Below are 121896 nucleotides of genomic sequence, written 5' to 3'. Positions count from 1 at the left end.
GATTTTTCTTTTTTTTGAATATTTTTTTATTGGAGTTCGATTTGCCAACATATAGCATAACACCTAGTGCTCATCCCATCAAGTGCCCCTCTCAGTGTCCATCACCCAGTCACCCCGTTCCCCTGCCCACCTCCCCTTCCACCACCCCTTGTTCGTTTCCTAAAGTTAGGAGTCTCTCATGTTCTGTCACCCTCACTGATATTGAAGATCAGTAAAGACCTTATTAAACTCAACAACAAAGAAAAAAAAAATCCAATCATGAAATGGGCAAAAGACATGAACAGAAATTTCACCAAAGAAGACATACACACACACACAAAAAAAGACATACACATGGCCAACAAGCACATGAGAAAATGCTCCGCATCACTGGCCATCAGGGAAATACAAATCAAAACCACAATGAGATACCACCTTACACCAGTGAGAATGGGGAAAATGAACAAGACAGGAAACAACACATGTTGGAGAGGATGTGGAGAAAGGGGAACCCTCTTGCACTGTTGGTGGGAATGTGAACTGGTGCAGCCACTCTGGAAAACTGTGCGGAAGTTCCTCAAAGAGTTAAAAATAGAACTGCCCTATGACCCAGCAATTGCACTGTTGGGGATTTACTCCAAAGATACAGATGCAGTGAAATGGCAGGACATCTGCACCCCAATGTTTATAGCAGCAATGTCCACAATAGCCAAACTGTGGAAGGAGCCTCGGTGTCCATCAAAAGATGAATGGATAAAGAAGATGTGGTCTATGTATACAATGGAATATTACTCAGCCATTAGAAATGACAAATACCCACCATTTGCTTCAATGTGGATAGAACTGGAGGGTATTATGCTGAGTGAAGTAAGTCAATTGGAGAAGGACAAACATTATATGGTCTTTTTTTAAAATATTTTATTTATTCTTGAGAGACACACAGAGAGAGGTAGAGACATAGGCAGAGGGAGAAGCATGCTCCCTGTGGGGGGCCTGTTGCGGGACTTGGTCCTAGGACCTGGGATCACACCCTGAGCCGAAGGCAGATGCTCAACTGCTGAGCCACCCAGGTGTCCCTGCAAAGTTTTTCTTAAGATTTTGTTTATTTAATTATTTAGAGAGTGAGAGCTGGGGGTGAGGGGGTCACAGGGAGAGGGAGAAAGAGAATCTCAAGCATACTCTGCCCTGAGCTTGGAGCTTAACTCAGGGCTTGATCTCACAATCCTGAGATCGCTACCCAAGCTGAAATCAAGAGTCAGACGCTCAACCAACTGAGCCACCTATGTGACCCTCGTGCAAGTTATTATGTGAACATAATAAGTTTTCAGTACTCTTGGGTGTTTATGTAAGACTGGAATTGCTAGAATATATGTCAATTCTATGTTGAACTTTTTAAAAGACTGCCAAAATGATTTCAAACGCAGCTGTATGATTTCACATTCATACCAGTAATGTATGATGGGTCTGGTTTCTCCACATCCTATTTAACAGCTGGCAGTTTACTTTGTTTGGGTTATAGTCATACTAGTGGGTGTGAAGCAGTATCTCATGGTGGTTTTGATTAGCATTTGCCAAATGACTAATGATATTGAACAACTTTTCATTTGCTTAATGGTGATTTGTATATTGTCCTTGGAGAAATGTCTATGGAAATCTCTTGCTCATTTTTAAAAAGATTTTACTTCTTTGAGAGAGAGAGAGAGTATGAGCGGGGGGGGGGGTGGACAGAGGGAAAGGGAGAAACAGACTCCCCACTGAGCAGGGAGACTGATGGACAAGGACAGCTCAGCTCCCCACCGTGCTTGCTCCATCCCAGGACCCTAGGATCATGACCTTAGCTGAAGGCAGGCTAAGGTGACTGACTGAGCCATCAAGGTGCCCTCTCTTGCTCATTTTATAATTGAGTTGTTTTTCTTCCTGCTGTTGATTTCTAAGTGTTCTTTTATATATTCTGGATAATAAACCCTTACATGATTTGCAAATATTTTCTCCCATTCTGTGGGTGGTTTTTTCACTTTCTTTTAAAGAAAGTTTTTATTTAATTAAGCTCTACATCCAACATGGGGCTTGAACTCATGACCTCCGGATCAAGAGTCACATATTCCTCTAAGTCAGCCAGGTGCCCCATCTTTGCTTTCTTGATAATGAATTTTGATGCAAAAGGTTTTACTTTTGATGAAGTTCCAATCATCTATATTCTATATTTTTGTTTGCTTGTGCTTTTTTATTTAGGTAGTATTTGACTCTTTTTAAAAATTATTTTGTATGTGTGTGAAGTAGGAATTAGAAATGCTTTCTGAGCATCTGCTATGTGCCATACACTGTCATTGGAGGCAGCAGTAATAAGACAGATGTGTTCCTTCTGTCATCAAGCTAAAATTCCAATGGCACTCACAGACATGAGTCAGAGGTCATATGAGTGCCTAAATGCATATTCGACTACACCCTATTTCTGATCAATAATCGGGGCCCAGAGAATATGAGGATTGTGGGAGAAAGGCACAACCTCACATGGTTGGCAGGGTTGCAGTATAGGCTGGAGTTTGGTGATGTTGGAGGAAATCCCTGTCTGACACTGTCAGACTTTGTGGGTTCCTTGAGGGACCTTAGGATGCAAGCCCTGCCCCAGTGAGTGTCTTTCCTCTGAAGAGCCATTTAGACTCCTTGTCAGTCCCTAGGTCTTTTGTGACCCACCCTTGTGTTGGGCTCCTTCTACTTCCCTCGGTAGTCCACTTGGCTGCTTTTCCTTTTTTTTTTTAAGATTTTATTTATCTGACAGAGTGTGTGATCACACACAAGCCATGGGGGTAGGGTCCGAGGCAGAAGGAGAAGCAGACTCCTCACTGAGTAGGGAGCCCAACATGGTGCTCCATTCCGGGACTCAGGGATCATGACCTGAACCAAAGGCAGACGTTTAACTGGCTGATCTACCCAGGCACCCCTGCTTTTCCTTTTATAACAATCAGGCCACTGTGTTTTGTGAGGCCCACATTTGTTCCCCAGAGACATAGGTTTTTCTGTATTTTCTGTCAGTTCGGTTTACATCTAAAGCTGTCATTTTATTGTCCCATCTTGTAAGGACAGTTACAGCCATACATAACCTCTAGGGTTTACTCAGGTGAGTTAGATAGTAGTTCCTGTGATCTTCAACCTATGAGAGACACAAGCTTCCTGAAACTCTTTGTCATTTGCTTGAGGTAGCAACATTTGTCTCTCTCTCTCATTCTAGGAGAAGTCATCCATCAAGTCATGAGGACACTCAAGGAGCCTGTGGAGAAGCCCATAGGGGAAGAAACTGAGGCCTCTCATGAACTACCAGCACCACCTTGTCAGCCTTGTGACTGTACCTCCTTGGAACCAAATCTTGTAGTTCCAATAGATTCTGATGACTTCAGGCCTAGTGACCTCTCAATTGTAGCCTCATGCCTTGGGCAGGAACCACCCAGCTCAGCAGTTCCTGAATTTGTGATCCGCACAAACAGTGAGTCCAATAAATGTTCATTACTGTTTAATTTAGCAGTTTTTGAAATATAGTTCACATATAGACAGTATAGTATATTCATTGTTATACAACTGTTTCTGCTGTCTTATTCCAGAACATTTCTGTTACCTCAAAATGATACCCCATATCTTTCAGCTATCACTCAGTTCCCTTTACTCTGTGTCACCTGACAACCATTAATCTACTATCTGACTCTAAGGATTTGTCTGTCGTAGGCATTTGCTATAAATGGAATCATATATACAATATGTAGTCCTTTGTGAGCGACTTTTTTTCACATATATATCAATGTTTTTACGGTTCATCCATGTTGCAGCATGAGTCCATAGTTCACCTTCAGGTACATACTTGGTGGTGTACATTCTGTGGGTTTGGACAAATGAATAATGACATATATACATCATTATAATATCCTACAGAGTATTTTTAACAGTATTTTTGCTGCTCTAAAATCCTCTGTGCTCTGCCTTTGCTCTTTTTATGGGTGAGTAACATGCAATTGTAAATCTCATTTTGTTTATCCATTCTTCAGCTGATGGACATCTGGGTTCTTTCCACTTTTTGGCTATTTTGAATAATGCTACCATGAACATTTGAGGATCATTTTTTGTGTGAACATATTTTTCAGTTATCGTGGGTATACCTATACTGGAATTGCTGGACCGACCATATGGTAACTCTGTTTGACTTATTAAGGCTGCTTTCAAGTGTTTTCCACAGTAGTGACACCATCACATATTAGTAATGTTCAAGGATTCTGATTTCTCCAAATCATTGCAAACACTTGTTATTGTCCATGTGTTTGATTTTCACCATCCTACTGTGTGTGAAGTGGTATCTCATTGCGGTTTTGATTTGCATTTGCCTAATGACTAATGAGGTCAAGCATCTTTTCATGTGCATTTTGGCCATTTGTATATTGTCTTTGAAGAAGTGTCCATTCATATGTTTGCCATTGTTTAACTGGATTGTCTTTTGTTTATAGAATATTAACAATTTTTTGTTTATTCTGGGCACTACAACCCTATCAGATATAATTTGCAAGTGTATTTTCTCATTTTGTGAATCATCTTCTCACTTTCTGATACTATGCTTTGACACAAAATTTTAAAAATTTTGATAATTTCCTATTCAATTACTTTTCCTTTGGTTGCTAGTGCTATCGGCATCACACTAAAGAAACTGATATGTAACACAAGGTTAAAATATGGCAGAGGAGGAGAGAAAAGTGGGGGCACTGGAGGGTACTTGGAAATCATGCTGAGGTAAAGTGATGGAAGGCAGTAGCCCTTTATTCCATCCTTGTTGGAGTTTTCAGGATGCATGGAGACCCCTCACATAAGTGAATGCCTTCATCTATCTCTGTACCAGAATTCTCCTGATTGTTCGTAGAGAAAATTTCCATATAGGAACATCCCCATTGTGATGTTGTCTATGCACCTTCAAGTCTCAGTGTTTAAGCCTTTTGGGTTCTCTCAGGGAGCCTGCTTTGTAAATTTAAAGGCCCCTTAAAAAGTCTCAGCATTTGTTGGTTGTTGACTTCACTGCAGCTTTATAGGTCTAGTCAATCTGACCGGTCAGTGTAGGTAGTGATTTTTTTGGTAAACACCAGTTTCTCGCCTTTATGTTCCTTCTGCAATTTGTATAGCACCATATCACTCCTCTGGGCTCTGTGGGCTCCTCACCAGCCCAGGAAGCCCAAACTTGGGTTTGGGCATATGGCAGTGAAGGTGCCTTGAAGTGACCTGTCTTCATATGGGTCCCTTACCCAAGCTCTTAAGCTTTCAGAAGTTTTTGACAGATTTATCCCTCAGGGTTTTTAACTCCTTTACTTGAAGGCTAGGGCCATAACATTCTGTTGGATAAATCCAGGTGATATCCCGTGGGCTAAAATGGGACTCTCTCATTTGAGCATCATAGCTGTGAAGTGGGACCTTATTTCCTGTTTCACAGATGAGGTGACCTTTTCTAAAGTTATCTATTCACATTTGTACAGCCCTTTCCAACAATGTTTCTTTTTGAAGATACTTTTGTTTTTTATATTGTAGTCCTATAGTTGTTGGAGGGAAAGCAGAAATTTTTCCAAAATAAGGGGGTTTCTTCTGGAATAGATCTTCATCAGCAGTCTGTTAAGTATCCTTGGACAAGCATAAAAAGAAAAATAACTTTTTCTCTTTCTACTTATGTATAAAAACTTCTTTGGGGATCTGTTCTTATCTAGTCTGGGAGGAAATTTCCAGAAGGTCCCATAGCCAACTGTTAACTCTTAAATAGCGAAGCATTCTGTAGTCACTTCCAAAAAGCTAGAAGTGTAGTATAACAATTGAAACACTATGCTTCTGAATACTGTGAATTTCTGTCTAAACAAACTGGTGCCTTCATAGGTTTTGTCATCTTGTCAGTGATGTGTGTATATGTGGTCATGGGATGGATATAGGACTTCTTTTTGCCTTTCCTCTCTTCATCTCCTCCCTCCGCTCCTTGATCACCACTCTAGATTTGATCTCTAGAGATCAGGGAGAGAGGTGTGTGGAGAAGAGCATACCCTGGTGTGGTCCGGAAGGTTGTAATATGGTTTTGGGGCTGTGAACAGTGAAATTCTGGGCTGACACTTTCATGGGCACGTTTTGAGCTTCTTAAAGGGACCTCAGAGTGCTGGCTCCTGTCTCATCAGGTGCCTTTTCTCTAATTGGCCGCCAGACTCCACCTTAGCCCCTAGTCTCTTTGACCCACATTTCTTTTGGGGTCATTACTTCTTGGGGTGCTTCTTGGGTTCTTTCCTTTTAGGACAGCCTGGTATACTCACTTGTATAGGGTTTTCATATGAACCATGGAAATCACAGTCCTTCTATGCATGTGGTTGTAGTGTATTTCTCCTGCAGCCCAGTCTTCTTTTATTGTGTCTTCTAGCCAGACATTTGTAGACCTCAACTCCTGACTTCCTTGAATAATTCAGACATTAGCTGTGGTGTCCAGCTAACTAAAGAAGACACAAGTGGAGCTTTCTCAAGCTTGTTTATATCTGATCAAGGTAGGAGGGAGTAATCCTTGTCCTGTCCTCATGAAGGTGGAGAAAATGCCCACCATTGTTGCTTTCTCAGGGTGCACACACTGTCTTTGGAAAACACAGACCTTTCCTCCACAGGGCAGCTCCTCCCATGTCTTCTCTTCCTGAGAGAAGGCACTAGAGACTAGTGCCTGCCTGTATCCCTTTATCTGAAGGGGCCATGGGTGCAGCTTCTCTCTGGATATTGAACTCCCCTAAACACCCCGGCTTTTGTAGGGCTCTCTTGTGTTGGACTTTTCTGTGTTTCCAGGTGCCCCTCTTGGGTGCTTTATTTTTTTTAAGATTGTATTTATTTATTTGAGAGAGAGAGAGCATGAGTGGGGGGAGGAGCAGGGGCAGAGGGAGAAGCAGACTCCCCGCTGAGCAGGGAGCCCAACGCCAGGCTTGGTTTTGATCCCAGGACCCTGGAATCATGACCTGAGCTGAAGGCAAATGCTTAATTATCTAAGCCACCCAGGCGTCCCTTGGGTGCTTTACTTTTAAGACAATCTTAGTCTACGCCCTTGTTCAGAGTCTGTATGTAGACCATAGAAACCACAGCTGTTCTTACAGCAGGTGTTAGAAGGGCTGTTGGCTCTGAGCCATTCCTCTCTCGTATCTTCAGAGCCAGCTGGTTCCTACCTCCTTTCAGGAGGTTTTCAGCTTCCTTTCTGTGAGTACACACTAGTCCCACTCTCGCCCTAACTCCAGGGGACACACATCAAGCTTTCGGAAATTGTTTGCTATTAGTTTGAGGCAAGAGGGGAATAATCTTTGCTCCCTAATCATGAAAGTTGACAAAATGCCCTCTGCTGGTGGTTTTTCAGGTCTACATGTGAACTTTGGAAAATACAGTTCTTTCTTCTGCAGCTGGGGGATGTGCAGTTCTCTCCCATGTCAGCCAGCCTCCTTCTGTCTTTTTTTTTTTTTAAGATTTTATTTATTTATTTTGTGAGAGAGAGAGAGAGAGAGAGAGAGAGAGAATGCATGCGCACCTGCGAGCACATGCACAAGCTGGGGGGAGGGGCAGAGAGGGAGGGAGAAGCAGATTGCCCAACTCGGGGCTCGATCCCAGGACCCTGACATCATGACCTGAGCTGAAGGCAGGTGCTTACTGACTCAGCCACCTAGGTGCCTGGCCTCCTTCTGTCTTTCTAGCTCCTGCTACTCTTTCTACATGAATCTAGAGAACATTAGTGAAGCTTTCTGAAAGGTTGCCCTGAGTCAACTATTCCAACCCTCATCCTCTCAGAGTCTGTTGAGATATGGGGATTTTTGCACTGCTCTCATGTGAGCATAGAGCTGCAGGATAGAAAAGCACTCAGCTGGAGCCTAGAGGTAGTTCTCCACAAGGGGGGTATCATACAACTTGCTCTGAGCTCTTGAGCTACCCTTTTGTTACCCTGTCATTGTTTTGGTGTGTGGGACAAGGATCATGGGAAGCTAGCACTTTTGCTTCATTCTTCATTTAACTCTTTTTGTAAGTATTGAAGTGTCAAAATATTAAGATTCTTTTGTGTGTTTTTAGTGGAATAATAATTTGGGCTCTGGCCTTGGCCTTGCATGTCTTTGTGCATGAGATGACAGATTTGGTCTGGAATGTGTGGCCCAAAAAGTTATGATGCCCTTTTATTAGACAAGAGGGCACTCTGGCCAGGTTTGTGCCTCAGATAGATTCCTCAGGATCTCGTAGTGCATCCTGTAATCTAGGTGAGTGAGAGGGTCAGCAGGCTCCCCTACTAGGAGATTGTGAATTATGTGTTAAAATGGATGAGGTACCAGGGATCCATGGTACCTGGATTGACCCTGATTGGATCAGTGAATGAGATGAGACTCTCCTGATCTGTCTGGTAGCATAGCAAGATTAGATCGGGAGCGATCAGGGCTGCCCTGGATCAGTAGAGCAGTGTGAGCCAGGTTATGAGAGGCGTGGCTCCCTAGGGTCTGGTCGCATGTTCTTAAATGCATGGTGGGTGAGGGGGAGCATAAGTGTCCTCCCACAGTCCAACCTCTTCTACGGTGTGTGGACCAGTTCAGGAGTAAGATAGGTTTTCTGGGATCCCATTGTGTATGTTATCTGTTGAAACATTTTGGAGGGTTAGGCAAGTACAGGTAGAATGAAAATCACCTATCCAACTGATGCCTAACTATTTTAAAAAATACATTTTTGTGGGCCAGAGAATGGCTGAAAGTATGTGTAAACCAATGCTTACTAGTACCAGTCTCTCCCACTCTATGGCCCCCTCCCCTTTGTATCCTGGGCTTCCAACTGAGGAGAGTAGATGGTCTCCAGAAAGCTCCTATTGTGGTGTTTGCATAAAAATACCTGTTTCTGCAGAAAGTGTCTGAAGTCTGCCGAGATAACTTGTAGTAAAAAGAGGAAAAGTTAAAAGTGATTTTGTCATTGAGAGGCCTGCGGGCCCAATTTACCATCTACTCTGTGTACTAATATGTAACAGGTATTGTAATGTGTTCTGTTTTGAATTGTGAATGTTCACATGGTATCCGAGAAAAAAAATCACCCGATGTCCAACACTTTCATGGTATTATGATGTATTGTAGACTGGCAAGTTGAAGATGTTATCCTCTATGGCCTTGGATGCCCACCAGCAAGGAGACTTATGGTCTCCAAAGTTCACAGCTTACCTGCCAGTTACCATACTTGAAACAGGTAAGTGGTTTTACAGTGTCTCCTGTGTAGCTGTCTTTCCCAAACTAAAGTGTTCTGTGTTCCTAAGAGAACAATTGTTGCTGCTCCAATAGGTCTACAGAAGTTAATAAGTTTGTCTTACTATAAAAGAGGGAAAGTTACAGGCTGTGTCCCACCTGTTTTTGGCAGATTGACTCCATGGGATTTTGAACTCCTTTTCCCTGGAGGCTGGTAAGGTCACAGTGCCCTTTTGGAAAAATACAGGCATGATCCTGCAGGTTGGCTAGTCAAGTATAGAACAGGACCTAGGGGCAGTAGCAGATCTCATTGATGAAGTATTTGGTGACAGGGGGCAGTAGTTTATGCAGAATGTACTGAGGTCCATAAGTATGGTGAGTGGAAAAAATGATTTGACACTTGTGTTTGAAAAAATGCCAAATGGGAGGGTGTGCACCTAGCTCCTTGGCCCTGCCAGCTGTGCTGGAGGACAAGGAATGAAGATCACCTGGTTATTTATGACCGACCCCATGTTTCAAGCCTGTCTGGCCACATCTGTATTGCTAATGACAGGAAGAGGATCAAGAGACTTAGACCTCCTTCTGAAATCTGTGCTCTTCAGACTGTTTTTCTAGCACATCATTCAACACCACCGTTCTACACAGCCCTTTCTCTTTTCAGTCAGTTTGACCTCTAAATGTAGCATTTCTCCCAGATGTTTGATTATGAGATTGGGGCAGATGGGAGGAGGCCTGGATTCAGGACGGTGAAGATAATGCCTATCACACTGATAACTCCCTCCAAAATTTCTTTCCTCCTTTCTTCCACTTCCACTTAGTGGGTTAATGCTAGAAGACCTAGTTTTGGTCAGATTTTATCTAGTTAACATAGTACTTCACCTTATAATAAAGAGTCCTAGGGACGCCTGGGTGGCTCAGTGGTTGAGCGGCTGCCTTTGGCTCAGGTCGTGATCCTGGGTCCTGGGATCGAGTCCCACATTGGGGTCCCCTCGAGGAGCCTGCTTCTCCCTCTGCCTATGTTTCTGCCTCTCTCTCTATGTCTCTCATGAATAAATAAATAAAATCTTTAAAAATAATAAAGAGTTCTAGGCATTTATTTGAGTTTGGGAGCCTCAGCCAATGCTTATTATCAGAGGATGAGTCACTTTCAATGTCTGGTTTAAGACAGACTTTCAGAGATGTGTCTGACCCATGGCCCTTTCCTTCATTGTACCCTTAATTATAGGTACTGTGGGTACATTTCCTTGCCTAATTTACATATTTTGGAAGGCAATTTGCACACAGACCCTGCAGCGTACTGACTTTCTTCTGCTCTCTCTGGACTGGAGGTCTTCTGGTGGTTGTCAGAGAGAATTTTTATATTGGCTTATCTCCTTCCATTAATGTTCAAGTAAGATATTTGGGCTAGTGGATATTCTCTGGGAGCCTCTTTTATGTTTTTTAAAGCCCCCTGAAAAAATTGGTATTTGTTGGCTTTTGAATTCACCGTAGCTGTGGTTCTAGTCAATCCATGTGTGGTCCTGGAATTTTGCAAAAACCATTTCCTCTATTTGTACCTACTGCCTTCTGGGTCATGACATGGTAGGTTTCTAGTTGTCAGGTAGGAAGTGTGATCCCAAATTTGCAATGAAATGGTGGTGGCATCTCAGACAGTTCTATCTCTGTATTAGGCCCTGGTGTCAGGTTCTGCATGGAGTGGGTATTCAAGGTGTCAGCTACTTCTGAGAAATTTACTTGGTAAAATTTTTGACTTCTTAATTCCAGAGGCTTCTAAGGCTGGAGTGTATTCTTGGAAAAATATAGTTGATCCTTCAGGCTAAAATGGGACAAGTTGATAGTGAAAAGGATGGGAGGAGAACCTGGATGTGTTCCATGGTCATTTGAGGGCAGATCTAATTTAGGAAACCACATGTATGGAAGATGAGTATGTGGAAATAGATTCCATTAGGATTTTCCCAGCCCAGCCACTGCTATAAAAGTGTCCTTGAATGATTGGAATCCAGTTGTCCGTGTGAGAACCACTGCATTTTTTTTTTTTTTGTAGATATTACTCAGCATAGTGAATGAGAACCTGAGAGACATGGGGAAAAATAGACAATGAGCAAAAAGGGGAAGGACAGGAGAACAGGGATTTATACTAGGAGAAATCCAGGAAGATAAAGTGGGTGTAATATGGGTGTAACCCAGTGTCTCTTCATCCTGTTTTTCTCTGAAATATCAGGTTGTATGCATACCCTGCCACATACGTGAATGCATTCAGCTCTTCTCTAGGTTAGAAACCCTCTTTTTATTTTTGGAGGATCATCTCTAATGTGAAATTCTCCTCCCCATGTCAAGCAGGAAAATTTGTTGTAGTACTGGATTTTCTTAGGGGGCCTTTTTATTTTTCATATTTTCAATGTCTAATTAAAAATACTAGAACAGTAGGTTTGTTCATAGCTGAGAACTCCCCATATATCATAATCTCCTGCCTTGGGCTTTCGAATAGTCCAGAATGGAGTCCTTGTCCACAGTCCTTTTATGTTGGCCTGGCTGTCCAATTGATTCAGAGTGTATTCTGATGGCAATTTGTTTGCTGTGTCTGCAGTTCTGTTATTGTTGAGGTTGCCTTCATGAGCACAAAGAGAAAATAACTTTCTTCTCTTTACATATGAAAATTAGCTTGAGGATCTGTTCTTCCTTTGTATGGGAAGAGATCTTAGGAAGTTCCAGCAGTTACTTGCTTACTTTTAAATAACCTGATGGTCATTTCCAAGCATTTGGAAACCCAATCTAGAATAGTAATCATAACCCCCAACTCCTGAATATTGAAAAATTTCTTCCTACTCCCATTTGACACCTACTGTTTGTTGGCTCTGTGTCAGTGGGAGAGAGATTTAATCTCTCTGACATTGGCTTTAGTTTCCTCTAGTGTGGGTGGGAGATATTTCATGACCCTCACTATGTGTGAAACTGAAACAGGATGGTAAATATAAAGCCTTAATACAACTCCTGATACTAAATATCACAGGCCCCTTGCAGCTTTGGGGTTCTGACTCAAGTTAGAGAACCAGTGCATACTTTGTAAGTATGACTAGACAGAATGAGCGAAAATAGGAGAGGAGTAGTGAAAAATAGAGAAAGGGGAGTTTAGCGGTGAAGCAGAGAAAAAAGAGACAGAATTTTCAGAAAGTCATGGTCAGATAAAGTGAGGAAGAGCCAGTATACTTTTTCTTATCTTACTGGAGTTGTCAGGGAGAATGCAGAGCTTCCACATGTGTGACTGCCTTCATTTCTCCCTAGGCCTGAGTCCTCCTGGTTGTTCTTAGAGACAATTTATTATTTTTTTTTCTTAGAGACAATTTATATATTGGGTTATCTCTAGTGTGATAGTGTCTCTACACTTTCAAGCCTGGGTGTTTAGCCTTGTGATTTTTCTGAGGGAGCCTGTTTCATATATTTAGAGCCCTCTTAAAAAGACTTGGTATTTGTTGGTTGTTAATTTCACCATAGCTTCAGCTTCCTAGTCAAGCCAGGCCCACCATTGTGAGGAAGCCTTTATTCTGTCATACACCAGTTTCCACATTTGTAGCCTGTTTTCCTAATGTAAAGAGACATGTTGGGGTCCAAGTAGTTTTTCTGCCATTTCAGAAAACCCTGAGAAAGTACTAGAAAAATGTATTAGTGGAGAGCTGACAAGTCACAATGTGTCATTATCTTCCACATTGTGATATCAGATATTACAGCGTGGATGGCTTTATGGCTCTCCTACAGTCCTCAGTATGACTTCTGGAATGTCATGTAATTTTAGAGCATTATCAAATTAGAATTTGATCAGTTTTTCTTCATTCTGGTTTCTATTGATCTGATATAAATGGGATACAAAAGAAATCAACTTTATTCTTTTTCTTTTCCCTATGGGGACTATGTTGGGGACCTCCTCTTCCCAGGTCTGGGAGGAAAACCCAGATATTCCCATAGCTTTTCTGGTTACTCTTATATAGCTAAATTTCTCTTTTTTATTTTAATTTTTTAAATTTATTTTTTAGAGAGAGAGAAAGTGTGCTTGTGATGGCTGGGACGGGGGGAGGGTGTTGGGAGGGACAGAAGCAGAGGGAAAGAGAATCTTAAGCAGGCTCTATGCCAAGTGAGGAGTCTGATTCAGGGTTCGATCTCACAACTCTGAGATCATGATCTGAGCTGAAATCAAGAGTCAGTTGTTTAACTGACCAAGCCACCCAGGCACACCTGTTTTATTTTATTTTTTATTAAAATTTTTAAAAAAGATTTTATTTATTTATTAGAGACGGAGAGAGAGAGAGAGAGAGAGAGAGAGAGAGAGAGAGGGAGAAGCAGGCTCCATGCAGGGAGCTTGACGTGGGACTCGATTCCAGGTCTCTAGGATCACACCCTGGGCTGAAGGCAGCTCTAATCCGCTGAGCCACCAGGGCTGCCCTTTTATTAAAATTTTTTAAAGTTTTTATTTTAATTTCAGTTAGTTAACATATAGTGTCAAATTAGTTTTGGGCATACAATATAGTAATTCAACACTTCCATACAACACTGTGCTCATCACAGCATGTGCACTCCATAATCCCCATCACCTATTTAGCACACCCACCATCCACCCACCTTTCCTCTGATAATCATCAGTTTATTCTCTATAATTGAGTCTGTTTCTTGATTTTGCTTCTTTCTCTCTCTTATTTTTGTCCCTCTGCTTGTTTGTTTATTGTTTCTTAAATTCCATGTATGAGTGAAATCATACAGTATTTGTCTTCTCTGACTGGCTTATTTTGCCTAGCGTAATATTCTCCAGCTCCATCCTTGTCATTGGAAATGGCAAGGTTTCATTCCTTTTTATGTCTGAGTAATATTCCATTGTATCTGTATAACACATCTTCTTTATTCATTTATCAGTCAGTGGACACTTGGGCTGTTCCCATAATTTGACTATTATAGGTAATGCTGCTATAAACATTGGGGTGCATGTATCCCTTTGAATCAGTATTTTTGTATCATTTGGGTACAAAATACCTAATAGTACAATTGCTGGACTGTAGGGTAGTTCTATTTTTAACTTATTGAGAATTCTCCATACTGTTTTCCAGAGTGGCTGAACTGGTTTGTTTTGTACCCACCACAGTGTAAGAGGGTTCCCCTTTCTCCACATCCTCACCAGCACCTGTTTTTTGCTGTAATGTTGTTTTAGCCACTCTTGACAGGTGTGAGATGATATCTCATTGTAGTTTTGATTTGCATTTCCCTCATGACGAGTGATGTTGAACATCTTTTCATGTGTCTGTTGGCCATCTAGATGTCTTCTTTGGGGGAACGTCTGTTTATGTCTTCTGTCCATTTTTAAATTGGATGATTTATTTTTGGGGGCTTTAAGCTTTAGAAGTTTTTTAAAATATATTTTGAATACTTATCAGATACAATTTGTAATTATCTTTTCCCATTCCATAGGTTGCCTTTTAGTTTTGTTGATTGTTTCCTTTCCTGTGTAGGAAACTATTTCCTAGTTTCATTCTTTTGTGTGTGGCTGTTCAGTTTTCCCAGCACCATTTGTTGAAAAGTCATTCTTTTTCCCATTAGATATTTTTTCCTGCTTTGTCTAGGATTAATTGATTATATAATTATGGGTTCATTTCTGGGTTTTCTATTCTGTTCCATTGATTTATGTGTCTTGTTGTGCTAGTATCATACTATTTTGATTGCTACAGCTTTGTAATATACTTTTAAGTCCAGATTTGTGATTCCTCCAGCTTTCCTTTTCATTTTCAAGATTGCTTTGGCTATTTGGAGTCTATTGTGGTTCTGTACAAATTTTAGGTTTGTTTGTTCTAGCTCTGCGAACAATATTATTGGTATTTTGACAGGGATTGCATTAAATGTGCAGATTGCTATGGATAGTATAGACATGTTAACAATATTTGTTCTTCCTGTCCATGAGCATGGAATGTCTTTCCATTTCTTTGTGTCCTCTTCGATTTATTTCATCAGTGTTTTATAGTTTTCAGAGTATAGGTCTTTCACCTCTTTGGTTAAGTTCATTTCTTGGTATCCTATTGTTTTTGATGCAATTGTAAATGGGATTGTTTTCTTAATTTCTCTTTTTTGCTGCTTTACTATTGGCATATAGAAATGAAACAGATTTCTGTACAGTTAGTTTGTATCCTGTGACTTTACTAAATTTATCGGGTTTTTTTCAGAAGTCAAAGATTTCTATTGTTCTACAGACACTTTTGAAAAGAGATTTAATTGAGAAAATATACAAAACATTTAAAAGTTTATCTCCAGAGAGCACCTAAATCTTTCTAGAGGTGTCAAAGCCTCAAAAATATGGGCTGCTTCATGAATTTGCATGTCACCTTGTGCAGGGACCATGCTAATGTTCTCTGTATTGTTCCAGTTTTAGTATATGTGCTGCTGAAGCACTCGATTGTCAGTTCTAACAGTTTTTTGGTGGAGTCTTTTGGGTTTTCTGTAGAGAGTATCATGTCATATGCAGATAGTGAAAGTTTGACTTCTTCCTTGCTGATTTGGATGCCTTTTATTTCCTTTTGTTGCCTGACTGCTGAGGCTAGGACTTCCAGTACTATATTGAACAGAAGTGGTGAGAGTGGACATACCTGTCTTGTTCCTGACCATAGAGGAAAAGCTCTTAGTTTTTCTCCATTTAGGATGATATTAACTGGATTTTTCATATGGCTTTAATTATGTTGAGTTATGTTCTCTTTAAACCTACTTTGTTGAGGCTTTTTATAATAAAGATTTTATTTATTTATTCATGATAGACAGAGAGACAGAGAGAGGCAGAGACACAGGCAGAGGGAGAAGCAGGCTCCCTGCCGGGAGCCCGACGTGGGACTTGATCCCGGGACTCCAGGATCGCGCCCTGGGCCAAAGGCAGGCGCCAAACCGCTGAGCCACCCAGGGATCCCCAGCTTTCTTTTTTTTTTAAATCAAGAATGGATATCATACTTTGTCAAATGCATTTTCTGCATCTGTTGAAATGATCATATGGTTCTTCTTTTTTTTTTTTTTGATCATATGGTTCTTATCCTTTCTTTCATTAATGATTGATTTGCAAATACTGAACCACACTTTCAACCCAGGAATAGATCCCACTTGATGGTGGTGAATGATTTTTTTAAATGTATTGTTGGAGTTGGTTTGCTAGTATTTTGTTGAGGATTCTTGCATATGTGTTTCCCAGAGATATTGGCTTATAGTTTTCTTTTTTGTGGTGATTTATCTGGTTTTGGTATTAGGGTAATGCTGGTCTCATAGAATGAATTTGGAAGTTTTCCTTCTTTTTCTATTTTTGACTAGTTTGAGAAGAATAGGTATTAGCTCTTCTTTAAATGTTTGGTAGAATTTACCTGTGAAGCCATATGGTCCTGGACTTTTGTATGTTGGGAGTTTTTTGATTGCTGATTCAATCTCTTTTCTGGTTATCAATCTGTTCAAATTTTTAATTTTTCCTGTTTCAGTTTTAGTAATATATATGTTTCTAGGAATTTATCCATTTTTTAAGGTTGTCCAATTTTTTGGCATTTAGTTTTTCATAATACTCTCTTATGATTGTATTTCTGTGGTATTGGTTGTTATTTCTCCTTTCTCACATATGATTTTATTTATTTGGGTCTTTTCTCTTTTTGATAAGTCTGGCTAGGGGTTTATCAATTTTATTAATTTTTTCAACAAATAAGATTCTGGTTTTATTGATCTATTATTTTTAAAATTTCTATATCATTTATTTCTGCTCTAATCTTTATTATTTCTTTCCTTCTGCTGGCTTTAGGTTTCATTTGTTCTTTTTTTAGCTCCTTTAGGTGCAAGTTTAGGTTGTTTGAGATTTTTCTTTCTTCTTGAGGTAGGCCTGTATTGTTGTATAGTTCCTTCTTTGACCTGCTTTTGCTGAATCCCAAAGATTTTGATCCATTTTGTTTTCATTTTCATTTGATTCCATCTATTTTTTTAATTTCTTCTTTTATTTCTTGGTTGATCCATTTATTTTTTGGTAGCAAGTTACTTAACCTCCATGTGTTTATGATCTTTCCAGATTTTTTCTTGTGGTTGACTTCTACTTTCATAGTGTTGTGGACAGAAAAGGTACATGGTACAACTTCAGTCTTCTTGAATTTGTTGAGGCCTCTTTTCTGGTCTAATATGTGATCTGTTCCAGAAAATGTTCCATGTACACTTTTCATTGCTTTCATTTTAGTGTAGTCTGAGGCCACTCAATGATTGTAGAGTTGTCATGTGGATACAAGAAACACAGTCTTTTCTTCTGCATGTGATGGAAGTGCACTTCACTCCTGAACCAGCATTATTGCTATACCTTTCAGCAGGTGCAGCTTTAGTCTCAGGTTCTTGACTTGATTATGTGAGCCAAATATTAATTCTTCTGTTTTTCACAAACTACATAAGACATAAGACAAACTTTCTGAAGCTTTTTGTTACTTGCTTGAAGCAAATGAGAAATAATCTTTGTTCTTCAGTTTTTGTGGTGGAGATATTTACCACATTCCCTTTCTTAGGGTCTTTTTATCCACATGCAGAATATAAAACTTAATTCTATAGTAGGTGGAGGTGTAGGACACCCCCCAGTCAGATCCCAATACACAGCTTATCAATGCACACACATATTACTGTAACTGATACTGCTGAGTGTATTGTGGGAGAGTTAAGTATGTGTAATTCTTCTCTTGATTGTAAGGGATGTTCCCAGCAGTAAATGGAATAATAGAATAGTGGTAGTGGGATGAGTATACAACTGGGAGCCCACCAGGCATCCCCAGCCCAGCCATGAGGTATCAATACAGCAGTGTAGGATTCTGATTTGAGGTATGCATAACTGGAAGCCTCTACATTGCCCAAGGAAATAAAAGAGGTAGATGTGCTTAAATGCTTAAAGGGACTATAACAGGGATCCCTGGGTGGCGCAGCGGTTTAGCGCCTGCCCTTGGCCCAGGACGTGATCCTGGAGACCCAGGATCGAATCCCATGTCGGGCTCCCAGTGCATGGAGCCTGCTTCTCCCTCTGCCTATGTCTCTGCCTCTCTCTCTCTCTCTATCATAAATTAAAAAAAAAAGGGACTATAACATTCATGGTAGTCCTAGGCAGCCAGTGAAGAAAACAAAGGGTACTTGGGGCCTTATTATAGATTACAATAAGCAGACCTCCTTGCCCTGGTAGTTGTAGATATCATAACATTTTAGGACTACATTGTACATACTGAAGGGTCTTGTGTGCAGTGGTGGGACATGCTAATTGTTTTTTCAGACTCCTTCAAACCCATGTGAGTAAAGTCTATTTGCCTTGATGGGTCACATTACTTTATACATTAATGTGGAATTAAGATCCATTATTTTGGGACACCTGGGTGGCTCAGTGATTGAGCTTCTGCCTTTGGCTCCAGGGTCCTGGGATCAAGTCCCACATCAGGCTCCCCACAGGGAGCCTGCTTCATTCTCTGCCTATGTCTCTGCCTCTCTCTGTGTGTCTCTCATGAATTAATAAATAAAATCTTTTAAAAAATCTATAATTTCTCACCAGTAGATAGGTCAAGACCTAGAAAAGACCAGTACCTCATCAGACATGTCTCAGTACCATTTCATGGATGATATTATTTTGATTGGAAGTGACAAGAGTAGTGGATGGTCTGTCTTAGATAGTGGGTCCAATTTCCTTGTAATTGGCACTAGAAGATTAACCCTTTACATATTAAGGAACAGCAGCCACCCAAGTAAGGGAATGACACCGTTTGGGATCTTGTTTTCCCTTCCTAGTACTCAACTATTCACATTCTTACATCTGTAAAACAATGGATTATAGTCTATTAATGCCACTAGGTACTTGAAAGTATTCCTGAGATTAAGTCATTAATATGACATCCGATATTGACAACTTAATGTCTTTGAGTATGTCAAGGTAATGTTGCCATTTGTGGTTTTTTTTTTTTTTGCTGTATTTATTTATATTGAAATAAAGTTGACACAAACTCAGAGTTTAATTAGTTTCAGGTGTACAACATGGTGATTCTGACACATCTGTACATTATGCTATGCTCCCTACAGTGTAGCTATGTGCTTTTGTTTTTGGTCTTGCCTGATACCACCACTGGGTGTACTTCATTTAAGAGACCAATGCTGGCTTGTTTGTGAGTAATGATGGACATTAAGAGAGCAACACATCAAGAGCAGGGGTTTTTATACCCTCACATCTCTATCAAGGGATTGGTTAAGATGAGAATCCCATGAAGTGGTTATGGCACATAAGCCTCCATATTTACACTGTAAGTGCTGTATCAAGGAAATAAATTAAGTGGACATTAATGGTATCTCGCAGCTACAGGAAAATGTACCTTGTCACTCTCCAGATATGGTTGTCTTAGATGCAAAGGTTGGAGCATCAACTCAGGCTTCTTGGTGTCTTTGGTACACCAAGTTTCTTGTGGATGCCTGGGCCTGGTTTGTGGATTTACCAACTAAATTAAAGTCCAATAGGGGATATGGGCCAGTGTAGCTGCATAACACCAAAGAAAATCATTTATAATTGTGCCTGGGATGGGAATTCTGCTCAATTAGTGCAGTTTAGGTATGATGCTTATCCTGGAGAATAAGCATCTGAATGAATCTTGCTGCATTTTTACTGACTTATGTGCAACTGATAATGTCCTAGCAGTGTGGGCTGGTGGCTGGCAGCTGAAAGGCTGGATGATCAATTTTTAGCCTTTGTTGGAATGAACATTATCAGCAGAATGCTAAAAATGCATACCATCTATTCATGTGTTATGAGACCATTGGTAGGGACCCTTTGAGGGAAATTTGGTGGAATCAACAAGCTCATCAAACATGTCATGCCCAGATTAGGACCAGTGCTAACTGGAGAGTCCATGCAACAAGGCATGGTAATTTATCTGTAATTTGGGACCTGGCTCAAAACAAGACCCAGAGTTTTCCATTGCTTGAGGCCATGGAATCTTGGAAATGTGCAGAGCACCAATTCCACAGTCAAGTAGAGAGACTCTGTGTCCCATAGCCAGAAATACTAGAGCTGGTATTCTGTTCTTTCAAGTGTACCATTGGTCATGGACTGTAGTAGATACCTTTTCTGACTATGTTATTGCCAAATCCATTTTTGGAGCAGTTTGGGGAATTTTTGCAATAGACTTGAACTTTACTTTGTGTTTACATTCATTGACTGCTTCCAATCAGACAGCATTGCCTGGTATATAGGAAGAAGTGCCCAGAATTTTGAGCTCCCTGGATGTTTTCTGGGCTATTCCTGCTTTGTAGAATAGCTAGGTAGCTGGTACTATTCACTGAAGAATGGCTTGGATTCTCATAGAAGAAACTAAAAAATAGAAAGGGGTGATTGCTGCTTAGTTCCCAGTAGAAAGCAAGTCAGTTTGGGTTCTAAATGTGGCAGTTCCCCAGAAGGGAGCCTCTTATTTAAATAGAGTGTTTATGTCTTTGAGAGTTGGGGGGAGGAGACCCAGAGTCATGATAGTTGAATATATGCTTACCACAACTCTCATCAGAAATCCTATATTCCTTCTAACCGAACATTGGCAGGGGCCATGGGATAATGTGTCAACAGAACAAGTTTTGGTCCTTTTTGCAACATAGCCTAGCACCTCCTTTTAGAATATGGTTGTATTAGGTATTTGTTGCTTTATCTTTTGAGTCTCTGCCATATCTCTTACAAGAGAAAAGTGGTTGGCTTTTAACATCCTGTTCAATATATACTTAAAGGGATGAGTCTATCTCACAGAAACTTCACTCACTACAGCCTTAAATGTAGGTCCTGCAGGTGCATTTCCTTTTGTATTCTGCTTATTTGAAGTAAAGCGGTAGTGTCTGGGTATTGCTATATTCTCAGAGTAACTATGAAAGGGGAGCTTTATCTGCTTAGGACATGAACTGATGCTTTCTTATGGTGTGAAACCTCCTCTTCCTCTTGTTTAAGAGCATATCAGTGTTTTAGGTTCTGCTTATTGTCCTGATGGCTTTGGGAGAGACAAATTTCTCTGCCTCAGTTGCTTCATCTTTATATAGGATATATTTCAATATTTTCTCTATGGATTGAAGTTTAAATAAATGATAAATGTAAGATCTTAATACAGCTTCTGAGACTTAGAATTTAGATCTTATTAACCATAGAAATCAAATGTTAGATTCAGTAAAAAATGTAAGAGTTCAAAGTAAAGGATGTGTGGTAAGCTCATCCAGCTGGGATTCATAAATGTTTCTTCCAGACCTAGGTGTTTTGGAACCATTTGAATTCTGAAAGTAGTCTCCAGTTGAACATGGACAAGTTTTGATGGTCTGTCATTTGTACATGTAGTCAAGTTTGGGTGAATGAGAGAAGGGAATGAGAATGAGAGAGTGAGTTAAGAATGAGAGAAGGGAAGATGCTAAACATGATTGCCATTTATGTTTGGGGGAAAGAGCTTGAGTGAGAGCTCCAGCTTATATGTATTTTCTCTTTAGCATTCCCCATTGACCAGGAACATGTGTTTTTCTATGACAGTCTCAAAAATTCAAGGCTGCGGGAGTTGGCATATGGCTTGTGGAACAGGCCTAATTCATATAGAGACAGCCACTCAGGGAATGTGATTCTTTGAACCCCTCAAATCCATCTATCTTCAAATATTTTTCTCCATTTCTTGTTCCATGATGGGAAATTCTGTCATTGACCCATTATTCTTTGGATTGCTTTTCACTTTTTAATGCTTTGTCCTGGTCACACTCATACAAATTGATCTCCCAACACTTGATCTTATATTAAATATGTCATTTCCAGAATACTTTCAAGTATTATATGTACCACACACTATTATTTGGTAGGAAAAACTAACCACAGGGATGTGTTTCTGCTTTAAGAGTGAAAATCTGGGGCGTGTGGGTGGCTCAGTGGTTGAGTGTCTGCCTTTGGCTCAGGGTGTGATCCCGGGGTCCTGGGATTGAGTCCCACATTGGGCTTCCTGCAGGGAGCCTGCTTCTCCTTCTGCCTGTGTTTCTGCCTCTGTGTCTCTTGTGAATAAATAAAAGCTTTTAAAAAAATAAATGCCTCTCAAAAAATAAAAAAAGAGCAAGTTTTAAGGGTGTTATCAGTAATTTATGGGACAATTGTGTAATTATAAAAATGTAAAGTGCTTTTTCTGAAAGAAAAATCCATACTGCTGTGAGGGCCCAAAGAAGGACACAGGATTTACTCTATAGTGGGGTCAGAGTGGATGAGCGAATCCTCAGGGAATACTTAATAAGAGTGTAATTTTGAGGCACTGATTATGTGGTTGTCACTAGGTGAAGAAATCTGCTGGGTCGGGCACCTGGGTGGCTCGGTCAGTTAAGTGTCTGCCTTGGGCTCGGGTCATGATCCTGGAGTCCCAGGATCGAGCTCCAGGTTGGGCTCCCCACTCAACGGGGAGTCTTCTTCTCCCCCTGCCCCTCACCTTGCTCATGTGTGTGCTCTCTCTCTCAGATAGATAGATAGATAGATAGATAGATAGATAGATAGATAGATAGATAAAACCTTTAAAAAAATAGAAATCCACTGGGTATAGGGTAAAGTTAAGGATCAGTAATGAGCTGGTCCTGAAAACAACATCTTGGAAGATCTTGGAAGATCTTGATACTGGAAGAGGTAATGTGAAACCCAGGACCTGGAGAAACCCAGAAAATATGTAATATGAATTACTAATCTTATGTTACAGATCAGAAAATTCAGCTTAAGGAAGGGAACTATGCTAGAAAGTGTCTTATGAGTCCAGATCCTTTGTTTCTACTTGTTCTGTTTCTTTCAACCTTCATGGATATTAGTTAGTATTTCTGAAGTGCTTTGTCAGTGATTTTGTGGCAACTGGGAAACAATCTCCATCCCTCCTCATGAGTGGAGGAAATTCCCAGCATGCCAACAACTCCTCCTGAAACGTCTTTTCTCCTTTTGACTAAAGACTCTTCTAGACCTGGGTTGAGTGATGGTCTAATTTATTTGGATCCATTTCTTTGCAAGGTGGCCTGACACTTTATTATTCATTTGATTATTAAATTTTAAATTTGAGTAGAGTTGATATACAATGTTACATTTATTTATTTATTTTTATCTTGGCCTTTGGAGCCTCTGCCAGTGTCTTTCTTACCTGAGGAAGGTGTGTGTTCAACTTCTTATTCAGTACAGACTTTCAAAAATATGTCTGTCCATAGCACCTTCATTTACTGCAACCTTAATTTTTACAGTGTAGGTCCATGTCCATATGTTATTTACATATTTGAAGCACTCCCCCTGGTCTGAAATCAAATACTTGATTGTGTTTCTTGTGGTGGAGCTTGTGTACTGCTGAAAAGGTGCAGGCACTTATGGGGCTTCTACTTCTGTTTGGTGTGAACCCTTCTTCAAGGTGGAGTAGATTGGTATTTGGTTGGTGGGACCGACCTCATCCATACATAGACAATCCTTTGAGAATGTGATACTATGAGCCCCAGGAAAGGTCATCCGTCCCTGAGTGTCTTCCCCTATCTCCTGCCCATAGTCCAAAATTTTGTCATCACATTTATTTTTTATTGTTAAATGTTTTTATGTTTCTATGCTATGTCTTATTCAATAATCATAGAAATTAAAACCTTCAAAATGCATACTACATTAAATACTTAATTTCAGGAATACTTTTGAGTGCCCACTGTGTCTCAGGCACTGTTATTTGGGAGACTTCATTAACCAAAGGTACATATTTCTGCCTTTCACAAGCTAAAATTTTAGTTGTGCTATCAGGAACTTAGGGAATGCTCATATCACTATGCAACCATGAAGTGACACGTGGTCTGTATATTCTATCACTTAACATAGAACTTTGCCAGTGCAGTTTTGGGGTGGGTGAGTAATCAGGGAGGATTTTCTTGAGGATGTGACATTTGAACACCTGAAAATGAGGTGGATGCTATTTGCTTAAGATGTAGCAAAAGCTCACCACAGTCTCTCAGGATCATGTGTCCTCCATGGAGAACACACACCTTCCTTCTACAGGAAGTAGAATTGCTGATGACAGGAAGAGTGTAAGAAACCTAGATCCTTTGCTGAGATTTGTGCTAAATCTGTTGTTTATCTAATTTAATCTATACCACCTTTCTACCCAGAGCTTTCTTCTTTTAAGAGCAAAGAGGTCTAGGGTACAGATTGAGAGCCATCTCTAATTTTACTGGAACAAGAGGCTTTACCCAGTGGTCAAGATGTGTTAGAAGCTTGATAGCACTCAGAGTTGTTTAACCTTTTAGCTGTTGTGGGTACTGGGGCAAAAATCACCGTAGTTCCTAGAAACTTCCATAGGTATGGTAAAAATTTTACCTCAGATGTGGCTATCGCTCTCAGATTGGGTTGTGGACTGATGTGTACTGAAGTGTGGGCACTTTTGAGCAAATATACATATAAGATTTGTAGTGTGGGAAGAGGTGTAGTAAGTGTAATTATCTTGATTGTAAGGGATGTTCCCAATCGGGAAGTGCCACAAAGGAATAGTGATAGTGGGGTGAGTGGGCAACTGGAAGTGCATCAGGCTTCCTCGGCATAGTCACAAATTATCAGTAGATACTGTAGGATATGGGAATATGGGGCAAGGGAGTGAACGAAGGTCCCTCCGCAGATCAAGGAATTGATAGTTGCATAGATATTTAAGAAAACTATACCATGCTACAAAATAGCTTTGTGTGACCAGTAAAAAAACCCTATGGTATTTCATGTGACACTGTGCTGGAGTGCACGCTCAGTGCAGCAGTGTTACTCATAACCCCTCCACTTAGAGGTTATGAAGGTCATGGCACCTAATGAAGTGGCATTGGTGGACCTGTTAATGTTTTCTTCAATTCTCTGCATCCGTGTCATGGGAACCAGTTTGCCTTCACAGAGCTTATCTAAGGCAACCTAAACTTTTCCATGATGCCTCACCAGTTGATAGGCTGAAATCTATAAAATAGGAATTCTCACCAGAGAATTTATTGTACTATTAGGTGATGACCTTATTCTGATTGGAAGAGCTAAAGACAGTGGATTATCTTTGTTAGAGAAACTTTCCATTATCTAAGTAATCAGGCCGGAAGATCGACTCTGCCAAGAATCATTGTTCTGCAGCCCAGGTAAGTCCTGGTGAACCATGTGGGCTGATGCCTAGATAACAACCCCAAGTTTATTCAATAGAACTGGTGTCCTTAACCCTCTAGAAGAGCAAATTTGAAGAGTATATGATAATCTTGTTCAGTACTGGACAGACTTTATATATATCACATAGGTATCTTACCTAGTCCATTACATAAAATTATTGGAAAGGCATAGAGTTCACCAACAGCTTGCCTTAGAAAATATACAAAAACTGTACAGATCACCTTTCCCTTAGTGACAGTTACCTATTCAGTGTGTTTTGACAAAAAGTGTCAATGACATTTATGCAGAGTGAGACCTGGAGCAAAAAGATATGGCCATTAGGCAATATCAGCCTTGGGGTTTGTTCATGGTGCTTGCCTGAAACTATTACCCAACATAGCCCATGTAAAAAGCTGTTTCTGGCATATTAATAGGTGCTGATGGAGTTAACAGAGTGACAAAGCAAGATCAGGGGTTATGAAGCCTTGACTTTCCTATCAAGGGATGGGTTAAAAATGAGAATCCCAACAACATATGTGATTATTCCCCCCAAGAAACATCTGTTTTCAAGAGAAAGTGGTATATACAAAGAAGAAACAAATCAAGTGTTAGAGATGTCTCAGAGATACAAGAAAAAGTGTCCAGATAGACCCACATTCTTAAAGATGCCTGAATCTGATTAGATCTTGATGGTAAATCTGTTAATAAAAGTAGGAGTGTAGTGGGATGTAGAAAACCAAAAAAAAAAAAAAAAAACTGTGCAAACCTAGATAAAACCAATTCTGCATGGAAAAGGAATTCTTGGTGGGTGAAGATTCAGTCTGTGGTGCTTTCACTGGAAAATATTACCCTGAAATATATCTTGTATTTCGACTGACTCCTTGGTAGCTGCCTCTAGGCTGGGTCATGAACTGGTGCTTGGCCCAGCCTCTGTTTAGCTAAACAACATGAGCCAATTGCACAAGACACACAACCCCTATTTGTGCTCTATGTGTGTGCTTGTGAATAGGGACTCTTAGGATGAAAATCAGTTGAATCAAGAAGCTCATCCATTTGAGCTGCCCAGGAAAGGGCCATGGTGGAGTGGATAGACTATTGCATAGAGCATGATGATCTATTTTCAATTCAGGACCTGGCCTGAAAACAAGATTTTAGTACATGAGGCCAAAGAAGCCTGGGGAAAGTGCTTATTAGAGTGCCAGCTACACAGTCAAGTACAGAGGGGATTCTTGGGTCCATAAACAGATGTGCCAGAACTGGTGCTGTATTGTCCTCTCAGAGTTATGACTGGCATGAATTGCAGTTGATTCCTTTTCTGACTATGGCACTAGCAATCCTGTGAGCACAGCAGATGGAAAATTGTATTTAAGGACTATTAGTCGGATTGTGTTTTCTATTTGTATTCGGTGACCACATCTCCTCAGACCATAGTGCCAACTTTACAGCACATAGTACTCAGCAGTGAGGAACTTCAAGAGACATTCAATGGACCATTTATCCCCATGTCATTCCAGAAAGGCAGATGTCATTGAAAGATTGCTTAAATTCTTTAAAAAAAATGAGCGAGGACAACCAATCAACCAATGCTCTTGGTGGAGCAAATGCTTATGAAAGTCAGTTTAGGCTTTAATTGTGCCATTTCCACAGCACCTGCTGTGGGAATTTAAGTAGAATCCTTAAATTTCTACATTTAAGTAGAATCCTTAATTATGAGGTTAGGTAAAAGGGATGAGGCCCAACAATGGCTTCCATGCTAATAACTCCTTCCAATGTTTTCTGCCTTTTTCTACCTCAGTTTTTCATGTCTGTGAGGGGGTGAGTGGGTTATTGCTGTTGATTCAGTTTTGGTTTGTTGCTTAGCAAGATAATACAGTACTTTACCTTAGAATATGGGGTCCTTGGCATTTATATTTTTCACCTTTTAAGCTTCTGCCAAAACACTTATCAAGGATGAGTTGCTTTCAACATCTTGTTCAAGACAGACTTTCAGGGATCTGTCTGGTGCACAGCATATTCCCCCACTCTATTCTTTATTGTAGGTCCTATGGGTAAATTTATCCCATCTCACTCATTTTGTGAGTTATCGGGGTACATACAAACCCCTCATATCTGGGACATATAAAGACCCCTTGTAAAGACTTGGTATTTGCTGGCTATTGATGTCAGCATAGCTTCAGAGATCTAGTCAATTTGGACCTGCTGGTGTGGGAAGCCCTTCATTTTGTCCGATACCAGTTTCTGCTTTTTTGTTCTGGTTTTACCTGTTGTAATGTGACATGTCAGGATTCAAGGTCTTTTCTTTCATTATTTTACAGGCCCTTAAAAAAACACTAGAAAATATATAGAGAGCTGACAAGTCACAGCTTGTCATTGTCTTCTACCTTGTAGTAGCAAATAGTGGAAACATGGATGGATCCCCTGTAGTCCTCAGTGGCTTTTGGGTTTTTAAAGAGCATAGTCCTATTGGAATTTGATCAATGTCTTCACTTGAGTTCCTATGGGGCTGATATAAGTAAGGTCAAAAAGACAGTAAAGAAGACACTTTTTCTCTTTCCTATGAAAACTGTGTTCCTGAACACTGAGAAATATCTTCCATTCCCAGCTAGGGACGACTTAAAGATTGGAGTCTTGTAAACAGTGTATATATGGATGTGGAGTTCAGAATAGGCAACTGTTTTGCCTTTTTTAAATCAATGAGCAATTATACAACTTCTCCCTAGTTATACAGTTGCTCATTCTTACCCCCTTTGATGTGGTTCCCAGACAGTGTAAGGCTTAGGGAGAAGAGCCCACCTTTGCCTAGTTGACTAAATTGTAGTGTGAGTCTGATGTCTGAGATATGGAGGAAATTCTGAGTGGATGCTCTTTAGGAGACATTTTCATTTCATCTTTTAGGGACTTAAGACTTTATGCCCCTGCTGAATGCAATGCCTTTCCTCTGGTCATGAAACTCTCCCTCAGTCCATAGCCTTTGTGTGTGTGTGTTTTTTTTTTAACCTCTGTTGGGGTCATTTTGCTTTTTCCTGTGCTTCTCTTGGTATTTAAATGATTTTCAGAGTACTTTTGCCCCTAGAATCTATATATAAACCCTGAAAACCAGAGATATATTTTCTGTAAATGGTGGGAGTGCTGCCCTCTCTCAAGATGTGCTTTTACGTTCCTTATCCAGGGGTACCACTAGCCTCAGCCTCTTGATTTTACTTGGGTGAGTCAGACACTAGTTCCTGTCTTCCTTAATCTTTAGAGGCCTTACTCAACTGTTCTGAAGCTCTTTGTTAGTGATTTTTGTGGCAGGGGGGCAATAGTCCTTTTCCCTACTTCATGACTATGGGGAAAATGCCTGTCACACTGATACCTTTGAACTCTTTTCTCCTTTCTCCTCAGTTCTTGTAGATTTCTGTGGTGAGTGATGGGCTAATGTCAAGAGAACCTGTATAGGTCCATTTTTTTTGCAGGATGGTGTATTAGTCTGCTCAGTTCCCTATAACAAGATACCACAGACTGGGTGGCTTAAACAACAGAAATTTATTTTTTTCACAGTTCTGAAAGCTAGATGTCCAAGATATAAATGTTAAGGTTGGTCTCTGGTATGAGCCCTCTACCTGGCTTGTAGATGGCTGTCTGCTTGTTTGTCCTCACATGGCTTCTTCTGTGTGATGCGTAGAGAGAGAGAGAGAGAGAGAGAGAGAGAGAGAGAGAGTGTGTGTGTGCACTTTGGTGTCTTCCTATTCTTAAATGGGCACCAGTCCTATTGAATTAGGGCCCCACTCTGATGGCCTCATTCAACTTTAATTACTTTCTTAAAGCCCTGTCTCCAAACAAGTCACATTGGAGGTTAGGGCTTCAACATAAGAATTTTGGAGGACAAAATTCAGTCCATAACAGGCATCCTCGTACCTCACAGTACACTATGGGAATATTTGGTATTTGTTGTCTTGGCCTTTGGAGCCTCTGCCACTGTTTTACCTAGGAGGGTATGTATTCAGAATCCTGTTCAATGCAGGTTTTTAGGAATACACCTTTCTTTGACTCTCCACCTGACTCATACTCAACTTCGGCCTTTTGTGACTGACCTTTTGGTTTGGCTCCTTCTGTTCTTTCCACATACTCCTCTGGGTGCTTTCCTTTTAGCACAATCTTATGCCACTCATGATCATCACATCCACATGTGGACATGAGAAGTGCGGTCCTCTCTTTTGCATGTGGCAAAAGTGCAGCTCACTCCCAAACCACCCTTTTGTGATACCTTTGGCAGTGGCTGCTACAGCCACAGGTTCTTGACTTTGTGTATCTCAAATACTGTACCTTGTGTTTCAAAAATTCCACAAGACATAAGAAAAGCTTTCTGAAGCTCTTAGTTATATGCTGTCCCTTCCTCATGAAGGTGGAGAAAAGCCCCAACACATTTCCTTCCTCAGAGCCCGCATGTTGACCATGGAGAACAAAACCTTCTCTTCTTTGGGAGGCGTGAATTACAGGTGCTCCCAAGTCAGCACTCTTTTAAAAAATTTTTTTAATTTTTGTTTTTATTATTATTTTATTGAAGTTCAATTTGCAAACATACAGTATAATACCCAGTGCTCATCCCATCAAGTGCCCTCCTCAGTGCCCATCACCCAGTTACCCCATTCCCCCGCCCAAGTCAGCACTCTATTGTACCTTCTGCTAAGGGCAGCTCTAGCTCCAGCTTTTTCCTGTGTGAGTCAGACACTAGTTCCTTTGTACTTGTAACTTCAGAGTCATGAGTGAAGCTTACTGAAGCTGCTGCACTTATGTCATTTGTCCCATCTGTCTTATTCAGCTTGGCTGCTATAACAAAATACCATAGAATGGTTGAATTACATGATAGACATTTATTTATCATAGTTCTGGAGTCTGAGAAGTCCAAAATCAAGGCCCTGGCAGATTTGGTTCTGGTGAAGGCCCTCTTCTTGGCTTGTAGATGGCTACCTTCTTGCTGTGTCCACACGTGATGGAGAGTGACCTCTCATGTCTCTTCCTCCTCTTATAAAGGCATAAATCCCATCATGATGGCCCTGCCCTCATGGCCTCATCTAAACCTAATTACTTCCCAAAGGCTCCATCTCCAGATACCATAACATTGGCAGTTCGGGCTTCAAGATATGAATTTGGTGAGGTGTGGGAGAGTAGGACACAAATATTTAATCCATACCATTATATCTCATCTCATAATATATCATGAGTCTCCAGTCATACAAGTCTGAGTATTACAGAGAAGCATGTGATTGGTGATGGACAGTAAGTTTCCTTCAGGAATGCAGTGATTTTATGACTTACAGGTGTCCCAAATGGAGAAACTCCCTGATGTTATCCATGTGTAGGGTATTCACTTTGCATTTTTGCCCTGGTGACTATAGGTCACATATCTTTATAGGTCACACGGGGAAAAACTTGAAACACATCTCATCAGAATGTGGCAGATCACCTTACCATGTCCTACTTGCCTTCCTATCCCCCTTTCAAGGGTGCCATGAGGCAAATTCTCATTTGCTCCACAGTCTTCTGGGATGTGGGTCTTTCAGCCCAACCTTTACCCCTCAAAATAGATTTGCAGAATAGATAAGAATCCAGTGTCCACAATATTGGTATACAGATCATGTTTCTAAATGCTTTGGTGACAGGGAGGCACGTGATCCTTTAGCTATGTCCCTGAGGCCCCTGCTGAATTGTGTAGGTAGTTTGAGTTAGACATAAAGAGTAGAAAACCCCATAAATCTAAGAAAAATATTACTTGGTTATTACCCACTCGTCTGTGTCACTAGGAAATTGCTGCTGTATGACTGATGGCTGTGATTACAGATAAAATACTACCTATTGTTCAAGTGCATTCAGTTATTGTAGAGGTACACTGAGCTTTGTTCCCACAGAAAACAAAAAGGAAAGAGCAATAAGGATAGGTTTGGGCTAAAACCTAATTAAACTATAGAGGGTTCCTCCTTAGGTAGTAGATAAGGAAGCCCTGTCTGTCGTGCTGAGGGGAAAGGAATGGAGATCACCTGGACACCCAACAACCACCCTCATGTTCCAAGCCAATCTAGCCATGAATACCTGGGTATTGACAGGAAGAAGGCAGAAAAATTTGCTAGATTTTCATATTCACATTGATGTTTATTTAACATATTCAACTGACTTTCCAACTAGGTCTCTATTCTTTCAAGAACAAACAGGTCTAGACCATCTCTCACTGGGAAAAAAGGCTTTATCCATTGGTCAGAGTGTGTTGAGTATTTGTACTCATGTTTTTCACATTTTTCTAGTCCTTGTGCACACAGGGACACAAGTCACTGTGATGCTTTGAAATTCCCACGAGCATTGTCAAAATTTACTTTGAGGAAATAACTCTTATATTGGACTATGGACTGATGTGAGTTTATGTGTGGGCCCCTACAGACCAATGCACATGTAAGATAGTGTTAACTGTTATTAATGAATGTATTGTGAGAAGATTTGTGTTAAATACATGTAATTGTTCTTTGGGTTGTAAGGGATGCTCCCAGTGGGGAAATGCCACAATTAGAACAGTGGTAGTGGAATGAATGGACAATTGGGAGCCCATCAGCCTTCCTCAGCACAGTCATGAGGTATCAATAAAGCCTTAGGAGGAGGATGGTGAAAGGAAGTTCTTACACTGATCAAGAAATGAAAGGACAAAGAGGTGCTTAAAGAGACTACACCACTGTAGGGTAACCCTGTGTGACCAGTGAGCAAAGTATCTCACACCACAATGTGGATGCCCACAAACTCAGTCTGGCGGCCCTTTTTGCCCCCGAAGTTCTAGTTGTTATGATGGTCATGAAGTCCATTTTGCTGATTGAAGAGCCTCGTATGCAGCACTGATTATTTTAATGCTTCTTTTTCAGATCGTATTACAATTGGATGATCAGAGGCTGTTTGTCTTTCTGGAGCATATACTGTAATATATTTTCTCCAGTCTACTGTAGAGTATCCTGAGGCCGACTCACAGTGTATTGTGTTTATTATGTAGACAGTCCATCACCTGTGTAACCTGTGTTGGAAGTTTAACTGTGGGAGGAATCAGCAGCTAGCTACCTAGACATACTTCTGGTGAGCTATGTAGGTTAATGCCCAGATAACATTCCCTGAGCTCATTCAAGAAACACTGATGGCCTAAAAACCTCCAGAAAACTAAATTTGGCAGAGTGTGTGGTACCTGATCAGTTTGGGATGAACTTCATACCCCATATATAGAGGGATCCTGTTCAGCCCGTTGTAAAAGATTACTCAAAAGGTGGCCATTTTTAAAAGAGATTTTATTTATTTATTTATTTATTTATTCATGAGAGAGAGAGACAGAGACAGAAACACAGGCTGAGGGAGAAGGAGGCTCCATGCAGGGAGCCCGATGTGGGACTCGATCCCGGGTCTCCAGGATCACACCCTGGGCTGAAGACAGAGCTAAACTGCTGAGCCACTCGGGCTGCCCCAAAAGGTGGCCATTTTGACCAGTATGCTATAGAAACTCTGAAACAAGCTTTACAGACCAGTTTTCTACTCAGGCACATCACTCATGCAGTGTGTTTTGAGAGAAGGTATCAAAGACTGACATATATGTGGACTGGAATCTGTGGCAAAAAGATGTAGCCACTAGGCAATGACACCCTTTCTTTCTTTCTTTAAGATTTTATTTATTTATTCATGAGAGAGAGAGAGAGAGAGAGAGAGAGAGAGGTAGAGACACAGGCAGAGGGAGAAGCAGATTCCATGCAGGGAGCCTGACATGGGACTCGATCCCGGGTCTCCAGGATCACGCCCTGGGCTGAAAGTGGCGCCAAACCCCTGAGCCACCTGGGCTGCCCTCTCTTTTTTTTTTTTTTAAGACACCAAATGAATATACTTACAAAGTAGGGTACAATTAATGGCTATATAAATGGTACAAATTATATACTCAACAAGAATTGTCCAGAAGTTTGTTGTCAAATCAAATTTATAAATTGTAATTATAATCACATTATTTTTTCACACATTCCAATTTCTTTTTTTTAATTTTTAAATTTTAATTTTTTTGTGTATTTTTAAATTGGAGTTCAATTTGCCAACATACAGTATAACACCTAGTGCTCATCCCGTCAAGTGCCCCCCTCAGTGCCCGTCACCCAGTCACCCTGTCCCCCCCGCCCACCTCCCCTTCCACTACCCCTTGTTCATTTCCCAGAGTTAGGAGTCTCTTGTGTTCTGAATGACACCCTTTCTGATTTGTTTATGGCTTGCCTGACATTGTCATCTGATATATCCCATTTGAAAGATGATTGCTGGCTTGTTAGTGGATGCTGATTGATATTGAGAGGGTAACAAAGCATTAGCAGGCATTAGTATGCCCTAACTTTCCTATCATAAAATAAGCACCAGGTAAGAAGCCCAACAAAGTGACTATTGCCCAAGAAATAGCCATTTTTAAGTGTAAGTGGCATATCCAGAGAAGAAATAAACCAGGCATTAATAGTATCTTAAAGGTTCAGGAGGGGCGCCTGGGTGGCTCAGTGGTTTGAGCATCCACCTTTGGCTCAGGGCATGATCCCGGGGTCCTGGCACTGAATCCTGCCTGCATCAGGCTCCCTGCAGGGAGCCTGCTTCTCTCTCTGCCTCTCTCTCTCTGTCTCTCATTAATAAATAAACAAAATCTTAAAAAAAAGGTTCAGGAAAAAGTGTCTAGTCACTTTCCAAGTGTGGGTGACTGAGATGCAGAGATGGTGCCAGCACCCCATTTTCTGGTGGCCTCTGTTCACCTAGGTTGCTGCAGATGCCTCGATCTGGTACATGGACACATACACTAAATTAAAGGCAGACAGATAGCAATGGGCTGTGGAAACTGTACAACTCCAAAGAAAATCGTTTGCCCCTAAGCATGGAAGAAAGCAATCTGCTCAGATGGTAGAGCTTGCCTGTATAACCTGCTGACTGTGGTGCTTGCTCCGAAAACCAGGCTTCAAAATGTACCTTGTTACATTTGACTGACTCCTGAATGAGAGTCCATGGACTGACAGTATGGACAGTTGCCTGGCAACTGGGTGACTAGATGATCAATTCTCAGTCTCTGTAGTAGCAGACATTATCAGTCAGATGCATAATATGTGCACCCCCTGTTTGTGCCCTATGTGATGCACATGAATCACCTTGAGAATGAAATTCATTGGAATCAACAGGCTTATTAGATGATGTCCTGTTCAGGTTAGCACCCTGATCACCTGGATGAACTATGCACTGGGAAGTGTAATCCATCTACAATTAGGGAGCTGTCCCTAAAACAAGACCCTGTGATTCTAGCACATGATGCCAGCTATACAGTCAAGTAGAGAGGACATCTCCAGGTCACATACACAGAAGTGCCAGACCTGCCTTTGTACCCTCCTTTTCAAGGTTACCACTGGACATAGACTACAGTAGATTAACCTCACGTACATGCACAGCAGAAGAGAGAGTTTTATGCAAAGACTTGTAGTTGAACTGTTGTCCAAGGCCTCCTAAAAAGACTTGATGTTTGTTGGCTGTTGGTTGCAGCTTCTGGTGTTTGGTCAGTGAGAGCTGACCATTTTTGTGTAGTCATTTTTTTTGTAGTCCTTCTTTTGGCAAGTACCAGTTTCCCATTTTTGTACTCCTTCTGCCATTTAAGTTGTGATATATTGGGGCTCCCAGCACTATGCTAGAATCTCCATCCTAAGCTCGTATATAAGGTGGTGGTGGCACCTCAGGACTCCTATTTCCATGTTGGCCTTGATTTTAGCTTCCCCCCTCCCCAGACAGTGTAGTCTGGCCCTACCTTCTTATTTAGATTGTCTCCATGATATTGTAGCTTCCTTCTCCTGAGGTCAGCTAAACTACAGTGTCTTTCTGGAAAAAATACTGAGCTTCTAGAACTGCTCCATGGTCATTTGCTTGCAGAAGTAATGTAGGGCCCTATCTATCTATCTATCTATCTATCTATCTATCTATTTATAGGATATGAGTATGTGAAAATGGATTCCATTTGGATTCTCCCTGCCTAGCTTACCTAAGAGTCTTCTTAAATGATTGGGGTCCTGTCTTCAGTCTTGGAACCATGGCATTCTTTATAGATATCAGTCAGCATAATTAGTGAGGACAGGGAGACCTTGGGAACATTTGACAAAAACAGAAAAGGAGGAAGAAGGGAGAAAAGGGGGTGAATTGGAATATGTCCAGGAAGACAAGGCACATACAATGGGGGTGTAATCCAGTATGTCTTCATCTTATGATTCCCTGAAGATAGATTTTCCAGATCTGACAGTATATGAAGCCTTTGAAAAATGCTTGTGGCTTTAGGTAGCAAGAGGCTGATTAAAATCTCCTGAGATCCTGGCTATTTGGACTTTTGTAGATCTAAAGATTTCAAAACAGCCTATGTAGCCAGATCTTACTTCATTCAGGAATAAAGAAGCCTGTGGTAGAAGCTGACGTCCCTCTGTCACTGAAAAGAACTGAAGAGTTCATACATTGATTGAAGTATTAAAGGGCTTGATAGAACTCATATTGCCAAACCAGTGTGGGGTAGCACTTCACTTTGGTGATACCAGATCCTCACATTTATGCTCCTGCTGCCTTTTGTATAGTGACTTGTCAGTGCCCCCGAGCACTGCTAAGCTGGGACACCTGAGGCCGCGCTGGCGTGGTTTGGAGTGGCTGCCCCTCGAGTGGCCTGTCATATGTGGGGCCCAGATGGACTCCATGAGATGTTTGATCTTTTCCTCCTGGAGGCTATTAAGTCCACCGCACTCTACTGAAAATACTGGTAAGTATCTGTAGGCCTAGATGAAATGCTGTCAATTGAACTTCATAGTTGTGAAGTGGGACATTATCATATCCAGTTCATTCCCATGCCAGCTCCCTTTTGTCCCCTCTAGCAGGGGCAACTCCAGCCCTAGTTTTTCTTTCTACATTAATCAAACACCATACCGGTGTCACTGGAAATGCAAAGAACACGAGTGAAGCTTTCTGAAGCTCTTGCACTTGGGTCAGTCATTCATGAGGCAGTTTTCTCATCCCTCAGGGTTTGTTGAGATATGGGGATTTCTGCCCTTCCCTTATCTGAGCAAAGAGCTGCAGGATAGACAAGCACTTAACTGCAACCTAGACGTGGCTGCTCTACGAGCAGGTCTCCTATAACTTGTACTGAGGTATTTCTCTCCATTTTCTTATGGAGAGAGCATAAAGAATACTGGGAGGTTGAATTTACCTCATTCTTTTTTGCTGTGTTAGTAAATATTAAAGTGTCAAAATGTAAAGAAGGCCTTTACAGATAATTTTAGTGTAATAACAAATTTACCTTCTCTTTGGCCTTGTATGTCTCTGTGAGTGAAATGCCAAATTTGGCACTGATTGTGTGGCTGATGAAGTTATGATGCTCCTTTATTAGACAAGAGGCCATCCTGGTCAGATTAATGGCTAAGATAGATTCCCCAGCATCTGGAATCACATTTTTTCGCTTAAGTGGTGATGAGAGCCACAGTAGGGTCCCTGAGCTAATAATAGATGATTTATTTCATATTAAAATAGATTAGGCCTCTAGGCTGATGGTACCTGTGATGATCCTGGCTAAACCCATGGACAAGATGAGACTTCCTGATCTAATAGCACAGCAGGGGCTGGTTAGGAGGTACCAAGTCTCTCCCAGATCAGTAGAGCATTGCAGGCCAAGTTATGAGAGGTGTGGCTTCTAGGATTTGGTATTATACTCCCTGTCTACATGGGAGGTGAGTTGTGATCTTAGGGGTCCTCCCACTGTTCAACCTATAGCAGAGTATGTGGGCTAGGATAGAGTTAGGATACATTTCTCTGGGATCATATAGTAAATGCTACCTGTTGAAAAAGCTTTAGAGGGTTAGGCAACAAGGTGTAGTGTTGGAATCAACCATTCAATTGGTGCATAGTTGTTAAAAGTACATTTGTTGTGGCTAAAGAATGGCTGAAAGTGTGTGTAAACCCATGTTTACAACTACGTAAACCCATAGTGCCAATTGCACCCTGTAATCTCCTATCCTTACTTTCTGGGCTTCCATCCAAGGAGAGTAATGGTCTCCTATAAGCTGTATGTTAGATATATATAAAATATCTGTGGCCTATGTTCTTGTAAAAAGTATCTGAATGCAGCTATAGAAGGACTTGTGAAGAGATGGAAAGTTAAAAGCAATTTGGTCCTTGAGAAGCCTGCAAGTCAATTCATTGTATGCACCATGTACTAATGTGTAATCAGAATGTGTTACATGCTGAACTGTGAATGTTCTTATAGTATCAGAGGACATTTCCTTCTATGTGCAACATTTTTAATGTATAATGATATCTTGTTGATTGGCAAGTTATGGATGTCAATCTTGATGGTCTTGGATACCTACCAGAAGGGAGAATTACAATTCTCAACAAATTTGAGGGCATACTTTCTAGATACAATACTTGAGATTATTTAAATGGGTTTACGCTCAGAATTATGTGTGTAGCAAAAAGAAAAAAAAAACTGCTGCCCTTCACACACTCTGGTATTCTGTGTTCCTGACAAAATAGTTGTTGCTCCTTCTAAACTGCTGCAAAAATTGCCTGTTTGTTTCTCACTAAAATAAGCAATACTACATGGGGGTTTGTATCACCTTCTTTTGTCAAATTGATTCCGCAGATTTTTTTAATTAATTAATTAATTAATTAATTAATTTATTTTGATTCTGCAGATTTTAAACTTCTTCCTTCTGGAGGATGATAAGGTTACAGTGCTTTTTTGGAAAAGCATAGGTGAGACCCAGCATACCCGAGTATAGAATAGGACCTGGGAAGCAGTAGCAGATCTCACTGATAAAGCGTTTGATGACTACAGGCAGTCACTTATGTCAAAATGTACTAAGGTCTACTCCTACAATTAGGGAGAAAGAAGTGATGTTAAGGATGGGTTTGGGTAAAAGCCCAATGAGACTATAAAGACTTTCTTTTTGACTAGCAAATGAGAGTTCTGCCAGTTTTCCTGGAGAACAAGGAGTGAAGATCACCCAGTTTTCTGTGACTGTCCCCATGTTGTAAGTCAGTCTGGCTGTGACCATACTGCTTGTAGGGGGTCATCAGTAGAAGGACCAAGAGGACCTAGACCCTTTGGGTGAAATCAGTGCTATTTGGGCTGATGTTCATGAGACTCAGTACCACCATTCTATCTAGATCTTTCTCCTTCAATAATAAACAGGAATAAGGGCAGGGGTTGAGACCTTCCCTTTCTAATTGAAACTGGAGGTTTTATACTGATCACGGTGTATTGAAAACATGATGGCACTTAAAGTTGTCAGACCATTCAGCCTTTGTAGACACCAGGCCACAAGTCACTGTGGTTCCTAGAATCCACCAGTGAGCATAGTTCAAAATTTATTTTGGATGTGGAAATAAATCTCAGATTGGACTGTGGACTGATGTGAGTTTATGGGTAGGCTCTTTTGGGCCAATTACACAAGATGTTATAACTGGTACTGCTGAATGTATTGTAATAAGAGTTGTGTTAAGTTTGTGTAACTTCGGGATGCCTGGGTGGCTCAGTGGTTGAGTGTCTGCCTTTGGCTCAGGGCATGGTCCTGGGGTCCCAGGGTCCTGGGATCAAGTCCCACATCGGGCTTTCTGCATGGGGCCTGCTTCTCCCTCTGCCTGTGTCTCTGCCTCTCTCTGTGTGTCTCTCATGAATGGATAAATAAGATGTTTAAAAAGAAAGTTAAAAAAAAGTTTGTATAACTTCTCCTGAATTATAAGGGATGTTTCAGTGGGGGAAATGCCATGAATAGAGCAGTGGTAGGGCGATAAGTGGACAACTGGAAGCCCACCAGGCTTCCTCAGCTCAGCCAAGAGGTATCATTAAAGCAGGTTAGGATACTGGGATGTGAGGTGTGTGAAAGAAGATCCCTACACCAATCTTTTTAAAGTTTTTTTTAAGATTTATTTACTTTTTTTTTTTTTTTTTTTTTTTTTTAGAAAGAGAGACTGTGAGTGAGTCAGTGAGCTTGGGGAGGGTGGTGGGAGGGGCAAAGGGGGAGGAGGGAGAGAATCTCAAGCAGACTCTCCACTGAGCATGGAGCCTGATGTGGGGCTCAATCTCACAACCCTGAGATCATGACCTGAGCTGAAATCAAGTCAGATGCCTAATCAACTGAGCCATTCAGGCACGCCTCTACATTGTTAGGTTTTGACTGAGTCCTGGGTTTGTATTCATCACTGGTGCCTGGTGCAGGGATTACCCAGATTATCAAGTCTCAGCATCTGTAGTGACAAACATGATCTACTGATTGCACACCTCCTTTTCCTGTTCCATGTGGTTCATATAGATAAAGACTTTTTGAAGATAAAAATCAATGGAATCAACAAGCTCATGATACTTGCACTGCCCAGCTTAAGACCATGCTCACTTGAATAGAATTTGCAAAAACATTTTTTTCTTAGTGATTCAAGAGCATCAGGCCAAGGAAGCCTGGCAAACATGCCTAGAATGTTAGCTGCCCAGTCTAATGGAGAGGAGATCTCCAGTTTCCAGAACAGATGTGCCAGACTAGGCACTCTATCCTCCTCTCAAGATTACTACTAGGCATGGAGAGTAGTAGATCCCTTTTCTGAATATTGCCCTGACAACCTCAGTGAATATCAGATGAGAGGAATGTTAATTTGACTATATTTTAAAATTTGCATTTGCCAGTGACGCTCATCAAATAATGGTAATGGGAAAATACCCAGCAGTGGGGAACTCCTTGGGACATTTGATGGACCATTCAAATCCAGTGTAATTTCTAGGAAGCAGGTGCCATTGGAAGATGGCTTGGATTCTTTTTTTTTTTAATTAAAATTTTACTTAGTTAACATGCAATGCAATATTGGTTTCTGGAGTAAAATTCAGAGATTCATCATTTACATACAACACCCAGGGCTCATCACAACAGGTGCGCTCTTTAATACCCATCACTCATCTAGCCCATCCCCCATCCGCCTCCTTCCATCAACCCTCAATTTGTTCTCTATTGTTAAGAGTCTCTTATGGCTTGTTTCTCTCTCTCCTTTTTTCTTTTTCCCCTTCCCTTATGTTCATCTGTTTTGTGTCTTAAATTCCATATATAAGTGAGATCATATAATATTTGTCTTTCTCTGACATTTTTCACTTAGCTTAATACAGTATGAATAGGGGACCTGTTCTTCCCATGTCTTGGAGAAAGGCTCAGAAAAGTCTTGTACCTTTTCTGATTACTCTTACATAGCCCAATGTCTGTGATGAGTTTTGTTTGAGAAGGAGCCTATTCTAGTATAATAATTAAAACCCCAGTTTCTAAATCTTGGGAAATAGCTTTGAGTTCCATCTGGGGCCTGCATGAATATTGAAATCCTGAAAACGATGTATGTATATTGATTGGGAGTTGAAATAGACAACCAGTTTTTGGCTTTGTTTTCTCCATCTGTTTCCAAATTGACCAGTTGTTCATTCTCATTCCCTAATGCTATTCCCAGAGAGAGTAAAGGACTCAGGGAGAAGAGTGCATTCTTGCATCGTTAACTAAACTATAGCGTGTATCTGGAACTTTGAAAGGGAGGAAATCCTAGGCAGATACTGCAATGGAGACATTTTCCTTTAGGGACCTCAGTCTTTTCTTTAACCAGCCATGTAGTCTCCCTTTTAATTTGTCTGCTGTCAGTGTCCCCATTTATTAGGGTTCTTCTGTACCTCCATGCCATTCTGTAGTTGGCATTCCTTTTAGGTAATTCTGAGGCTACTTACTTACCCAGGGCCCATATGTCCAATCTGGAAACCAAAGTTTCTTTTTTTCTAGTTCTGGTGTCCAGATGTCTGAAATAAGGAGGTTGGCAAGGTCTTTTCCTTTTGATATTTGGGGAAGGATGTAGGATATGTTCCAGGCTTCTCTTCTTGGCTTATAGATTGCTATCTACATGTTCATATGGCATTCTCCACATATATGAGTTTGTGTCCAAATTTCCTCTTGTAATATAGAAAAAATCCACCATAGTACCTTTCTAATGGTCCACATGTCCTCCAAATTTCTTATGTGGACACTATGTCATATTGTCATAGGGCCATCATAATAATGAACTGTTTTTTAACTTGATTACCTGTGTAAATTCCCCATTTTCAGGTAAGTTTATGTTTTGAGGTACTGGATATTGGACTTCAACATATGATATTTTTTCAACTTATGATTTTTTTTAATGCCAGCAGAGCCAGCGTTGGTCCTGTGCAATCTCTGCTATATCTCTTATAAGAGGGACATGTTGCTTTCAACATCCTGTTTAATACAGACTTTTACATACATGTCTGCTCACTGAAACTTGTTATACTCTTATTATAGACACTGTAGGGTTATTTCTTTATGCACTTTACATGTTTCAAATAATCCTATGTCCTAAGACACAGCCTGCTGGTCCCATCAAGTAGCAGTGCTTGCGTACCACTTTTTTCTCAAGTAACCATGAAATAGGAGGCTTCCTTGTCCAGAAGGGCATGGGATTGCTCTTTTATCTGGTGTAAACTTCTTTCTCTTGCTTATGAGCACATGTTTTGGCATCAGGTGTTTTAGGTTACAGTTTCATCTCTGCTTATTGGCCTTGTGGTTTGGGGATTAGCATTTGATTTCTCTGAGCCTTAGTTTCTTCAACTCTGTGGGGAATATTTCAATACTTGCCATATATACTGAAGTTACATTAAGGGGATACATATATAATCACAATATAACCCATAATATTCAGTATTGTAGATCCCCTTATTAATCTTAGAAACCAAATGGTAGATTTGGTTTAAAAAAAAGATAGGAGTTCAAATCAAGGACTTTGAGCTATGGATCAGAAGGTGAGAATCACATATGGTTGTCTTAAACTTGCGTGTAGGCCATTTGAATTTTGAAAGTAGCCTCTAGTGTGACATATAAAAGTTTTTATGTTAATTGTAAGTGCTGCTGATAAATTTGCTTATCTATATGTTTCAAAATTGAGGCCAGCCAGCATCCCTTCATCCCAGCATTCTTTGAGATATCAGAGTGCATGCAGGCCTTGCCACATATTGACTTCCTTCTATTCTGAGATTGAAGCCTTCTGTTTAGTCTCAGGGGGAATTTTATATTGGATTATGTCCAGTCTGAATTTATCCTCCAACTTTGAAATGAGGATATTTGGACTAGTGGGTGTTTGCTGGGTGCCTATTTTTATTTTCAAAGACTTGTTTTTGTTTTTGACTGCAGCCTCTTATATCTTGTCAATTCAAGCATACAGATTTGTGTAGCCCATCTAAATGGCAATTACCAATTCACTGCATTTACAGTTTCTGCCTTTTAGATCATGATGTGCTCAGGACTAAGAGGCTGGCTACAGTGTAGGATCCCCCAATATGTATAAGTTTGTGGTGGCACTTGAGGCAGTCTGCCACCATGTTACTCCTTGGCTCAGACTTAAAAGGAGTAGGCATTCAGGAGCCCTGATATTTTGTCAAAATTGTTCACTGGGATATTTAATCTTTTAATCTTTGAGGCTGGTAAGGTCACAGTGCTCTTTTGGAAAAATATAAGCAGCATTTCAAGCTAATATAGGACACATTTAATCTAAACAGGAAGGGAGGTGAATCTGGACCTGCTTCATGGACATTTGGAGGAGATGTAATATCAGAAACCAATACGTGGAAGATGAGTATATACAAATGTATTCTATGGGATTCTTTTGGCCCAGCTACCTCACAAAAAGTCTCCTTGGATGATTTGGGTCATCTTCTTCTTCAGAGAATCACTGCATTCTTTGTAGATATCACTCAGCATCATGCATGAGAACACAGGAGACAGAGGAATATAAAGAAAAAGGGGAAAGAGGTGAGCAGAGGTGGGTGAACTTGGAAAAAATGCAAGAGGCTAAGGCAGGATATATTGTGGGTGTAACTAGCATCCCGTTCTTCTCTGAGTTGTCTGTGGCATGCAGACCCCACCACATATGGGGCTGTCTCAGTTCTCTCTAGGTTACTAAGTCTCCTTATCCTTGGAGGATTATCTCCATGTCACTTTCTTTCCCACCCTTAAAGCGTGGATCTTTGTAATAGTAGAGTCACTCAGGGATCATATAATGTTTATAGCAGCATTATCAACAACAGCTAAACTATAGATGGAGCCCAAATGTTCATCAATTGATGATTGGGTAAAGAAGATGAGTGCTAAAGAAGATGTGGGGTGTGTGTGTGTGTGTGTAAAAAGGAAATCTTGTAATTTGCAACAACATGGATGGAGCTGGAGTGTATTATTCTAAGTGAAATAAACCAATTAGAGAAAGACAAATACCATATAATCTCACTTATATATGGAATTTAAGACAGAAAACAGATGAACATATGGAAAGGGAGAAAAGAAAAAAAGGAGAGAGGGAAACAAACCATAAGAGACTTAACAATAGAGAATAAACTGAGGGTTGATGGAGGGAGGTGGGTGGGGGGTGAGCTAGATCGTTGATGGGTAGTAAAGAGGGCCCTTGTGATGAGCACTGGGTGTTATATGTAAGTGATGAATCACTAAATTCTACTCCATAAACCAGTTTTGCATGTATATTCACTAAAATTTAAATTTAAAAAGCTGTTATGAACAACAAGAAAAGAATATCAGCTCCTTATGTTGACAAAATACTATCCAAAATAAAAAACAGTGGGTATTTTAGAGGGTGTCCAATACAATGAATAGACATGTACACAGTAGGAAGACATAATAAGGTAGTTTCCTTATTTCTTCAGTAAGCTATATGTTGTACAAAGGGATGTGACTCATTGTTGAGAGAAAATACTTTCATATAGAAAAATGTTAAATTTCTTTATACATCCCCTGAAAAACAATTTAAGTCTCTGGGCTGAAAAGGGAAAACTAAATAGGTCAAGTCATTTCCCATGAACATTAAGACAACACCCTAACTGTAGTTACCATCTTTACTTTTTTTAAAAAAAGATTTTATTTATTTATTCATGAGACACACACACACACACACACACAGAGAGAGAGAGAGAGAGAGAGAGAGAGGCAGAGGGAGAAGCAGGCTCCATGCAGGGAGCCCGATGTGGGACTCGATCCGGGGTCTCCAGGATCAAGCCCTGCACTGAAGGCGGTGCTAAACCGCTGAGCCACCCGGCTGCCCTACCATCTTTACTTTTAAAAAGTTTAACATTCACATATTTCTAATCAAAGCAGTAACTGCATTTTCTCTGTCATGTAGTGTGCAAATAAATAGGAGTAAAATTACGCTCACTTTAAAGTGCATGAAGAGATATGTAAGAGCAGTGCTTGCTCTGTGTGACACATGAAAGAGAAGGATCTCTCCAATAGCCCCAGTCCAAGAGTCCTAGAGTAAGAACTGGCTACAGGAAAAAGTGATTCATTAGGTCTACCAAAAAGGTCAGGGACTGGCTGGCTCAGTTGGTGGAGTATGTGACTCTTGATCTCAGGGTTTGAGCCCCACGATGAATGTAGAGATTACTTAAAAAAAAAATCTGAAAAAGGCAAAGGGAGTTCAGTTTCAATATAGGAAGAGGGGTCCCTGCCAAGAGTGAGTTTTAATTATAGTTAAGACCATTTCCTGATCTCAGACATATATTCTTAGGCATGTAGTTTATGGTCATATCCTCTATACTAAAGGCAGTTGTGGTGCAGTGGGCTATAGAAGTTGTGTGACTCCAGACAAAACTGCTTGCTTCTGTGCATGGAAAAATGGGAATTGGGGATCCCTGGGTGGCTCAGTGGTTTGGTGCTTGCCTTCGGCCCGGGGCATGATCCTGGGGTCCTGGGATTGGGTCTCGCATCAGGCTCCCTGCATGGAGCCTGCTTCTCCCTCTGCCTGTGTTTCTGCCTCTCTCTCTCTCTGTGACTCTCATGAAAAATAATAATAAAAAAAAACCAATGGAAATTATGCTCAATGTGTAGATTCAGGGCTGTTGTACTTGTAGTGAAAATCACCCTCCTTCCTGAATGTACATTGGTTTGTTTGTTTAACAAACTCCTTGATATATATCCATGTTGTGATAGTGTGGACTGTTGCCTGGCAGTGGGACACCCAGATGTTCGAGTGTCAGTCTCTGGTGGCAAAGATCATTAGCCAGTTGCACAAGATGCAAGCCTCTTTTTCTTGCTTCATGTGGTGCACATAGATATAGACTTTTTGAGGGTGAAAATCAGCAGAGTAAAAAAACTTACACTTGCGTTGCCCAGGTTAAGACCACTTGGATAAATTATACATAAGACATGATAATCCATCTACAGTTTGCGCCTCGTCTCAAAAACAGTTCCTTGTGATTCTAGTACATGAAGCCAAGGAAGCCTGGCAAATGTGCCCAGAGTGCCAGCTGCATAGCTGAACAGGGAGGGCATTTCTAGTTTTCATAACAGATATGCTGGACCAGGCACTCTGCCCTCCTCTTGAGGTTACCAGTGGGGATGGGGTTTGGTGGATCTTTTTTCTGAGCATTGACCTGACAGTCCTGTGAACATCAGATACAAGGACTATTAACTGGACTGTACTTTTTACTTGCATTTGCCAGGAACCTCTAATTGAATAATGGTGCCACCTTTATGGCACAAAGTGGGAATAGGAATTCCATGGCATCCCATGTCATTTCCAGGCAGCACATACCATTTTAGGATGGTTTAGATTCTTAAAGAAAAAACATGCAGACAAGTGAGTAAGCCATGCATGGCTCCCAGTGGAGCACATATTTTTTTATGGATATTTTTTTTATTGGAGTTCGATTTTCCAACATATAGTATAACACCCAGTGCTCATCCTGTCAAGTGCCCCCCTCAGTGCCCATCACCCAGTCACCCCACTCCCCTGCTCACCTCCCCTTCCACTACCCCTTGTTTGTTTCCCAGAGTTAGGAGTCTCTCATGTTTTGTCACCCTCTCTGATTTTTCCCACTCATTTTCTCTCCTTTCCCCTATAATCCCCTTCACTATTTTTTATACTCCAGTGGTGCACATATTAAGAAAGTCAGGTTTGGCTTTAACTGTGGCAGTTCCTCAGCAGGTACCTCTCATTTAAATAGAATGTATGATTAAAAGGAGAAGCCCAGATTTGGGGATGAATGCCTTTTTCTTTTTTAAAATATTTTATTTATTTATTTATTTATTTAGAAGCAGAGGGAGAAGCAGGCTCCATGCAGGAAGCCCCACATGGGACCCGATCCCGGGTCTCCAGGATCACACCCCGGGCTGCAGGCGGTGCTAAACCGCTGCACCACTGGGGCTGCCCTGAATGCCTTTTTCAACTCAGTTTAAATATATTTCTTCCTTTCTCTACTTCAACTTCATATCCTGAAGTAGACAGGCTAATGACTGTTGGCTGAATGTTGCTCATCTTTTTGGCAGGACAGTACTTAATGCTCAATGCAGGACAGTACTTGCCTTAAAATTCAAGGTCCTAAAATTTATCATTTTGGTCTTTGGAACATCTGCAAACACTTATATGCAAGGCCATTTTGTTTACAAAGTCCTTTTCAAGGCAGATGTTCAGGTATGTGTCTGGCCCATAGGGCCTTCTCTCATTGCACCCTTAATTGTGGGCACTGTGGGTGCATTTCCTTATCCACTTTAAATATTTCATATTGGAGGGAAGCCAGTATCCCTTTATCCCATCATTCCATGAGTTGTCAGGGTTCATGCAAATGCTGCCATATATTGCCTCCTTTCTGTCTCCTGGCTCGAGGTCTTCTGATCGCTCTCAGAAGGAATTTTTATGTTGCATTATTATCTCCAGTGTGGATTTTTCCCTTAGTATTCACACCTGGGTACTTAGGCCTATCTATGGGTTTTCTCAGGGAACCTGTTTTATGTATTTATAAGCCCCTTAAAAAGATTTGGCATTTGTAGGCTTTCAAATACACAGTAGTTCGTGCATCTAGTCACTACCAGCTTGCCAGTGTGGGCAGTCCTTTGTTTGGCAAATAAAATTTCCAAGTTTTGGTGAGTTTTCTTGTTTTAATGTGACATGTTGGGGTTCAGCTGCTCTGGGCTCAGCCCCAGGATGGGCAGATGCCCAAGTTCATGTGTTTTAACAAGGCCATGTCTGACCAGTCTGGCTCTTGTGTGCTCATGTGGTTCACTTTGTAGCCACACACCTCATTGTGCCTTTCTCAGGGCAGCTACAGCCCCAGATGTGGAATTCACTTGCATGAGTCAGACACTGCTTCATGTGTTTCCCAACTCTAGGGGAGGTAAGACAAGCTTCTGAAGATTGAAGTAAGCATGTCAAGAATCTTGTAGACTTGGCTTAGGAGTTTAAATTTGTTTCTAAAGAAATTTGGGAGTCATTGAAGATTCAGAGCAGGAGAATCATATTTGTGTTTTAAAAGTAACAATACTAGGAATGCCTGGGTGGCTCAGCGGTTGACTGCCTGCCTTCAGCCCAGAGTGTTATCCTGGAGTTCTGGGATCGAGTCCCACATCGGGCTCCCTGCATGAGCCTACTTCTCTCTCTGCCTATGTCTCTGCCTCTCTCTCTCTGTGTCTCTCATGAATAAATAAATAAAAATCTTTTAAAAAGTAACAATACTAATAGTTTGGTAGATGGAGTTGAGGCTGATGGTGGGCAAGGGATGCTGAGGACCTCCTCCAAGGACTAGACTGAGGATGATAATGAGAGCAGATTTGAAAGATAAGTAATTTGATAGAAGCAAAAGGATATGGTAACCGACTGATGTTGAAGGATGTTAAGAGGTACCTAGAAGTCACTCACTCATTCAGTATCCATACTAAAGTAAGAGCATTCCATGTACTAGTGACTGTGCTTGGTAAATTGTTAGACCAAAATAAATAATGGCTACTGTGTTCTTGCAAAAGGTGAGGAAGTAAAAAACAGTCATTTATTTAATAACCACACCAGTGTGTGTATTGCTTCAGGCTGTAATAAGTTCTAAGAAGGAAAAGTCAGTTTTGAAACACCTTGTGAAAAACAAAGCTAATAGAGTATCTATGAGGAATTAGCGTGGAAAATGTCAGATCCTTAAGAGTTAACTAAGGGAAGGGGCATCTGAGAATGTTCCGATTGGAGAAAGAACATGGGCAAGTCCTGGAGGGAAGGGACTCTAGCATAGCCTTACTTCAAAAAGATGTTAGTGGGTTCTACAACAGATGGTGATGTTGTAGGATAGAAAATACAGGAAGGGAAGTCTGAGGGCAATACAGGAAGAAAGTTAAAAATATGTTGTACTTGGACACATTAAGTTGAAAATGTCTGAAAAGCATTAGACGGGGCAGGTAGACAGAGCTGGAGCTTGAAATTTTAGATTCCTCAGTGTCCATGTGATACTTTGATTCATGGCTTAGTGAAGTTGCCCAGGAAATGTATGTTGAAACGACAATGTCAGGAATGGAAGAAATAAGTAAAGTAAAAAGAGGGATTAAAGGAGACTGGAAAAAAAGTAGCCAGAAAGACCAGAGGAGGGACCCAAGAACAGTGTCATGGAAGCGAATGGCAGCAATTTCCACGGAGATAATAGCTTATTGGGTTAAATGTCATAGATGAATCAACTAACATGTGCTGTAAAGAATCCATGGTTGGGGAAACCAGAGGTCAAAGATAACTGGAGCAAATAAAATTTCAGTTCAGGATAGTTAGGAAGTTTTACTGAGGACTGTAACGAAAAAAAGCTCCATACACATTAAAACAAAACATTAGTTTAGTTTCTGTATCTCTTAATTGTACTTAAATTATTATTTTTTCTTATAAATGAAGCCTCCACTACCTTTACTTAAAAAATGAGATAGAAAAGCCAAGTTCCATGAATGGTTAGATGCTTGATGTGGGACAGTTTACAATTTTTAAAACTAGCTTGATTTTTTCCTTTTGAAAACAAATCTGGTATAACTTGAAAGAACAGTATTTTTGCTTTTGTGATTTCTTTGTAGCATCAGATTTGATTTTCAGAAAGATAACTATTACATGTGTAGGGGTAGAATACCATCTTATACACACAGCAGATTCCAAGAAATCATTTTGTGGCGTGAGTGATTAGGCAAATATTCTTCCCTCAGTTCTGGTACTTTCCATTGGACTTTGGCCTCCTAAGTCTGAACTTGCCTACTGGGGGAAGAAAGAATGTGGCAGGAATGTGTGTCAGCAAATGAATGCTTATTTCAAAACAGTACCAGAGAATGAAATATGTAGGTCTGATGGCTTTCATTGTATAAAAAGTAAATGACCTACAAAGTGAAATGACCCTACAAAGTGATTGGTTAACACAAATGTAAATAAATTAAGGATTTTCTAAAGGAAAAAAAAAAGGACAAGCTTCCTGAAGCTGTTTTCCATTTGCTTGGAACAAATCTCAAGTACTGTTTATGTCTCCGTTGTGAGAGTGTAGAAAATACCCATCACGTTCCCTTTCTATGGATCCGTATGCAGACGGTAGAGAACACACCCTGTTTTTCTGCAGGTGGTGGGGTGCAGTTTGCAGTGAAGTAAGCAATACTGATCTTGAGCTCATGTGCACAGGGGCACCATTTGAACTTCCTAAAGGGTCCTCAGGCTGCAGGCTGCTGCCCCATTCAGTGCCTTTTTCCCCAACCGCTGCTGGAGTCCCTCCTAGCTCTTTAATTCTTTAGTCTCACACTTCTGTTGTGCTCATCTACTCCCCTAGTGCTCCTCTATGCTTTCCTATGAAGAAAACCTGAGTATACTTAATTGTATTGGGTTCTCATGTCAACCATGGAAAACACAGAACTTTCTCTCTGTGTGATAAAAGTGCAGTTCACTTACAATCAAGTCTGTTCATTGTAGGAGCGCTTGGGTGGCTCAGTCAGTGAAGTGTCTGCCTTTGGCTCAGGTCATGAACCCAAGGTCCTGGGATAGAACCCCATGTAGAGCTCCCTGCTCAGCGGGGAGCCTGTTTCTCCCTCTCCCTCTGCCTGTCACTCTGCCTGCTTGTCCTCTCTCTCTCTGTCAAATAAATAAATAAGTAAAATCTTTTTTTAAAAAAAGTCTGTTGATTGTATCTTTTGCCCATGTGTTTACAGCCCTAGATTCTTGACTCATTTGCATGTATCATACACCAGTGCTGGTGTCCCACTAACTCTAGCATATAAAAGTTTTCTGAAGCTGTCAGTGCTATAGTCAACAACACAGGGTGAAGTAATTTTTGTCCTCCATGAAAGTCAAGGAAATGTCTATTTAGTCTTTTTCAGAGTGCCCATGTCAATCTTAGGAAAGACACTGTTTCTTCTGTAGCTAGTAGAAGTGTAGTTTCCTTCCACAACAGCCTCATTTTGTTCTCACTGGATGTGACAGCTTCAACCCTAGCTTTTCTTTCACTTAAGTCATGCACTAGGTCCTGTGCTGCTCTAAGTCCAGACAACATGAGTGAATCCTTCTGAAATGCTGCCCATGGGCCAGCTATTCCAGGCCTCACCCCTCATGAGGTACTGTATTTATGCCTTGCAAGGTTTGTTAGGATATGGGGATTTCTGCCCTTCCCTCACTTAAGTATAGAGCTGCAGAATAGCAAACCATGTAGCTACAGTCTAGAAATCCATAGTGGGGTCTCCTACAGCTTGAAGTGAAACCCTTTGCTGCTCTTTGTTATGATGTCCTTTTGATGGGTGAGACAAGAATCACAGGGAGCTGACCCTTTTGCCTCATTCTTATTTTTGCTATGCTTTTAAGTATTAAAGTGTCAAAATATAAAAGGGCTTTTTGTATTTTTTTTTTACTTTTTTGTTTTTAGAGCGAGAGTGTGAATGGGGTTGGTAGGAGGGGTAGAGGGAGAGGGCAAGAGAGAATCCTAAGCAGGCTCCACGCCCAGCCTGGAGTGTGATGTGGGGTTCAATCACATGACCCTGAAATCATGACCTGAGCCAAAATCAGAAGTTGGATGTTTAACTGACTGAGCCACCCAAGTGCCTCAACTTTTTGTATTTTTTAAGTGTTAAATAAGTTAAGCCTTTTCCTTGGCCCTGCATATCTCTGTGCTTTCAGTGACAAATTTGGCACTGAATTTATGGCTAGTAAAGTTACAGTGCCCACACCTTTTAGATATAAAAGGCTAGGCTAGTGCCTAATTAGGTTTCCTAGCATGTTAGCTCATGGTAAGTGGTGGATGAAAAGGACAATAGAGTCCCCGGACTAAGGGATAATATATTCCATTTTAGTATGGATAAAGCATCTGGGATGCATGGTAGCTCGGAGTACCCTGGCTGAGTCACTGGATGACCTGAAGCTTTCCTGACCTGGTCTTACAGCAAGGGTGGGTTAGGAGGCCTAAAGACTTCCCCAGATAAGTAGAGCAGTACAGGCCAGGTTATGAGATATAGAGATCTCCTGGCAGCCATATCTACAAGGGGAGTGAGTGGAGTACATAAGGGACCTTCTACTGTCAGCCTCTTCCAAGGTGTGTGGGCTGGGGGCTGGGTTGATAGTACGATAGATTTTTTTGCATTCAATAATGTATGTTACTTGTTGAAAAAAGCTTGGCAGGTTAGGTAGCAAGAGGTAAGATTACAATTAGCTACTTGGTGCCTAGTTGTTGATAAAAAGGTCCTTATACCATGGAATGGACAAAATTATGAACAACCTGTGCTTACTGGTGTCATTTGCTACCCCTGTGTTCTCTCTCCTCTTTTCCCTGGGCTTCCAGTTGGGGAAAGTTAAATATGCTGTTGGAAGCTTGTGTTATAGTGTCTGTGAAAAGATAGCTATGGTTTTGTTTCTGAAAAGTGTGTCTGAATGCAGCTAGGAGAAGTTGTAGTGAAAAAGTAAAAAATGAAAAGTTATTGTGTCATCAAGATACCTATAACTATTATAGTTATATATTATATAATATATAAGATATATATATTATAGCTCTCTAAACTGATTTTGAAATGTGCTGTTTTAAAATTTTGAATATTTATATTGTCTCAAAAAGTTTTCCAATGTCCAAAGCTTTCACTATTAATAATAGGTTACTGATTGACAAGTAGAAGGTGCCATTCTGTATAGCCTTGGATGCCCATCAGAAGGGAGAGTTAAAATTTCCAACTAAATTGAGGGCACAGTGATTTCACACACAGAATCCCACAGGCAGGCAAAGAAAAACCTCTGTCTTTTATGTACTCCAGTGTTTTGTGTTCCTGAGAGAACAGTTGTATCTACTACAAAACTGCTGTAAAAGTTGTCTCTTAATAAGAGGCAACACTAGATGGGAATTTGTCTAACCTGATTTTGACAGATTGACTCCATGAAATCAATTCAATTCTCTTCTCTCCTCTCCTTTCTTTCATTTTCTTTTCTGACTTAGGGGGGGAGAAGGGGCGGCTTGGGAGGGAGGGTGGGAGGTTGGTGAGGGGGTGGAGGGCGGGGGGAGGGGGGTTTAGCGTATTCTGATGAGGCCGTCCTTCCTTCCTTCCTTCCTTCCTTCATTCCTTCCCTTCCTTCTTCTTCTTCTTCTTCTTCTTCTTCTTCTTTTCTTTCTTTCTTTCTTTCTTTCTTTCTTTCTTTCTTTCTTTCTTTCTTTCTTTCTTTCTTTCTGAAATATAGTTGACAATCAGGTATAAAACATAGTGATTTGACAGTTATATACAGTATGACATGGTCACCACAATAAGTGTAGTCATCTGTCACCATACAAAATTATTATAGTATTATTAATTATATTACATATGCTGTACTTTTTATCCCTGTGACTTGCTTATTTATAACTGGAAGTTTGTGCCTCTGAATCCCCTCACCTATTTCACCTATCTCCCTATTCCCTACTCCTCTAACAACTACCAGTTTGTTTTCTCCATTTATGGAGCTTATTTTTGCATTTTATTTTTTTAAATTTTTTATTTGTTTATGATAGAGAGAGAGAGAGAGAGAGGCAGAGACACAGGCAGAGGGAGAAGCAGGCTCCATGCACCGGGAGCCCGACGTGGGATTCGATCCCGGGTCTCCAGGATCGCGCCCTGGGCCAAAGGCAGGCGCCAAACCGCTGCGCCACCCAGGGATCCCCTATTTTTGCATTTTAAAGTCCCTTCTCCTGAAGGCTGATAAGGTCACAAAGCCCTTTTGCAAAAATACAGGTGAGACTCAGCAGGTTGATTTTCCCACATGGAATGGGACCTGCAGGACAGTAGCCAACCTCATTGAAAAAGTGTTTGGTGACTAGGGATAGCCAGTTACGTCAAAATGTATTAAGATCTGCTCCTAAATTGAGTTGCAAAGAACTGTTACTAAGGATGGATTTGGGAAAATCCAGTGATATTATAGAGAGTTCCTCCTTGGCTAATAGGTGAGGGGACCCTGCCAGTTAACAGGATGAGGAGTAATCACCCCATTCTCTATGACAAATCCAGTGTTACAAGCTAGTTTGGCCATGACCACATTGCTCATATGAGGAGGAGGATCAGGAGGACCTAGACCCTATTCCAATATCTGTACTATTATGATTGATGTTTATTTATTTTTTTAAAAAGATTTATTTATTTATGATAGACATAGAGAGAGAGGCAGAGACACAGGAGGAGGGAGAAGCAAGCCCATGCCGGGAGCCTGACGTGGGACTCGATCCTGGGACTCCAGGAGTGCACTCTGGGCCAAAGGCAGACGCTAAACCGCTGAGCCACCCAGGGATCCCTATGATTGATGTTTAAATAACATACTCAGCACCACCTTTCCACCCAGACTTTATTGTTTTCAAGAATAAACAGGTAAAAGGCAGAGTTTTGGCCTCTCCTTCTCTAAATATCTGACACACTGGTCAAAGTGTTTTGGGGGCTTGGTGGCACTTGAAATTGTCATGCTTTTCAGCTCCTAGGGACACTGGGGCTGAAAAGTGTGGTGCCTGGAATTTTCCATGGGTTCAGTCAAAAGTTTACTTTTGATGTAGAAATCAGTCTCAGATTGTACTATATGGACTGATGTGAGTTAATGGGTAGGCTCTTTTGGGCCTATATACACAAGATGTAACTGATATGGCTAAATGTATTCTAGGAAGAGTTAAGTATGTGTAATTCTTCTTTTGAGTTGTGAAGAATTTTCCCAATGGGGAAATGCCACAATTAGAACAGTGGTTGTAAGATAAGTAGAAGAGCAGGAGCTATCAGATTTCCCATTCCAGCCATGGGGTGTAAGTAAAGCAATTAGGATACTGGGATGTGTTGGGGACAGTAAAAGGAGGTCCCCACACTTATTAAGGAACTATTAGAAAAAAAGGAACTATTAGAGACAAAATTGTTTAAAGGGTCTAGACCATTCTACAATCATCCTGTATCTAGTGAGAGAAGCCACTAGAAGGGACACTGGCTTGCTTATCCCTCCCAGTTCTGAGGTTAAGAGAATTTCATATTGGATTATCTCCAGTTCAAACTTACCCCTCAACTGTTGTGTAGGAGAGTATAGATTCTTTTGGTATTCTTTGGGAGCCTCTTTTTTATTTTCAAAGCCTCATGAAAATATTTGGTTATTTGTTGACTATTGAATTTATTCCAGCTTTGGATATTAATTCAATTCTGCTGACCAATGTATGTAACCCTTCAACCTTTTCAATTCTCTGCCTTTGTACTCCTTGTGCCATTTGGGTTCTGATGTATTGGCCTCCAGACTCTCAAATAGGAAGTATGATCCCAACTTTTGTGTGAGCTGATGGTTTTACCTCAGGGACATTTGTTTCCATATTTTACCCAGCCCTTTTCCCCACATGGTGTGGGCTGTTAGTTCCTCAGTTTATTTTGACAGATCTACTCCATGCGACTCTTAATCCCCTTTATCTGGAGACTGATATGGTTTCATTGCCCTTTTAGAAAAAGATAGGTGAGACCCTAAAGACTGAAATAGGAGATGTTACTAGTAAGAGGGAAGAAAGCGATGGTGGATATGCCCCCTGGTCTTTCTTGGGAGCACATATGATATATATATCACTCAGCAAAATTTATGAGAATGCAGGAGACATGGGGAAAAGTAGAGAAAAAAAAAAAGAGAAACAAGTGATAAAAGGGGAGAGGGGAAGAGAACTGGGAGAAATCCAGAAACATAAGGATGGGTACAGTGTGGGTGTAACCCAGTGTCCCCTTGTCTCATTCTTCTCTGAGTTTTCAGAGTATATACAGACCTCATCACATATGTGATTGTCTTCAGGTCTCTGTGTTAGAAGCCTCTTTGTTTCTGTGGAAGGATCATTTCCTATCCATCTCCTCCTGTAAGCAAGGGACTTTGTACTGAGTAGATTTCTCAAGGGACCACTTTTTTCATATTTTTAAACTCAGCTATAGTAATTCAATATGTCCTTACTATATACCAAACATTATGCAGCTTAAAAAATTATTTAATCGGTGTAGATTTTTTTAAATATATAAATTGCTCCAAAAACATTAACAGCAAATATGATGTTGTTCTTTGCAATATCCTAGTACCATTATGTAGGCTGAATTTGTGATTAATAATTAATATAAGAACATTACTGATTTCTCAGTATAATACAGTTAATGTTTTGACATTTGTTTTATGTGGCACATGAGGGAGCCCTGCCAGTTATGCTGGATTTTGAGAACAGGATTGTTTAAGGTAGAGCCTTAACCTCCATATCCTGGATAACCTCCATATGCTGGATTTTGAGAACAGGATTGTTTAAGGTAGAGCCTTAACCTCCATATCCTGCCTCTAATGGGAATCAGAGGCTTTAGGCACTGGTCAAGACTTGAAGGCACCCACAACTGCCAAAGCTTCCAGCTGTATAGAAAAATGGAGCACAAGCCCCTGTGCTGCATAGAAGTCTCATCTGCATGTTTAATATTTCCTGTGGACTGCGTGTGGAAATAACTCTCACATTGAGATGAGGACTGATATGAGTTTATGGGTGAGTTTATCCCCTTTCAGGAGATGAGCTGAGAAAGACTGCTCTTGAGTGTAATTTAAGAAGTGGATCACCTCTAGGGGACAGCTACTGAGGAAGAGACCTGACTGACCATGTTGGCTATGCCAAAGAGATTGATGACATTGTTGCTGAGTTTATCAAGAGAACCATTTTGAAAATCCCAATGACTGAAATGATGACAGTCTTCCAAGCCTGGGATTTTTTTTTGTCTGAAAATCACCTGCAGACCACAAACTTCTGGCAGAAAAAGGAATCTCTTGTTCAGGACTTGGTTCTGTTTTGTGAGGAGAAGCAATGCAAGTCTTTATGATGCAGCCCTTTTATATATCATTTATACTTGGTTTTATTTTTATTTTTATTTTTATTTTTTTTAATTTATTTTTTATTGGTGTTCAATTTACTAACATACAGAATAACCCCCAGTGCCCGTCACCCATTCACTCCCACCCCCCGCCCTCCTCCCCTTCCACCACCCCTAGTTCGTTTCCCAGAGTTAGCAGTCTTTACGTTCTGTCTCCCTTTCTAATATTTCCCACACATTTCTTCCCCCTTCCCTTATATTCCCTTTCACTATTATTTATATTCCCCAAATGAATGAGAACATATAATGTTTGTCTTTCTCCGACTGACTTACTTCACTCAGCATAATACCCTCCAGTTCCATCCACGTTGAAGCAAATGGTGGGTATTTGTCATTTCTAATAGCTGAGTAATATTCCATTGTATACATAAACCACATCTTCTTTATCTATTCATCTTTCGTTGGACACCGAGTCTCCTTCCACAGTTTGGCTATCGTGGCCATTGCTGCTATAAACATCGGGGTGCAGGTGTCCTGGCGTTTCATTGCATTTGTCTCTTTGGGGTAAATCCCCAACAGTGCAATTGCTGGGTCGTAGGGCAGGTATATTTTTAACTCTTTGAGGAACCTCCACACAGTTTTCCAGAGTGGCTGCACCAGTTCACATTCCCACCAACAGTGTATGAGGGTTCCCTTTATCTCCGCATCCTCTCCAACATTGGTTGTTTCCTGCCTTGTTAATTTTCCCCATTCTCACTGGTGTGAGGTGGTATCTCATTGTGGTTTTGATTTGTATTTCCCTGATGGCAAGTGATGCAGAGCATTTTCCCATGTGCATGTTGGCCATGTCTATGTCTTCCTCTGTGAGATTTCTGTTCATGTCTTTTGCCCATTTCATGATTGGATTGTTTGTTTCTTTGGTGTTGAGTTTAATAAGTCCTTTATAGATCTTGGAAACTAGCCCTTTATCTGATATGTCATTTGCAAATATCTTCTCCCATTCTGTAGGTTGTCTTTGAGTTTTGTTGACTGTATCCTTTGCTGTGCAAAAGCTTCTTATCTTGATGAAGTCCCAATAGTTCATTTTTGCTTTTGTTTCTTTTGCCTTCGTGGATGTATCTTGCAAGAAGTTACTATGGCCGAGTTCAAAAAGGGTGTTGCCTGTGTTCTTCTCTAGGATTTTGATGGAATCTTGTCTCACATTTAGATCTTTCATCCATTTTGAGTTTATCTTTGTGTATGGTGAAAGAGAGTGGTCTAGTTTCATTCTTCTGCATGTGGATGTCCAATTTTCCCAGCACCATTTATTGAAGAGACTGTCTTTCTTCCAATGGATAGTCTTTCCTCCTTTATCGAATATTAGTTGCCCATAAAGTTCAGGGTCCACTTCTGGATTCTCTATTCTGTTCCACTGATCTATGTGTCTGTTTTTGTGCCAGTACCACACTGTCTTGATGACCACAGCTTTGTAGTACAACCTGAAATCTGGCATTGTGATGCCCCCAGATATGGTTTTCTTTTTTAAAATTCCCCTGGCCATTCGGGGTCTTTTCTGATTCCACACAAATCTTAAAATTATTTGTTCTAACTCTCTGAAGAAAGTCCATGGTATTTTGATAGGGATTGCATTAAACGTGTATATTGCCCTGGGTAACATTGACATTTTCACTATATTAATTCTGCCAATCCATGAGCATGGAATATTTTTCCATCTCTTTGTGTCTTCCTCAATTTCTTTCAGAAGTGTTCTATAGTTTTGAGGGTATAGATCCTTTACCTCTTTGGTTAGGTTTATTCCTAGGTATCTTATGCTTTTGGGTGCAATTGTAAATGGGATTGACTCCTTAATTTCTCTTTCTTCAGTCTCATTGTCAGTGTATAGAAATGCCACTGACTTCTGGGCATTGATTTTGTATCCTGCCACGCTACCGAATTGCTGTATGAGTTCTAGCAATCTTGGGGTGGAGACTTTTGGGTTTTCTATGTAGAGTATCATGTCATCGGCGAAGAGGGAGAGTTTGACTTCTTCTTTGCCAATTTGAATGCCTTTAATGTCTTTTTGTTGTCTGATTGCTGAGGCTAGGACTTCCAGTACTATGTTGAACAGCAGTGGTGAGAGTGGACATCCCTGTCTTGTTCCTGATCTTAGGGGAAAGGCTCCCAGTGCTTCCCCATTGAGAATGATATTTGCTGTGGGCTTTTCATAGATGGCTTTTAAGATGTCGAGGAATGTTCCCTCTATCCCTACACTCTGAAGAGTTTTGATCAGGAATGGATGCTGTATTTTGTCAAATGCTTTCTCTGCATCCAATGAGAGGATCATATGGTTCTTGGTTTTTCTCTTGCTAATATGATGAATCACATTGATTGTTTTACGGGTGTTGAACCAGCCTTGTGTCCCAGGGATAAATCCTACTTGGTCATGGTGAATAATTTTTTTAATGTACTGTTGGATCCTATTGGCCAGTATCTTGTTGAGAATTTTTGCATCCATGTTCATCAGGGATATTGGTCTGTAATTCTCCTTTTTGGTGGGGTCTTTGTCTGGTTTTGGAATTAAGGTGATGCTGGCCTCATAGAACGAATTTGGAAGTACTCCATCTCTTTCTATCTTTCCAAACAGCTTTAGGAGAATAGGTATGGTTTCTTCTTTAAACGTTTGATAAAATTCCCCTGGGAAGCCATCTGGCCCTGGACTCTTGTATCTTGGGAGGTTTTTGATGACTGCTTCAATTTCCTCCCTGGTTATTGGCCTGTTCAGGTTTTCTATTTCTTCCTGTTCCAGTTTTGGTAGTTTGTGGCTTTCCAGGAATGCGTCCATTTCTTCTAGATTGCCTAATTTATTGGCGTATAGCTGTTCATAATATGTTTTTAAAATTGTTTGTATTTCCTTGGTGTTGGTAGTGATCTCTCCTTTCTCATTCATGATTTTATTAATTTGAGTCTTCTCTCTCTTCTTTTTAATAAGGCTGGCTAATGGTTTATCTATCTTATTAATTCTTTCAAAGAACCAACTCCTGGTTCTGTTGATCTGTTCCACAGTTCTTCTGGTCTCGATTTCGTTGAGTTCTGCTCGAATCTTTATTAGCTCCCTTCTTCTCTTGGGTGTAGGATCTATTTGCTGTTTTTTCTCTAGCTCCTTTATGTGTAAGGTTAGCTTTTGTATTTGAGTTCTTTCCAGTTTTTGAATGGATGCTTGTATTGCGATGTATTTCCCCCTTAGGACTGCTTTTGCTGCATCCCAAAGATTTTGAACGGTTGTATCTTCATTCTCATTAGTTTCCATGAATCTTTTTAATTCTTCCTTAATTTCCTGGTTGACCCTTTTATCTTTTAGCAGGATGGTCCTTAACCTCCACGTGTTTGAGGTCCTTCCAAACTTCTTGTTGTGATTTAGTTCTAATTTCAAGGCATTATGGTCTGAGAATATGCAGGGGACGATCCCAATCTTTTGGTATCGGTTCAGACCCGATTTGTGACCCAATATGTGGTCTATTCTGGAGAAAGTTCCATGTGCGCTTGAGAAGAATGTGTATTCAGTTGAGTTTGGATGTAAAGTTCTGTAGATATCTGTGAAATCCATCTGGTCCAGTGTATCATTTAAAGCTCTCGTTTCTTTGGAGATGTTGTGCTTAGAAGACCTATCGAGTATAGAAAGAGCTAGATTGAAGTCACCAAGTATAAGTGTATTATTATCTAAGTATTTCTTCACTTTGGTTAATAATTGATTGATATATTTGGCAGCTCCCACATTCGGGGCATATATATTGAGGATTGTTAAGTCCTCTTGTTGAATAGATCCTTTAAGTATGATATAGTGTCCCTCTTCATCTCTCACTACAGTCTTTGGGGTAAATTTTAGTTTATCTGATATAAGGATGGCTACCCCTGCTTTCTTTTGAGGACCATTCGAATGGTAAATGGTTCTCCAACCTTTTATTTTCAGGCTGTAGGTGTCCTTCTGTCTAAAATGAGTCTCTTGTAGACAGCAAATAGATGGGTCCTGCTTTTTTATCCAGTCTGAAACCCTGCGCCTTTTGATGGGGTCATTAAGCCCGTTCACATTCAGAGTTACTATTGAGAGATATGAGTTTAGTGTCATCATGATATCTATTCAGTCCTTGTATTTGTGGACTGTTCCACTGAACTTCTTCTTAAAGGGGAATTTTAAGAGTCCCCCTTAAAATTTCTTGCAGAGCTGGTTTGGAGGTCACATATTCTTTTAGTTGCTTCCTGTAAAATATGCTCTTCTATACTTGAGATGGACAGGTACTTTATTTCCTAGGAGAAGTATGTGATTTTCATTCTATTGAGCAATAAATTTAAATCTTTCAATAAATTCAGGGGTCATCTGTTGTCCTGTGATTTTTTTAAAATAGCTTGTGATTAAATACATAGTTCCAATCACAGCTATGAAAGGAGAATGATAAAGTAGTACATCCTTCATCCAGCTTTCCTCAGCATCCTTAGGTTATGTTTGAGGAGCTCCATAGTACGTGTGCTGCTGATTTCTGACTGATTTGCCATAACTGCTTAGATGCTTATGGGATTAGAGTCATGGGTTTCATTCCCTGGTGAAAATGTTGACTTTGTTTTCACTCTTGGCCATAGACTGCTCACTTAACCCTGGTTAGTGTCATTGAAAATGTTGATCAGGATTGGAATTAAGTGAAGCTATTTGGAGCAAATTCAACACTCTAATAAACAAAATATTTCAAGAGCACAGTCTACTAAAAGTGTATCAGTAGGTGTTATCCTCTCATGCAAAGCATAATATGAAGAGGAGGAGGAAGAGAAGGAGGAGGAGAATGACATTTAATGTAACCGGTATATATGGGTCAGCACTTTAACTTTCCATCAGCATTTGGCTCATATTTTGGAAAACTGAATTGTGTCTCAGGTTTGATCTCAGTCTGTGCTAGATTTGTAGGCACAGTTAAGATCACTTTGAAATTTACTAGGTTAATTATTAATGTAGCTGCTTTGATTTTGAGGATGAAATTAATTCCATGGATTTTTATAGTTGCCTCAGATATTGCTTTGGGAGTTCAGAGAGACATTGAAAATATTTCCCATTAATTTCTCTTAAGTCTTAGAATTGTATCCCAAATCTGACAAATATGATCCAGGTTTTATAATGATTTCTAGCAAGGCGTAAGCAACTTATCCTGTAGGGTATTTGTATTAGTGCAAATTTGCTCTTATGATTTACATTCTAATAGAGGAAAAGAGCTTGGGAGTTACTTCCTTCATGGTAAGGTGCTGTGCTCTCAAGAAAATGGTTTAGTAAAAAGCTTTACTGGATGAAGTGCTATAATAGGCCCATTCTATAGTAAATACTAATTGGTAAAAATGAGTTGGTAGAGGCAGGGGCAGGGGAGAGAAACTCATGCTTTTCCAGGTTTTGAATAACAATTTTATTACCCTAAGATGAAAGAAGGAAGTGGATTTATCTTAAATTATTTGGGATTTAAGATAATTTTATGACTGCTTCAATTTCCTCCCTGGTTATTGGCCTGTTCAGGTTTTCTATTTCTTCCTGTTCCAGTTTTGGTAGTTTGTGGCTTTCCAGGAATGCGTCCATTTCTTCTAGATTGCCTAATTTATTGGCGTATAGCTGTTCATAATATGTTTTTAAAATCGTTTGTATTTCCTTGGTGTTGGTAGTGATCTCTCCTTTCTCATTCATGATTTTATTAATTTGAGTCTTCTCTCTCTTCTTTTTAATAAGGCTGGCTAATGGTTTATCTATCTTATTAATTCTTTCAAAGAACCAACTCCTGGTTCTGTTGATCTGTTCCACAGTTCTTCTGGTCTCGATTTCGTTGAGTTCTGCTCGAATCTTTATTAGCTCCCTTCTTCTCTTGGGTGTAGGATCTATTTGCTGTTTTTTCTCTAGCTCCTTTATGTGTAAGGTTAGCTTTTGTATTTGAGTTCTTTCCAGTTTTTGAATGGATGCTTGTATTGCGATGTATTTCCCCCTTAGGACTGCTTTTGCTGCATCCCAAAGATTTTGAACGGTTGTATCTTCATTCTCATTAGTTTCCATGAATCTTTTTAATTCTTCCTTAATTTCCTGGTTGACCCTTTTATCTTTTAGCAGGATGGTCCTTAACCTCCACGTGTTTGAGGTCCTTCCAAACTTCTTGTTGTGATTTAGTTCTAATTTCAAGGCATTATGGTCTGAGAATATGCAGGGGACAATCCCAATCTTTTGGTATCGGTTCAGACCCGATTTGTGACCCAATATGTGGTCTATTCTGGAGAAAGTTCCATGTGCGCTTGAGAAGAATGTGTATTCAGTTGAGTTTGGATGTAAAGTTCTGTAGATATCTGTGAAATCCATCTGGTCCAGTGTATCATTTAAAGCTCTCGTTTCTTTGGAGATGTTGTGCTTAGAAGACCTATCGAGTATAGAAAGAGCTAGATTGAAGTCACCAAGTATAAGTGTATTATTATCTAAGTATTTCTTCACTTTGGTTAATAATTGATTTATATATTTGGCAGCTCCCACATTCGGAGCATATATATTGAGGATTGTTAAGTCCTCTTGTTGAATAGATCCTTTAAGTATGATATAGTGTCCCTCTTCATCTCTCACTACAGTCTTTGGGGTAAATTTTAGTTTATCTGATATAAGGATGGCTACCCCTGCTTTCTTTTGAGGACCATTCGAATGGTAAATGGTTCTCCAACCTTTTATTTTCAGGCTGTAGGTGTCCTTCTGTCTATAATGAGTCTCTTGTAGACAGCAAATAGATGGGTCCTGCTTTTTTATCCAGTCTGAAACCCTGCGCATTTTGATGGGGTCATTAAGCCCGTTCACATTCAGAGTTACTATTGAGAGATATGAGTTTAGTGTCATCATGATATCTATTCAGTCTTTGTTTTTGTGGACTGTTCCACTGAACTTCTTCTTAAAGGGGAATTTTAAGAGGCCCCCTTAAAATTTCTTGCAGAGCTGGTTTGGAGGTCACATATTCTTTCAGTTGCTGCCTGTCTTGGAAGCTCTTTATCTCTCCTTCCATTTTGAATGAGAGCCTTGCTGGATAAAGTATTCTTGGTTGCATGTTCTTCTCATTTAGGACCCTGAATATATCCTGCCAGCCCTTTCTGGCCTGCCAGGTCTCTGTGGAGAGGTCTGCTGTTACCCTAATACTCCTCCCCATAAAAGTCAGGGATTTCTTGTCTCTTGCTGCTTTAAGGATCTTCTCTTTATCTTTGGAATTTGCAAGCTTCACAATTAAATGTCGAGGTGTTGAACGGTTTTTATTGATTTTAGGGGGGGATCTCTCTATTTCCTGGATCTGAATGCCTGTTTCCCTTCCCAGATTAGGAAAGTTTTCAGCTAGAATTTGTTCAAATACATATTCTGGCCCTCTGTCCCTTTCGGCGCCCTCGGGAACCCCAATTAAACGTAGGTTTTTCTTCCTCAGGCTGTCGTTTATTTCCCTTAATCTATCTTCATGGTCTTTTAATTGTTTGTCTCTTTTTTCCTCAGTTTCCCTCTTTGCTATCAACTTGTCTTCTAGGTCACTCACTCGTTCTTCCACCTCGTTAACCCTCGTCGTTAGGACTTCTAGTTTGGATTGCATCTCATTCAATTGATTTTTAATTTCTGCCTGATTAGCTCTAAATTCTGCAGTCATGAAGTCTCTTGAGTCCTTTATACTTTTTTCTAGAGCCACCAGTAGCTGTGTAATAGTGCTTCTGAATTGGCTTTCTGGCATTGAATTGTAATCCAGATTTTGTAACTCTGTGGGAGAGAGGACTGTTTCTGATTCTTTCTTTTGAGGTGAGGTTTTCCTTCTAGTCATTTTGCTCAGTGCAGAGTGGCCAAAAGCAAGTTGTATTGGGAAAAAGAGAAAAAGAGAGGAGAGAAAGAAGGAAAGAAAAGAGAAAGAAAAAAAAGGGAAGAAAAAGAAAAAAAAACGAAAAAAAAAAAGAAAAAGAGAAAGAAAAAGAAAGGAGAAAAAAAGGGGGTGGGGGAAGGAAACAAATCAAAAAGCAAAACAAAACAAAAACAAAAACAAAAACAAAAACAAACAAACAAAGAACCACCGGGGAGTATCTTCTGATTCTGTGTACTTTAAGTCCCTTGGCTTCTCCTGGAAGTTGTCAGTCTAGCTGGTGTTCTGGGGGAGGGGCCTGTTGTGCTGATTTTCAGGTGTTAGCAGTTGGGGGAGCTGCTGTGCCCCTGCCTGGTGCAGGGCTCAGTGGGGGTTGTTTACCCCGTGAGGCCGCAGGAGGAACAGCCCCAGTGGCGGGGCAGCTCTGGAAACCTGGATTCAGCCCCCGCAGGAACTCCGGAGCTCTTGGTCTGCAGGGCCTGGAGGCTCTGGGGCGGGGCCGCTGATCTGCTCAGCTGGGGCAGGAGCGTCCTTGCTGTCCTGGGCCCTCCCGGCCTCTGCCTGTCCCGGGGGAGGCGGGATCCTGGGCTGTGTCCCGGCGCCCTGTGCTCCGGAGCCTGCGCTGGTGGATTCGCACTCCCGGGCCGCGCAGCCCCCTCCGCGGAGCTGCCGCCCGAGCCCCTCCGAGCTGCTCCTGGAACCGCGCAGCCCCCTCCGCACGGAGCCTCTTCCTCTGCCCGAGCCCCCCGAGCTGCTCCCGGGGCCGCGCAGCCCCCTCCGCGGAGCCGCCGCCCGAGCCCCTTCAGCTGCTCCGGGTCCCGCCGGGTCCTGCCGTGCGCGCTGCAGCCCTTAGGGAGCTCGGCGCACTCTCCTGGGCGCGCAGTTGCTGTTACTGTCCCGGGGAACCCGAGGGCATCCCCGCCCTCCTGGGTCCTGCTCCAACTCCCCACGAGCCCCTTTCCGCCCGGGAAGGTCGGTGCAGCTCCTGCTCCTCCGGGACGGGGCTCTCCTGTCCTGGGGACACTCGCCCCGGCCTCAACCCGGCTCCTCGCGGGGCCCCTCCCCCTTGGAGGCCTTTGTTTCTTTACTTCTTTTTCCCCGTCTTCCTACCTTGATAGATGCGCGAACTCTTCTCACTGTTGCATTCCAGGTGTTCTCTCTTTAATTCTCAGGCCGAATTCATAGATTTTCAGGATGATTGGAAGGTTTTCTAGGTAATTTGGTGGAGACAGGTGATTTGGAGACCCTACTCTTCCGCCATCTTGCTCCTCCCCCTATACTTGGTTTTATCAGCACCAGCAAGCTTGGGATTATTTTTTAAGTGAGTGAAGGATCAGGTGAAGATATTAACCTATTTGATATGGAACAATTTAAAAGATCATTTAAAAAATTCTTTAGGAAGCATTAAAAAATGTGATGATCAGCTTCAGAGATGCTGAGGAAAGTGTAGTATGGATTTGAATTGCTTGCGGAATGCAGTATGGAAAGCCACACCAGTATAAACCTGCTTATGTGGTGTATTATTCCCAAACTTCATATGACTTCTTCCTCCGAGCTGAAGAACAATCTACCCCTTCTGGGGCAAGCACTGATAGTTGCGAGCCAACACCATTAGATTGTGAAAATGGACCTCAGAAGCTGGTATCTGGACTCTCTTAAGGCTATTGTTTTTAAACAGTATAATCAGACCTCTGAAACTCACAAGTCTATTACACCTCTACAAAACAAACAAACAAAACCTTTGGGCTGGGTATATACATGGATTCAAGGATTGTTCATGAATACAGAATAGTAAGAGAATCCAGGGAGTGACTCAAGAAACTTTCGGAGACTATTCTCAACTAAGACTAGAATTTGTACAATATAAACTTAAAATGAAATTCAAAACTGACTTAAATGGGGGCATCTTGGCAAGAAAGAAGAACCCCTCCGGTGCCTAATAAAGTTCTCTAGCCTGCATCTTCTCAAAGTGTTGAAATTCTTAGCACCAGCTGGTACTGCAGATGCACTGCTTCCCCTATTGCTCACTTGCATACCCAACAAGGGAATGAATTATTTTAAAATTAGAGGTAAAGAAGATGAATGTGGTTTTGTAAGCATAGCATCTCCTTGACCATATTGCATATGCATTTCAGTTGGGGATTTTTCCTCCTCCATTGCATATTCCCTCTCCCCACTATCCTGCAAAGCATAACAGTTGCGGGCCTCTAAAATGTGACAGGATGTCCCTTTTCTCACTCCTGTCTCTCTTCAATCCTAGAGAGGTCTGGTTCTAATTGCTGATTTCTAGGAATATTTTCTTAAGCCTTGGATCAGAGAGAGAGAAGCAGCAAGAAACTATGTTCAACTCAAAACTTTCTAGGAGAATCACAAAATTGGTCCATTCAAAGGGTAGAGTTGACTCTATTGAGTTGTTATTGTAAGAGATAGTATATCAGATGATTCTGTTATATAAAATAGTGGTTTCACTGTAAATATGCTTTTCATAATCTGTTTTATCATACATATAGCATTCAAACATACCAGTATTATACTGAATTGTGAATAAAGATATTTAAAAACTGGTAAAAAAAATAAACAAAACTGGATTATCTCACTGCTGACCAGGCATGCAGGGGTCTTTGAAGTAGGGAATTTTCTGATAATGTCTTTTGTAATTTTGAATGTTCCTTTAAAAATAATAAAAGTATATGTTTTGGGGTAGCTGAGAATCTCCCGGCTTGTGTTATCCAATAATGCAGGCATGCGTGGCTCCCCTGCAGTTCTCACTATGACTTCTTTGTTGTCATATTTCATTAGAATTGTATTTGATCACTATTTCTTTGAGTTCCTGTTGAGCTAATAATGTTAATGAGTTCATAACGGAAGTAACTGTATTTGTGTTCTTTTCCCCAAAAAACAACTTGAGGACTTCTGCCCATGGCTTGGAGGAAAGCCCAGGAATATCCAATAGTTTTTTTGGTTATTCTTACATAGCCAAATGTTCCATTGCCATGTCCATGTGGTAAGAAATCTGTTCCTGTGTATTAATCCAGGTTTGCCTCAGTTCTTGAATGTTGGGGAATATCTTTCATTCCCAGCTGGGTCCTGTTTGTAGACTGGAATCCTGCAAGGGATGTGTATATAGGAGTGTGGCGGCAGTAACAGGCAAACACTTCTTGTCTTTCTGTTCTCAGTCTACTCTCCAGTGACCAGTTTCTCCTACTTTTCCCCCTGATGTGCTCCTCAGTGAGAGAAGAGCATACAGTGACATGGTTGGCTAAGTTGTAATGTGGATATAGGCTCTGAGATGTGGACAATAACATGATATGATGCTTCCGGGAAACATTTTCATTTTTCTTCAGGGACCTCAGACTTCATGCCCCTGTCACATGCAGTGACTTTCCTCTGACTTGTCTCTTCGACACTCCCCTCAATCCCTAGGCCTGCTATTAGCATCACTTCTGTTGTCTTTTTTCCTTACTAAGCAGTCCTGTTGGGTGGCCTCCCTATGAAAGAATACTCAGTCTTCTTTCCCCACAACAACCTGTCAACACAGGAAATCAACATCTTTCTGTGGAATTGCTATTCATTCACAAGGCATACACTTACTTCCTTTCTCCAGGGGCACCTTGGGCCTTAATGTCTTGATTATACCTGTATGAGTCACATACTTGTTCCTGTGTCCCTCAGCCTTCACAGGCATCAGTCACTTTCTCTGAAGCTCTTGGTCAGTGATCTGTAGCAAGACAGAAACAGTACTTGTCCTGTCCTTGTGAGTGTTTAGAAAATACTCAGCACACTGGCAAAATTCGCTAAAAATTTGTTTTCTCTTTCTTCTATGTTAATTTTTTTATATCTCTTTGGTAGTTAAATGGAGTAATGCTGGCAGACATGTTTGGTATCATTTATTTGCCAGGTGATCAGCCCTTCACTTTAGAATATGGGTGTATTTGACACAAATTGTCCTTGCCTTTAGAGAGTGTTTTAATTTGCTAGGGCTGCCATAAGAAATAACCCACACTGGGTGGCTTTAACAACAAAAACTTATTCTGTCACACATGTGGGCCTCAAAGTAAAACATGGAATTGTTGATATTGTTGGTTATATGTGATGTGAAGGAAGATTGTGCAGAAAGGATCTGTCTGGACCTTTGTCCTTGGCTTGTAGACTGCCTTCTACATGTTCAAATAGCATTTTCCATGTATATGTATCTGTTTCCACATTTCCTCTTCTTATAGGGACACTGGTCATATTAATTTAGGGCCACTCTAAAGTCATCATTTTAACTTGATTACCTCTGTAAAACCCTTTTCAAAATAAGAACCCGTTTAAGGAATTGGGTGATAGGATTTCAACATATGAGTTTTTGGAAGGGAACAATTTTGAAGGGAACAATTTAACCCATAACAGAACTTCTGCCAAGTCTCTCACCTGAAAGAGCTTGTCTTCAATATTATGTTCAATGCATACTTTTATTATATTATATTTATTTATTTATTTATTTATTTATTTATTTATTCATTCATTCATTCATATGAATACTTTTAGAAATAGGCATTTGCTGTGACTGACTGGTAGATAGTCCCTGGCCCCTAGGATTTTGTGACCTATCACACTGTTGTGCATCCCCTTTTCTTTCTAAGGGCTCCTCTTGAGTGATTAAATTTGGATACAGTCCCAGACCACTTATCCTCATAGTTTCTACAAGTGGGAATTGTTGGTCATAGCCTTTTCTTCTGCAAGTGGTGGAAGTGTAGGTCACTCCCAGGTCAGAATTCTATACAAGGACTCTAAGACTTTGTTTCATGTTTAGGTACTGCAACAATGGTTGCTTGGTTTATAGGATGAAGTATATACACTTTGGGTGGCTACCTAAGATGTTTGCTGGTGTATAATTTATTGTTTGTATATAGCCAAGTAGCCACTGGAGGATGGCTTGGATTCTTTTTTAAAATTCTTTAATATTTTATTTAAATTAAATTTGCTAACATATAGTATAACACTCAGTGCTCATCTCATGTGCCCTCCTTAATGCCCATCAGCCAGTTACCCCATCCCCCCACCCCCCTCCCCTTCCGCAACCCTTTGTTTATTTCCCAGAGTTAGAAGTCTCTCATGGTTTGCCTTCCTCTCTAATTTTCCTGCACTCAGTTTCCCTCCTTTCCCTTATGGTCCCTGTCACTATTTCTTATATTCCACATATGAATGAAACCACATGATAATTGTCCTTCTCCTATTGAGTTATTTCACTCAGCATAATAGCCTCTAGTTCCATCCATGTCGATGTAAATGGTAGGTATTCATCCTTTCTGATGGCTGAATAATATTCCATTGTGTGTGTGTGTGTGTGTGTGTGTGTGTGTGTGTGTGTATCGATTCATCTGTTGAAGTACATCATGGCTTATTCTACAGTTTGGCTGTTGTGGACATTACTGCTATGAATATTGGAGGGCCGGTGTCCTATTGTTTCACTACCTCCATATCTTTGGAGTAAATACCCAGTAGTTACAAAGCACATGATAAGCTTATTTAGTTTGTATGCACTTATATGTAACATGTAGATCCTGTTTATCCTATCTTATAAGATTATTCAGAAGACATCTACATTGACCAAGAACATTACTTAAAAACATTTTCAACAAGCTGTGCACAGATTTCCACTTGGGCAAATTACCCATGAAGCATATTTGGAGTGAAATTGTTATCAACTGACATTTTTGCAAGATGGAACCAGTGTCAAAACGATGTATCCACTAGCCAGTGCCACACTTTGATCCTTGTATTGATGCTTACCTGAAACCACTAATTGATATACCCCATTTCTGGCTTGTTAGTGGTGTTAGTGGACATCATGAGAATAACAAAGCAGGAACAAGTATTGTGACTAACTTACTTGTTTATTATGGGTTGGGTACCAAATGAAAACATGAACAAATTGGGTGTTTACCAAGAAACATCCATTTTGAAGTGGAAGTGGTATATTCAGGGAAGAAATAAACAAGGCATTAATGGTGTCTCAGAGGTACAGGAAATTGTGTCCTGTTACCCTCCAGATTTGGTTGTCTGATATGTATGGAATGTGCCAGCATTTCTTGCAGTTTTATTACACCCAGGTTTATGAGGATGCCTGGGTCTGGTTCAGCTAAGTTAAAGGCACATGTCTTCTGGTAGGCTATGGATACTACCCCAATAAAAACTGCATTTGTGCATGAGAAAGAGCATTGTGCTCAATGAGTGGAGAAGTGGACTGTACTTCTTGTCCTGGAAGAAACCCCAAGTGCACCTTGTTACATTTGATTGACCCCCTGCACAGAAACTCTCAGGTTGATAGTATGAACCACCTTCTATTAGGTGAATGACTGGGTAATTCCAACTCAGCCTCTGTGGAGACGAACATTATCAGCAAATTGCAAAAGACATACACCTTCTTTATGTGTCTCTTGTGCATACCCATGGATAAAGGTCATTTGTAGGTGAAAATCAGTGAAACCAACAATACTTGCACTGTTCAGGTTAGGACCATGGTTACCTGGATAAACTATGCATCAAGGCATGGTTGTTCATCTGTAATTTGAAATCTGGTCCCCAAACAAGACCTGTTGACTCCAGCATATCAGGCCAAGGAGCCAGGAAATGTGTGCAGAGTGCCAACTGCACAGTTGAATATAGAGGGGATCTCTGGTTTCCAAAGTCAAAAGTACCAGATGTCTACCCTTTCCTCAAGGTTACCACTGGGCATGCACTATAGTGGATCCCTTTTCTGAGTATGACCTTGACAAGCTTGTCACCATAGCAAATAGAAGCAATAGTTAAGGACTCTTTTTTTTTTAAAAGATTTTATTTATTTATTCATGAGGCACACACACACACACACACACAGAGAAAGAGAGAGAGAGAGAGAGAGAGTCAGAGACACAGGCAGAGGGAGAAGCAGGCTCCATGCAGGGAGCCCAATGTGGGACTCGATCTCGGGACCCCAGGATCACGCCCTGGGCTGAAGGCAGGCGCTAAACCGCTGAGCCACCCTGAGATCCCCAGTTAAGGACTCTTGTCTGGACTATGTCTTCTATTTGGATTCATTGACCACATCAGTGACATAATGGTGCTATAGTCGTAGCCAAAACCACTCATCAGTAGGTAGACATTTGGAATATTATGTGGACCATTCATGCCCCATATTTTTGCCTTGCTACAGACACCATTAAAAGATGGCATTGATCCATAAAGAAACTGAATAGGAAGACTGGACAACTGTTGCTTAGCTCCAAGTGGAGCACGTGTTTAAGAAAGTCAGTGTGGGCTCTAAATGTGGCAGTTCCCCAGGAGGTTACCTCCCATTAAAGTAGAATGTTTATTTGTGTCTTTTTGGATTGAGTACAAAGGCCTAGTCTCTCATAAGGGGGAGAAAATAGCTAGCATGTTGACAACTCTTGCTAAAAATTTAGTCCTCCATTCAACTAACTTACTTTATATCCCTATGAAGAATGTGGCTATACCGAGCATATTGTTTTGCTGTATGTAATGTCTCCTGGATCTCTTGCCTGATAAGGCATGTTGCTGTTCAATGCAGCCTTTCAGGGATGTGTTTGGCCCCTAGCACTCTCATGCACCAAATCTTTAATTGTGGGCACTACAAGTGTATTTCTTTAGCCACTGTACATATTTCAAACACTCCTCTTGGAGTGCTCTATAATCCTACCAAGTGGTAGTGGTCACTGCTGTGGCCTCAGTGTTACCCTCAGAGAGATTTACTAACTACAAGGATACAGAGGTGGTAGTTAAATATGGTGTGAAACATCCTCTTCCTATATAAGAGTGTGAGTTTTGGAGTGACACACCACAGGTCCTAGTCTGAGCTCTGCCACTTCTTGAAACTGTAGCCTTGGGAGAAGCATTTAATTTCTCTGATCCAGGATTTCTTCATTTTTACACTGTAGATATTTTATGACCCTCCCTGTGTGCTGAAGCTGCAGTGAGATAATAAATAAAGCCATAGTACAGCTCCTGATACTTAATACTATAAAATTCTCATTCATTATATCATTCATATGTCAGATTGAGTATAAAAAATATGAGTCCAATGGAAGGAAGTATGAACTCAGGTTCATCAAGTGGAAAGCCACAAAGGTTTGTTCTAGCCTGGGTATTTGGACATTTGAACTTCGAATATAGCCCCTAGGGAAATACGAATAAATTTAGTAGTTGATGACTTGTACAGGTAGTGAACATTGTGTAGGGGAAGGAGAGATTTTAAATAGAATTTTCATTTTAATTTACATTTTGGAAAAGCAAGAGAGAATGTCCTTTCTGGGAAGCCTCTCTAGTAGTCCCCACTAACCAGGTGCATGTTTTTTTCTTTGATAATATTGAAAAAGTCAAGATGATGCAGGCTGGTATTTGGCCTGTGGCCTGGCCATAGGATGTGATTTTCAGGGACTGCAAGGCCATAATCTTTTTTTTTTTTAATTTATTTATTATAGTCACACACAGAGAGAGAGAGAGAGAGAGAGAAGCAGAGACACAGGCAGAGGGAGAAGCAGGCTCCATGCACTGGGAGCCCGACGTGGGATTCGATCCCGGGTCTCCAGGATCGCGCCCTGGGCCAAAGGCAGGCGCCAAACCGCTGCGCCACCCAGGGATCCCAGCAAGGCCATAATCTATTCATATGCTGAGCACATATGCATGTGTCATTATCTCCACTGTGAGCCATCAAGTAGTCCAGAGAGGAGTGTTCTCCTGCAATCTTCATTATGCCTGCCTGACTGTCCAAATCCTTTGGAGCATATTCAGATGGTAATTTGTTCACCTGTCCACAACTGTGTTATTGTTTAGTTTGTCTTCATAAAGGAAAGGAGAAAGGAATTTTTTTCTCTTTATGTATGAAAACTGGCTGGGGTATCTATTCTTTTCATGTCTGGGAGGAGGAGGAGGAAGATGATGATCATGAATTTGAGATGATAACTTCTAATGTGTTCCTAGTGTGGCCAACATGGCTGAGGGGAGATGTTCTAGGGTGTTTCAAGGTATAAAGTTGGAATGTATGTACCACTTAAGGGCAATCTGGGCAAACTGTGTAAGATAATGGAGCATTGTAAAAAGGCAAAGTGCTGCAGGAAGTGGTCATACTGGCACCTCAGAATTGGACAAATCTGTGAGTCCTTTCTCATGCCGCCCATACTTCAGTATAAATGATGGGCCCTCCACTCTGTTTTTTTCCCTTTTTTATTGTGGTAAAATACACAAAATAAAATTTACCATCTTAATCATTTTAAGTGTACTATTCAGTACATTAACATTATTATGGTACTAATGCCACCATCCATCTCCAGGACACTTTAATCTTATAACACTGAAACCCATTAAATAAGAACTCCTTATTTCTCCTTCCCCCAAGCCCCTGGAAACTACCATTCTATTTTTTTGTTTCTGTGATTTTGACTAGCCTAAGTAACTCATATAAATGGAATCAGACAATATTTGTCTTTTCGTGACTGGCTTATTACACTTAGTATAATGTGCTCAATACTTCATACTGTAGCATAAGTCAGAGTTTCCTTCCTTGTTAAGGCTGAGTAAATGGGGCAAGATGGCAGAAGAGTAGGGTCCCCAAGTCACCTGTCTCCACCAACTTACTAGATAACTTTCAAATCATCCTACGAATTCGGCCTGAGATTTAAAGAGAGAACAGCTGGAGCATTACAGAGAGAAGAGTTTGCACTTCTAACAAGTACAACTCGTTTTTAGCCACTCTGCACTGAGCAAAATGACTAGAAAGAAGAACCCACCACAAAAGAAGGAATCAGAAACAGTACTCTCTGCCACAGAGTTACAGAATTTGGATTACAATCCTATGTCAGAAAGCCAATTCAGAAGCACAATTATAAAGCTACTGGTGGCTCTAGAAAAAGCATAAAGGATTCAAGAGACTTCATAACTGCAGAACTTAGATATAATCAGGCTGAAATTAAAAGTCAATTAAATGAGATGCAATCCAAACTGGAGGTCCTAACGACGAGGGTTAATGAGGTAGAAGAAAGAGTGAGTGACATAGAAGACAAGTTGATGGCAAGGAAGGAAGCTGAGGAAAAAAAAAAAAACAATTAAAAGACCGTGAGGAAAGGTTAAGGGAAATAAATGACAGCCTCAGAAGGAAAATCTGTTTATTTGGGGTTCCAGAGGGAGCCAAAAGGGACAGAGGACCAGAAAACATATTTGAACAAATCATAGCTGAGAATTTCCCTAACTTGGGGAGGGAAACAGGCATTCAGATCCAGGAGATAGAGAGACACCCCCCCCTAAAATCAATAAAAACCGGTCAACAACTCAACATTTAATAGTGAAACTTGCAAATTCCAAAGATAAAGAGAAAATCCTTAAAGCAACACGAGATAAGAGATCCCTAACTTATATGGGAAGCAATATTAGATTAACAGCAGACCTCTGCACAGAGACCTGGCAGGCCAGAAAGGGCTGACAGGATATATTCAGGGTCCTAAATGAGAAGAACATGCTGCCCAAGAATATTCTATCCAGCAAGGCTCTCATTCAGAATAGGAGGAGAGATAAAGAGCTTCCAAGATAGGCAGAAACTGAAAGAATATGTGACCACCAAACCAGCTGTGCAAGAAATATTAAGGGGGACTCTGTAAAAGAAAGAGGAAGCCCAAAGAAATAAGCCACAAAAACAGGGACTGAATAGGTATTATGATGACACTAAATTCATATCTTTCAATATGTGGAGAAAGGGGAACCCTCTTGCACTGTTGGTGGGAATGTGAACTGGTACAGCCACTCTGGAAAACTGTGTGGAGGTTCCTCAAAGAGTTAAAATAGAACTGCCCTACGACCCAGCAATTGCACTGCTGGGGATTTACCCCAAAGATACAGATGCAGTGAAATGGCAGGACACCTGCACCCCAATGTTTATAGCAGCAATGTCCATAATAGCCAAACTGTGGAAGGAGCCTCGGTGTCCATCGAAAGACGAGTGGATAAAGAAGATGTGTTCTATATATATAATGGAATATTACTCAGCCATTAAAAATGACAAATACCCCCCATTTGCTTCAATGTGGATGGAACTGGAGGGTATTATGCTGAGTGAAGTGAGTCAATCGGAGAAGGACAAACATTATATGGTCTCATTCATTTGGGAAATATAAAAAGTAGTGAAAGGGACTAAAAGGGAAAGGAGAGAAAATGAGTGGGAAGTATCAATGAGGGTGACAGAACATGAGAGACTCCTAACTCTGGGAAATGAACAAGGGGTGCTGGAAGGGGAGGTGGGCGGGAGGTTGGGGTGAGTCGGTGACGGGCACTGAGGGGGGCACTTGTCGGGATGAGCACTGGGTGTTATGCTATATGTTGGCAAATTGAACTCCAATAAAAAGTATACAAAAAAAGGCTGAGTAATATTCCAGTGTGTGTGTGTATGTGTGTGTGTGTGTGTGTGTGTGTGTGTGTGTATAAAACACATTTTGCTTATCCATTCATCTGTCCATGGACAGTTGGGTTGTTTTTACATTTTATCTACTATAATAGTGCTGCCATGAACATGGGTGTACAAATATCTCTTTGAGACCCTGCTTTAAGTTATTTTTGGCATATATACTCAGAGGTGGAATTGCTAGGTTATGTGGCAATTCTTTTTTTTTTTAATTTTTTGAAGAAAAGCCATACTGTTTTTCACAGGGACTATACCATTTTATTTTCCCACCAACAGCGCAACAAGGGTTCCAGTTTCTCTACATTCCAGCCAACACTTGTTATTTTCTGTTTTTTTTTTAATAGAAGGCATATTAATGGGCGTTAGATGGTATTTTATTATATTTTTGATTTGCATCTCCCTAATGACTAGTGATGTTGAGTATCTTTCATCTTAGTTTTTGGTCATTTGCATATATTCTTAGGAACAATGCCTGTTCAAGTCCTTTGTCCATTTTTAATTTTTGTTTTTATAGAGTTTACTCTATAATTTTTTGTTTCAGTTTTTCTTCCTGTTTTTCTGACTTTTCCTTTTTTGACTTGTCTTTCTCTTGCCACCTTCTAAGTTTTAGTATTTTCCAAGGACTTGTCTTTAAACTCCTTTTTGTCTTTGGTCCCTTCTTTGCCAAATCTTACCAGTGTGAAGATGATGTCTCCATTCATATTTTCTCTGTTGAGCTTTAACTTTGCTTCTGGCTCCCTGCTCTAACATTTCTTTTTTTCCTTCCAAGTTTTTATTTAAATTACAGTTAGTTAATGCACAGTGTAATATTAGTTTCAGGTGTAGAATTTAGTGATTCAACACTTACAACACCCAGTGCTCATTACAAGTGCCCTTCTTAATCCCCATCACGTATTTCACCTATTCCCCCACCTACCTCCTCTCCAGTAACCCTTAGTTTGTTCTCTATGGTTAAGAGTCTGTTTCTTGGTTTTTCTGTTTCTCTTCCCCAGGTTCATTTGTTTGGTTTCTTAAGTTCCACATATGAGTGAAATCATATGGTATTTGTCTTTCTCTGACTTATTTCATTTAGCATTATACTCTCTAACTCCATGTCATTGCGAATGGCAAGATTTCACTTTTTTATGATGACTGAGTAATATTACATGGTATATATATAGTCTTATTTATCCTTTCATCAGTTGGTAGATATTTGGGCTCTTTCTATAATTTGGCTATTGTCCTCTAACATCTCTTAATGATTTCAGTCTTACCTAAAATTCAGAGTGGGAATTTTGGTTGGTTTCTAGGCTGGTTGTTGGGCTGCTGTCTCATTAGTTTCCCATCTTTGAGTGTTCCCTTACTTTACATGGTCAGGATTGCTTGCTACCATGTCTAGCCTCTAAGAAGAGGGGTAGTAAGGGTAAGGGACTGAGGTCTGTAGCAGGGACCCTGGCTATTTGCTCAGGTAAAGCTTCCAATTCTCTATAAGAAGGGAAGTTATGAGTATTGATAGGTAACTAGGCTTCTCTTGTACAGGTAGCTTTATTATTCCTCATAGAGGCTTAGTATTTGTTGAATAGGAAGATCCCAATTGAGGAGTGCCATTGTGTGGGGAATGGCAGCAACCATAGCAGTGCCAACCACCAAAAGAATGAGCTCACAGACCTTGGCCCACTGCATCTTCGATGGATTGAGTTACCATGGAGGACTTAACACAAAGGCAATGGTTAAAACAGTGCTTTACTCATGGAAAGAAGAGACACATGAACAGCATCTCTAATGTGTGCCAGTCTACCATGGCCAGTGAGTCCCTCCTGATAACTGATGCAGAATGATGGACCAAACACATCCCTCTTGTGCTGCAGGTAAAAACTTCCTTCCTGTTGGTGGAACTGGAGGGAACAGATAATACTGATAGGGCAAGCCAGATGCCATATAACACACATAATTAAGCAATACAGAGAAGTTCATGGTTTGCCCAGGGCAGGGGAGAATCCTCCAGGGGAAAGGTTTCTTTGTGGGAATAATCTGGGGTCAAGTGATAGCTCAGCATCTAGCCTCTATTTAGGAGAATGTCCTGGGGCCAGGACACTTACTGGATAATCCTGAGGTGGGGGACAATAGGTCATGGAGAGGTTACTTCTCCAATAGTATTCTAACCAAATTTGGAGTATATTAGAATAGAGAATTATTGGAGCCGCTCCCTCTCTATTAGCTGGAATCCTGTCCTCAAGGACAGACTAGTCTGAAGGATCAATCTTATTACAGGAGTGGCTTCCTTTTTTAAAATTATTTCTGTTGTCCTTGACTAATAACTTTAAATATCCCAGTTATTTTAGTGGATTTTTAAAGCTTATATTACTTGGATATTGTGAGTTCAGTTCAAAGCTATTTGAAGGTAGTGTTCATTGCAGAACACCAAAGAGGGTAGGGCTCTGGTCAGGATGGCACCAGGGACATCTCTTGCAATATTTTTTTTTCTTGCAATATTTTTGCTGTGTTTCCTGGATATGGGAGGATTGACATGGAGGAATACCCCCCAAGATGATTTTTGTACTATTGGAATGTAAATAATCGTCGTGAAAATGTCTTTGGGAGTCTGTCTTGTCAGTATAAAACTTTGCCTGACTCTATGATGTGATAGATGCCACATGATATTCTGTAGCCAGACTCAAGTGGACCATGGTGACTGGAAATATAAATCCTGGTACCAGAAATATGACTACATGCTCATTTTTTAATACATACACTTCTCTAATATAATGTTCTTGTGGAATGCAAACTTGCTGAAGGAAACCTTAGCTAAGAAGAATCTCAGGCAGAATCATACATGCTTTAGGTAGGAGGCTCATCTGTATAATTGTGACCACTGAGAGCATAGTAAGGGTTACTGATAAAGCCCTCCTATACTCTGGAATAGCTGTATTGTAGCCAAAGCAATGTAATCAGTGCTGTGGGTCATAGTGTTTCCTGTACATTGTCCTCCCATCAGTGACCATATGGCACATTTGTAATTTGATTTCTCAGATTTCATATTCCACCAGGACTTCTCTGCCATGTTTTTTTTAAGATTTATTTTTATTTATTTATGATAGACACAGAGAGAGAGAGAGGCAGAGACACAGGCAGAGGTAAAAGCAGGCTCCATGCTGGGAGCCCGGCGCGGGACTCGATCCCGGGACTCCAGGATTGTGCTCTGGGCCAAAGGCAGGCGCAAAACCACTGAGCCACCCAGGGATTCCCCCCTTCTCTGCCATGTTAAAGAAGAATGTAATTAATATGATCATACATGTTTGACATGCTTTGCATGACATAAGCACACAAGAGAAAAAGTCTGGCCATGAAATGATATATGTAGAATAAGAGCAAGCTGGGGATGAGGATATAGTGCCGATTTGCATGAAAACTAAGTCTTCTCAGCGTGAATTTAGATGGAGTATGGTTCATGACTTTTTCCTCTGATTGGTTTATGGATGACTCTCAAAATAATTGTTGTTTTATTTTAAATGAAAAAAATGCAATGATGTGTCTTCGGAAGACTTTTCCTCTCTTTCTGTCTTGTCCTATATACTTGATCCTTATATTTTAAGAATTTTGGATCAATATCAAGAAACTTTATTTTACAATCACAAATACATGTAACCAAGAAGAATCAGATCAAGGTAATGAAGTAGAATGATTCTGTTAAAGCAAAAAATGTTTCTGTGTAAAACTGAGTAGTTCCACTAGATGGTAGCAAGTGGTTATATTTTATACCTTTACAGTGACTATTCATAAAATGCTCACTTTTCTTTCTTTTTTAGAAAAAGATTTTATGCATTTACTTTTTAAAATAAACTCTACATCCAGTGTGGGGCTAGAACTCACAACCCTGAGATCAAGAGTTGCATGCTCTACTGACTGAGCCAGCCAGGGACCCCGAAATGCTCACTTTTCTAAAATTAGAAAAACAGTTCTGGAAAAGTGAAAATTATATCTGAAATACTGCTTCCTTTGGAGAGGGTAAAACACAACTGAGTTCAAATGTATAAAAGAAAAAATGCAGATAAAACTTCTTTTCCTAATGAAGTAGCCCCTTCAAATGGCCAGAGAACACCAATTCTAGGCCTGCTTTCTGGTGACTTTTGACTTGTATTTGATAAAATTTTGCAGAAAGTTGTGGGTCCTGTGTTGACTATTTCTCCTAATGGTAAGCAGTGTGTATGCTTTAAAATGACCTTTCTCTGCAGTCGGGCAGCAACAGCAGCACAAGTGCAGAACGCATACAGTGCCTTAGCAGCAGCAGCAGCAGCAGCAGTGGAGGCACCCGAGCCATCACAGCTCCTGTGCTGGTGCAGCCACCCTCGTTCCCTCTGCTCTTCCTCTCTTTGCTAGCACCATGGCTGATGAGCTGACCGAAGAACAGATGGCTGAATTCAAGGAAGCTTTCTCCCTATTTGCCAAAGATGGTGATGGTACCATCACAACAAAGGAACTTGGCGCTGTCATGAGGTCACTGAGTCAGAACCCAACAAGAGCCTAATTGCAGAATATGATCAATGAAGTGGAGGCTGATGGTAATGGCATCATTGACTTCTCAGAATTTTTGACTACACTGGCTAGAAAAATGAAAGATACAGACAGTGAAGAAAATTTGTGAAGCATTCTGCATCTTTGGCAAGGATGAGAATGGTTACATCAATGTAGCAGAACTATGTCATGTCATGACAAACTTAGGAGAAACACTAACAGATGAAGAAGTAGATGAAATGATCAGAGAAGCAGATATTGATGGAGATGGACAAATCAACTACAGTTGATGACTGCAAAATGAAGACCTAATTTGAACTCCTTTTCCACCCTCTAGAAGAACCATATTGAATCTTTTACTGACCTCTTGCAAAAAAAGTTCATTTTCTCATTCTGTTTCTCTAAAGCAAAACTGAATGTTGAAGTACCTTCTGTCCACACACTCAAAATCTGCACATATTGGCTGGTGGTCCTGCATCCTAAAGATAAGCGACATATCAGTTTTACTATATAAACACTTGTACTGCCTTATGATAAGGAAGCAGTTAGTGGACTCCTTGCAGTTCCATTTGCTAATGATTAATACACTATTTGGGCTTGCCAGCTTTTCATGCATGCAGCTTGACAATTGAGCATACTCAGGCATTTGTATTAAAAATGAAAAATGAAAAAAACCAAACTTGAAACCTATTCAAATGAGTTCTAGTTCAATTTGTTAGTATGTATTGTCATAGCTGGTTTACTGAAAACAAACATCTAAAATTAGTTTACCTCAGGATGCGGTGCAGAAAGATGGGTGAAGGATAAACTGTCTAGATGTGGCCCCACTTAGCAGGACAGCCCTTTTATACTTCTGTTTGTCCTGACCCCTGGTGAAAATGACATACATGCTGGTGGCATCCTGTATATTTTGGTTTAGTGTTGTCTCTGTTTTACTAGAGTGAAATGGGTGTCAGGCTGTCACCATTCACACAAATTTTTAAAAAGAAACCTTTAACAAGGGAGCATCTTGGACTCTCTGGTTTTAAAACCTTTTGAACCATGACTTGGAGCCAGTAGAGTACACTGTGACTGTGGACTTCAGCAGAGCCATCAACATTGCTGTTGAAGAACTTGTAATTTATGTCCATTCCAAGTTGTAAATTCTGGTCTTTTTTTTTTTCAATAAAAAGACTATTAACTTAAAAAATAAAATGACTTTTCCCTAGATTCCCATGGTGGGTCATGAAGTTGGTTGTGGTGAAATAAAATTTGAAATTAAGAGAACAGTTGGAGGAGTTAAATTTGATAGCGGAACAATAGTATAAATAAACATTTAAAAATAAGATTTTATCTGCTTTTGACCTATCTTCTATACACTTTTCATTAGTTTTGCCAAATAGAATTTCATATAGGTAGTCTGTTAGTGGTTCATGGTTTGACTAAGGATAACCTAATTAAAAATAGACATTTCACAAGAGGGATAGGATTGAAGCAAACAAATGAGTGGTATCACTCATGTACGTACCACAGTTTGTTTAATGAGTCACCCATAGAGAGGCATTTGGGCTGTTTCCAGGTTTTGGCTTTTACAAAGAAAGCTGCTAAGAAAATTCACATATATGCTTTTGCACAAATATAATTTTCATTCCTCTGGGATAAATAAATACACAGGTTTGCAATCACTGAGTCATTTGGTAGTTAAATGTTTAGTTTTAAAATAATCCATCTAGGGATCCCTGAGTGGCGCAGCGGTTTGGTGCCTGCCTTTGGCCCAGGGCGCGATCCTGGAGACCCAGGATCGAATCCCGCATCAGGCTCCCAGTGCATGGAGCCTGCTTCTCCCTCTGCCTATGTCTTTGCCTCTCTCTCTCTCTCTGTGACTATCATAAATAAATAAATTAAAAATAAATAAATAAAATAAAATAATCCATCTAATTTTTCTGTAGTGGCTGTACTGTTCTACATTTCCACCAGCAACATATGGGTGATTGAGTTTCTCATCATGTTTGTCAGCATTTGGTGCTGTCATTATTTTATATTTTAGCCATTCTCATAGGTATGAAGTGATACTTTATTGTAGGTTTAACTTGCATTTCCCTAATGGATAATAATATTGAACATATTTTCATGTGCTTATTTATCATCTCTATATCCTCTTTATTGAAATATCTGTTCACACTTTTTGTCTGTTTTCTAATTGAATTGTTCTTTTTCACTGTTGAGTTTTTAGTGCTCTTTGTGTATTATACATACTGGTCCTTTGTCAAACATGGGGCTTTGAAATATTTCGTCTCAGTCTGTGGCTTGGTCTTCTTAACAGGATTTTTACAGAGGAAAAGTTTTAAATTTTGATGAGGCCCATTTTACCAGATAAACTCTTTTACTAGATTTCTTATCTGATATTCAGTTTGTGAAGGAACACATAATAAGACAATTATTAGAGATCCATTGTAATATATTATAATTTATAATGTCCATGTCCCATCCTGGACTAAACACTTGAATAAAAAGCACAATTTATTTATATTCCTGTGAGTAATAAAACTACCTGTGCACATCCTTTATTCCTATTTTCTACCTCAATTAGACTGAAACATTTTTGAGGATATAAGATTATGTTTATTCACCCTGAATCCTCTTTGAAGTTGAGTATACAGAACCAGTGTTCAACAAATGTATTTTAATATTCCATCAATGCATCATGGCAGGCTGTAAAGATGTAGAGTTTGTGATATTGAGTTAAAATTTTGGCTTTACCCCTTGCCCACAGTGAAAAATTGGGTGAGTCATTTCACTTCTTTAGCTTCAATTTCCTTACCTAACATTTTGGGTAATAACCAATGGGCTTGTCATGGGGTTCAAAAGAGATCACATATGTAAGGCACCCAGTAAGGTGCTTGACACTTAGTAGATTGTGAATTAAATGGTAAGTATTGCAGTTATCAGGATTTCAGCTCTGTAAATCCTGAAGCAGGCATTATAAGGGCCAGTTTAAAGGCTTGAGTGTATCAATAGATACCATGTGATGTGAACTGAACTGTATGAAAAGTCCTGATTATCTTAAACCAAACATTCAAGAGAAAGCATAATTTTATTATCCAGTACAAAATTTTACGGTTTGGTGGTTATATCAAGGCCATTTAAAAGATAGAGTTTATGCAGTTTCAAGTTGAGAAATCTTTGAACCTGAATAAAACAGCAAATGTTTATAAAAATTTATTAATGCATGGAAGAAAAATTATCCAGTAATTATAACACACTAAAATATTTATATGTTTTATTGAATCTTGCATTTCTTCATAAGCATAATATAATAATCAAGCTGAGTTAAATGTCTCTGCTTAAATGTAAGGTAAATTTAATTGAGTGGTGAATATAAAATTAACATAGAAAATTACAGAGCAAAACACAAATATTTTATGTCAGTTAATGACTTAGCATTAGCTAAGAGATTTCATTTTACCTATGTTTCAATTAACAATATAGCTATATTTGCAGTTCAGAAATTGCTTCTCTTATGTTGTTATAGTTAGCAATTTATATCAACACAAGTTTCAGTTACATATTCTTGTAATCATTTTAATTTTCAAGAGTTGCAGAATTTGATTTCATTCGTCTTTAGCAAATGCTTCTTGAATCTTATGATTACATTAAGCTATGATTAACAAGACTGCCCCCCCTCCAGATTATTTGTATGCATATGACAATTTGGGAAACTCTGCTGTAGCTGTAAAAGACAGACTGCAAGAATTATAGAGTTTAGCTGGAGGTTAACTTTCTGCTGCCCAAGAAGACTAAATATTGATAGACTTGGATATTAAATTTTTTTAACCACAATATTCTAATTAAGTGTTTCTCAAAGTGTGTCCCTTTGACACCTGGGCCTAACCTACCCAGGCAACTTCCTACAGATTCCAAGACAAGTTCCAGATAAGCTGAATCAGAATTTCCTAAAATGCAGCTCAAGAATCTACATCTTTAACAAGTACTGTATGTAGATGATTCACATGTAAGGTTTGAGAGTTTATATTTGCAGTTTAGACCAAGGTTTACTGGTTACATCATGGCAAATAGGTTATATACTGTGAAACAAGAGAGGCTACCATGCCACTGTACAACAGTATTTTATGTTGGGCTAAATTCCTAGTAGTCATGGCCTGTGTGTGGTGGCTTCCAATTTATCAGCAGTTCATAACCACACTTAGCCTCCACTCTGAAAAATTATACAAATGTACAACATGGACATTCTGTGCTTTCTTCTTGGCCTTCAGTTGAGAAAAATAAATACTGTCCACTGTAGCCAGCCAGGGAAGAAATTGGAGGAATAAATATCCCAACTTCTCTTTTGTCCTACCCTGCAATCCCCTGCCTGTGCCTCTGATTGGCTTAACTCAAGAAGAAGCCAGAGCATAAGGAAGTCAGTTGATACATTCCATGGAGATTAGTACAAGGCATAGAGAAGGAAGGAATAAAATGAGGAGGGGGGGAGAGAATTTTCAGCATATCCATTTAAAATACCTCAAATGTAGTACTGTCATGGTATAGTATATACTATACCATGAATTGGTTAAAGCAACATTTTGTAAGGAGTATATGAATCAGAGTGAGGGTAGGTATGAGGAAGCTTTTTACTTGGTTTTGCCAGTCTCAGCTCCAAAATATTTACTGCTATTGCCGTGTAGGGTCCAATCAGGAAACTCATTTTTAACACATCTAGAGGGTCTCTATAGCTTTGATCTTTAGGTAAAGAATACAAAAGAATGATGAATACATTTGATTTAATGGAACCCATAAACATTTCAATATGTAATGAATATTACATAATTATATGCCATCACTATAGATTAAATAAAGTGGGTTCTGATATTACTTTACAGTTAACAACTCAAGGAACAGATGAAAACCCCTTCTTAGGAGTAACCAAAAGAATGGTCTCTGGTCTGCTAATGTCTAGATTTCTCTTCTTGCATGGTCTACTCTGTTAGAATGTAATTTCTGTTGTATATAAACAGAAATGCAAATTAATAGAAACGTAAATTAATAATGGCTTAATGAAAAACGATGAATACCCACCATTTTCTTCGACGTGGATAGAACTGGAGGGCATTATGCTGAGTGAAGTAAGTCAATCGGAGGACAAACATTATATGGTCTCATTCATTTGGGGAATATAAAAAATAGTGAAAGAGAATGAAGGGGAAAGGAGAGAAAATGAGTGGTAAATATCAGAGAGGGAGACAAAACATGAGAGACTCCTAACTCTGGGAAACAAACAAGGGGTAGTGGAAGGGGAGGTGGGCGGGGAGATGGGGTGACTGGGTGATGGGCACTGAGGGGGGCACTTGATGGGATGAGCACTGGGTGTTATGCTATATGTTGGCAAATCGAACTCCAATAAAAAATATACAATAAGGGATCCCTGGGTGGCGCAGCAGTTTAGCGCCTGCCTTTGGCCCAGGGCGCGATCCTGGAGACCCGGGATCGAATCCCACGTCGGGCTCCTGGTGCATGGAGCCTGCTTCTCCCTCTGCCTATGTCTCTGCCTCTCTCTCTCTCTCTGTGTGACTGTCATAAATAAATAAAAAATATTAAAAAAAATATACAATAAAAAATAATGGCTTAAAGAAAATAGAAATTCACCTTTCTTTTAGGTAGTAGTCCCTTGCTGATATGGCACCAGTGTTCTATATGGTTTATTTTGTTCTTCTGTCCTTCCTCTGTACTTATCTATACAGTTCAAGATGGCCATAACATTTGTGTACCAGATAGCAGGATGGAAGAAATCACAGGAGGGAGGGAAGGAAAATACACTTCTCCCTTTAAGGGTGAGAACTAAAGTTTGTACACATAATTTCTCTACATATTCTGTTGGCTAGAACTTTATCACATGAACATGCATAGGAGTCAAAGAGGCTCAGGAATTCAGCCTTTAGTTGGGCAGTCCTAGTAAGTATACTATTTGATTATGTCAAAATGGATCACAGACTTAAATGTAAAATGCAAAGCTATAAAATCCCTAGAAGAGAACATATGAGAAAATCTGGATAGCCTAGGGTTTGGTGATGACTTTTTAGATGTAACATCAAAGACAATCCATGAAAGAAGGAATTGGCAAGCTGTACTTCATTAAAATTAAAAATTCCCGCTCTTTGGAGGACACTGTCAAGAGAGAAAAAGAGAAGGCACAGACTGGGGGAAATATTTGTTTTTTTAAAAAGATTTTATTTATTTATTTGACAGAGAGAGAGAGAGTACAAGCAGGGGAAGCAGCAGGCAGAAGGAGAAGGAGAACCAAGCTCCCTGCTGAACAAGGAGCCCGATGCTGGGCTTGATACCAGGACCCTGTGATCATGGCCTGAGCTGAAGGCAGACACTTAGCTGACTGAACCACCCAGGTGCTCCTGGGAAAAATATTTGTAAAAGACAAATATGGTGATGGACTATTATTCAAAATATACAAAGAACTCCTAAAAGTCAACAATAGAGAAACAAACAATCCAATTTAAAAATGGGCCAAAGACCTTGTATACCAAGGAAGATATACAAATGGCAAATAAACATATGAAAAGATGCTCCTTATTATATGTCATCAGGGAAATACAAATAAAAGCAACAATGAGACGCCACTGAGCACTTATTAGAATGGCCAAAAATTAGAACATTGACAATATCAAAAACTGGTGAGAATGGGAAGCAACTGGAACTCTCCATTATTTGCTGATTGGAGTACTAAATGGTACAGCCACTTTGGATAACAGTTTGGTGGTTTCTTAGAAAACCAAACACACCATGCAACCCGGCAGTTGCATTCCTTGGTATTTATTCAAATGAATTGAAAATACCTGCACAAAAATCTGCACAAAGATGTTTCATAATTGTCAAAACCTGGGAAGCAATTAAGATGTCCTTCAGTATGTGAACAAGTAAATAAACTGTGATACATCTAGGCAACAGAATATTAATATTTTTTAAGATTTATTTATTTATTTGAGACAGTGAGAGAGCTCAAGCGTGGGTGGAGGGGCACAGGGAGAGAGAGAATCCTGAAGTAGACTCCCCACTGAGTGTGGAGCCTGATGCGAGGTTCTATCCCAGAGCCCCGAGATCATGATCTGAGCTGAAATCAAGAATAGGCTGCTTAACCGATTGAGCCACCCAGGCACACCTAGACAACAGAATATTATTCAGTGCTAAACTGAAAGGAGCTATCAAGCTATGTAAACATATTAGGGGGAAACTTAAATAGATATTACCAAGTGAAAGAAGCCAATCTGAAAAGGCTACGTATTATATGATTCCAACTATATGACCTTCTAGAAAAAGAAAACTATGGAGACAGTAAAAGGAACAGTGGTTGACAGGGCTTAGCAGGGAGAGAGGGTTGAATAGGCAGGGCACACAGGATTTTTAGGGCAGTGAAAATACTCTATATGATACTGTGATACTGTGGTAGATATATATTTGTCCAAACCCATAGAATGTACAAGACCAAGACTGAACTCTAATGCAAACTATGGACTTTTGATTATAACGACATGTCAGTGTAGGTTCATCAGTTGTAACAAATGTCCTCTGTAGTAGGGGATATTAATAATGGGGATAATGCATGTGTGGGGTCAGGGAGTATATGAGAAATCTTTGTACCTTTTCCTCAATTTTGTTGTGAACCTAAAACTGCTTTAAAAAATATGGTCTAGGGGCACCTGGGTGGCTCAGCCGGTTGAGTATCTGTCTTCAGCTCAAGTTATGATCCCAGGGTTCTGGGATGGAGCCCTACATCAGGCTCTCTGCTCAGAGCGTGCTTTTCCCTCTACCTCTGCCTGCCACTCTGCCTACTTGTGCTCTCTCTCTGTGCCAAATAAGTAAGTAAGTAAGTAAATAAATAAATAAATAAATAAATAAATAAATACTTAAAAAAATTAAGTCTATTTAAGGGGATCCCTGGGTGGCTCAGCGGTTTAGTGCCTGCCTTTGGCACAGAGTTCGATCCTGGGGTCCCAGGATTGAGTCCCGCATTGGGCTCCCGGCATGGAGCCTGCTTCTCCCTCTGCCTGTGTCTCTGCTTCTCTCTCTCTCTCCCTCTATGTCTATCATGAATGAATGAATGAATGAATGAATAAATAAATCTTTTTTAAAAATTAAGTCTATTAAAAAAAAAAGATAACTGGGTGAGAAAAGGCCATAAATAAAGGCAGGGTGGCCTCAGAGGTCATCTAATTCAATTCCTTTATTTTGCATTTGGAAAAAGTGAGGCCTAGAGAGAGTGAATGACTTATCTAATGTCATACAATTAATTAACAGCAGAGCCCAAATACTTCTAACTCTGACTCAGGGATCCTTTTGGGGGCATGAAAGAAAAATGTGACTGCACAATTTAGTAGAATCTCTGTCTGACGAGATCATACCTAGCCTTTTAGGCCTGACACAACTCATTATTTCTCTGGGAGTACTGAGCAGGTTTCTATGTATTTACATGGAGTCCTTCACAGTCAACATTTTCATATGGAGAACATGAGGCCCAATGAGTCTCCTGCCATGCTCAAGCTTCATAGTTAGTAAGAAGCTAGTCAAAGTCTAGATCCTGGGTCTCTTGATTCCATTCCTCACGGTATCCCATGCCCCTCTTTCCAAAAAAAGAGGCCTTTCTCCTCCACTTAAATGTGTAATGTGGAGCAGCCACCCAAGGCACAAGATTCTAGAACATTCAGTGGCCACACCACATACCTATCACCTCTCTGAAACCTGTTTTTATGCCACAACATACAGCTTTCTTTTCTGTGCTTCTGGAGCTTTGCCTGTATCAATCATGGTCACTGCCCAAAAATTGGATTACATAGAATAAAGGGAAGGTGGATGCTGGGAGACAACTAGCAGCCTCTTCCAAACCTGGGTTTCCGTAATCTTCCTCTGGATCCTTTGCCATTGTTGCCACTTAACCATCAGCCTTAGGACATCATTTACTAGTATAAGGGCCCTTGGGATTTGTGTGGGAACTGCTCAGTCTTTGCCCTAAATTTATATTTTAAATGTGTAATATTTGTATTGCTAAGGAAATTTAAAGTTTTGCTTCTTGCCAATATATTGTGCCTGTTGCTATAACTTTTGACTGAAAATTGTTTCTCATTCTGTTTGTAAGATCTGCAGCTTTTGTCCATTATTCACCTAAGCCTCCTATTCTCTAGTTTCTCTGGTCATAAGATACTGTGTTATGTGTGACCAGCAGTTTTGCTCCTTTGTATGAGGATGTTTTGGTTATTTCTTTGTTTATTCCTCAGGAATATTATTAAGTGTCTACTATGCACTAGGTAGTCTGTGAACAATTGGTAGTAAACAAGACAAGCAAAGCTTTTGCCTCATGAAATTAATGGTCCAATGGGAGAGACAAAAATAAACTATATATATGTGCATACATATACATATATGGATGGGAAGGTCAAGGAAGTTAAGCTGAGACTTAAAAGATCAGTATGGATGAACTGGAAGAAGAGAGAAGAATAGACTTGGCAGAGAGAACAGCATAGATTAGGGTTATGAGGAGGAAAAGAGCTTAATAAAAATTAGGAAAACTCAAAGTAGATGAGTGTTAATGGAGTAAAGTGGAAAGAGGTACAAGATTAGGTTAAAGAGGTTGTCAGAGGCTTGAAATTTGTGGAGGGTTGTGGATGTCATTGTGGATTTTATTCTAAGAGCCGTAGGAATTTGAAGAGTTTTAAGTAGGAGAGTAAAATGATGGAGCTAACATTTAAACAAAAAGTCCTTTGGCTGCTAAGTGGAAAGTGGATAGCAGGAAGGACAGAGTGGAAGCAAGGGTACCAGCTCAGAGTATATCAAAATAGTCTAGGTGCATGTTTATGGTGCTTGATATAGGGTAGTAGTAATGGAGATGTGTTTGGGTCATATTTTAGAGGTAGATTCAGTGGGATATGGCAATGGACTGATTTTTATATATGAGGAAGAAGAAATCATCAAGAATATCTGTCAGGGGAGATCTCTGGGTGGCTCCGTGGTTTAGCGCCTCCCTTTGGCCCAGGGCGTGATCCTGGAGTCTCAGGATTGAGTCCCACATCAGGCTCCCTACATGGAGCCTGCTTCTCCCTCTGCCTGTGTCTCTGCCTCTTTCTCTCTGTGTCTCTCATGAATAAATAAATAAAATATTAAAAAAAAGAATATCTGTCAGGTTTATAGATTTAACTGTCGGCTGGATGGTGGTGGCTTTTTCTGAGGTAGGTAAAAGAGAAAGTGGTACAAGTTTTAAAGAAAGATCAAGAGAAACTTCTTGATTGGGTCTGAAGTAAAATTAGCCTTACCTAATAGGTTAAAATCTACTCCCAGATACAGCAGGTCAAGAGTTTATAGTTAATAATAGTTCCTCAATTTTAATATGTCATAAATTTTAAAATGCTGTATTGATTTATCTCAGCTTTCCATAAGGCAATGCTATCATGTTAAATGTGTATATGGATGTAACAGACATTAGTTGGACTGTTAAAATGTGGAAAATACATCTAGATTTGAGGAAATGTAGTAGTTGAAGACCACTACCATGTAAATAATTGTAAATAAAAGATAATAGTAAAGGACAGACACAAATAAAAAAATTATTTTTAACTTGTAAAATAGCTCCAGGAAAGCATTCCACAACATTCCAGAAGGGTATATGTAATTGTCTATTGGCTGTCTTTATTGAATGTCTCATGAGTACCTCAGGGTTTTATGTATTTGGAATGGAAGTCACTCTTTCCCATTAATCCTGAGCCTGTTTCTTTACCTAAACCTCCTATTTTGGTTAATGGTGCCACCATCCTTTTTTCTTTTTTCTTTCATTTGTTTATTATTCTATTCAACATATATTTATTGAGCTCTTACTAGCAAATAGGGTCTGTTCTCAAACCTCTTTTTTATCTCTTATCTTTCTGAGGGATTCAAGAGTTGTGGTAGGTTGGCCATGTAACTTGCTTTGGCCAGTGGGACAATAGAAAATGTGCTACAAGTAGAGACCTTAAAGAAGTACTTGCCCAATGGGGGCTTGGACTCTGTTGCTGCTCTTGGGAGCTCTCTGATTATGACTGTGTGAATAAGCCTGCTGGATGATGAGGGTCATGTGGCCTTTGTATTACCCTATTTGACATCAGGTCAACAGCCAGACATCGGAAAGAGGCCATTTTAGATCATCTAGCCCAGCCAAGCTGGCCAAACCAGAAGAACTGCCACGGCGATTCACAGAAATGTGAGAAATACTGTATGTTTGTAGTTTTAAGCACTACGTTGTGGGGTGGTTTGCTATATAGCAAAATATAACTGATAAAAGAGTCATAGACTGTCTCCTTAGTGACTCTGTAAGAGTGGTGGGTGGGTGAAGGAATGCGGTTTTATATTTGTGTTCTGACATCTATTATTTTGATACTTCAGGCAAGAAAAGCTCCATCCCAGCATTCTGTGATGTTAGATGTTGGCTTCTGCAGTTTTACAGAAGAAAAAAACCAAGGTTCATAGAGTTAAGTGGCTTGTCCAAAGCCACACAACTATTATGTTAGAGAGTTGTGATTTGAATTTAGTTCTTTTTGAATCCAAAGCCCTTACTTTTCTCTGTAACATCAAACTACATTTGGCATATATTCTGGATTAATGTTATGAAGAATGTAGTATGATTCCACATATGCCAAGATGTTTCCAAATCACTTTAATCTTTCTGTAGAACAAAACAAAAAACTCCCAAAACCTGCATGTCATAATGTACATTTTGTGTGGTTAAGACACTCTTAGCTAAGTAGCACTTAATACATTTCAATTCTAAAGCACTGGATTTATAATCTGCTTTTAACTAAACAGCTGTTTGTATTTACATGTTCTTATATAAATAAACATCTGTGAAGAGCTTATAAGTACTTGAGATGATTACATTTTCACTTAAAGAAGAGTCCCTTCATTCTGAATCTATAGCATGTTTTTTTTTTTTAAATTTTTATTTATTTATGATAGTCACAGAGAGATTGAGAGAGAGGCAGAGACACAGGCAGAGGGAGAAGCAGGCTCCATGCACCGGGAGCCCGACGTGGGATTCGATCCCGGGTCTCCAGGATCGCGCCCTGGGCCGAAGGCAGGCGCCAAACCGCTGCGCCACCCAGGGATCCCTGAATCTATAGCATGTTTACTTGCTCTCTTATACTTCCATTTCACATTCATGCTCAGTCCTAAACAGGCTAATACTACGTTATGTTTCGTTTTCTCTTTCTTTCTTTCTTTCTTTCTTTCTTTCTTTCTTTCTTTCTTTCTTTCTTTCTTTCTTTCTTTCTTTCTTTTCTTTCTTTCTTTCTTTCTTTCTTTCTTTCTTTCTTTCTTTCTTTCTTTCGTACAGTTTAAATTGCTTCAAAGAATGAAGTAGATCCTGTGGGGTGCACAAGCTCCTGTCTAGATATAAATTGAGAACTTAAAGACAATTAAAAATATATTTACTTATATCATACCTATCATATTTATAAAAGCTTTAATTTTTAAAGTAATTCCTGAAGGAGTTTGATTATAAAAGGCACGATGCCTGGGTGGCTCAGTCAGTGAAGTGTTTGCCTTTGGCTCAGGTGATGATCCCAGGGTTATAGGATCGAGCCCCATGTCGGGCTCCCTGCTCAATGGGGAGTCTACTTCTCCCTCTCCTCCTTGCTCATGCTCTCTTGCTATCTCTGTCTCTCTCTCAAATAAATAAATAAAATCTTTAAAAAAATCTCTTCAATTATAAAAAGCAAAGCATATACTTGAATATTACAGTTCAATACACTAATGTTTCCATTTTGATTAAATATTAGTATAAATGTATTTAATTACACATGTAGAGAGTATAAATTTTCAGTGGTCACAAACTTGGAGGGCAGTAGAAACTAAAATCAGTCTCTACCTTGAGCTCAGCACCATTTATTAAAGATGCTACCCTTTCTCCTCTGCTCTGTAGTACCACCTTTGTCATAAATCAAGTGTCTGCATATGTGTAGGAGTTTGTTTCTGAACTCTCAATTCTGTTCCATTGTTCTATTTGTCTTTGTGGCAATACCATGATGCTTTAATTTCTGTAGCTATGGAATAAGTTGATGTCCAATTGAATGACATCTCTCACCTTGTTTTTCAAGAGTGTGTTGATTGATTTCTTTGTTGCTGATTTCTGCTCTTATTTTTTCCCTTAATTCTACCTTTTTGCTTTAATTTGTCATTTTTCTAACTTCTTAACATGCTTATTAGATCACTGGTTTACAGTCTTTCTTTCTAATAGATGCATAAATTCTGTGAATTTCCCCCTTAAACATAGCTGTAGCTGCATCCATAAGTTTTGATACATTGTTTTTTTTGAAATTATCAGTCACTTGAAATACTTTCTGATTTTTGTCGTGATTGCTTCTTTGAATCATGCATGGGTCATTTAAGTACTGCTTAATTTCCAACTATATGAAAGATTTTCTACTATCTGTTATTTATTTCTAGCTTAATTCTGCTGTGATCAGAGAACATACATTCGTATATGGTCAGCTTTTTAAATGTTCCAAGTGTACTTGAAAAGAATGTATATTCTGCAGTTTTGGGATTCAATGTTCTACATATATAAATTAGGTCAAGTTTGTTAGCCATGCTTTTCCAAGTTTCTCCATAAGGATTTTTTAAATCTGATTTTTTTGTATATATTTTTTATTGGAGTTCAGTTTTCCAACATATAGCATTAACACCCAGTGCTCATCCCGTCAAGTGCCCCCCTCAGTGCCCATCACAAAGTCACCCCATCCCCCTGCCCACCTCCCCTTCCAGCACCCCTTGTTCATTTCCCAGAGTTAGGAGTCTCTCATGTTCTGTCACCCTCACTGATATTTCCCACTCATTTTCTCTCCTTTCCCCTTTAGTCCCTTTCACTATTTTTATATTTCCCAAATGAATGAGACCATGTAATGTTTGTCCTTCTCCGATTGACTCACTTCACTCAGCATAATACCCTCCAGTTCCATCCACATTGAAGCAAATGGGGGGTATTTGTCATTTTTAATGGCTGAGTAATATTCCATTATATATATAGAACACATCTTCTTTATCCACTCGTCTTTCGATGGACACCGAGGCTCCTTCCACAGTTTGGCTATTATGGACATTGCTGCTATAAACATTGGGGTGCAGGTGTCCTGCCATTTCACTGCATCTGTATCTTTGGGGTAAATCCCCAGCAGTGCAATTGCTGGGTCGTAGGGCAGTTCTATTTTAACTCTTTGAGGAACCTCCACACAGTTTTCCAGAGTGGCTGTACCAGTTCACATTCCCACCAACAGTGCAAGAGGGTTCCCCTTTCTCCACATATTGAAAGATATGAATTTAGTGTCATCATAATACCTATTCAGTCCCTGTTTTTGTGGCTTATTTCTTTGGGCTTCCTCTTTCTTTTACAGAGTCCCCCTTAATATTTCTTGCACAGCTGGTTTGGTGGTCACATATTCTTTCAGTTTCTGCCTATCTTGGAAGCTCTTTATCTCTCCTCCTATTCTGAATGAGAGCCTTGCTGGATAGAATATTCTTGGGCAGCATGTTCTTCTCATTTAGGACCCTGAATATATCCTGTCAGCCCTTTCTGGCCTGCCAGGTCTCTGTGCAGAGGTCTGCTGTTAATCTAATATTGCTTCCCATATAAGTTAGGGATCTCTTATCTCGTGTTGCTTTAAGGATTTTCTCTTTATCTTTGGAATTTGCAAGTTTCACTATTAAATGTTGAGTTGTTGACCGGTTTTTATTGATTTTAGGGGGGGGTGTCTCTCTATCTCCTGGATCTGAATGCCTGTTTCCCTCCCCAAGTTAGGGAAATTCTCAGCTATGATTTGTTCAAATATGTTTTCTGGTCCTCTGTCCCTTTTGGCTCCCTCTGGAACCCCAAATAAACAGATTTTCCTTCTGAGGCTGTCATTTATTTCCCTTAACCTTTCCTCACGGTCTTTTAATTGTTTTTTTTTCTTTTTTCCTCAGCTTCCTTCCTTGCCATCAACTTGTCTTCTATGTCACTCACTCTTTCTTCTACCTCATTAACCCTCGTCGTTAGGACCTCCAGTTTGGATTGCATCTCATTTAATTGACTTTTAATTTCAGCCTGATTATATCTAAGTTCTGCAGTTATGAAGTCTCTTGAATCCTTTATGCTTTTTCTAGAGCCACCAGTAGCTTTATAATTGTGCTTCTGAATTGGCTTTCTGACATAGGATTGTAATCCAAATTCTGTAACTCTGTGGCAGAGAGTACTGTTTCTGATTCCTTCTTTTGTGGTGAGTTCTTCTTTCTAGTCATTTTGCTCAGTGCAGAGTGGCTAAAAACGAGTTGTACTTGTTAGAAGTGCAAACTCTTCTCTCTGTAATGCTCCAGCTGTTCTCTCTTTAAATCTCAGGCCGAATTCGTAGGATGATTTGAAAGTTATCTAGTAAGTTGGTGGGGACAGGTGACTTGGGGACCCTACTCTTCTGCCATCGCCCCACACCTTAAATCTGATTTTTTTATGAGTTAGTGAGACAGATAAATTAAATTATCCTACTAAGATTGTGGATTTATCTTTTTATCCCTTAATTATATCAAGTTTTGCTTTATGTATTTTTGAAGGTGTGTTATGAGATGTATGACAATTTAGAATTGTCATTATCTTCATAGTAAATGGAATCATTTATTGTTACAAAATATCTTTTTTTAACTCTATTAATACTTTTAGCATTAGTCTATTTTGGTTAATTTTAATATAGATATAGAAGCCTCTTTTGGTTAGTGTATGATATAACTTTTTACCTCTTATTCAACCTTTTATATTATATTCTCATATTTAAGGAATATCATTTATAAGCAGCATATAGTTAATTTTTTATCTTTTAATTGTCTATTTACATTTGATGTACATATGATATATTTAGGCCACTGAATATTATGGACAGTAATCTGCTTTACTCAAAATCCACTGATTTAAATGTTAGCCACATCTAAAAAATGCCTTCACAGCAACATCTAGATTGATGTTTAACCAAAAACTATGTACCATGCCCAAGCTAAGTTGACACATAAAATAAACCATCACAGGTGATTTTCTTTGTATTTGTCTAAGGATTAATAGTACTTCTAGAATCTGTGGCTTGATGTCTTTTATTAGTTTGGAAAATTCTCAGCTATCATCTCTTCAAATAGAGCTACTCCCCAATTCTCTCTTTCATCTCTTTTGCTCACTATCCTGCTTTCCTTCTTTTCTTGGCTCTTCTTTCCCCACTCTGCCCTTCTCCAAATCCTTCAATAAGTAGTATGTCTTCACTACCTTTACAAAATCAAAATTTAAAAAAATATATTTTCTCAGCTTTTTGAATTGTTCTTGGCTAGAGAGTTAGGTTTAATTACCTAGCTCACCATTACTAGTTCTCTCTTCACCTGTATCTAATATACTGTTCTTTATCCTGTCCATTTATTCAAATTTTTAAAATTTTGATGTAGTCCCAATAGTGTATTTTTGCTTTTTTCCCCTTGCCTTGGGAGATGTATCTAGAAAGAATTTGCTACTGCTGATGTCAAAGAAGTTCCTGCCTGTGTTCTTTTCTAGGATTTTTATGGCTTCAGATCCCACATCTAGTTCTTTCATCCATTGTGAATTTATTTTTGTGTATTTACCCAAAGAATATAAGAATACTAATTCAAAGGGATGTATGCACTTTGATGTTTATACCACTGTCATATATGATAGCCAAATTATGGAAACAGTCCAAGTGTCCATGAACTAACGAATGGATAAAGAAGATGTGGTATATATACACAATGGAATATTACTCAGCCATAAAAAAGGAATGAAATCTTTCCATTTGCAATGACATGGTTGGAGCTAGAGAGTATTATGTTAAGCGAAATAGTCAGAGAAAGACTAATACAATATGATTTCACTCATATGTTGAATTTCAGAAATGAAACAAGTAAGTAAAAGGAAAACAAAGAGGGGAGAGGCAAACCGAGAGACAGACTCTTAACTGTAGAGAACAAACTGATGTTTATTAGGGAAGTTGAGTGAAATAGGTGATGGAGATTAAGGAGTACACTTGTGATGAGCACTGGCTGTTGTATGGAAGTGCTAAATCACAATATTGTACACCTGAAACTAATATTACATTGTATGTTAACTGGAATTTAAATAAAAACTTAAAAAATTAAAGCAAATTATGGTTTTGGTTGCTTATGCTTAAATATTAACTTATCAGGTTCTCTCTGGCCTCACAATCTCTATATTCTTGCCTCTTGTTTTTTATAGTCCTTATTATTATCTGAAACTATATTATTTACTTATTATATGTATTTATTGATTATCTCACTTTAGATGAATTTGCCTAAACCACTTTGGTCATATACAATTTTAAGGTCACTTTGGTGGGTAACAGTAGCTGCTGAAGTTTTTAGTGGACAATGGCTCTCTATTCACCTACAGCCTCACTACTATGTCATAATGGAAGGAAGTCTCAGACCAAATCCTGCCACATATACAGATTTTAATTAAATAAGTGTTTATTCACAAGTAGGCACAAAATAGTTAATTCAACCTGTTCTTTAAGCTTTTTAGAGTTTCAGGCCTTTGTCTTTTCAGATGTTTTGTCGTCCACCTTGTATGAAAGGTTACATTAGGGCAGAGACATAACAGTATCCCAGAGGCAGGACTTTATTATTTCCAGTGGTATCAGGCAATGAGAAATTCTCTGAAAAAATAGCTGGACCCAGAAATATTTAGGGATCAAGCCCTGGTTGCTATCCCTAAGTGCATAGGCAATGGGCCTTGCTGATTTCTAATCCCTATTAATGTAAATGTGGGCAATGGCTCTAAAATATTTTTATTCAGTCCATATTTATTGAGTAGCTTTATCTTTATCATGGAAAGCTCATCTTAAACATTCATCATCTTGATTAACAGATCACTTTCATCAGAATCCGTCTTTTGGACTTTCAATGTGCTAATTAACAAAGCATGGCATGTTGGTTTTGATAGGATAACAAAAGAACTTGTAGTAGAATAGCATCCTTTGCGGCATAGTCTTTGTGATATTATGCTAACTGACCACTCTAGGAATATAGACTCTTGATTAAGACAACTGATTGTTTTTAGAATTGAAGGTTTACAAAACAATACACATTTACTATCACACTGTATGCCCTGAAGTATTTTTCCATTCATTTTTATAAAAGTATGGTTGAGGGCAGCCCAGGTGGCTCAGTGGTTTAGTGCTGCCTTCAGCCCAGGGCGTGATCCTGGAGACCTGGGATCGAGTCCCATGTCAGGCTCCCTGCATGGAGCCTGCTTCTCCCTCTGCCTGTGTCTCTGCCTCTCTCTCTCTTTCTCTCTCTCTGTGTCTCTGTCTCTCATGAATAAATAAATAAAATCTTTTAAAAAAAGTATGGTTGACATACAATGATATATTAGTTGCAGATGTACAACATAATAATTTGACATTTCTATCCATTACTCAGTGTTTACCACAGTAAGTGTAGTCACCATCTGTCACTATATAATGATATTACATTATTATTATCATTATTATTTTTTGGGAGAGAGAGAGAGTGCACATGTGTGAATGGTGAGGGAGGGGCAGAGGTAGAGAAAGAGAGAATTTTAAGCAGGCTCCATGCCCAGCATGGAGCCCCATGCCAGGCACAATCTCATGACCCTGAGATCATGATCTGAGCTGAAATCAAGAGTCAGACACTTAACTGACTGAGCCACTTAGGTACCCCCTAAGCATTTTGCTTTTATTTATTTTTTTAAAAAATAGATTTTATTTATGTATTCATGAGAGACACACACAGGGAGAGGGGCAGAGACACAGGCAGAGGGAGAAGCAGGCTCCATGCAGGGAGCCTGCTGTGGGACTCCATTGTGGAACTCAAGGATTGCTCCCTGGGACAAAGGCAGGCGCTAAACCGCTGAGCCACCCAGGGATCCCTTTGCTTGCTTTCTTATGGGTCTGATGTTTGAGAGCATTATGTTTTGCCTCCTTCTTTTCTTTGTCCTCTGCTCTTTTTTCTCTACTCATGAGCTGCTAATTTTCGTCTTTCTCACATCCATGCTTTTGGGTGAACACTGCATTCAGTACAGTAGCTCTTGTATTTATTTCTTCCTTTATTCTCAGTAGGACAGGAAAATAATTTTCTTTCAGGAAATCCATTTATTTGGAGTGAAAGGATAAGTTTCCCAGTAATGTTAACTGGATGATCTCTCTTCCTCCTCGCCAACTACTACCCCCAAGTGAATCCTGTATTTCAAGCTTTTTACTGGCCACAGCTGGGATGCTGAGATCATCAACTACACCAATGGCTTTGGCTATTTCAAATGATCAGTGATCCCTGAGGCTGAAATTTAAAGCAAATCTTTTATGCCTTTACTATCCTCTATGCTAACTCTCAAGGAGGAAAGGTAAAGAGGGAAGGCATTCCATGGTATTATTATTTTTTTATTCCATGGTATTATTAATGATTACTATGGAAAGGAGAACTCTTTATTCTTTATAAACAGTTGGTCTATTTCATTCAAAGAAAAATACATTATGTGGTGAATATTAATGGTGTGTAAACTCTTTGTGTGTAGAGGGAACTTATGATATATATTTGATCCCCCCCACACTTCTGGTACATTGGGTTCTCAAATATTTGTTGAATGGATGAATGAATGATAATGCTGCTATCTTTTTTCTATAGGATATATTTTCTTGAATGTGAAATTCAAGAAGAATTGGTATACCTTATAATTCTTTCATTGTATTTTTCCTTACTTTTATAATGGAAAATTTCAAACATATACCAACATAGAAGAATAGTATGATGAGCTCCCATGTACCTACCACTCAGCTTCAACAATGATCAGCTCTTGTCCAATTTTGTTCTACCTATATTGCTATCCACTCACTAGATTATTATGAAGTAAATTCCAGCCATCATATTTCATCTTCTGATATTTCAGAATGTAACTTTAAATATGAATGTGCTTACCTTTTAAAACATAGTACCATTTATCACAGCTAAAAAGTTAACAGTAATTTATTATGAGTGGATATTTAGAGATCACACTTTCCTGATTGATTGGTTGATTGATTGATTTATACACACACCGATATATATTTTACAGTTTGTTTGAATCAGGGTCCAAATAAGATCTATACATTGGAATTGATTAGTACATCTCTTCAGTATATTTTTATTCCAGTGTGGTTAATACACAGTGTTATGGTTTCGGATGTACAATATAGTGATTCAGCATTCCATACATCACCTAGTGCTCATCACAAGTGCGCTCCTTAATCCTTATCACCTGTTTCACCCATCCCCTCACTTTGCTGTGTAAGAGATTTTCATTTTATAATGTAGTTCCAGTAGTTTAATTTTGCTTTTGTTTCTCTTACCTTAGGAGACATATCTAGAAAAATGTCATGGCCAGTGTCAGAGAAATCACTACCTGTGTTCTCTTCTTGGTTTTTTATGGTTTCAGGTCTCACATTTAGGTCTGTAATCCATTTTGAGTTCATATTTATGTGTGGTGTTAAAAAGTGGTCCCATTCATTGTCTTACATGTTGCTTTCCAGTTTTACCAGCACGATTTATTGACGAGACTGTCTTTTCCCCATTGTATATTCTTATCTCCTCTGTCATATATTAGTTGACCATTTAAGAATAGGTTTATTTCGTTTGTATTTTTTAACTTAAAAAATCGATACAATTATACCAATCCTCTTTAATTTTTTAAGTTTCTGTGTGTTTCTGTATAAAAGATTAATATTAGACTCTCTTTCACATACTGCAAAGAAACAAACCAGACTACCTTTCAAATCAACACTTGATTCTTTTAAACTAAATTGTTCTCAGAGTAGCCTGAGTCCTCAGAGTATGTCTTGTTTTTATAATTGTTATTAAAACTTGTTACTTTATTTTTTCTTTTATTACATGCATTTCTATTTTTTTGTATATTTTTTATTGGAGTTCGATTTGCCAACATATAGCATAACACCCAGTGCTCATCCCATCAAGTGCCCCCCTCAGATGTCTAATTTGCTGCCCATAGCATCTCTTGCCTGGATGATGATGTGGCATACAATCATAAGCATAATTTGGGAAGAGAAGTTAAAGAATAGTAACATTTCTCAAGTTTTGTGCAATTTCCAGTTAATCTTATTCAAGGATAAAAGCTGCAATATGATGGCTACATGTAACATTATTGTGATTGGATCTTGATATTTCCCTAGGACTTTAGTCCTGGAATTGCTGTCAACAGGGTTTTGGCAGATGGGATTAGTTGGAGCTCTCAGCAATAAAGGTCTATATAATTGAAAGCTTATACATTCCTTGTTTTTTACTTCTACCCAACACAACAAAGGCATAATATAAATAGGTTTATTTATCTAAGAGGACATCTTTTATCATGATGTTAATTTGAAGAGATAAATATAGGGTCAGAAAAATAGATTTTTTTAGTAACAATAGTACATTCAAAATGATTTCTCTAGCTGTTAAAATGTAATGGGAAGAGGGCAAAATAATGATCAGCTAAGTACTTTTTCCATTAAAAATGTTTACATTTGTGAGAATAGCATAGTATCCATATCATAAATGTTAAAACAGTAATTCCACTTCTAAAGAAAGTCTGTGTGCAAAGATGTCATTACAACTTTATTTAAAATAGTTAATCTTGGAATCAAATCCAACAACTAGGGATTACATCTAAATGGAATTTATAGTTCATCCATATAATATATTTAATATATTTGTTTTTTCTTTTTTCTTTTTTTTAGTATTTGTTTTTTTCAAGTAGTATTTAATGCATAAGAGAATATTTCTGATAGAAGGCTCAGTAAAAGAAGATAATACTAAACCACACATGTTATATATGTGTGCACATACATATGTATGAATGTGTATACATATATGTGTGTGTATGTATATTCTGATCCCAATTTTGTTAAAAAATATATTTGTACTTTGAAATTAGACTGGAAAAAAGTATTCGAAATATGCAAGATAAACATTACAGAACCTTAAAATATAAATTTAAATACATCACATAAAATTAAATATAAAAAGTCCTGAGAGTTCCCATTCACTCTAAATGGGTTGATAGATTGGCATACACACCCCGTAGAGCACAGAAACCCTACTTTGAAGACTGAATTTTACTTGTATCAGTGGAATCTGAGGCCAAGCTTACCCAGGAACAATTTATGTTATATTTCAAACATTGAAGCAAATATTTTCTTTTTTTTCTTTAATTAAAATCTTTTCCGGGGAGAATTGAATACTTTGTTCTTTTCTCATGGTATAGAAATTTTAGATGGTCATAATGACCAGGGAAAAACAACAAAGTATAATTATTTATAGTCTATTCTTCCTCCCTGCCTTCTAGTTATAAAAGAAGCTTCTCTGGCCACATCTTATCATTATTCCTTTATTTTCCCTTGTCCTTGAGTTCTTATATATTTTTCACCTTGTAGAGTTTAATTATTACTATAAATTATCTGAAGTCAATTTTAGAATGAGATAAGGTATAAATATAGAAAATGAAAACATTCATTTTGCCTTCTTTTATTTTTTTTTATTTTTTATTTTTTTTTTTATTTATTTATGATAGTCACACACACACAGAGAGAGAGAGAGAGAGAGAGAGAGGCAGAGACACAGGCAGAGGGAGAAACAGGCTCCATGCACCGGGAGCCCGACGTGGGATTCGATCCTGGGTCTCCAGGATCGCGCCCTGGGCCAAAGGCAGGCGCCAAACCGCTGCGCCACCCAGGGATCCCTATTTTGCCTTCTTTTACCTCAGGAACATCCTTTATTCATAGTTTTCAAAGAACACATTAAAATTTCTTAGAAAGCAAAGTATAAATCTGGTTGGGTCAAACTCATTAAATGACTTTATATATTTGTAAAATGTGTTTTTAAGACAGATGATAGCAGGCTACAGAAAATCACAGCATAATATTTGAAAGGTACTAGTAAATTTGCTAGATAGGTTGTGTTCTACAGTCATATAGAAGTAAACTTGAATTTCCAGTCCCAGAGATGTATTGGCATAAATCAGTTTTCAAATTGAATATTGAAGGTATGCTATACAGAGCTACTGTAATTCAGTAGCCTATACTGTCAGAACAAGAAAGCATAGTGTAAAAAATAGTAATAATTCTACAAAAACTCAATGATTCAGAAAGGAAGCATGAAAAATGCAAGATTTGTGAAATGGTTTGTTAAGTAGGATGCAGTCGTTAATGTATGGCCTTAGTCCTGTTTGGCCCTAAAGTGGGCAATTAATGCCCTAATTTTGCTAATACCTATATCTGAAGAAAAAGAGAAGAAAACAGTGGAGTGGCTTTCTCAAAACAGCAAACACAGTTGAGAAAATGTATTAAGATTATAGAGGTTTAATATTAAAACAGGTTAGGGATTTAATGGTTACTTTAACGAATATTTATTGCACATCTATTACATGCCACACCTTCTAAGCTCACTGAGGACACAGCAGTGAACAAAACACACTAAGTCTCTGCCCTTATAGACCTTACATTCTAGTGAAGGAGACATTCAAGAAATTAGCAAGTAGTTATTTAATATGGTGTCAGGGTATTATAAGTGCTCTAAGCAAAATAAGTCAAGTTAAAAGGGTAGAAGTCAACAGGAGTTGCTATTTCAGATGTGGCTGTTAGCAAAGAGGCATCTGTGGAGGTTCCATTTTTTCATAGTAAATATGTTTTCATTTTAATGCATATATAAACTTTAAGCTGCATTTGTAAACATTAAATCATGATTATTTTCAATGGATTTAATTATGATTTTTGAACTGCACAGTAATACCAATATTTTGGAAATGCCTTCCTCTTCATACCTGTGCCTTGATCTTTTCATCGTCTCTCTAGAATCTTCCAGTGAACTGCTGAATGCCCTGTTTCTCCTCTTCCTCCTGCAAGCCATCCTGTATATCAGGAAATTATACTTGAGTAGAACCCTGATTAAAAGAAGGATGGGAACCATAGGGCACTTAGAGTACAAGCATTATCTCAATGCCAGTTTGATTTGACTGCCCATACAATGGCACACAGATTTCTAATGTTGTTACTTCCTTCAGTGAAGCTTAGAAGTTTTCAAATTTTAGGGGATCTAAGTATTACTTTATGGGTAGATGGGTAGTAGAGAATGTCCCATTTGTTATGGAAATAAATTACTTGTTATGAAGAACTGAAGGGATTTTCAAAAGTGATTTTTGCTATATGCAATATGTGCTTTCTGTATTGAGTTTAATAACTAAATCCCAAGTAACCATCCTTTGTAGGCCTAGAAACATCATTATGGCATGAAGGGTTGAAGCTAGTAGGGTGAAGGAGAAAAGAACGTGGAGACTTGAGTATTTGGTTTTTGGGGTAGGAAATCCAGCAGATACAGAGAAGAACAAAGTAGTTAAAAAATCAGCACTAACTTTACCAGCCCAGGCATGATTACTGTTACTATTTTGGTGTATATTCTCTTAGTCTTATTCTTTATTCTCTTAGTCTTATCCTAAAAACAGGATAATAATGTACCTTTTATTCTACCATCTACTTGTTAATCTGTATTAGGTTATAAACCTTATGTGCCATCTCAGGTTTCTTTGACTGTTTTCCTTCTTCTTATCAATTTGGTTAGTGTACCATCTGCACTGAGTCACCCTTCAGCATGCAAACTGAGAAGAAACACTGCTCTGTGGGATGTGGGATCTGGCTTCTTGAGCAACTGACCAAGGACGCTTCAAGTATTGCTGGGGAATATGGGAAATGGGGAGAGGGAAATGGGAGATAGGAAGAAGCAAGTCAGATTTTTCCCCTTTCTCTCTCCTCTGGAGTACTCTGAAATGCAAATCCTTTTAGCAAAGCTTCTAGAGAAGTCCTATGTACTGAGTGAACACATCTGCTGAGTGGCCTGCTGTGTCTCTTCCCGGTTCCTTGTGAAGCAGTAATCGTATGAAGTAATGTATCACATTGAGTGCTCTACATCTTTCTTTACCTTCTTTCCCCTTTTTTGCTCACCCTCACTGCCCTAAGTTTGAAATTCTAAAGTAAAATTTAGTATCTTAATCCTTGCCTCAGAGTTCTGATGGCTATATGACCCAGGATAAGGTGGCATAAGTTTAATGATATATGGTGCAGAATTTGTTATTGAATAGTTTTTGGCACTTCATAAATTATCTTTATTAACTATTGTTATTTTAATAATAAAATAATTTATGACTTATGGTGAAGTATACAGATCCTAAGTATAATGAATGTACAGTCAAACATATAAACATGTGACCAACATCTCTGTCAAATACAGAATATATCTATCATTAAGGAAAGTTTTTTTTTGCCCCATAATTTTTTTTAAGATTTTATTTATTAAAAAAAGATTTTATTTATTCATGAGAATACACAGAGTAGAGAGAGAGAGAGAGAGAGGCAGAGACACAGGCAGAGGGAGAAACAGGCTCCATGCAGGGAGCCTGACATAGGACTCAATCCCAGGACTCCAGGATCACACCCTGGGCCAAAAGCAGCGCTAAACCGCTGCCCTTTGCCCCATAATTAAATATTATTCACTAAGATCTTGTCTGTAATTGCCCAGTGCTCCTTTTTTTGAGAATTCACTGCAGAAACTGGGGTTTCAGAGTTGTACTGGAAAGAACAATGAATGATGAGTAGTGAGATATAGATAGGTTCAAGTTCAATTATTATAAAACATTAGATGACCTTGGGAGAGTCATTGAAATGCCTTGGATCTCCTTCATTATATGTCAAGTTAAAGGGTCAAATTAAGTAACTCTTGCTGTTCCTTCAATTTTAAAATCCCAAGCCTCAACTGTCCTTTGGGAAGCCCCTTTTCTTTTTGTATAGTAGCTGGATCTTCCTAAAGCAAGTTCTTTGCTCCAGGGGTCACCATCAAGAGTCCGTTCAGTGACCTTATGTGGAAATGGTAACCTTATGTTTATAACTTTATGTTTTCTGTTCCATCCAGAGTTTAGGTGACTAAAGGTATGGCCACCTTGGAGGTGTTTGGGGGACTTTCATCACCCGCATCTCCCTTTATATCTCAATGAAATGAGAGAAACATGTCATATAATTAATGAAATTCTTCCTTGGGCCATGGCAAGGTGAATTGCCCTTTGTTTCTTCTCAGGCTTTCCTCTTAGGTTGTGTCTGCTGAGGTGAGGGTTCACTTGGGGGTAAAGTAGGTATTGAATGATTGTGTTTCCTTTTGATAAGTGAGATAGAAGTTACCCAAGACTGTAAGAATAGTTTTTGTGCAGGGCTATTATTACCTAGAATTGTGTGTTTGTATATTGCATAAAGGTGTTCAGAGAAAGAGGAGGTACCATGTGGCCTAGAGGTGACTCTGCTTTGTCAAAACTGTTTCCCAAGCACATTCATACATTCTTTGATGAGATTTTTGCACACAACCACCCACACCCACACTTCATTTTATTTATAGCTAAGTTATAAAAACAACTCTCTTGTTTTCTACTCAATCTTTTTTTTTTTTTATAAAATTACTAGGATGGAACAATTGGAACTTGGCAGCAGTTTCCTATTTGCTTGGACTGTCTCATGTAAATTGATTGGAGTCTTGTTCGTGTTCTCTCAAAGAATAAATTATTGGCCATTTAAGTGGATAGTTTAGGATTTAAAATGGATATGGCATTTCTACTATAATTTGGTTTGGAATGATTCATACTAGTTGAAAAAATTTTAATAATGTTCACTTATGAATACCTAATTTGTCACTTTTTTAAGGGTTCTCAGAGAGTCATAGGCATTCATGGGATTTATTATTAGCTGTTTCTTCTCTTCATGACTGGGATTCTGAACTATTTTTGAAATAAGGAAGAAACACTGGAATGTATAATCTCTAATAGTTTGATCTTGAGAAAATGATAACAATATTTACTTATGCAGACTTTCACAGGAGAACAGGAAATGAATATTTTTAATATATACTGTAAAAAATCCAGTTTCTCATTAAGTTTTATTACCACTGTTTGTACTTGGTTTATAAAAATTTATTCGTGCCCTTAGGAAGAAGACCTGTGTTAATCTCTGTTTGGGAAACTATTTTTATGTTACAAACTTTTTTTGATCTCTAGATAATTATTGTTGTCTTCCTTATCTGTTTTCTATATAGTTTTTTTCAGTAACTGGATGGATTTGCCCTGTATAGTTATACTTTAAAGTGCTAATCCATTTGTAGGATAATGGCCCAAATAAAGTGGGAAGAATTTAACCACACACCAGAGGAAACTAACCAGGCCACAACTCATAGAAGCCGTGACCTTAGCCTCTTTCCTACCTAGGGACAAGAAATAGTCTCTTTTCTGTTGTCACACAAAGTGATTAGAAAGGAAAAGGAGAGAAGCGCATTGCTCTGATAGATTATACTGTTGTCACAAATACTTGCTCCCTTAAATGAGAAGTTTCTATGTCCTTGTTGTCATTTGAGTTGCTGTGCCACCTTGAAAGTAGAGTTTACAATACCACTGCTGTAGGTGAAATACGTGTTTGTTGTTGCAGTCTTGAGATTTTTGAGATGACTCATTTTACAGCACTACAGCATTCACTTGCTCTGTCAAGGTGTGAAGAGACATTGGGATATTCTAGGATAGGAAGTAGAACTCTTACATGCATGTTTTGTTCTGTGTCTTCAAAACTGCAAGGGACCTGAGAGATTATTTACAATGTTGGCTTTCAACTTTTGACCACAACCTACATCGAAAAATGAATTTTAATTATAACCCAGTAAACTCAAATATATATGTTCATCTGTATATATATAGACATAGCATATATGGAAACACATATACGTAATGTATTCATAAATAGCTACATACATAGAAATAAGTTTCTTTTTTAAAAGATTTTATCTATTTATTCATGAGACACACATAGAAAGAGAGAGAGAAAGAGAGAGAGAGAGGGAGAGAGAGAGGCAGAGACATAGGCAGAAGGAGAAGCAGGCTCCAAGCAGGAAGCCTGATACGGAACTCTATCCCGGGACCCTGGGATCATGCCCTAAGCCAAAGGCAGACACTCAACCGCTGAGCCACCTAGGTGTCCCAGAAATAAGTTTCAAAAGAAACAATTCTTACTCCTATGTGCACTCCAATATTTTTCTATTCTGGCTTATTTCCTTTAAAATGATGCTTTTAACCTGCTAAATCAATTTTAGAGTTCACTAGTGGGTCTTAGTCTGCAGCTCAAAAAAATACTGATTTAGAGAAAACCCTTCACTATAAAATGACAAAGAGTTGAAAGAGAATATACTTACAGTTACACTGCCAATTTTTGGAACTTGACAAAATTTAGATGCGCTTGTAAAGTTTACACACTCAAAATATTTTTATGTATTTGTCAGGGAAGAATGGAGTCCACTCAGCTGTGAAATAAAGAATTAAAGATTGTCACTGCCTTACACATGGCATCTGATACATGGGCATTAAAATTAGCAGCTGACAAAATCAAGGTCAAAAGATATATGTGTAAGAAAACCCCTACTGGATTACAGAGATTGGCAAAAACAAACGAAAGATGAAATCTCATAAAATGTTAAATAAGAGAGCTTCTGTGTTAATCATGTTCAAATCTTCCATATTCATTCTGATTTTTAAAAATCTCCTTGTTCTGAAGATCCCTGGGTGGCTCAGCGGTTTGGCGCCTGCCTTTGGCCCAGGGGCGATCCTGGAGTCCCGGGATCGAGTCCCGCATCGGGCTCCCGGCATGGAGCCTGTGTCTCCCTCTGCCTCTCTCTCTGTCTCTCTCTCTCTCTCTGTCTCTCTCTGTGTGTCTATCATGAATAAATAAATAAATAAATCTTTAAAAAAATCTCCTTGTTCTGTTACTGAGACCTATGTTTAAATCTCCCATTATATGTATGGTTTTGTGTAGTTTGTCTTGTACTGTCAATTTTTGCTTTGATCATTAGGTACAGATTTAAGATGACTTTACCTTCCTGGTAAACTACCTTTGATTTATATAAAGTGCTTAAGTTTATCTCTGGTGATACTTTTGAACTTGCGTATTTTCTGATAGTACTATAGTTACTCCAACTTTCTTTTGATTATTTTCATGGTTTATTTTCCCCTATCCTTTAACATTTCTCTGTCCTTAGTTTTTAGATATTGTCTCTCTTTTTTTAAAAAAGATTTCATTATTTATTTATTCATGAGAGATACAGAGAGGCAGAGACATAGGCAGACAGAGAAGCAGTTTCCCTGCAGATAGCCTGATGTGGGACTTGATCCAGGATCCTGGGATCACAACCTGAGCCAAAGGCAGACGCTCAACCACTGAGCCACCCAGGCATCCCAATATTGTCTCTTTTGATTAAAATGTTGTTCTTGGGGCACCTATGTGGCACAGTTGGTTAAGGGGCCAACTCTTGGTTTTAGCTCAGGTGGTGATCTCAGGGTTGAGAGATTGAGCCCCACCTCAGGTTCTGTGCTCAGCGTGGAGTCTGCTTAAGACACTCGCCCCCTCTTCTTGCACCCCCCCGGTCTATCTCTTTCAATAAATAAATCTTTTTTTTTTAAATGTTGTTCTTTGGGGCATGTGGATGGCCTAGTTGGTTAAGCATCCGACTCTTGGTTCAGCTCAGATTGTGATCTCAGGTTGGCTCAGGTCATGGTCTTGGGGTCCTGGGATTGAACCCGGCTGTCAGGTTCTGTGCTCAGTGTGAAGTCTGCCTGATATTCTTACTCCTCCCTCTGCCCTTCCCTGCCCTTGCTCTTGCTCTCAAATACATAAATAAATCTTTACAAAATGAAATAAAATTTCATTCTTTGATTAAAATGTGATTTTTCTAAGAAAATCTTTGTCTTTTAACTGGAACACTGGATTGATTTATATTAAAAATAATAATAGGGGCGCCTAGGTGGCTTAGTTGGTTAAACATCTGCCTTCTGCTCAGGTCATGATCCCAGGGTCCTGGGATCAAGTCTCGCATCAGGCTCCCTGCTCAGTGGGAAGTCTGTATCTCTTTCTCCCTCTGCCCCTCCCCCCTCAACTCATGCTTTCTCGCTTTCTCTCAAATAAATAAATAAAATCTTTTTAAAAAAGAGTAATGGGTTTTGGTATTACTCATCCTATTTTGTGCTTTATATTTCTCTTTTATTGCCTTATTTGATATTGAATGCTTTTTAAATCATGCTAATGGTTTTCTATTAGTTTTGAAAGTCATACAATTTTTTTTCTTTTAATACTTCTTAATTTATCAAGTCTAAAATTAGTTGGTTCCTTTCTTTTTCTCCTGGACAGCATTAAGGGTCTTAAAATACTTTTTTTTTAACAATTTTTTTAATTTTAATTTTATTTTATTTATGATAGGCACACAGTGAGAGAGAGAGAGAGAGGCAGAGACACAGGCAGAGGGAGAAGCAGGCTCCATGCACCGGGAGCCCGACGTGGGATTCAATCCCCGGTCTCCAGGATCGCGCCCTGGGCCAAAGGCAGGCGCTAAACCGCTGCGCCACCCAGGGATCCCTTAAAACACTTTTAATCTCATTTTCCCCCTCAGTTATAAACTGTTCTTGTTTTGTATCTTAATTCTATTTTCATCTCAAAGAACATTATTATTATTATTTTTAGATTTACCCACATCCCACTTTTTTCTTGGCTCTGTATTCTTTGTTCCTTCTTAATTATTTCTTCTGGAGTATTTATTTGTTCTGCAGAAATAACATCCTTTAGAATTTCCTTGAGTGAGATTTTTTTTGGAGGAAAATTCTGTCAATTATTGTTTTTCTTGAAAGGTTTTCAATTTATAGTCCCTCTTGAGAATTATGAGAATAGAATTGGTGGTTATTCGCTTTCACCACAGTGAAGGTGCCATTCTGGCTCCCTCATCCAAGTGTCATGTGTTCTTATTTCTCACTGGCTGCCTTTGAGATCTTCTCTCTGCCCTAAGTGTTCTACACTTTTACTATGATGTGTCTGTGGTAAAAGTCCTTATATGTATAAACTCTGCTTGGGACTCACTGGATTTCTTGCATTTTTGAATCTATGTTTTTCATTCATTCTCATCTCTTCGTTTTCCTTCTTTCCTTTCTCTTCTCCCCTGGAACTCTACTTAAAGATACATTAAGCCATTTCACTTTATATTCAGTATAGTTTCCTAAATGCTTTTATGAATTTTTTTATATTTTATACTTCTGTGCTGCATTCTGGATATCTTCTGACCTATATTTCAGTTTAAAAATTCCCTTTTGTAATGTGTCATCTGCTATTAAAGTTATACTCTGAGTGGAAATTTTGGATTGTAATTGTTATTGCTATAAGTTCTTTGGCTACATTATCAAATCTCCTTGGACACTTTTTATGATTTCCAGTAAAGATAATTTCAAGCCTGTCTTTTGTTTCTTTCAGCATAGTAAGGGTAGTTGTTTTAGTTCTGTGTCTTTTAATTCATTCCTATATTTGAAGTCTTTGAAGGTTTGTTTCTGTAGCCCCCTATTCTTAATTATGTTATCTTATTTCATGGAACTTTGTTATTTTTCTCTGTGTTAGGGTCATTGCTCTTGGAAAAGCTATGGGCTTCTATTGAAACCTGGGAATGATGTACCTGCCTCCAAGTAGAATTTGTATTTACATATGCTCTGCGCCTACCATCACTAACAGTGGCTTTCAAACTTGATTGCATGTAGAAGCATCAGAAGAACTTTATTTTTTTTTATTTTTTAATTTTTTTAAAGAAGATTGAATTTCTTTTTAAAGATTTATTTATTTATTTATAGAGACACACACAGAGAAAGAGAGAGAGGCAAAGACACAGGCAGAGGGAGAAGCAGGCTCCGTGCAGGGAGCCTGACGTGGAACTCAATCCCGGGTCTCCAAGATCACACCCTGGGCTGAAGGCGGCGCTAAACTGCTGAGCCACCCAGGCTGCCCTAAAAAATCTTGATGCCTAAGCTGAACTATAGACTATTATTTTTTCATTTTATTAAGTTTTTAAAATTTTTAAATCCGGTATAGCCAATATACAGTGCTTATTAGTTTCAGGTATACAATATAGTGATTCAGTTCTTTTTTTAATCAAGTTTTTAATTCCAGTATAGTTTACATACAGTGTTATATTATTTTCAGATGTACAATATAGTGATTCAACAATTCTATACATTACTCAGTCCTCATCATGATTTAAGTGTACTCTTTTTTTTTTTAAAGTGCACTCTTTAATTTCCATCACCTATTTCACCCATCCCTCCACCCACCTCCCCTCTGGTAACCCCTCTGGTAACCATCCCTCCACCCACCTCCCCTCTGGTAAGTTTGTTCTCTATACTTCAGAGTCTGTTTCTTTGTGTTTCTCTCTCTCTTTTTTCCCTTTGTTTGTTTTACTTCTTAAATTCCACGTGAGTGAAATCATATGGTCTTTGTCTTTCCCTGACTTATTTCCCTTAGCATTATACTCTCCAGCTCCATTTGTGTCATTGCAAATGGCAAGATTTCATTCTTCTTTGTGGCTGAATAATATTCCCTTGTATCTGTATACCACATCTTCTTTATTCATTCATCTATTGGTGCATACTGGGCTGCTTCCATAATTTGGCTGTTTTAAATAATGATGCAATAAACTTAGGGATGTAGATATCCTTTCAAATTGGTGTTTTTGTATTCTTTTGGTAAATATCCAGTAGTACAATTACTGGGTCATAGGATAGGACTATAAACTATTTAAATCGGAATCTGGAGAAGTAGAATCCAGGCATTAGTAATTTTTTAAAAAGATTTATTTGTCTGGGTGTCTGGGTGGCTCAGTTGGTTAAGTGTCTGCCTTTGTCTTGGGTCATGATTCCAGGGTCCTGGAATCCAGCCCCTGTTGGGTTCCCTGCTCAGCGGGGAGTCTGCTTCTTCCTCTCCCTCTGCCCCTCCCTCTACTTGTGCTCTCTCTCTCAGATAAATAAAAAGAGATAAAGATCTATGTATTTAGAGAGAGAGGGCATGAGTGGAGGGCTGAGTGTGGAGCTCGACACGGGGCTCCACCTGACAACCCTGAGATCAAGACTTGACAGGACCTGACACGACCTAAGCGGAGACCAAGAGTCAAATGCTCAACCAACTATGCCACCAGGTGCCCCCAGACATCAGGAGTTTTCAAAGCTACTTAGGTTATCTCTATGAACATCCAAGGCAGAGAACTACAGATATAAAATGACATCTCTGCTTGAAGTTTTTTTGGCCCACCTAGGTGATTTGAATTTCGCCTGCAAATGTGCTGGAGGCTAATTTGTCTATACAGAGTCTTGGAGATTTTCCCTTTGTCCACCGCTTGCTCAGTACCAGGACAACTTTCCTTTTTGTTATCTTGGCATGGGGTAGGGGCTGGTTAACTTTTTCCCTGTGATTCTGTCTCTTTGGAATCCCTGCTTATTGTAGGGAGGGTATCCTAGTTCATTATCCGTGTTGAGTGGGACCTGGGCTTTAATTAACGTTCTCCTTGAATAGTGAGGCTATAAAACAAAAGTTTATGGTCTGGGGAAGGGAAAAATACATTCAGATCAAATGTAGCTTCTGTAGTCTACTTACCTCTTTGAGTTCACATTCTCTAGATTTTAGGCTTTTAATTTCTGGTTTCCTTGTCATCTCTTCAGTTCTTTCAATTTTTTTTTTCATAAATTTCATGCATTTGTACTTAATTTAAGCCAGAGGAAATTCCAAATAGTTTTGGAATCAATTACCCAAAATGGAGGGCCTTGTCACCTAATGAGCAGACTATGAAAGAGTGCTTTTGTTTTTCACACGACCTTTACCTCCCTTACTGGAGATACCACTTGGTTTTTTCAATTTATTAGCATATTGAGGATTCCATGATATAAATCAGATTAGTTCTTAACTTTGTTTCCTATAGCTTCAGCTTCTTATATCTGCCAGGTCAGTTTACCACTTCTTTTCATCATCTAAAATTTTGTTGCACATAGCTCTTTTCCTGTTCTCTTTGTCCTTATGGGGCTATATTTTCCAAAAGTGTATTTTACTATCTTTTTGTGGACTTTCTTGAGGGACCAGAGGAACAGAGTTAAATGCACATGTGTGGTCTCTTGTGTTTAACAGGAAATCTCGTGTGCTTTTTAACATACTACATCATGGCTTCCATTGTCATGCCTGTCTCTGATTCACCTGGGATAAATAATCTGATTTTAGATTTTCATGGGATTACTTTGGGTCCCTCAGGTAATCCAGGATAATCTCCCCATTTCAGGGTCCTTAATCACATTTGCAAAGCTTCTTTTGCATGTGAAGTAACATTTTTGCAGGTTCTTAGAATTTGGATGTGAACATCTTTGTGAGCCATTATTATGCCTGTCTACACCCACAGTAGTTAACATGATCTCTTCTGATTCCTGAACATAATTGGATTGGGCTAATTCATTAATTCTCATATCTTTTTATTCCTGCTGTTCTCTCTTGGTTCAGTTGGCACATGATAACTTTTTTCTGATGTCAAGAAAATAACAAAGAGGAATACAGGGTTATAAGGGATTTTGAGAGAGTATTTAATTTATCTACCTCTGATACTTATGAATCACATGCAAAGCACCTTTTACCTTATCCAGTCATTAATTAATTAATTAATTAATTATACTAAGCAAAAGGTAACAATGGTGAAAACTTAAAATGCTTTTTGAATTTTTACGGTGTTCCCCATGACAGTGTTGGTTTTATCATGTAGAATTTCTTCTAGGAAGTTCTCATGCTGACCTCTAAAGAATATATGTAGGGCCTGATGATTGAACTTATAAGTAAAAAGATGAATTATATTGAAAATGGCCTTGCTATCTTGTGTTGCAAGCACCTCTGGCTAATGCTAATGCCTAATGAAATCATAAATTAAAATTGTTTTGCTTTTATCTTTCAGGGTCTTGGCATGTACTAGGATTAATTAACATATTAGTTACATGTAAACTTCGTTTCTTTAATTGCATGTTACATTTAGTAGCAGTAACAGAAATCACAGTTTTATGTTCATGGGGAGTGATAACAGCTTCCTTTTTCCCTTCTAGGGAGCAAATGCCTCATTCCTATGTTGGGAAATAATGCATTGTATCATTTGTCAGTGTTATTTCCAGTTTGACTTTCCCTCTTTTTAAGTTCATTATTCTTTTGGGTTCTTATTTAGGAGCTATCTTCTACCCATTCTAGTTCACTATTTCTGGCATCATTATAATGCTGGACTCAGTCCTTTATAGGTGAAAAAAGGACAAAACTTACCGAAGCACCCATTGGGTTCTGGGTACTGGACCATGTCCATTAACTTGTCAGCATTTCCTAAGATGTGTTAGGCAGAATTAAGTATGTTCACACATACTCTGTACAAGCATAATTTGTGGTAAGGTAAATTCAGAGAAGGCTGGATTAAATGAAGTTAAATTGGTTTATTTAAAAGGAGGTCTGGTAGAGTCTTTAATATCCAAATCTACATTCTCATTTTCCCAAGGAAATATTTTTATTTGATCATTTTAAGTGATTAATGTTCTTCAGAAGTTTGGGAAATATATATGATGATATTATATTAAACCCTCATAATTGCCCTTTCAGATAAGTATTAATTCTGTTTTTACAGCTGAGGAAACTGAGGTTTAAAGAAGTTGTTAATTTTGTCAAGATCAAAGAACTATGGAGTGGAGTCTAGATGCAGACTCAGACCTGTTCTATATGAAAGCCCCCCTTTACTTATCCTCTCCCTTACTCCCTCCTTTCTTCTTTTCCTTTCACCCTTCCTTTTAAGATTACATTTGTCTGTTTATTTGATTATAAAATTAACATATATGTCCACTGAAGACTCTGGAAAACAAACAAAAGCATGATGAAGAAAATTAAAATTACTCATACCTCTCCTCCCTGAGATAATATTAGACTTTTGACATTTTAAATGTGTTAAGCACACATGTAAATTGTATCTTTATGGTGCGGTATTTTTTTAAACAAAATCAAGATCATGCTTCACACATTTTTAAACTTTACAGTCAATTAATATAATGTAATAAAATAATCTTCTAAAATTCGTTTTTTTTAAATTTTTATTTATTTATGATAGTCACAGAGAGAGAGAGAGAGAGAGGCAGAGACACAGGCAGAGGAAGAAACAGGTTCCATGCACCGGGAGCCCGATGTGGGATTTGATCCCGGGTCTCCAGGATTGCGCCCTGGGCCAAAGGCAGGTGCTAAACTGCTGCGCCACCCAGGGCTCCCTAAAATTCAGTTTTAATGGCTGCAGTTATCCCATTTCAGAAACAACAAATTTATTTAGTCAGCTCTTTGTTGTTGGACATGTAAGTTGCAGCCATTTATTCACTATTATAAATATCACTATTTTGAACAACTTAGCACATTACATCTTTGTGTACTTGTCTGATTATTTCTTTGGAATTAACATACACTGTACCAATAGTGTAGGAGGAAGCTTGCTTTGGCCAATATAAGTTCTTATGTATTTATTTATTTATTGACAATTTTATAAGTAAAACATGCTTTTATTATTTAACTCATTATACTTCTGTTATCCCTTTTTGGCTGTCATTAAGCTTCCCTCTCACTAGTAGGACTTGTGTCCTCTGCAATTTTTCCATGGGGGAAAATTTGCATCCAGCTTTCTTGCTGGTTTTGCCTTATGATTTGAATTAGCCAAATTAATAACTGAGGTGATAAATACAATCTACATATGAAACAAGTAATCCACATGAATATTAATCCTAAAGCCATAGTTTTCTTAGCTTCCTGTTCCAGTCTAGAGGTTTTCAACCAATAGTACACATAATAGATGGCATTCACATGTTGGACATATATACTATGGGTGCATGATGGACTTCGTACAATTCGTGGCATGCTACATACTATTAAACTCCTTTTCTTCAACATTTTGGAATACAAATTAAGGTGAGTAGTGTTACAGTAGGGCAACTACTCTGATTTATGTAAGAACTGATAACTCACATCATCTATCCTTAAAATATTATTAGTAAGATATTATTTGCCATGTATCTGTAATAGTATGTAATCTCTGCTTTAACAGAGAATAAAATCAACAATGCTTTAAACAGTATAGAAGTTTATTTCTCAAGTTAAAATTTTAGCAGTTATGGTAGCATTCTACTGAGAAGTCATCAAAGGCCCAGGTACTTTTCACACCCTTAATCTTGTTGTTCTGCCATTCTTAGAATGTTGACCTCTTCCATATGGCCCAAGATGATTCTCATAACATCTGAATTCCAGTCAGCAGGAAGGGTATAAAATGGCAGGGGAGAGCCACTTCTTTGCTGTTAAGTACATGACCCCAAAGCTGTAACCTTTACTTTTGCTCATGTTCATTTGACCAGAACATAAACACATGAGACCACATGTCTTGATAGTACTGCCTTGACAAGCTCAGCCTCTCTGGAGGAGTGGTTACTTTAGTAGCCCAGTCTGCTTCCCCTCATCCCAGACTGGTTGACATGCATTCACAGTGGTCCTGTGTCTAGATCATTAACACATCACTGAACTGAGCTGAAGATGGGGGACATGGTTTGAGACTCACCTTGTTCAGTCTTTAAATTGCTCTTCTCCTCACAGTTTGATTTTATTTATTTGTTTATTTATTTATTTATTTATTTATTTATTTATTTATTTATTTTAAAGATTTTATTTATTTATTCATGAGAGATGCACAGAGAGAAGTAGAGACATAGGCAGAGGGAGAAGCAGGCTTCCTGCAGGGAGCCCGATGTGGGACTTGATCTCAGGACCCTGGGATCACGACCTGAGCCAAAGGCAGACTCTCAAGCACTGAGCCACCTAGTTGCCCCCACAGTTTGACTTTTAATGGGAATGTAATTTGTGCTGGGGTCTTGGCCTTAATGTTAGTAAACCTAAGTGATTTACTTTACCATTTTTTGACACTGTTTATACAGGCAAAATAATAAGCTGAACTAATTGGAAAGTATTATGCCTTAGTTATTAGCATTTAGTAAATAAAGGGTATAGGAAGAAAATGTATAAAGAAACAATTTTATCACGTGACCTTAATGCATCCCTCCTTTTTCACCTGAAGGAAAATAACCAAGTCAAACCCATACATTTTAGTTTTAAAAATTCTAGGTGAAACTTTGTGGTAGAGTGTGAGTTGTGCAAATACTAGATGACTACTCATTGTTACAACCCTGCCTTCACTGGCATTTTTTTCCTTTTATTTTCTTGAATTTTTAATCACAGGACCTCTCAGTTATATAGAATCTGCTTCAGTCATGTTTTTGTGTAGGGCTGACCTTGAACCTGGTTCTATCATCATATGAAATTGAGGGAAAATAGTCCTTGAACAGTCTTTAGTTATGACAGTTGTGATCCTGGGATGTTTGGGACCCACTGAGACCATGTGGAAATAAAAGATCAAAATAAATGAACATTCAAATTAATGTATGTTTTCTGGGTGCACCAGGATTTGTACTCACTTGGCGCTATTTGGAAGTAGATATGAATAATAAATGCTTCTGTATTCTGAAGCACAGCTCTCACTCTCAATGTGCTTTGCAGCTTCTTTATCTTCAAGGAGCGTAACAGGCTAGATCCAAGTTAACAATTATTAAATTCATTCCCCACCCCACCTCCAATCCTCTGCTAAATCTTCATTTTAGAGAAATATGGGTCTCTCTCTGATTTGCCTAGAGCAGCTGAGCTGGAGAAAGGCAATTTCCCACCTTCTACTGATTTCCTAATGCCCTTGCAGCTTTGTCTAGCTGGAGACCCTGATGACTTTTGACCTTTGAACCTAGGTCCTCTCAGTCACTGTAAACATGAGTTCCAGACCTAGTCCTTCCATCAGAGGGGATTTGGAATTAACCTTTGTTTGTTTCTAGTTTCAGACCTTCTAGAGCAGGTTCAGGGGATCAGCTAAACTGTGTATCCCAGTTTTCCACATGAATGCCCCTCTTAATTCTTGGTTTCCATTCCAGTTTCTCTTGGGGCTGAGCTTTGCCCTGCATCTTGGGTTGCTTAGTTAGGGAATTGAAAACCTGCCTAACACCCACTTCTGCCTATCTCCCTCTGCCCTGTGGCTATAGATAGAATCTGTGTTTTGCTTAAATCCAGGCTCACCACCCTTCTCTTGAGCCAGGGAGATGCTATATGCCAGACTCTGCTTACCATATTGAACCCCTTGGTTATCAGTGCTTATCTGGGGAAAGGCCTCTTTGGACTGTGACAGCTGAGCTATAGGTCACACTTTGGAGGACCAGTGCTCCTAGGCCCTGCCTAATCCTAGTTTACTTCACTTTCCCTGATGAATAGTTGTTGGTCTAGCATGCTATGCAGCTTCCCTGAGTGACATAAGATATATTACCTTTTCAACCTATTCTGGTCTAAACTTCCAGATTCAGTCATTTTCCTCTTCTAGCCTTGTAATATCCTTTGATTAAGAAAACATCTCACATGCTGGAATGCTCTACTGTGTCAGTGTGGTCAGTAAACAAATCTCAAATGTATGTTTATTTTTTTCAAATTATGTTTAATTTGAAGACATAATCAATTAGAAATCATGTTTTATTTTATGGGGGAAATGGGAAAAAATTTTAAGGTAGCTTTAGGCAAATATTAAAAATTTTGTAGTATCTCCTTTCTCATAATAGAATTAATTAAAATGTTAATTTGACAAAATACGAACCCTTAACATAATTACCTTAATACTCATATATTTACAAATTCTCATGTCTATAATGCACTTTTATTTCAGTGACATGTATTCTGACTAGCTTAGCAGCTCAAATGTGGACCTATAGATCTGAGTTTTGCCAAAAATGTTTTAATAATGGAAAATGTTGGGAATTAAAAGAGAAAGAAATATTTTCTTTTTTTTTAAATTTATTTTTTATTGGTGTTCAATTTACTAACATAAAGAGTAACCCCCAGTGCCCGTCACCCATTCACTCCCACCCCCCGCCCTCCTCCCCTTCTACCACCCCTAGTTCGTTTCCCAGAGTTAGCAGTCTTTACGTTCTGTCTCCCTTTCTGATATTTCCCACACATTTCTTCTCCCTTCCCTTATATTCCCTTTAACTATTATTTATATTCCCCAAATGAATGAGAACATATAATGTTTGTCCTTCTCCGACTGACTTACTTCACTCAGCATAATACCCTCCAGTTCCATCCACGTTGAAGCAAATGGTGGGTATTTGTCATTTCTAATAGCTGAGTAATATTCCATTGTATACATAAACCACATCTTCTTTATCCATTCATCTTTCGTTGGACACCGAGGCTCCTTCCACAGTTTGGCTATCGTGGCCATTGCTGCTATAAACATCGGGGTGCAGGTGTCCCGGCATTTCATTGCATCTGTATCTTTGGGGTAAATCCCCAACAGTGCAATTGCTGGGTCGTAGGGCAGGTATATTTTTAACTGTTTGAGGAACCTCCACACAGTTTTCCAGAGTGGCTGCACTAGTTCACATTCCCACCAACAGTGTATGAGGGTTCCCTTTATCTCCGCATCCTCTCCAACATTTGTTGTTTCCTGCCTTGTTAATTTTCCCCATTCTCACTGGTGTGAGGTGGTATCTCATTGTGGTTTTGATTTGTATTTCCCTGATGGCAAGTGATGCAGAGCATTTTCTCATATGCATGTTGGCGATGTCTATGTCTCCCAAAGAGAAAGAAATATTTTCATACATAATCTTGTTTACCATAAGGTGACTTTCTTTTTTTAGATTCAGAGCTATATTTATGTCCAACAACATCAACTTATAGCCAGCAAATATTTATTAAGCACTTGCTGTTTGTGGGCACTATTCTGGGTGTTGGTGATTAGCAGTGAATAAAACAAAGCCTCTCTTCTCATGTAAAATTCCTGTGATGATGAGATTACAGCATTAGATTGGGGAGCTAGCAAATGAGAAACCAGGCATGGCACTCTTCTTTTCTACCTATCTTCTTAACCAGTGGCTTTGGATTGGATATGCTACAATAGGATTTTAGTATATGTGCTACCAAAGTGAGCCCTAGGAATGTCTTTCTGTGTTGGCTTATTTCACTTAGTTTAGTGCCCTCCAGATCTATCCATGATGTCACAAATGGCAGTATTTTCTTATTTAAAATTTTTTTGTATTTGAGTATAATTGACAATGTTGCATTAATTTCAGGTGTACAACATAATGATGTGACTTCTCTATACATTATGTTATGCTCACCAAAAGTATAGCTACCATCTCTTACCATAAAATGCTATTACAGTATCAATGACTGTATATTCTCTATATTGTGCCTTTTATTCCCATGACTTATTCAGTCCATAACTGGAAGCCTGTATCTCCCACTTCTCTTCACCCATTTTGTCCATCCCTTTCCCCTCTTCCCTTTGGCAATCCTTAGTTTGTTCTCTGTATTTACATTATTTGTACTCTCTCTTTTGTTTGCTTATTCATTTGTTTTGTTTTTTAGATTCCACAGATGAGTGAGAATTTCCTTACTTTTTTTAAGGCTGAATAATCTAAATACAGTATGGTCTCACTTATCTGTGAAATCTGAAATAGTCAAACTCATGGAAGCAGAGAGTAGAATGGTGCTTGCCAGGGGTTGAGGGGAGAGAGAAATGGGGGGATGTTGGACAGAGGGTACAAAATTTTGGTTATGCAAGATAAATAAGTTCTGGAGATCTGCTATACAGAATAGTGCCCATAGCTAACAGTACTGCATTA

The 121896-nt window shown here is 39.3% G+C and overlaps 1 non-coding gene and 2 pseudogenes across 1 annotated transcript; 2 read left to right on the top strand and 1 right to left on the bottom strand.

Annotated features, from left to right (window-relative positions):
* Nucleotides 1–9116: 9116 nt before the first annotated feature.
* Nucleotides 9117–66413, top strand: LOC119868265 (annotated as a pseudogene).
* LOC119868581 lies at nucleotides 15513–15614 on the bottom strand. Its single transcript, XR_005386576.1, has one exon. It is a non-coding gene; the product is annotated as a U6 spliceosomal RNA (small nuclear RNA).
* Nucleotides 66414–79963: 13550 nt separating the features above from the next.
* LOC119868177 lies at nucleotides 79964–81381 on the top strand (annotated as a pseudogene).
* Nucleotides 81382–121896: the final 40515 nt, after the last annotated feature.

Source organism: Canis lupus, chromosome X, assembly GCF_011100685.1.
Source record: "Canis lupus familiaris isolate Mischka breed German Shepherd chromosome X, alternate assembly UU_Cfam_GSD_1.0, whole genome shotgun sequence".
Taxonomy (NCBI): Eukaryota; Metazoa; Chordata; class Mammalia; order Carnivora; family Canidae; genus Canis; species Canis lupus.
This window is presented reverse-complemented; position numbering and strand designations above follow the sequence as displayed.